Source organism: Suillus bovinus (genome assembly GCF_016758785.1).
Source record: "Suillus bovinus strain UH-Sbo-P2 chromosome Unknown EDB93scaffold_59, whole genome shotgun sequence".
Classification (NCBI taxonomy): domain Eukaryota; kingdom Fungi; phylum Basidiomycota; class Agaricomycetes; order Boletales; family Suillaceae; genus Suillus; species Suillus bovinus.
The window spans coordinates 61607-187365 of record NW_024542115.1 but is presented as its reverse complement, the minus strand read 5'-3'; the positions used below and the strand labels follow the sequence as shown (position 1 = coordinate 187365).

Below are 125759 nucleotides of genomic sequence, written 5' to 3'. Positions count from 1 at the left end.
ATGCTAACCTACCTGAAGTCCTTATGTGATGGTCCATATGCAATTGCGATTACTACTCTGAGCAGACTGGTAAACAAGGTTAGGCCAGCTGGCACCGCGACTCTTGGAAAAAAGTGTTTAGCTGATACACTGACATCGGATTGCAGCATCAATGCTCAGTTTTCAAGTATATATCAAGCAGGCAAATTCACACCCGCTTGTGCCTTAGCTCTTTCCTCCAGATGAAGCCAGCAGACAATATCGACACTTCCCAAGTGAAGGGGAATGCTTCTCCGGAGGTAAAGCTTGCATTGCTAAACTCTCTGGCGCAGCCGGGGAACGTCTCGCATTCGACTGGCAAGCCCTTCAGAGGTTTCAAAGCCGAGTTCGTGTCCCGGATGCAACTAGCAGAAGCATCTGTATTATCAAAGGCAGAGGAGCCGAACAAACTTGAAGGACGTACCGTTTTTGACGTGATTGTGGACGAAGGTGCTCTAGATTTCTGATATATGTTTTGCTCGTTGACATATCAGGGGGCGTCCTTAGACATGTTTAATGAAGTTGGAACCATGCACGGTGGTTGTTTAGCCATGATCATTGAAATGCATGTTTTTTCTACTCATGTCTGTCAGGCTGGAGCTAATATGGCTACACAGTTGCTCGCCAATGCCCATCTACGTTCTTGGGGCTTCGACAGGCGCTTATAGCACATTCGGTGTACAACAGGCTTTGAATATTGTGTTCCACTCACCAGCAGTGCCGTACGTTCCAATGGCACATTGATTAGTTTCTGCTAAACCGCTATGTCAGGGGCGACAAGCTACGCATCGTGTGCACGACGTTTACCCTTGGTAGCCGGGCACGCTCGGGTCGTTGTGAAGTAAGATTCTGACGAGCCTTTTCGTTGTGTTATGAGCTTATGTTTGGCTTCAACAGGTATGGAACGTGACACGACACCGATTGGTCGCATCAGCTGTATACACCAACATGGTTCCAACTGAATCATCCAAACTCTGACCTTTGGTGCATGTCAGTTCCTTACACATACCACAATCCTCCGGTCGTCATACCCGACTGCTTGGAAAGCTGGTTTATTTCATGTACAATAATGTAGTAAGCTGAGTCTGCGTGATGTGATATTCGAGGGGTATCCAGAGAAAATAATCCAAACGTATACGAGGGTCATCATGATATATGTAGCGCAAAGGAGTGTCTGAAGATCAAGTCCGCGATCTCTAATTTTAAGCAGCCGAAATGAATTCATCTTTTCCAAGTGTTCATATCGGGGGCTGCGAAAGGACCAGCCTGAATTGTCCCCGTGCCAATAGATCTCAATATGTCCATCCTCCTCTCCTCCCATGCCTTGAGTGCTTTGAGCAGCTGTAATATTTTATCGCGTTTCCCTTGTCGGACGTCATTGATGCTTACGCTGCCCATTTTTACGTCGTTGTCGAGGAGGAAGTCGAACAGGCGGAATAGCCCGTCCAGCTTGTCATCGCCGGGGCCAGATGGGAATGCCGAGTCTAGCACGGGAGGTGAGGGCGATTTCCCTAAAACTGATTCTGAGAGACGAAGAAGAGCAAGACCGCTGAAAAGATTGCTAGTGGGATCGTGGTTTTGTAGCGCAGCTGGTAAGTGTGAATTAGCCCATTCAACTAGACCCGCATCAGAAGAATTCAGCTGTACAAGGTTGATAAGATCAGTATCACACTGCACGGGAAAGGCAGTAGACAAACCGCAGTAGTTGTCGAAGGGCGTGCCTCTCTAGTCGGGCGGGGAGGAGCTTGGTTCGTCGCATATGACTTGTCTTCAGGCTGGCTTGGAATGGCCTGCTCATTCAAGAAGGAATCAAGACGCGTCCGTTCGCTATCTTGCGCGTCACTGGCATCTGACGATGGTAAACCCATCAGGACACGAGCATCACGAGAAGATAGCTGGTTTGGATTCTCGCGGCGCAAAGCTTTTTGTGTCGCATCGCGAGCGGTAGGAGATGGCGGTCGGGGGGCAGGGTTCATCGCCTGGGCAACTGTTAGAGGGATAGTGGGTATATTGACGGAGGAAACAACAGGCTCTATTTAACAAAATGTTAGGTAAGTAACTGAAGATGATGGTTCAAACTTACTCGAATAGTCTCTGCCGATGGTGGCCTTCATGATCGCTTTCATCCACTCGCGTACCACAATTTGCTCGTCAGAGCTGAAGTAATGCGTCTTGTCGGTGTCATGCACTATCCTGAAGCCATAACGTCCTGGATCGACGTTCTCGTCCGCAATAACCTTGTATCCGACAATATTGATGTAGCCCTTGATTTTCACCTCCTGAACAACTTGCATCAGTGTATGACTTCATGATCAAGTAGGCTTGACTCCCACCGTCTTGCTGTCGCTCCGTAGGATGTAGAGATGTGGGCCCTTGATAACGAAGTACCGTACCTTCCAGGCATTGTAATGGTCGCCTTTCTTGCGCATCCATCCTTGGTGGTCAGGGATGCCGATCTGGTCAATGATACTCTTTCCTGGCTTGAAACTAGGACCTCGAGACTGGCTATCGGAACCATCAACGTGTTTTTTCAGTACCGTAGGGGACTCTTTCTCTTTCAGCGTTTGACTATCCGCATCCTTGCCTCTCAGTTTCTCGAGGGTTTTCTCCTTCTCCTTCAACTTCCTCTTCTCATCAAGAGAATCGCTGCGTGAGGGATTACGAAGAGTGCTGGAAACCGATCCGTCTGATGTCGATGGGCGATTCGAGGACTTCTTGCTGTTGTACAGCCGTGAAAGATTGAGACTCGAAGATTTCTCCATTGGGTTTTCGTTGTCAATTAATGACCTGCCTGGAAGTGAGTGATTGAGCAAATTATATAACAGCTCAGTGCGTACGGACTGATCCTTGGCGGAGGCTTCCTGGCCTTTCCGAGGGAAGCGGTGAAAGTGCTTCCAAACAAACTATGCCGTTCCGTGCCTTTCGTCGTACCATCCCGTTTATTCCGGCTATGCTTGCTGCCAATACTGGAGTCGTCCAGCAGCTCCCGTTTCCGTGATGATCTGGGTGTTGTCACCGTCACCGCCAAGGGCACTGAAGTCGAGAGTGCAGTGGTAGAATTATTGGTGGAATTGGAGGAAGCATCGCCCTTCTTCGTGGTAGACGTGGACTCTGTGGAACGGCTAAAGAGGTGCAGGCGTTGCTTGGCGACAGATGGTACATTTTCTCCCTGTCGAAAAGGTTTAACTGATGCTACCTACAGCAGAAAGAAGATACGAAATCACCTCACTCACGGCGCCACGATCATCATCTTGCAACTCTTCAGGCTCGCGCGCGTCCTCTTGAGATCGTTTGTTCAAGGCACTATCACTAGGCGATGATCCAAGTTGACCCGACGCCGTACGCTAATAATGCGTAAGCGATAGAAACAACAGTAGAAGATGAAACACCAACTTTGTGTTCGTTGCCGTTTGGCGGGACCCCGAGTCCAAGCCCCACCGTACTAGGCGAGACGTAATTGTCCAGCGAGCCTCCAATGACACTAACACCAGCGCTCGATAAACTAGATACTCTTTCTACAAATTGGCTCATGTCTGCAGCTGGACTCTCGGTGCTGCACATCGAACCAAACGTCGCTGAGTTCGGCGCAGTAATAGCTGAGCTCACTGTGTTCGCGAACATAGGGCTGTTCAATGACTGGTGAGTCGATCCAGAACGCGAATGCGTGTAGGAGTATGAATGGGAGTGCGACAAGGACTGAGGATGTTGTAGCGACTGGACGTCTGGGAAGATGATTGATGGGGTTCGGCGTAGTTCGGCGATAGCGTTGGCAATGCGCATACGCTTTCCAAATGCGACGATACCAATTTCAGCCTTGAGAAGGTTTATGTCAAGCTCTAGTAGAACATCGCCTGTGATCTCTTGTTCTATAGAGCATAAAATTAGTTCGAGTTGTACAAGAAAAAGAAGAATTTTACCTATGAACTTATCGCAGACGTCCTGGCCAAAACTCTTGGACTTCAACCAGTCAACAACCTCTTCGACGCTCCACTCCGATGGAGGAACAGGCTTCATCAGACTACCTTCCAGTGTGGGTTCAGACGACATCTGCGGCGTGGAAGTAGTAGAGAGTTGACCACTGGATGCAACACTGTTGTGCTTGGACCTCGATGGTAGGCTCACTACACGTGGAGTGGGGGAGGAAACAGCATTGGAAACTTGGCGAATCACAGACGTGGGAGTAGCGTGGGTTGTGGGTTCTGGAGAAGCAGGCAACTGTATGGAAGATGGCTCGACGGCCAAAACAGGAACAGGTGCAAATATGTTAACCATAGGAGATACGGGAGCGGACCGAGATTGAGAACCAGTGCGTTCATGGTTGGTAGGCGCTGGGGAGATGGCGCGAGAGGTTGAAGTTGAGGTAACAGAAAATGTCGTCTTATGGACTTTGGCTGTTTGTTCACCATCATTGGGTGAAAGGGATGGTAAATCTTGCAGAGGGGGTGTCACAGGTGAAGTCATACTAAAGCTCCTTCTCCCATGACTCAGAGTTACTGCGCCGTTGTTGTCATTATCTTCCTCATCTTCCTCAGGAATATGGGGATGATCACGTGCCACCCGATGTATATTCTGAAATGAGTCGTCAACCTCTTCCGCCTCACTCTCATCACTCATTTCAATGTCTATCGGAGGAGCAACCGACCGGATCTGCACTCCCGCAGCGGTCTTCGCTTCCACGACTTTACGTGCCTGTTCTGCAAGCTTGTCCCGGGCACTGCGGTGCCAGTCCTCTCCGTCCTCCCGTAAGCTGGTATTTCCGTCTGTTTCTGTATCCGTGTCTCCATGCCGAGTGCTAGCGAAGCTGAAGCTGCGAGTTCCATCCCGATCATCTTGGCCAAGTTGCTCGATGGCCTTCTGGACGTCCGTCATAGTAGCATGCATGACTTCCTCCTGATGTCCTGAAGGCGGTCCGCCAAGGGCGACACCAATATTGTACTCGGCGTCGCTACCAATGAATGAAGCTGCTTCTTCATCAACCGTCTGTAATACATCAGGGGGCTCGTTCATGAAAGGGCCAGCGGTGGATTCTGGTGAAGATGCGCGTGGAGGTGCAGGAGCAGCCGGTGTAGTATAGCTTTTGGGGAACAGGCCAATTTTACCTGCAAGATTGCGTCCCTGGTAATAAAGTACGTGCATGAGTTAATACCATGAAACGACACAATCAATACAATTGAATTCAGCAGAGTGCAAGACATTGTGGAGTTTAAGTGGGCTGAAATTGCACTGCGGAGTTGTGTATGCATACCGTGCAGACTGTGCGCAAGGTGAATGGATCAGGAAGTACCCACCTGCCACCAGCCATCGCTGTATTGATCATCCTTCTCTATAACCTCAATGGGCTCACCCGCATGGAAGTCGACTTCGTCCTCGTTTTCGGGTTGAAAGTCATGAAGTGCATACACATAGTCGGGCATTGTAGCGATGTATCTCGCCACAGACGAATGCTTTGCTGCCAAAAATGATGGTCAAAAGGCTTCTGGAGTAATGCGTGTCTATAAGTCAGCGGGACACGTAGCAGGGACGGCGGAAAGATGACACCTGTTAATTGGAAAGGTCAGTATAGGTGGTAGTATGAATGTGAGAAGTGGTTAGTTGTGTCGAGTGACCTGATGCCACGGCCCTTTCGTTAAAATTCCACGAGCCCGTCGACGTTAACCTTGATGAGAAATAAGTACTAGTGCTCGCAAACACACGAACCGGCTCGCCTGGCTAAGATGACTCAGCATTATTAGTGATATCATTTTGGTTTACTCGAACTCAGCAAGCATGAATATTACATAAATAATTATTCAGTGTTGCAAGAGCATAAGGTGGTCGAGTCAGTTTCGCCATAATGGCCTCCTTCTTCTTCTGCTGTCACGGTCACGTACGATGGCCCTCAAGCGCTTGAGTAGGTCTTGATTGTTTCAGCTATGTTTGATGTATCCCTGATGATATTCCATCTGATCAGCATTCGTAACTGGAAATCTTAATAAATTGAAAGAGACCAAGTATATTTTATCTCAAGGAACGCCAATAGAATTGGACTTGCAAGACCTAGATAGCAAGTTCTTCTGATCAAAGGCTTATTTTCCTGCTGATCAGCTTACTCTCCAGTACCCGAACTGCAGGGCACCACCCAAGAAGTCGCCATAGCTAAATGCCGTCGTGCAGCTGAGCTGGTCAGTCACCCCTTGACTTATGCATACGCCTTTACAATACAATGCTTATACCTTCTGGCAGCTGGGCAAGCCGTGCATAACCGAGGATACCGCATTGTGCTTCGTAGCGTATAACGGGCTACCTGGTCCATACATCAAGCACTTTATGAAGACACTCGGCCATGAAGGTCGGTGGCTGCACAGACATTATGTGAAATGAGATTTTCTGAATGCATCTGGGTAGGCTTGAATAACATGCTCGTAGGATTCCCGACGAAAGACGCTTATGCGCTCTGTACTTTTGCATACAGTGCGGGTCCGGGCACTGAGCCGATCCTCTTTGAGGGCCGCACGGATGGTACGATCGTCCCTGCCAGGGGACCTGGCGATTTCGGGTGGGACCCCATCTTCCAACCAAAAGGCTTTGATCAAACGTGAGGCTCTCCCTTTCTTTTTGCTCGGTCGTTTGAAATACTGAAACTGGGACAAAGTTACGCCGAAATGACCAAGGAACAGAAGAATATCATTTCTCACCGATACCATGCGCTGGTTAAACTCAGGGCATATTTGGCGACCCTCAACACTGAAAACAACCTCTAGAAAGCTACTTCTTGGCAAAGTAGCCAGAATCCAATATACAATTGGCTGTGCAATAAGATACATCTGGAGTTCTTAGGTCCGATTCACTGGCTTGCAGTAAAATGATGTGCATTCTACTTAAAGTATCACTTCATGATCGCAGTTTTTAATAGTCATTCATGTCATTACAGGGTCAGCGCGTTATCGCATAGCTTCCCATGTCCGGGGCCCAAGGCCCAAAACTGCGTCAGTCAGCAACACGGTGTTAGTAGACACATGCTCCGCGATTGCATTCAACTCCGGTTCAGTTTCTCATCTCCAACTCATCCTGGAATAACCTCAGACGAGTCAGAGCTAATGTCATTCTTGTGAGATCAACGGTTTCGAAGAGAAATTCATCATGTTATACAGCCAATGGATCCGTAGAACATAAATTTTGTCAAAAGGATGTACTGTGCACCTGCTACGATACGACTTGCGAAGTGCTGTGATATTTCACGGTCGTGTATACTAGAGTTTCTGTGGCTGGGTGACCGTGTAACAGTGATAATAAGGTTTCTGATCCGGTGAAATTCCCGACTCCCGATCTCCGATACTAGTACTTTTTCGAGGAAGTCAAGCAACAACTTACCCAGCGCACACGCTTCACATCACCAGCCCACGAGTGCACACCCACGTTCTGACACTACGAGGAAGAACTCCCAATCATTTTACCGGACATAAGTTTTTGTCCAATAGCAACGCGAGAAATCCTGGCAGTTATTCCAAATCCATGTCCATCCATACTCCAAGAAAGAAGGCCAGAATCCGTCTAGAGGACGACGTATCCACCGCGAAAACGCGCACAGTGAACCCCTTACAAAAACAGCGCGAACAACTTCCAATAGCTCGAGGTGATTAGCACATCTATCATACGAATATCTGCTCAGCATCTTTGGCAGGGCGGGAGGCTCTCATCCGCGAAATACAGCAAAATGATACAACAATTTTACTGGGAGAGACAGGGTCAGGAAAAACCACTCGTGCGTCTGCTAGTCATCATACCACTGCTGTTACGCCTCATGACTCTATCTTAAGTACAGAAGTCCCTCAATACATCCTCGAATCGGGCACTGCAGGAAAGGGCATGATTGCTGTCACCCAACCGCGTCGAGTAGCAGCAACGTCCCTCGCTGCTCGCGTAGCCGCAGAGAAAAATGTCACTGTCGGTGGACTTGTTGGATATTCCGTGAGATTCGACGAGGCCTCTAGCTCCGACACCCGGATAAAATATGTCAGTGACGGTATGCTCGTGCGGGAGCTGCTGTCAGATCGGTTGCTGTCGAGATACAGTGTCATAGTCGTAGACGAGGCGCACGAACGAACCCTTCGGACGGATTTCCTAATAGCAAACCTGAAAACGATACAGACCGCTAGAAATAGCGGTGGTGATGTCATTGGGAAGGGAAAGGGTCCTGCGTCAGCCCTCAACCCGTTAAAGCTCATTATCATGAGTGCGACACTCGATGCCGAGAAGTTCAGCAAGTTCTATAACAAGTTGGTGCATGAATCCGCATGCGATGTATGTGCTTATGGCGAATCTAGTGCTCGAATACTATATGTCAAGGGTCGACAACACCCTGTTCAGATATTCCACACATCTGTCAGCCAGACGGACTATGTTGATGCTGCTCTACGGACGTTCTTTCAGATCCATACTGATAGACCTCCAGGAGATGTCCTTATATTTCTTCCAGGTAAGTGTGTTGATTTTTCGGCATAATGCTGACTTCTGATATCGTGTAGGCCAAGAGGATATCGAAAGTCTAGACAAATCAATAAAAATGTATGCCCGCAGACTCCCTGAGGAGCGTATGACTGTACGACATTATTACGTTTTTGATGACTCTCGTTCTCACTTTGATCCTCATCTAGGTCCTAACATGCCCGATGTATGCTGCCTTGCCGCCTGCGCAGCAGGCTAGAATATTTTCGTCTGCCCCTACAAATACCCGCAAATGTATCCTTGCTACTAACATCGCCGAGACGTCCATCACGATACCTGGAATAAAATACGTAATCGATACCGGCAAGTGTAAAGAAAAAAGATATCTGTCGAAGGACACAGGTGGAGGTAATGGGGGTGACTGTCTATTTGAGTTCGCAACTGACCGTTTCGGTAGGGTTTGATACCCTGTTAACTCGAGATATCACAAAGTCATCTGCTATGCAGCGGGCTGGTCGCGCCGGTCGCGAAGTATGCCCTGAACCTTGTCTCTCTCTTAGTATCTCTAACGTGAAGTAGGGTCCAGGTTTTTGTTTTCGGCTGTACACGGAAGACGCATTCAATGGAATGGCACTTTCCGCAGAGCCGGAAATTCGCCGATGCAGCTTAACTCAGAGTGTCTTGCAGTTGAAATGCCTCGGTCAAGACTTTGAAGCAGTTGATTTCATGGATCCTCCCGAGATTGGGTCAGGTGCGCCCCCCTGACAAAACTCCACAACCAACCCTGACTTTTTTCAGTCATTTCCGCACTCAAGACTCTCTGGCTTCTTGGTGCGCTTGACAACTCCAAGACTCTAACCACATTAGGACGTCAAATGGCATCCTTCCCTGTGGAGCCATACTTCGCGCGTATCATTCTCGCATCCAAAACCCACGGCTGCACCTCCGAGGTAATAGATATTGTGTCCCTTCTCTCATCCTCTTCCGCGCTCTTCCTTGATATCTCCGACCAGCGTGGTGTCATTGCAGAAGTCCGGGGCAAGTTTCGTCATGCGAGCGGGGACCATATGACTATGCTCAACGCCCTCCGATCATACCAAGAAGTTGCCGCATCCGATAGCAAGAGTGCGAGAAAAGAATGGTGTCGTCAGCACTTTGTGAACGAAAGAACGTTCGTGGAGGCGACGAAGATTAGAGATCAGCTGAGGCAGACGTGCCAACGAGTTGGCATTGACTGGCATACTTCTACGGCAGATAGCGAGGAACCGGTGCTGCGATGCTTTGTCACTGGCCTCGTTCAACAGTCAGCGTTTTTACAGCCGGATGGAACGTACAAGCAAACGATGGGTCATTCTGTGAGTTTTACCCCTCGTTCTGTGAACTCAGAAGACTGAACGTACCCAAGGTCATTAAAATTCATCCGGGTTCCACGCTCTGCGACAAAAAAGTACCCGCTATCATCTACGATGAGCTTGTGAGTGGACATTTTTCCCTATTGCTCACGGTTAACTTTATGGCGCAGGTCTACACAAGCCAGATTTATGCGAGGGGTGTATCCTCTGTCCCAAAGAGCTTCTTCAGTAACGTCACACCAGTAGTGAGGGAAGCATAGTGGCACGTGTTTTCTCGTACACTCATGATCTAGCAGCATACCGTACGCTTGGATTAGCCATTTTTGTACGTTTCAGAGAAGCACACGCGTTTCCCATCCCAAATTCGTCCCAGACTCACGCATGTGTTTACTAACGAGACTCCGAGGGATGCAACCTTTCCAAGCCTTATTTCCAATAGACTTCATCAACTGGTTCCGGTGGGCTAGCGAGCCGCGTTGTGGGTATACCAGTCATAAGTTAAAGCTACTTTCATATCGATATGTCATTTTTTTTTTTTGACTCACCACTTCTATCTACTTATGGAGCTGGACAAACAACAGGGTCCCACCTTGCACGATACTATTCGGGTGGATTGAGGGCAGAATACGCTCCCTCAGCTTGCGATCATCGCATATCAAGCATACGATTTTGTATTAGTAGTCACGACAACTATCCACTTGTGCACAAGCCAAGTACTACGACAAGCGCAGACGCAATCTGCTTTTTGACAGCCACGGGAGCCTGAGTGTGTATACGGCAATGTCCACTGGCAGGCCTGAGAGCGCCCCCCGATGCTATTCAAGGGTAATTCGCCCGACCAAGGTATCGTAATAAGCGGGACCCTTTTGTTTGTCCAGCTGCGCAAGCAAATAGATTACAGAAGCGACAAAAAATGAAATCTGATATGAAAGTAGCTGTAATAGCACGAGGGTGTACGTATACTGGCAGGGCTGGCTTGGTGGGGGACCAACTGGCTCAAAGATAATCCATTAACGATCTGAAGATGACCCAAACGCCTCGAGGCCCGGACCAGGTAAGTACTGCCCTGACATGATGGATTTAAACCCGCTAAGGTCGTTCTCATCAAAACTCTCTGATGGGGAAACTGGCGACTCAACGCTCCTTGAATCATAACTACTTGCTAAAGCAAATAAAGATGACGGTCCTCGAGCTTGGAACGAGTGATCAACAGGATATATTCCTCGAGAGAAACGATTGTAACTCTGGAAGTTTCGAAAAAGACACCCTCCTATGAAAGATCATGATGACACAGCATAGCCGCTCAACGTTTCAACGGGCAACACCGAACTTGGTAATTTGTGAGTAATCGATTTCAAATACTTCATCTCTTCATCTCTCTCGTCAGTGTACGCCAGTTCAACTGAAATATCATGGATGCTCTTGAAAGTTCCCTGCTGAGCGGGCAATGGGACTCCAAGCTCCACACAGAGCTGGAATCGCGTCCTGCAATTGCAACGCTCGCAAAAGATGTCCTTGATGGTAAATTTCGGGAAGTGCTAACTTCAACTTGGGCCCGAGAATTTTTTAGGGCATCTGGGCTGCAGGATAACAGCTATGAACAATCTTTTTCGTGGCAGTTACCATCCGTGACAGATGAAGCAGAAAAAGAGCTCATCCAGGTCATTCTAGCCGTCGCATCTTTACATGCTTTCATCCAGGCAAACTGGACTGGCCCGGATCTCAACATCAACCCATCAGAAGTAATCGTTGACGTGATGAATCCAACCCTGATTTCTAATGCGGTCCTCGATATGAAGGCGGTGACCGAGCTTGCTTACGGAGGCGAGCCTGCTTACCACCTCGCACAACACGCCACCTTTTTGCGTCTCGCTCAACTCATTTTCGCCTTGCCATATCATCACTGTATATCCGTTTGCTGGTGGCGGTTACGTACAACAATCATCCACGAGCAGTTACTGGATGAGGCAGTGCCGTTTCCAATGGACGCTCATGATTCATTGGGGTCTCTGTTGCAGACCCTTACGGGAGATACGGGAGATTGCGATCTTGCTGGCCGTCTGCAGTTAGAGCAGGGTCGACTTGAACATATTTTTTGCCACGACAAAGCGGCTTCCGATCTATTTGTTCAAGCGGCACGTGCTACGGGATTACAGTATGAACTCACGGGAGCGCTCGGGAGACGAACAAAGTTTCAACAAAATGATCTTAGCCAATTGGTGTTACTTGCAGAAAGTCGGAAAAGGGACAACTCTCCCGCCGACGCCGTACCAGATGATCTTGCCGATCAGTCACGTACGCCTGTTACCTTGGGATTGAATGACGACACCCTTCTTGAGCAGACTATATTCACATCATCTGCCCCCTCATCCACAACCAGTCGGCTGAGTCATCTAGATCCCGTTTCACAACCCCCTTTACACCCACTCGATCAATGTATACTTCTGTCGCTTTGCCTCAATGTACGCAATACCTCCCCTTCGCACGGCCTCACAAGCGAACAGATGTCCCCCTATGTCGCCCGTGTCATATCACATCCAAAGAACTGGTCAGTTCACACTATGGCTCTGCTTCTGCGGTCTCGTCTCGAGTCTACACGCACACGCACTGTTGAGCGTTCAGTGCTCCAGCTCCAAGCCCTCGTAGACCAGATGCCAACTGCCGACTCCCCTTTGCCAGAACGGTTGCTTTATTTTCATTCAATACCGCTTCCAAGCAAGTGGGAGATGGAACGCGAGCTGGCATTACGTTTTCTCACTCTAGGGGTGGTAAAGTCAGCCTTGGAAATCTTCGAGCGTCTCGAGATGTGGGAGGAGGTAGTTAAATGCTGGCAGTCTATGGAGAGGACGGACAAAGCAATCGTCATTGTCCGTGATTTACTTGAGGGACGCAAAGAAGAAGCAGAGAGTGTGATTTTGCGGGGTAAAGACTTGCCTTCGCCGCGGCGAGGCAAATTAGATTCAGCACGACAGGCAAAGTTGTGGTGTCTTCTAGGAGATCTGGAACCAGATAATGCAGTGGAGCATTATGGACGCGCATGGGCGTTGTCAAAGGAGACTTCCGGTCGTGCAATGCGGTCTCTTGGAGGCTACTACTTCGCACGCGGAGAATTCGAAAAGACCATTCCCTGCCTGCAGCGTGCAGTGAAGATTAATCCGTTATTATCTCGTTCTTGGTTTATCCTAGGGTGTACCTATATTCGTCTTGAAAACTGGGAGGGGCCCGAGATTCATTTAGTCGATGTGTCTCTATCGACGATGAAGACGGAGAGAGCTGGAATAATTTGGCTAGTATGTACCTCCGTTTGGACTCTTCCCAGAATAACTTCGAATCGGATATGAATGGGGTAAGTGGGGATGAATCTTCTTCACCCTATACAAACTCAAGTTTATGTTTAGGAAAACCAGCCTAGCAAAGCCAAATCTTTCTCAAACAGGATGTTGGCTTTCCGTGCGTTAAAACAGGGCTTGAAATATAGCTACGACAATTGGCGCATGTGGACAAATTACATGATCGTCGCCATGGATGTTGGGGAGTTATCAGAGGCATGCCGTGCACTGACACGTATTGTTGAAGAACGGAGTGCAAAAACCGGTGCAGAATGTGTCGATGAAGAAGTTCTTGAGCGCCTGGTAAATGCCGTTACCAGGGTGCCGGCTGTCCTCGATCAGTCAGCTGGGGATGATGATAGCAGACGGGATGCTGTAAGTAATTCCAACGAGGGCCACGGGCTGCTCAGGAGATTACTGGAGCTTTTTGACCGGACCATTCTTCCCCGTGTATCTTCACCCCGCATCTTCCGCGCCTACGCACGTCTTCTGACTTTTCAATCACGGTGGGAAGATGCATTGAAAGCCTACCTGGATTGGTATCGCTGTAGCGTGGCTGGAACGTTTGAGAAGGGAGAAACTGACGTCGAGAAGTGGCGAGAAGCTGTAAATGAAGTCGAGGAAATTATGGATGTTTAAGAAATTTTGGGCCGCGGGTACAAGGTATCAATTGGGAGACACCAGGGGCGCAGCATCGTTCGGACGTTTATGGGACGCTCCAAAGACTTCGAAGATCAGGCAGAATGGTCACGCCTTGTAGAGTTGCAAAGCGAGCTGCGTGCTGAAGAGTAGGAATAGTAGAATGATATTAAATTGATAACATGAGAAAGCAGATGCTAATGAATATAAGATGGCCAACTGTGTTCGATACACGTATTGTGGAGTATGTGATGTGAGAGCAACTAAAACACAGTAGCATGTGGATGCGAGTCCAAGGCAAAATGAGGATTGAACGTGGTATGTTACATCGAATATGAATCATGAAGGGAAAAATTGTTACAGCTTCCAGTCTAAAACCAGAGCTATGCGATTCAGAAACAAAGTGGTTAAAATTTCAGTGACCATAGTAAGGCCTGAATGTTTGGATTGTCAGGCGAGCGCTGAAGACATCTTCTGGCTGACTGAGCTCCCATGTAGCGACTGTAGAGCGTCCATCAAAGCACTGAAAATTCGATGAGAAGGACGAAAGGCACGAAAACTAGCAACATCTCACCTCCATCTTTTGAGGAAAAACTTTCCACTTCAGCTCCTTACCATTCTGCGCGCCGTAAAATAGCGTGATCTATGATTGTTTTGCATCATGTTTTGAAGACGTGATGTCTGCAACACTTACGTGCTAGCATCTCTCTTGTGTCGTAGGTGATTGACCATGGCGACCTCCGGCCCATTACCGTACACAAGGTATCCTGGTGTTTTTGATGGGCCGAAATACAAGAAAGAATTGCTGGGACCCATGATTTCTGGATGCTGCTGGCTCCAGGCCGCTTCGCGAGCGATGTGAACAATTAAATTTACTCTTTTGTCAACCTTTGGAATGACATGTTAGAGGACGCTGAAGGCTGAGCCTCAGACATTGTTACCGTTGTCCTAATTTTCGGCCGTTACGGATTAAAATTAGGCCGAGAGCGCCAAAAGAGTTACGTACACTGTGAATGCTGGTCTGCTCTCGAGATCCTCAAATCCATGGTTGAAGATATCTGATCCGAATTGGAGGAGGACGTATGAGCCAGACATGACGGAAAATGTGGAGGAAAGACGTGGGTTCTGGGTCGTTACATTCCAGCCGGATGCTGACTTACCTTTTCAACGCACAAGAGCATGCTAGATTGGGAATAAGAGATTTTAGGCACGGCCACAAAGAAGCCCGCGTAAAGAAGCCCACGTGGCTCCTCGTGGCTCCTGCTTCCGAACCGGTGATATTATTGATCCCCTTGCCTCAGGGCCTCTGCGATGGGCAAATGGCTCTTATTCTAGGTTATCGAGTGAAATATTAAATTATGCCAAGGACATCTGTGGATATTAATCGTGCGCGACCTTCGTGTGTCTGCAAATGTATGCAAACTACAATAGCGCTCCTGAGAAGACATCCAGGTCGCCGATGACTAGCGAGCTCCACTTCTACGTACTGGCATCGATAAGCTCATTCCCGAAATGATATGGAACAACACACGTGGATAAAGGTCTGAACCAGACGGAAAAGCGAATTGTCCGTTCAGTCATACACTGTTAATTAGATGAGAATTATTACCACCGATCCGTCTGTCCGAGGATTCGTACCATGTATGATTCCTAGTGAGTCAGGTTTGCGTAAACACGCGTACAGCGGCGAAAAAGGCCTTAAGTGCGCACCGTAAAACAATGTCCATACAAGAAAAGGTAAAGATGTTGTCTTGACCAGGATTCACCAGCTCCCCAAGTCCACCAGGCAGGTACTTCGTAGGTTTCCCTCTGCAGTTTATAGCATATGATAAATGAGGTGGAAACAATGGAAGCTATAAAGAGCGCGAATCCCAGCCAGTTCTCTAGTCCGAGGATTCCTGCGACTGCACCAGCAAAGCAAGAGGATAGAAATTTGACAGATGTTAATGCTTGGTTGTGCAAAACATTTGGCGCAAATATAAGTTGAGCTGCATTATCTGTAGTTGTTGCCATCGACGACGACGTTCAACGAGTGTGAGCGTCACGGTCGTGTCTGTTGAGGTACACGACTCGGACACCGGAAAGATCTCCCACGATCTTGGTGCATTTCCGATACCAAGCGAGATGGACTGTATTGCGCCCTTACAAGGTCGAATCAACAGCAGAAAGTTGTCCAACAACTGATATTTCCATCTCTCAGGAGAACTAAAGGTGAAGTTGTCATGTGCAAGACTCCAGATGGAAAACAGATCAAAGTCGGGATTCTCGGTGCGACAGGTACTGTGGGGCAGCGTTTCGTTACCCTGCTCGTAAAACACCCATGGTTTAACATCCATGTACTTGGAGCATCTTCCAGATCGGCCGGGAAGCCATATGCGCAGGCCGTTGCGTGGAAGCAGACGGTGCCAATACCATCTGTCGTCCGCGATATGATAGTGCACGAGTGCAATCCAAGGCACTTTGCGGAGTGTGCTATTATCTTCTCTGGTCTGGACGCCGATGCAGCTGGAGAAATAGGTATGTACATAGTCTTATAAACCATCTCTATCATGGCTTATCTTTACAAATCAGAATCTGCATTCAGAAGCGCCGATCTGGCTATTTTCTCCAATGCCAAAAATTACCGCAGAGACCCCTCTGTACCTCTGATTGTCCCACTCGTAAACGATTCACATCTGTCCATCATCCCTCAGCAGCAAGCGCTGCAGAATCCCCCTCAAGAAAGGTTTCATCGTTACAAATGCCAATTGTTCTACGACGGGCTACGTTATACCCCTTCGCGCCCTGGAGAAGGCCTTTGGACCCATCGAGTCATGCCTGGTCACTACTATGCAAGCCATCTCTGGTGCTGGATACCCGGGTGTTCCAAGTCTTGATATCATCGATAACATCGTGCCCTACATTGGTGGCGAAGAGGAGAAAATGGAGTGGGAGACGCTGAAAATTTTGGGAGGAATCGCCGATGGCGATGATGGCATGAAGACATTTGACATGCACGCACGCCATCCGTTACGCGTATCCGCGTCGTGCAACCGAGTTCCCGTCATCGACGGGCACACCATGTGTGTTTCTGTACGTTTTCAGCAGAGACCTCCTCCCAGCCCGCAGCAAGTCCGCGAGGCGCTGGTGGCTTATACTCCGGAGGCACAATCAATTGGGTGTCCTTCTGTTCCTGTCCATGCCATTTTTGTGCATGAAGAACCGGATCGCCCTCAGCCTCGGATGGACGATATTATCAACGGTGCAGGCGTGTCAGTGGGAAGAGTACGCCAATGTCCCGTTCTTGACATAAAGTTCGTTGTTCTCGCGAACAACGTTTCTATTGGAGCAGCTACTAGCAGTATCATCAACGCGGAGCTCGCGGTGTTGAAAGGTGTTGTAAAGTTGGAGTGATAGGGATACGCCCATGGCGTTCAGCCTGAACAACGTGCCAGATCTTATAGAAGTTCGGCAGTGATGTCTTGCACGATAGCGGAAAGATCAAATAATAGCTTTATGTTACTGCGAGTATATTATGAGTGAAAGCACTGGTAACTGATACAATTGTATACTGCAGGTTAGTGCGATGATGACGTTGATACAGTATTATAACAAAAATGTGAGCAAAACATCTTGGTCAACCAGCTCGGGAGGAACGGTCGCGGTTCAATTGTACAAAGTTCTCGATCATGCGATTCATATTACCCAGTCCTGGCGTCTCGGGGAGCCACTCTCCATTGTTGACACACAGAACTTTCATGCGCTCGTGATAATCGAGATCAGGAAGTAGCTTAGGGGTGATCAAGAAGTATTGGGCGCTGTCAGGCTTGCATGTGACCTCAACCAAGGAATTGTGCACCGCACGCTCGGCGCGTTGATCCATGCCCTTCGGAAAACGTTGTTAGCACTTGACGTATACAAACAGGCGAAAAAGGGGTACTTGATTATCTCGTCAACAAGAGAGAACGGCGTTCGGGCCTCTTCCGTCAAACTCATGAGGTATAAGATAGTGGTGAGTGACCGTTCCTGGACTCAATGTAAATATCATGCGTTGCGTAAATATGACCCCTACTTACGCCGCCTGACTGCCTCTGTCCCGTCAGAAGTTGCAGCTTCTCGTTATCACGGAATTTGACAAGAATGTCGATCGCCCACTTGTCATAATCGTCATGGGGGCTGATCCGGATTCGCCTGCACAACCAATACCTGAAAAGTTGATAAACGTAAATTCACGACGCTCAGCAGGGTTTAGCGACTGACGATCAAATGCAGCAGAGAATTTCTTTCCAATGCTAGCGACAAGCTGTTCGAGAGCAGGTTGCCACCGGTCCTGACAGAAAACTTAGAGATGAAAGTGGCAAGCAAGAATACCACCTACTCTAGCATTCTTGATTTCTCGTTCCACTCTGCGGGTAGACTTCTCCCTATCTTCCAGAGTTTTTGTGAGAGCATCGATCTGATTGTCGTCGTCGTAAATGAAGACCCTCATATCAAATGTGAAGCCAGCAAACCTCATTCTTTCGCCGCTCATACTGCTCAACAACGCCTGGATTCGTCAGCGAAATCATGTCAAGATTGGCGCGCTGAACATCGAGTTCCTTCCTCAGGTCATTCACGGTCCGGTCGTGAACCGAACCATCCTGTATGAATGATCTCTACCTTCTGTTAACCATCACGTCGGGTCACTCACCATTTCCATCTTGGCAAATTGTTGTTGAAATTCTTCGTCCATGCTCCTAACAAGGTCCAGACTAATATCCCGTTTATTCTTCGCGTCGGCCTTGTCGCAATGAATATTTGATCAGCTAGTGTTGACGGTTACTTCATATCCGCGGATATTGCAGGAAAGTTTGATGACGAACCTTCTTCGAACTCGGCAAGAGCCCGTTGGTACTTTTCATCTTTCTCTTGGCATAGAGTTTCAAGCGCATTCTTGTTTGCGCCGACCTGGAGGAATTCAAGCCCACTACGAGTCGCTTCTACTTGGTCAGTAATCGCGGCGCGAATCAGTTGCTGCGGAGAAGATGTCAATTTTCATTCACTCATTCAGGATAGAGAAAACTAACCGTATATTCCTTTACAATCCTAACACGCTTCTTAGATATTTCAAACAATTTCTTCTTGAGCTTCGCTCGTTCATCCTCCATGGAAGGTGCATTCTCAAGATCCCTCAGTTTGTCCTTGTTGGTTTCTGTAGTGCGGTTAGATATGAAAACGGCCGACCGGTATCAATATGTACCGATTTTAGCCGCGAGCGTAGCCAGACGCCTCTTTTGATTATTAACTTCCTTCTTTCGTGCATCGAGTGCGTCCTGTAGATATGATAAGTGGCATTAACTTTTCGGCCAGCACAGAATGACATACAAATGTCTTCTTGAACAGTGCTTCCTCGGCCCTAATCTCACGCTCCTCTGCCGCGAGGTTGTTCGCATCTTCATTGATGACTTCAAGAGCCTGCCTTGCCTCCTGAATAGTCTGATCGAGTTTCTTCTTGATCTCAGGGTCGACTGTACCCCTGTAAATAAACTCCGCAAGAAGGTGCAATGACAAACCACTCACTCGTGCTGTTGACAAGATTCCGAGCTGGACGGAGGTCCTTCGTCATGTTGGCGGCTGCTCGTTTTCCATACCGAGATCGTGAAACCGTGTTCATCACCCTTCCCGCGATGAACTTTGCCCCACTACCATCTCGAGAAACAGCTTCCATAGCAGCATTTACATCGACCTTAGAAGCGTCCAGGCCAATGGCCTGACACCACAAGACTAATTAGCATATAGATTCTAAAATAAGAATAAGACTAGTTTACTGACGGTGCGGTGCAAGTTGACCTCTCGCGTGAGGAACCACAGAAGGCCGTCAGGGCACTCAATCTTGTTGATCGCATAATCATCGAAACCAAGCATCTTCAACTGCAGCAGCAAGTTAGATCATTCAACAGAGGCAACATAAACATACCTCTGCCTCATTCATGGGAGGAGGGCTCAGGCCCACCTTGGGTCTGAACCAGATGTTGATACGCGCGCCCTTTCGGAGCCCGGCTTGTTCACTGTCATTCAAGTAATTATTGAGAGCAGTGTAGTCTTCTTCGCATTGCGTGACAAGAATCTGCAAGTCGATCGGTCACTTAATCTAAAACCAATGGGGAGGATGTGGTACAGACCTTGAGCTGATCCTGATTAAAGCATGCCTCTATGGCATCGGTATAGCGTCGATCTGGAACGGTGCAACATATCATGGGGGGCTCGAACACCTCCATCTTGAACTTGTCCTGGTGGTTACGAAGCCACACGACTGCATCGGCCATATCTCTATCCCAGGCCCGCAATTTCTCGAGTTTACGATGACGCTCGTCTTCCAGGTTTTTCAGCCTATGACCAACGTGTCATGCGCCTGCCGTGTTAAATAAAATAGTGTTTCTCACTGGTCTAATGCGCCACTGATGTTTGCTTGTTGGGCGGCGGATGAATCGACATTCTTCTTTTGTCGCTCCTGCAAGTCCTCCATACGCGTAGTTGTCTGACTGTGCTCCCTGTTGATTTTCCTCTAGAAAATGATGGTTAGCACGGATTGCACTGCCTTCTCATGCAATTCACGAACTATCTCAGCATTGATGGCTTCTACATCTTCTAGTTTGGGTGGGTTGTCAAGTTCTTTCTGCCATTTTTCATTGTGCCCCTGAATTTCTTTGATCTTCTTCACGCGCTCCTTCTCGGCTCGTTTGAGACCGTCAAGTCTACTTGTAACGTCCTCGGCATCACGTTCCTGAGCGGCAAATGATCAGAAAACAAACAGAGATGAACTCTCAAACGAACAAGCTTGTCGTTCTCGCCCCATTTGTTCTTCATCTGCTGAAACTTCTGACGAGATGCAGCCTTCTTTTTCTCACGTGCTTTCTCGTATTCCTTGTGCTGAACTGCCAGCTGTCTTGAAGTCTGTGAGTAGATCGGTGATAAAACGTAAGGAAGGGCATACTCTAGCTTGGCATGTGCGGGCGCGTTCCTGTCCTTCAGTTTTCGCACCCGAGCGTGCAACTCCCGTTGGCGGTCTTTTGCTTTCTGGTAGCGCTCCTTAGCTTCATGGTATTCGTTGACAGGAATCAACACTTTTAAGACAGCGATCTATAACAATAATTAACAGCACATACTAACATTATGAGGGCACATTACTCACATCCTTCTCTATACGCTTGCGCTCTTGATAACGCTGAACATCTCGCTCAAGTTGGGAATTACGCTCCTGCATCGTCTTCAGCCGCTCTTGTTCATCACTGGATTTCTGCAAGGTACCCATAAATTAATCGCGGTGTTAAAGCAAAGAATTCACAAACATCTTGGAGATCCTTAAGCTCCTTGCCGGCGGTAATCAGTGTGTCATGCCAATTTGACAAATTAACATCCCCCGCGGCACGTTGCGTCTCTCTAAGTAACTGTTGTGGAGTCATCTGGGCAAACTCGGAGACTTTGTCCTGAGGCAAGAACGAACTGAAAAGTGCGCGCACGTGCAGTCAGAACCAAACGCTTAGCCCAGAAAGGGCAAGGTACCATAAGTTTCCAACTTGAACATTGAGTTTCGCCATACGGTTAGTAATTTCTTTCCCAGTACAAGATTGTCCGTTGAGAGTCAGGGTCGAGCCTTTGGACTTGGCGCTCAGGTTACGTCGAATCACAAGGTTCTTTTGACCCTTTGCGCCCTTAAGTTCAATTTCGATGTAGCCACTCTCTTTGCCATGCTTGACAAAGCTAGAAATCTCATTTGCCCGACCAAGAATCTGACGGAAGAACATGTGGGGCATAAATACAGAAATAACAAAAAACTCACGCTCGGAGGCCAATTAAGTCCGAGACAAATTGCGCAAGCAATACTGCTTTTACCAGTGCCGTTCGGACCGAGTATCATATTAAGGTATGGACCAGGTCGAAATTCCACCCAGTCGTACGTAAGGAAGTTGTGCAACTGAATACGCACGATTGAACCAGGGATGAAGCTAAGAGACGACAGTGAGAAACGTAAATAACTGCGATAAATATTCTGGTATCTCACCCGTCGGTATCGCGAGGAAGTGTCGCTACTTGCTCTCTTTTCGGAGTGGAGGGAGTAAAATTGCCCTCTGCATTCACGCGAGTGCGTTTGCGGCTTCTTGGAGAGCCGTCCACGTTCTCGGGATCACCATCAGCATCCACATCACCTTCAGTATCCTCATCACCATCAGCATCCACATCGATATTCCCATCGGCCTGAGTATAATCGGACTCTTCATCTGCGGGTTCAGGTTCGACACGTTTTCCCTTGCCTTTCCCTTTCTCGTCCCTTACTTTCTCCTTTTTGACAGGATCCTTGACGACCGCCATTAGGAAGAGCAGAGTTCTCCTTTAGAGAGTCGGAATCGCCTTCTACCAGTTCTGCTGCTCTTGTTCGACGAGGCATGTTTGTCGCACTGGAGGAACGCGCGAGGTTTGAAAGAAGCTGGAGTAATTGACGCGTTTCGAATGTTTGAACTTGTTTGTCATAGTAGGCGCGACGCGTTTAGGGCCGGGTTCATAAAACTATTAGAGCCAACTAAGACTATTGTACACTATCCTTGAATATCATTAAACATTTCTTAGGTCGCATTGGCCCTCGAGCGGCAACCTGCATTGGCTACAGCTTTGACACAGAAATCTGCTCAGGGAGTTGTCTTAACGTTCGCCTTACGTAGTCCGTCAGATCCCGATCCGAGCCTCGACTCTTGGCATGAGTATCAGACGGAAAAGCACCACACATGATCTGGCAACTCTACGGCCTCCACCCGGACGGATCGCGTGTCCAACAATCTTCTCTCAATAGAAGAACACGCACAGCTCCATCAAACAGTCCAGATACAAGAGGAAATTGGATCGCTCGTGATGCAGGGGGTAAAGCTGGCCGTGAGGACGACTAGAAACGCTAGTGCCAAGGTAGATAAGGAGGATGGAGAGTTAATTAATATTCGTTTTCTGATGAGTCGGGTGAAGATGAATTCACGGTAGGGTCAAGGTAAGGAAGGTAAAGAAAGGGCAATTGAGGGCAATGAAGAAGATGACCGTACTGGCAGGAATTGGAGGGCAAGGAAACGACGCAGTTTCACCGAAGATTCGTCGTTCTTGGCACCCTCACCCCCGCTTCATGTCTTCCGCTAACAGAATCAACCCTCTGAAGACAACTCGTCATCATCATTGTCTTCCTCATCTGATTCTGATTCTGCATCAGGAGAGATCAAAATTCAGTTTCCGGACCCTTCACCCGTAAGAGTCAAATTTCATTCAATGATGCTGGCTTATAATTGGCAGGAGCTGCTAAAATGCATTCACCACTTCGCCAGCCGATACTATCAGGAGAAAGGCGTCTTGTCCGATTTAAGCAGGGGCTACCGAGACGAGAGGAAAACACAGCGCTCTAAAAGTAGTGCGTCTAATATTCATGATCAGACAACACGCAAGCCGGCATTGTGGACGAGGGATTCTTCCCTCGATGCTGACGATGACGATCAATGGGAAGATGAGAAAGATGAGTTGGAGGATGAGGGAGATGAATGGGAAGATGAGGAAGATGATGGCGAAAACGCTTCCCATAACGAAGAACATAAAGACATGTACAAGGCTCTCGACGGCTCAGCTTTGGTCGCGATAGGTATTTAAGACCACTACTCCTCACTTTCCCCGCTGACCAGTATCCAGGGATAATTCTCCAAGAGCAAATTGCACATGCGATGATTACCGGCTTTTCCGGTACTCGTGCTGGTGCACGAGTGCGACCGCGGGACTATTCCGTAGAACAAAGCCCTTCCCCACCTTCACTCGACTCCGAGTCCGACTGATATCGATATCAACTGGTCGCGTAAACGCAGTAGTATTATAATCCAGCGTAATAAAAGATAAGCAAAAGGATGAGAAACACTACTTCGCTTTCGCTTTTATCCTATTCTTTGGATCCAGCTTCAAAATATAGTCCTCCGTCAACGTCCCATCCTCCCATCGCTTCAAAATATTCCCTCTATATATCCCCATATTCGACCCTCCAAATACTTTGAGTCGTTCCAATCGACGTTCGCGAAGTTTGTTTTTAGGTAACATCCCGGACACTGCGTGTCGTATAATCTATATTCGCGCAGGGCGGGTAAGCATACAGTCTTATGCAACGAACCACAGAACAAACCTCATAAGGCTTGTTTTCCATCATATCCTTATACTCGGTCTCTTTCAAACCACCAGGGAACATCGTGTGCTTGCGGTACACCAGTTGTTCGTCTTTACGACCAGTCACCTTGATGTGCTTTGCGTTTGTGACTACGACATAATCCCCACAGTCCACTAGAATGTGAATGAGTGAAAAAAATGGTGTTTAAAAATGCAGAGAATGTACAGCTCTTGTCGTATATCGGTTTATGCTTGCCCATGAGCACGAGTGCTATTCGTTCCGCCAGTTTTCCGAGAACGCGATCAGAGGCATTGACATGATGCCATACTCGTGCATAAGCAAGAGCGGTCTACAATGGCCTCGAGTCAGATGTCTGCCTTTACACCGAAACAAATTTGCGTACGTTGCCTACTGCTTGAGACATGAAAGCACTGGTTAAGGCCGCTGCATTTTCATTTGCAACACGAAGGAGTCGCACGTGACGGGGCTGTTTTTAGGCTCGGTCATCAAGAGGCGTGCGATCCATGACACTGACTAATGTAGTTCAGTGACCCACCACCGTGACGTGAGGGTAACATTCCCATTAAGGAAATATGTAACACATGAAAATTTCACTAGACGCGTGTAGACGCGTCGTGTGCGATGTAACGTGTAAAAAAGTAATCGAGAATACAGCAGCTATCATAGTGCAATGTATCATACCAATATAACTGAATGTGATCCATGAGTTGTGCAGAGCAAGCATAGTGAAGAAAAGCATAAAAAGACAGAAACTACACAGTTGTTCGGGCCTTCTTAGCATTCCCGTTGGCGGCGTTGTTGGACTTCCGCTTGCGGGAGCTGGGTCCAGCGTGGTTTTCCTTATCACCGTCAAATAGAGGGACGAGCCAGTGTACTTCGGGAATACCAGCTTCGCGTTGTTCCAGGGACGTTAGAGTAAACGAGTTTAGAATGTCTGGTGGGAGAGGATGGCCGTGGGTGTTCTTGGGATGCGCATACTGTGGGTGGGTCTCATTGAGATGATAAATCATATTGTAACGCCATATCGCATCCACATATGGCGCACCAGCGCGGGATTTCATGCCTGTAAGTCTGTAACGGGCGCAAGAGTAGGGTGACACAACTCGCACTTGATAGGCACGTTGCGACATGGTCGATTCTTTGATCCAGCGTCGGCGCTCGCCCACCTGAAGTAAGTGTGGTATGGGCAGCGTGTTGCGACAGAAATGACATTGCATTCAAGGACATATGTCCATGACGTCGTCTCATTCATTGATCACGTGCAATCGCGACTCACGTGTGGTGAAAAAAAAAAAAAGCATTCATTTTGCAGAAGAAATCAGCTACAACGCAAGGAATTTATTAATCTACGTACTTAGAACTACTCTAAGGTACCTATAACCACCACCTCCCCCAAGTCGTGGAAAGATTTTGTTGAGATCCGAAGGCGCTGGAGAGAAGTTCGGACGACAACGCGAGATAACGCCAAAGTGGCTGAAATTAAAGTTTTTGCTTATGGTAAGCAAGTAGTCAGTGTTTCGGATTTCGCCGTCGCACGCCTCTTGTCGGTCATACCGTCTTGTCACGTACCTTCTCGGTACGCACTTTGTCGAAGGGCGGTGACATTCAGGCAGTGCTTCACAATAGGCTATGCGAATTCTTCCGAGTGTGGAATGCCCCCAGCCTCGCAGTCTTCTCGTTTCGGCTACTTTAACCAATACCACACCCTGCTGTGCAAAACTAACGCCCACTGCAATGAGGCAGCGCTGCACGGTGCAGTGGATGCCACATGCATGCTGTGATTCTGTCACATATAATACAGCAGGACATTACAGGCACCGCAGTGTTTCATGACCTTCAGCACACTTTCTACTCTGAAGTGTTAGTTTGCATCCATCCCTTAGCTATATGGCCCGTCATCGGAGTGCTACCTTGGAGTCTTCCAGCTCATCAGAGTCAGACTCTGACTCGGAATCCGGCCTTTCTTTAGCGCCATCGCATAAAACATCTCTGACTTCTTCAGTAGAGAAATCTGCTCCCAGTAGCAAGCCCTTGAGAGGGAGAAAACATCAGAGTAAGTCGTCAGGCAACGATCATAGTGACAATAAAACGAAGAGTTCAGAATGTCCACAATCGTAAGTCGTCGTGTTGTATAGCACATGTATGGACTTAATATCTCGGTTTCAGGTACAAAAAGGACAAGTAAGTATAAGAAGTACTGATCATCTCAATGGCTGACAATGTGCGTATTGTTTAGTGGGGAGCTTAGCTACCAAGAATACACCCGGGACCCGGGAGAGATACACCTCTGTGGAGTACAGCAAGTCGTCATTACTAGTATGTAATATCTACTATTCCACTCAGCTCGTATTCACGGTTTCCTCAAGCCATTCGCGCAACTGATCTCACTCTTGGTCTCCGACGGATCCCCGCTGGCTTCCATGTGGTGGTCAAGGTTGACGGTGCTGAATATCGGACGAGTAATAAATCTATACATGTAGACCAGTCTGTGGTCGAATGGCATGAGCACATTCTTTTGTAAGTCCTTAATCCCGTTTGTCTTGCAGGTATTGAGAAAAACTCTAGGCCATGCGAGTCATCTTCTAAAGTTTGGGTCAGCGTGTATGCCTCATTTGAATTGAATCCCATACTCTGTCACGGAGAATGCCTCCGCACATTCGAGATTTCCGTCGGAGAATTACTGGATCGCAGCGAAAAATTGCATCGTTAGTACCATCTATTGCAAATAAACCCTGGCAGATGTTAACGAGCATCACAGCCATAATCTTCCAGCCAAAGCAGGAGGAAATCGTATCTGCTTGTACTTCGGTGTTCATGACAGCGGAGCAGCGACTTTCCGATCAAAATGTCGCCCCAGTTCTTTGCTCCCTTACTATCGTAAGTGATTAATGCAGCCTACCATTCCGATACTGAGAGCTTGTAACGTCTAGCTTACATCTCGCGATATGAATGCGTTAGCACTAAGGACGGATGCTGGATATCGTCTTCTCGCACGACACCGCAGGACGCAGAACAGAAGGGATCTCGACCAATCCATAAAGCACTTTGAACGTGCCTCGGATCTCTGCCCTGTGGACCATCCCTACCGCCCTGCAGCACTGTTTAATCTAGCCACCGCCAAGTTTGCTAGTTTCCAAGCTAACGGAACATGCCTCGACCTCGACATACCTAACTCTCTTTTTCAAGACGCACTTGATTTGCGTCCCATTGGTCATCCAGACCGACCCATCACCCAACTTCGTCGTGCAATTTTTCTGTTGTTTCTCTTTGCAAAACGGGGATTTCAATCGGATGCCGATGCGGCTAAAGAGTTACTGAGCGAAATCCTCAATGTCTGCCATGGCAATAGCCACATTTACAAAGCAGCCCTGATTGTAATCGAAAAATTCGCTCTACATCCTACTGGAAGCATTGATGAAAATGATCTTGGGCAGGAGTGGCCCGCATCATCCATGCTTCCGTTATCGCTGAATCATCTTTTTGATCGAGCAGAGCGATGTTTGCATAGGGATGAACCTCGTGCCTTAGATGAAGTTATATGGCTTCATTATGATGCACTGAGATACTACAACACTAGGCATCCTTGCCGGGGGAAATTGCTAGGTAATCTGGCTGTAATACTACAAACTCGCTTCGAGCGTCGATGTAATGAGAAGGACTTGGATCAGGCTATAGCACTCCAGACGGAAGCGCTGGCTCTGTGGCCGGTCGATCACATAGATCGATGCGGGTCATTGAATAACCTTGCGAATCAACTATCCACCCGCTTTCGCCACCGAGGCGACGACGAAGACTTAGATCAGGCCATCGCGCTTCAGACGGAAGCGCTGTATTTGCGCCCAGCCGGTCATGCAGATCGATCCTTGTCATTAAATAACCTTTCCACTCAACTCTCCACCCGCTTTGACCACCGAGGCGACGACGAAGACTTGGATCAGGCTATCGCACTTCAGACGGAAGCGCTGTATTTGCGGCCGGTCAGTCACGCAGATCGTTCCTTGTCATTAAATAACCTTGCGACTCAACTCTCAACTCGCTTCGATCACCGAGGCGACGATGAAGACTTAGATCAGGCCATCGCGCTTCACAGGGAAGCGCTGGCTCTGTGCCCAGTCGGTCACACAGATCGGTCCAGGTCATTGAATAACCTTGCGACTCAACTCTCTAGCCGCTTTCGTCACCGAGGCGACGGTAAAGACTTGGATCAGGCTATCGCACTTCAGACGGAGGCGCTGTATTTGCGCCCGGTCGGTCATGCAGATCGGTCCTTGTCATTGAATAACCTTGCGAATCAACTATCCACCCGCTTTGACCACCGAAGCAACGATGGAGACTTGGATCGTGCTATTGCACTTCATGAGGAAGCACTGGCTCTGTGCCCAGTCGGTCACACGGATCGATCTAGGTCATTAGATAACCTTGCGATTCAACTTTCCACCCGCTTTCGTTACCGAGGCAACAACGAAGACCTGGATCAGGCTATCGCACTCCACAGAGAAGCACTGACCTTGCGCCCGGACGGTCACACAGATCGGTTCAGGTCATTAAATAACCTTGCGACTCAACTTTCCACCCGCTTTGACCACCGAGGCAATGACGAAGACTTAGATGAGGCCATCGCGCTTCACGAGGATGCGCTAGCTCTGTGCCCGGTCGGTCACACAGATCGGTCCTTGTCATTGAATAACCTTGCAATTCGAGTTTCCACTCGCTTTCGCCATCGAGGCGACGACGGAGACTTAGATCAGGCTATCGCACTTCACCGAGAAGCACTGGCTTTGCGCCCGGTCGGTCACACAGATCGGTCCAGGACATTAAACAACCTTGCGACTCAACTCTCCACCCGCTTTGACCACCGAGGCAATAACGAAGACTTAGATCATGCCATCAGTCTTTACAGAGAAACGTTGGCTCTGTGCCCGGTCGGTCACACAGATCGGTCCAAGTCATTAAATAACCTTGCGACTCAACTCTCCACCCGCTTTCGCCGCCGAAGAAACGACGATGACTTAGATGAGGCTACCGCGCTTCATGAGGATGCGCTAGCTCTGTGCCCGGTCGGTCACACAGATCGGTCCAAGTCATTAAATAACCTTGCGAATCAACTCTCTACCCGTTTTCGCCACCGAGGCAACGACGAAGATTTGGATCAGGCTATCGCACTTGATAGAGAAGCACTGGCTTTGCGTCCGGTCGGTCACACAGATCGGTGCGGGTCATTAAATAACCTTGCGCATAAACTCTCCACCCGCTTCAGGCACCAACACAACAGAGAGGACCTCAACGAGTCGCGAGAGAACCTACGTTATGCATTGACTCTGTTGAATCAGCATGATCCTCGTCAGACAGTTGTTCATGCTTTGCTGGCTAGGGTTTATCTGTTGTTCCATCATTCAGGGCTTGACGCTGCTGGCGCGGGCGAGGATACGGATAGTTTGAATGTTGCCATGCATCATATCAAAGCAGCAGCAAATGTTGTCTCTGGAGGTTTACTTTCCCGCCTGCGAGCAAGTCTATTCTGGGTCCGCCATTCTGATAAGCACGGACATGGTACTCAGCTGGAGGCCTATGCGACTGCCATGCAACTTCTGGACGCTTATATGTCCACAACAGCTTCAGTATCGTCTCGTCATATGGCCATGAAGAACTTCCCACGTACACTTGCTGTGGATGCTGCATCATGTGCTATTTGTAGTGGTGACGTGTGTCGTGCTGTTGAGTTGTTGGAGCAAGGCAGGACTGTCATATGGACCCAGATGACGCGACTCCGCACCTCTCTTGACATCCTCCAGACTCGTGGTGATCATGCAGTGGCCCTAATGAAGAAATTCAGAGACCTCAGCTCTCTCCTCGATAAACCTCCTGCGGATCATGCAGAAGCAACCCCAAGAGTCGATATAGAAGCAGAGGAAACCCGGTACAGGCGTCTAGTGCAGGACTGGAATGGAACTGTAGAAGAGATCCGGAAGATCGAGGGCTTCTCTCGCTTCCTCCTTCCACCCATATTCTCCGATCTTCAAGATGCAGCTCGTGATGGACCTATTGTCGTGCTCATCGCAAGCAAGTCGTCCTGTAACGCCATTATCATCACGCACAAGCAACCTCCAACTAGCATGCAACTTTCTACCGATTTGCAAAAACTCACCAAATTGGTACTCGCTTTCCGAGTGGCAGTTGAAAAAGAGGTCGGTCCCAAAGGGAACCAAACAGCGCTGATAAAAGCTTTGAGAGAGTTGTGGGACCTCGTCGTCGGCCCAGTCGTCGAGAATCTAGGCGGATTTGCACGACCAGGTTCCCGAATATGGTGGTGCCCGACGTCTGTCTTCAATTTCTTGCCGTTGCATGCTGCTGGCGAGTACAAGCAAAAGGGAAAATCCCTTTCGCAGCAGTATATCTCTTCATACACGCCATCGCTCACCGCGCTGATAAAGGCCCGCGGAAGTCATGAGAAGTCCTTGTCGGTGCCCTTCGTTGCCATTGGTCAGGATCGCCCAAATGGTGTCTCGTTCACTTTGGATGCTGTGGAGTCTGAGCTGGAGTTAGTGCGGAGACTTTTGCCCCCTCTCCCTACTGCTTCCTTCTCCAAGATCACCAGTATTGATGCCACGAAATCGAGAGTACTACGTGCGTTGCGGGACAATACTTGGTTCCATCTCGCATGTCACGGGACACAGAGATTTGACGAACCCTTCGAGTCAGCCTTTCTTATGCGCGACCAACGGCTTTCGCTTCTCGATATTACACAAATGGATCTGTCTCGGCATCAATTTGCATTTCTTTCTGCCTGTGAAACTGCACCTAGCGGCTGGTTTGCAATTCGCCGGGGTTAACAGCGTCATTGGGACATTATGGAAGGTCAACGATAATACTGTGGAGCGCTTAGTTAAGGCATTCTACAGAAATTTTTGTGGGGATGGCCCAATGAACTCCAAACGAGCTGCCTGGGCGCTGCACCGCGCAGTCCAGTCATTGGCTCATGACACGGACATGCCCTTGGACCAACGCATCGTGTTTATACATATTGGCATATGATAAATTCCGTGCGTCCTCCCACTTTGTCGATTAGAACATTCTTGAGACAATCTGACAACTTTTATGTATAGCAACCAATCATGGCCACGTGCAATCAGGGACTTTGATATTCGGGACTTTGAGACTGTGTGCCTCCACGATATGTACATCTTCGGTTTGTATTTTTTACTTTGTTGCCTCGGAGCTAGAGGTGATCGCTCCTAAGGTGTGCACTGGTGATTTGTGGGTAAGAATGAAGTTGCACGACATTTATCTGGCGTAATATCTCATGCGGCTTGAAACAATTTGCGATGGACGTGATAGTCGAGTGTCTGAATCGCGTGAAGAGCTTGGCCCTGGCAGGATAGAGTCGGAGTCTGGGGTAATGTACAGCCTGGCTTGGAGGAGGCTTTCCCAAAACCCGGTCGAGCGGCGACCAAGCAAGGCCTCGACTCGGCACCTATTGTCGGTGCCATTGCTACCTCCAATAGAAATAAGCGTAGAATCTGTTTTTTGGGAGTATACATATCCATGAGAATACATGAAAACAACAAGTCTCGAACTCCCGGCCTCGCCTAACTCTTGCATTCAATATCGTCAGCCTTCTTCGGCAGGCAACGTGTGCCAGCTGCCAGGGTATCCCTCCAACTAGCACACACCCGTTGTGCCTTCGGCACAGGAAGCAAAAAGAGCGCTTCGCGCTCTTTGTTGGCTTCCTGGCCTTCGGCTTCATCCTACTTTGGGTGTCTTAATAATCATTGCAGGTTTTGAAATAATTTATATTTTATTCACTCAGTTGTGATGAAAATTTCAAAATAAGTTACATACTTTGAGCAGGATTCAAATTGACAAAAGTAAAAGTACAATTGAATATATGTATTTTCTCATCTACTGTTGTATCTGGTGTTCTGTGCCCCCGTCCTCCCGTCCTGTTGTCCTCCTCCCGTCCTGTTGTCCTCCTCCCGTCCTGTTGTCCTCCTCCCGTCCTGTTGTCCTCCTCCCGTCCTGTTGTCCTCCTCCCGTCCTGTTGTCCTCCTCCCGTCCTGTTGTCCTCCTCCCGTCCTGTTGTCCTCCTCCCGTCCTGTTGTCCTCCTCCCGTCCTGTTGTCCTCCTCCTGTCCTCCCACTTCTCCTGTTTTCCCATTCTTCTATTTTTTCCCATTCATCTGTTTTCCCTTTTTCACTGTTTTCCTGTTCTCCATTCTCCTGTTCTCCAATTTTCCCCATTCTCATTTCTCAATTGTCTTTTCTTCTTAAATTTTTTTCTTAATGTAGTTAAATTTATTATGATTTGAATTTCGTAAATAATAAATCTATAAAGTAAGGGAGAACGGTGGCGGGAAGGGACGGACACTCGCGTGGTTTTCGCTTGGGTCGCTTAGACACGCTAAATGCCATGTGGTTTTCGCTTACCTCGCTTAATGCTTACTTTGGAAATCTCGCGTGGTTTTCTCGCTTGACTTTGCTAATGGTGAGAACAAAAAAGTCTTGATTCAGAATTTCAAAAGGTAAAATTCCACGGTGTCCAAAAATGCTGCCAAACGCGATATAGTGGACAGTGTTCTGCACGCCTACTGCGCCGCGCCCATAATACGGACAAACAACTCACTTTTCCTACTATAAGGGAGCGAGCATCGAGAATAGCAAAAGCATAACGGATTTTGGTTACACAATTTGTTACATAACTTGGTGACACACATCATTACACAATTTGGTGACACAAATCATTACACAATTGGCTGCTGCTTTTGTATAGAATTCTCGAATTAAATTGCCCTCCCCCGCAGCCAAGTGTAACAAAGTGTGATACACTTTTTGTGGGTTTTGATTCTTATCAACAAAGATAGAAATGACTTATTGATGGGCTCAGGCGACTCAAATTTTGCACTTGCTAAACAACCATTTAAATATCAAACATGGACAGAAATATGCCCATTCTGTGAGTTGCTGACTATATATTGCTACGTGCAAGGTGAATGATGCTAATGTCTGCACATGCTATTTAGAAATCAAGAACATATTACCCCAGAGCGCGAGCGTCACTCCCAACGCGAACGCGATAGAGTCAATCGACTCCAGATGACGTCCCCTACCAGGCACAATCGCCGACATGCTGCTCATGATAGGCCTCCACCTCATGTACCACAGCCGAATTTCATGCCAGCTAATGAACCACAAGCAGGGCCTGTTCCGCGACCTTTTGCATGGCAGCCTCCTCCTCACTTTCCATATGAACCGCTACCAGTTGGTCAATATCCTGGCTTGCCACGTAATGCCATTGCGCATGTACAACGTGCTCATCAGCACCCTCCTGTTGATTATAATGCACGCCTGAATGAGCAGATGAATGCAGCTCATAATGATAGACGCTGCCAGCGCAACCGTCGTAGGCAACAGGACAGAGAGGAGATAAGAGAGCAGGCGCAAGCAGAGCTAATGGCAGCTGGCATACAGCCCATGCAGGTACCTCAGGTGCATAATGAACCTGCTCAACCTGCTCCTGCTCCTCCTGTATATGGTGCCATTCATTATGAGGGAGCAGTTGGTCCTCACAACTTTGACAATCCTCTTCATTACTTTGCGCCTAATCCTGCTCTGCCTTTGCATGGACCACCTGAACCTGATCATCATCAATTTAACATTCAGTTTCAACACCATTTACAGGCAGAGCAAATGGAAAATGAGCGCATTAGAAATGACTTGCTTCAAAGGCAAGCACAGGAGGAATTCCGACGACGTCAAATTCAGCTACAATTGCAACAACAATTGCAACAACAAGAAGCTGAGAGGATCAATAGAGAGGCTCAATGGCGGCATGAGGCAGCTCTTCACCTGCAGCAGCAAGGAGCTGAGAGGATCCAAAGAGAGGCTCAATTGCAGCAGCAGGAAGAGGAGCAGCAGGTTAGGCTGGCTCAGGATCGTCTGCGAGCAGGTCAGCATGAAGAGGAGCAGCAGAATAGGCTGGCTCGGGATCATCTGCAAGCACATCAAGATGAAGAAGAGATCCAACGCCAGAGACAACAAAGGATTCGTGAGCAGGCAGAGCGCTTAGAAGAGGCGCTGCATGAATATAATGATCCTGCTTCTCAAGAAAATCATGCTGCTGATGAAGAAAGGAGAAGAGCTCAAGAGCTTCAACAGCGTGAGGAGCGTGAGGCAGAGGATCAAGAAGTTATCAACTGCATTGTTCCTATCCCTGATGGAGCTCGACCATACAGGGAGCCTATAAACATCCACAATCTTGGTACTCTTAATGTAGAGTGCACCAAGTGCCATGCATTGCACTTTGCATCCGAAAGACTCTCAAAATCGTCCCTACGGAATCCAAAATTCGGTACATGCTGCTTGGAGGGTAAAGTCGTCCTCCTGCCCTTTCCACCATGGCCGCCAGAACTGCAGCGCGCTTATACTGACAGGACATTTGTCTCCAAGATTTGGCAGTACAACAGCGCTCTTGCATTCACGTCGGTCGGTGTCGATATCGAGGATAGAGCCCTCCAAGGCTCTGGCCCCAATGCTTTTCGTATTCATGGATCTCTGCATCACCTCATGGGTAGTCTCATACCTCCAGAAGGCATTCAGCCTTCATATGCGCAACTTTATATCTACGATCCCGAGGAAGCCACCAACATTCGCGCCACCCGACCTGGAAATGAAGGTCTTGATCGCGGCATTCTCAGGGAGCTCCATGACATGCTTTATCGAATCAATCCCTATGCCGCTCTTTACAAGCAGGCTTATCAGGTCATGCGAGAGAAGCCTCCAGAGCAGCACATGGATGTTTGTGCACGCATTCACTTCCAGCAAGGCACAGATGGTCGAAGATATAATGTTCCCACTGCCGATGAAATTGCTGTGATCATTCCTGGAGATGGATCTGAGCAGGTATCCGAAAAACGGGACATCGTCTTGCGGCTTCAAGGAGGTCGACTCCAGCGTATAAGTCAGCTCAGCCATGCGTACTCCCCACTTCACTATGTCCTTCTCTTTCCATCTGGAGAGGAGGGCTGGCACCTTGGAATACCTCTGATTCTCCCCCCAAATACCCGCACGGTCGCAAAGAATGTCACTCAGCTGTTGTACTATGCCCATCGACTTCATCCACGCCCTGTTCCCATCTATCACAACAATATCTTTTGCGGTGGAAGATTGTTCCAGCAGTATATTGTCGATGCTTGGGCCTCCATCGAACAGAGCAATTTGAACTGGATCAGGAGCAACCAAGAGCGGCTGAGGGCAGACTGCTATCAAGGCTTAGCAGATAATGTTCGCAACGAGGGCGTAGATGATCTGGCTCAGACAGGTCGCTCCATTATTCTTCCCTCCTCTCACACAGGGAGCCCTCGATATATGCACCAGCTGCTTCAAGATTCTTTAGCCATTTGCCGTGCCTGCAAAAAGCCGGATCTCTTCCTGACGATGACTGCCAATGGAAGTTGGCCTGAAATCACAGAGAATCTCCTTCCTGGTAATGATTCTTATTTGATGCGTTGTGTATGACTTTGTGCTGACAATTTCTTATATAGGTCAGAGCGCTGTGGATCGCCCAGACTTGGTGGCTTGGGTTTTCTACCAGAAGCAGCAAGCGCTGCTGAAGAAGGTTCGCAAGGGCTACTATGGGAAGGTTGCTGGATTGGTGTACACCATCGAATATCAAAAGCGGGGCCTGCCTCACATGCACCTTCTCATCTTCCTGGAGCCAGATTATAAGATCCGTACCACTGAGCAAATCGACTCCTTCATCTCCGCTCAGATTCCTGACAGGAACATCCATCCTCAGCTCTATCAGGTTGTGGAAAAATACATGCTGCATGGCCCTTGCAGTCCGCAGCGTTGCATAGAGAATTTGCGGTGCAAAAAGCACTTTCCAAAAACATTCTGTCCCCAGACCCTGATGAAGGATGATGGCTATCCCGAGTATGCGAGACCTGACAATGGTCGCACCATCCAAAAGAATGACATCATCTTCACCAACAAGGATGTTGTTCCACATCCCCCCGAACTGCTGGTGGAATTCAACTGCCACATCAATCTCGAGGTCTGCGCCTCTATCAAATCTGTCAAATACATCCACAAATACATTTATAAGGGAAACGACCGCGCTACGTTGGAGATGAGAGGAGCGGTGGATGAGGTCAAATCATATCTGGACTCGAGATATATCAGCTCTACCGAGGCTGCATGGCGCATCTTCAAATTTTCGATGCATCTCGAATGGCCCTCTGTCTACCATTTGCCGGTGTCCTGCATGATGTGGGAATCATGCATGGACATGAATACTAGGTGACCCTCAAAAGATAAAGTCTGCTAGCTTAGTCCTCAGACTAGTCAACCCATACCTTGGTTTCAAACCATGGTCCATATTTCTAGTTTTCCCCAAGTTTCATGATCTGAATACGTTTTGACAGAAAAAGTCTAATGTGAGATGGGAATCACATTTAGACCTAGTTGATGTGAGAAGGGAAATGAAGGTTAAGGTATAGCCTTGCCTTTGGCTTATTCACTTTGGCTAGAGAAAACCATAGAGAAAAGTACAAAGCCAATAAAAAACCTATCCAAAAAGACCGTGTTTCAATTCCTGCCAACTGCATTATTTTTTTTGACTGTGTTTCAATTCCTGCCAACTGTCTTATTTTTGCTACCTACTTTTCTCTAGTGTTTCTTTACTTTACTTTTTCATTAGGATGCTTTGACTCACCTGACACTTCATAAAATTGTACCCATAGGGTATGATGTCATTATGATGTCATAAGACTCCACAGATACTCCTGCAGGTATTCTGTTGAAAGATATTATGTCATCAAGCTCTAGATTATTCTACTCTACAATGACATCATTCATGATGTCATTTCCTTCTAGAATATTCTGCTCCACAATGACTCACTCTGACTCACTCATGGAAGGTTCTGGAATCTTTTGCTCCACAATGATGTCACTCTTGATGTCATTATGATGTCATTACTCCACATTCCAGAATGTTCTGCTCCACAATGATGTCATAGCTCCATCTTTCACTTGTATTTTATTCTTTTATTGGGTTTGACCCAATATTTTGATTGGTCCTCCTTATTTTTTATTGTTTGTGAACCTAGGTTACTTTCCCACACAAAATGTATATAAGGAGAGCTCATTCTCCCCCAAAAAAATATATGATCTCCCATTTGTAGCAATCTGCCTCTCAGATATTTCACTTGCAAAGTTAGTCCCTTTGAAGTGAGACAAGTGCAGGGAAAAGAATTCCCTTGAGATTATAAGTTTCTTACCTTAGAAACTTATTTAGTGCTATAGACCAAGCGTTCTTGGTCACATATATTGTCTTTGAGACCCCTTTGTCTCATTGCTCTGTGCCCTTTGACTAAGCGATCTTAGTCATCTATCATATTGTTGAGACCACGTCTCACTAGTTGTCCCATAGACCAAGCGATCTTGGTCAAGTTATAGTCCCCTTTGTTCAAGCGATCTTGAACATATATCGTATATTTGAGACCATTGTCTCACAGTCAGGTGTCCATAGACCAAGCGATCTTGGTCATATTTCGTATATTTGAGACCACGTCTCACTAGTTCCAGTATCCAAGTCCAGAGCCTAGAAGGAGATTTCCTAGGCAAATACATTCCAGAAACCGAATTACGTGTCTAGAAGCTTATTCCTAGACAAGAGATTTGAGTTTCAATAAAGAAAAGTAAAGCTCCGGCTAGGTTGATCTTGACAAAGATTAGTTTAGCGAGCCTCCCAAGAACTCACACGTTATCTACCACGAAATAGGAAAAGTCGTAGACCGTGTTAATCGAGGACTGGCAAGCAGTCTTATCCAAAGTGTAATTGTGGTGTCATTACATTTACACGACTTTATATAAGACCCTCGGTTATTAAGACACCAGTCCATCTCAAAAATGAACAGATGGTGTTCTATGACCCCGAGGATGATGCTGAGGAAGTCCTTGAGCGTGCAGAAGTGAAAGATACTTGCCTCACTGGATGGTTCAAAGCCAATGCCAATGAGAACTTGGTGGCAGCTGGAGCCCACGACAGCCTCTATCAGGATTTCCCCTCAAAATTTGTTTGGAGCAAAGGTGCATGGAAGATATGGGAGCGAGGAATGGCGATTGGAAGAATGTACGCTGCTGCGCCCAGCTCCGGAGAGCGCTTCTATCTGAGATTGCTTTTGACTGTAGTGAAAGGTATGATGTCTAAGACAATTTTTATCAATCAAGCTCACCATAATCTCAAGGGGCTACCTCCTTCGAACACCTTCGGACACATGATGGGACTCTCTATGAGACTTTCAAGGAAGCGTGTCGGCACAGGGGTCTGCTTGATGACGATTACGAATGGATCCAGTGCTTGCGGGATGCCTCTCATATGTACACAGGAAATTGCATGCGCAATCTCTTTGCCATCATCCTGCTGCACTGCAACCCTACCAGCCCTGATGATCTTTGGAACCGCTTCAAGGAAAATCTCTGCGATGATCTGCGTCACCGCCTCACTCACGCACCGTTCAACATGCCTGACCCCACGGAGGAACAGGTACATGACTATGGTCTTCATCTCATTGATGGGGTGCTCCGCAAAAATGGCAAGTCTTTGGAAGCAATTCCTCAAATGCCAGTAGCTCGAATGGCAGAAAGATGGGGGGCCATGGAGGGCAACCAGCTCATCGCTGAGCAGTGTCAGTATGACCCGCAGGAGCTTCAGCAGATAGTGGATGAAGGAGTCCCTTTGCTTAATGTCGAGCAGAGGGTGGTCTATAATGCTGTGGTCGAGGATGCAATGAATCGTAATCAGCAAAGACCCGGACGCGCATACTTTGTCCATAGTGCAGGGGGATGCGGCAAGACGTATCTCTGCAAACTCATCGCTTCAAAACTCCATGCTGAAGGAAAGATTGTCCTCTGTGTGGCCTCCTCTGGAATTGCTTCCCTCCTCCTACCAGGCGGACGTACGGCTCATTCACGATTCAAAATCCCCATTCCCATTAACGAGGACAGCTCATGCAACATTAAAAAAGGAGATGTCGTCCATGAGCTTCTCAAGGAGACCTCCCTCATCATCTGCGATGAAATTCCGATGCTCCATCGTCATATTCTGGAGTGCCTTGACCGCACGTTGCGTGATCTTCTAAACAAAGAGGCTGATTTTGGGGGAATAACTGTGCTCTTCGGCAGAGACTTTAGACAGACCCTGCTGGTGGTGACCCATGGATCCAGGGAGCAGATAGTGGGCGCTACCCTTTGCAGATCTCAACTCTGGCGAAAGCTTCGTATCTTCCACCTCAAGAGAAATATGCGGCTTGGTCAAGACCCTGCCTCTGATGAATTTGCAAGGTGGCTCCTTGAGATTGGAGCTGGCGAGGGCACAAATGAAGACGGAACTGTGACCCTCCCTATTCATATGCACTGCCCCAACAATGATGTCCAGTCTCTCATCAACGCCCTATACTCTCCAGTTCTGCTCCCTGGGCAGCCTGCAGTGGATGATTCCTTCTTCCTGGAACGCACCATCCTCTCCGCAAAGAACACCGATGTGGATGAGATCAACACCACCATTCTTGAATCATTCCCTGGAGATAAAGCGGTCTTCACCAGCGCAGACTCGGTCAGCGAGAGGGAATACAATTATATCCCCACAGAGTTCCTTCATACCCTCACCCCATCAGGCTTCCCTTTGCACAAATTGGAGGTCAAAAAAGGTGTTCCCCTGATGCTGTTGCGCAACTTGAACCCCTCCGAGGGCCTCTATAATGGAACTCGCATGATCCTGCTGTCTTGGACCGTTCGCGTCCTCAAGTGTCGCATTCTTAGAGATGGAGTCAATGAAGCTCGCCAAGATGATCGGGACACGGTCCTAATCCCTCGCATGACCCTGGATGCCACATCTGAAGATAACCCCATTCCTCTCAAGCGTCGCCAATTCCCCGTTCGTGTCGCATTTGCTATGACCATCAACAAGGCGCAAGGTCAAAGCGTCAAGTGGGTTGGGCTTAATTTGCAGGACTCCCGTGTTCAGCCATGGACAGCTCTATGTTGCATTATCTCGCTGCACTCACCCAGATAGAGTGTTTGCTATCTTTCCTGAGAGTGAAGAGGGCTCAAAGACGACGAATGTAGTGTATACAGAAGTGCTTAGAAGAATTACGATTCCTGTTGGATGATTGATGTACATATGATGTACTTTTATATAGAGAACCGACTTGGATGTGATGTATCATGTAGTTTTAGTTGTGTCGAAATGCTGCTCAAAAATGTAATTGTTTTCAAAATGCACTATGATCATTAGTAAGGCAAAGTGCCGCAGGCACCTCGCAAAGGAGCTGCGAAGCGCTCCTTTGCCTTGCTGTGCCAAAGGCACAGCAAGTATTCAAGGTCAAGACTTAAGACACCCAAAGTAGGATGAAGCCGAAGGCCAGGAAGCCAAAAAAGAGCGCGAAGCGCTCTTTTTTTGCTTCCTGTGCCGAAGGCACAACGGGTGTGTGCTAGTGTTTTTCAATGAGTGCTGCCCTAACGGGCAGCGGACGCACGTGATGCCACGCGAGTTTCCAAATCGAGCTTTAAGCGAGGTAAGCGAAACCACATGGCGTTTAGCGAATCTTAGCGAATCTTAGCGAATCTAAGCGTATCTAAGCGAATCTAAGCGTATCTACGCGGTGCAAGCGGAAACCACGCGAGCGTCCGTCCCTTCCCGCCACCGTTCTCCCTTACTTTATAGATTTATAGATTGTTATCAACATCAGGCCACAGGATACGAGGAAGCCTCACCAAAGATCCTTCTAATACTTTCAAATAACACATTGTCCACCTCGCTGGCGGAGAAACAGGACATGCTTCCCGGATCGCAAGTTTCGCAACAGCCCACTGCGGCAGCAAAGAAATCAACTCTGATACCTGTGTTTACCTTCGAGGGTCACAAAGGTTCTAATCCATCCATATCCTACTTTCCAGACGGGAAGCGAATAATCAGTGGGTCGAGTGATAAGACCACTCGTCAATGGGACCCAGAAGCAGGGAAGGAAATCGAGAAATTGCGAGATGTTTGTAAGCATGCGGTACATGCTGTGGGGGTATCAAGGAATGGTCGATGGGTTGTCTCTGCAAGTGGAAATGTCAACAACGGGGAGCTCAAAGTCTGCGAGGTTGAGACAGGCGCCGTAAGAATATTTGAAGGTCACTTGAAGATCAACTGCATCGATATCTCCGGTGACAGCACATTGGTAGTGGGGGCAGAAGGTTACACAATGCGGATATGGAGTTTGGAAACAGGCGAACTAGTAGCTGGTCCGTTCAAAAGTGCCAGCTGGGTGGGCACTGTTCGATTCTCGCAAGACTCGAAGAAACTCGCAGTCTTATCGGGAAAATACCTCGAAGTGCGGGATATCCAATCGCAAAAATTGGATGCTCACACGGGAACCAAAGGGGGCTTTCCTGCAAATGTGCCAGTGTTTTGGACCGCCAAAGACACCATCGTAGCCGCATTCAGCTTTTCCTCTACACTCCAGATGATCTATGAATTTGACGCGTTTACGCTGAAGACTATCGGAGCCCCCTTTGAAGGACACACCAAAACTATCACTGGTCTAGCACTTTCACTTGACTGTGCTGTCCTTGCCAGTGCTTCCTACGACAACACCATCAAGTTTTGGGCATTCGAGTCTCACCAGCTCATCGCCTCATTCGACATCCAATATCCCTTCCACCTCGTCTTTTCACCCGACTCGCGCCAACTAGTTTACACCACTCAGCGCAACAAGAACATCTATTTATGCAACACTCCAATTGAGATTCACGATAGCATTCAGCCTCTACCACAAGTCAGAGTGCGCAATCAAGAACACTGCTATCGTTCATGCGCTAACATTTACTTGCAGATCAGTGCTCCTATTAACCTGCCCCCCCCTCACTGATGTACTGTTCCCTTTCTTTTGTTCGTTTACCCCACTCCATTAATACAATTTTCGCAGTCTGCCGCACTCACTCCCACTGCGAATCAATCCACCAGCGAGGCTCCACCAACCACGAATCAATCTATCAGCGCGGCCCCACCAAATGCACAATGGAGCCACTCTCCACAACTTCCTGGCGTCCGTCACGGATGGTTCGAATATGGGAATGGTGCACACGTCGGAACCTCTAATGACTCGGACATGCTGCAATGGCCTGCTGACATGCAGTTATCACCTGATAAAGCGTTAGGGCAACAGTACGAACAAGGATTCCAGCCACAACTCCAGGACACACCGCGTTACAACAAGGGACCCACAGCAGATCACTCAAGTACACATGTCCTGGCTCTTTCCCTTTCATCGCTGATACTATCTTCTACAGTAGGTTCACAGCTACCCCAGTTATCCCTCGACCCCCGCGACCTCATTCCCTCCTCTTCCCATGTGCATGCAGTCATCTACGATGACGAGCCTGACGATCTCCCCACTGGAGTAATGCTCCAAGACCTCTCAAAATATATCACCAAGGACGGAATCTATCCTGCTGCTCGTGGAGGGTTTGGGGAGATCTGGAAATGCACCATTTCGTGCACTGATCGTAGCTCGGTCAAAGTTTGTTTGCTGTCTTTCGGTTGTCCATTGGTCTCAAATAAATAATTTTGCAGGTCGCAGTGAAAGCATTTCAGCTGTACGTTGAAGAAGAACTTCCAGCGAAGACGAAAAAGATCAGGGCAAGTGTCTTACCGAAAGAATGAGTCTATTACTTAAATCACAGGGCGCCTCTTCGTAGAGGATAAAGCGTGAGCTCGGGATATCTGCAAACCTCAAGCACACAAATATCTTACCGATCTATGGTTATGCGCATGGCTTCAGCCCGCTTATAGCGATAGTCAGTCCTTGGGCGGTGAATGGTGACCTGTCGGACTATTTGAAGCGCAAGGGTGCGACTCTGACTCTCGTTCTACGATTACAGCTGGTCAGTCCCCTCTTCATATATGTTGGGTAGACCATAATGTTGATGGAAAACTTAGCTAAGAGATATTATAGCTGGTTTGCAGTATCGTACGTGATAGTCACTGTCACTGTCAGACTGAGCCGCAACTACTTTTCCTAGTCCACGCAAACAGTGTCATCCATGGTGACTTCACTAGTGTAGGTTTGATCTTCTCGATGATCCCGATCTTATTGAGGCGTGAGCTCCAGGTTAACGTGCTCATCCACGGTGATGGCACTGCGTGTATTGCTGACTTCGGTCTTTCCTTGATGTATTCCGAGGTCATAAATGTCTCTCAGGCTTCTTGGACTTCCGCCCTCCATGGCAATATACGATGGATGGCACCTGAGCTACTAGTACCAGGGGGAGAGGACGGACCTCTAATTCGTCCGAGCAAGCAGAGTGACATCTATTCGTTCGGTTGTATTATGTTGGAGGTACGCTTGGAGTACTCTCGATTCGTCAATGACATCATCAGCTCTGCCTTTAGGTCCTTACCAACAAAATCCCTTATCATTACCTTGTGAATAACAACACCGTCCTCATGAGCATAATTAGCTCGCAAAAGCCCTCCCGAGTTTATTATCCTGGGCTCCCTGGAAAGTACTGGTCGTTTATCGAGAAATGTTGGTCTACTAAACCTCGGGACCGTCCATCGACGGAGGAAGCTGATGTAGCGATCAGGGACATATATCTCGCTGTCCAGAGCTAATTGATTCTTGTACTAATCTTGCATTCAAACATGTACAACCAGATAGATAAACCTAGGTACACCTGTATAGTAAACGTAGACTCAATGCAGGATTTCTCTTCTAATATTGGAGCACAACAAGCTCTATGGTTCTAGTACAGTCCTTTGCGTGATCGTTTATGCAAGCAAGTGGGTCGAATGTGCCAGATATTCTGGGATTGGGATCGAGATGAGTCATCCAATGTTCTTTCAACCGCCTGCCGCCTTATCCTTTCACTCGATTCCCCAGCTCAACAACAGCATCTACTTATGCAACACTACCCCTGAGATCCTAGCTAGGATTCAGCCTGTACCACTGCACAGCCAACGCCTAATACTATTATCGTTCTTGTGCTAACATTTTCCTGCAGACCAGTGTTCCTACAGACCTACTTCTCACCGATGTACTCTTCTCTTTTATTCATTTATACCTTTCCATTAATCTTATTTTTCGGCCTGGCGCTCTTTCACACATCGCGAATTAACCCATCAGTGAGGCTCCGCTAAATGCCCAGCAGAGCCTCCCTTCTCACTCTCTACAACCTTCATCTGTCAGTTTTGCCCGTCATCACGCAGCCCAGTCTGGTGGTCGCAAAAGAAAGGGCCCTCATATTACCATCAGTCCCCTTGGCACTAATAACCAAATAATAGAACACGCACTGGCTCAAATACCAGGGCAACCCCCTACTGGACTACAAGCCCAACCCGGAGAGAGGTGGCGGACGGTCTGAATCATGGACCGACGGACACAACGGCACCTCTCGCATACAGCCTACCGACATGGGACCGCCGAATGACATGTGGCAGCGGCCTGCTGGCATCCAGTCCGAGTCATCGCCTGATAAGCAACAGGGGGCAACATTATGAACTAGGATTCGAGCCACCGCATCCGGAACCCACGGTAGATCTCACAAGTGCAATAACGCCTGTCGTAGTTTGGCGATGACAACGGACATGGCCGTGGCAGGGAACTGAAAAGCGAGCAGATTTAATGGACATGAGGCAGTGGGTGAAAACTGAACGCTGTGCAATACACAGGTGCCATGCTGAAGGGGCGTGTTAGGAAGTACAGGAAGTGATTGCGAGACGTACACATATTTAATATCCTCCCTCTTCCTCCAATTTGCTGGCATCTAGGTAACATCAAAGCAGCGGATTGTCAGTGTTGTCGAACTGACGGCTTTGGCAAGCAAAGTGTGCCAGCTGGCAATAGTTGGGCATCCCTCAAAATTACTATCAGCATCAGGCCACCGTGACAGGATACAAGATAGGCTCACCGACGGTCCTTCGAATAAGACATAGTCCTGATCTACTAAACCTCACCGGCGGAGGAACAGGACATGATTTCAGGATCGCGACGGCCCACTGCCTCAGTAAAGAAATCGACTTTGACACCCGTGTCGACTTTGGAGGGTCACAAAGTTTTTACACGATCCATATCCTACTTTCCAGATGGGAAGCGAATGATCAGCGGGTCAAGCGATAAGACCACTCGTCAATGGGACCTAGAAGCAGGCAAGGAAATTGAGGAGGCGCGAGATGTTCTTGAAGAGGAAGTACATGCTGTGGGGGTATCAATGGATGGTCAATGGGTTGTCTCTGCAGGTGGAAATGACAACACCGGGGAGTTCAAAGCCTGTGAGGTTGAGACGGGGACTGTGAGAAGATTTGAAGGCAACCCACACTGGATCGACTGCATTGATATCTCAGGGGACAGCACGTTACTGGCGGGGGCAGAAGGTTACACAGTACGAATATGGAGCTTGGAAACTGGCAAAACTGTAGCTGGTCCATTCAAAAGTGCTGGCTGGGTGAGCGCAGTCAGATTCTCACAAGTCTCGAAGAAACTCGCGGTCATATCATCGTGGGGAAAATGCCTTGAAGTGCGAGATGTCCAATCACAGAAATTGGATGTTCGCATCGGGAAACAAGGGAGCTCGATTTGTGTTGCGTATTTGCCAGTGTTTTGGACTGCAAGAGACACAACCATCGTAACCGCATTCAGCTTTGGGGTCAGGGCCCAAATCAAAAAGATCTATGAATTTGACGCGTCTACGCTGCAGACTGTTGGAGTCCCCTTTGAAGGACACACCGAAACCATTACTGGTCTAGCACTGTCGCTTGATTGTGCTTTCCTCGCCAGTGCTTCCTACGACAACACCATCAAGCTCTGGGCATTCGAGTCTCGCCTACTTCTGGCCTCGTTTGACATTCAATATCCCACTAGCCTCATCCTCTCACCCAACTCGCGCCAACTAGTTTACACCACCCTGTGCAACAACAGTATACACTTATGCAACACTCCCCCTGAGATCCTCGGTAGGATTCAACTCGCACAAGAAGTCAGAGTGCGCAGCCAACCCCGAATACTACTATGGTCCATGTGCTAACATTTTCTTACAGACAAGGGCTCCTGGAAACCTACCCCTCACTGATGTACTCTTCCCTTTCTTTTCTTCATTTACACCACTCCATTAATGCCACTTTTGCAGTTCGGCGCGCTCTCTCTCATCGGGAGTCAACCTATTTGTGAGGCACTACCAAATGCGCAACAAAGCCTCCCTTCCCACTCTCCCCTACCTCCCCTTGTCGATTTTGCCTGTCGTCTCGCAGAGTCCGAATCTTGGACCGACAGGCACACCGGAACCTCTCGCATGCAGTCTACCGAGATGCTACCGCTTCCTGACATGCGGCAGCAGTTGCCTACTCTTTCCCCTTCACTGCAGATACCCTCTTCTATAGTACGTTCACGGCTACCTCAATTACCTCCGGACCCCCGCGAGCTCCTTCCCTCTTCTTCCCATACGCATGCAGTCGTCTCCGCTCGTAATGACGAGCCTCACGATCTCCCCCCTGAATCAATGCTACAAGATCTCTCAAAATATATTACCAAGGATGGAGACTATCCTATTGCTCGTGGCGGGTTTGGGGAGATTTGGAAATGCACTTTGAACATCGATCGTAACTCGGTTAAAGTTCGTTTGCCGTCTTTTGTCGGTCCATGTATTTAAAATCAATAATTTTGCAGGTCGCAGTGAAAGCATTGCAGGTGTACATCGATGATCAACGTGGGGAAGCGAAGGCGAAAAAGATCAAGGCGAGTGTCTTACCGAAGAACTGAGTCTATTACTTATACCACAGTGCTCTTCATAGCGGATAAAGCGCGAACTTAGGATATGTGCCAACCTCAAGCACGCAAATATCTTACCAATTTATGGTTATACGCATGGCTTCGGTCCATTTATAGCATTAGTCAGTCCTTGGGCAGAGAATGGTAACCTGTCGGACTATTTGAAGCGTGAGGGTGAGGTTCTGACTCTCGTTCGACGATTCCAACTGGCGAGTCCTCTCTTCATGATTTGGGTAGGCAAGAGAACTGATGGAAAACTCAGCTAAGAGATATCATGGCTGGTCTGCAATATCGTATGTAAATCCTTACTATCAGTGCCAGACAGAGCTGTAACTACTCCTCATAGTTCACGCCAACAGTGTCATCCATGGTGACTTCAATGGGGTAAGTCCGTTCTTCTCGATAGTTTCAATTTAATTGAGACGCGAGCTCCAGCCTAACGTGCTCATCCGTGGTGATGGCACCGCATGTGTTGCCGACTTCGGTCTTTCCTTGATGTATTCCGATGTTATAAGCCCCTCTAAGGCTTCCTGGACATCCACGCTCAAAGGAAACACGCGATGGATGGCTCCTGAACTGCTTGTATTGGAACGGGAAGACGGAACTCCCACTCGTCCAAGCGAGCAGAGCGACATCTATTCGTTCGGCGGTATCATGTTGCAGGTACGTCTGGAGTACTTTCAACTTGTCAATAACACCATTTGCTTTGCCTTTAGGTCCTCACCAACAAAACTCCATATTATTACCTTCCGAATGATGCAGCCATCGTCCTATGTATAGCTAGATCAGAAACGCCTTTCCGATCACGTTATCCCGAGCTTCCTGAAAAATACTGGACGTTTATCGAGCAATGTTGGTCTACTAATCCTCGGGACCGCCCATCGACGGAGGGAGCTGATGTGACAATCAGGAATGAATTTTACTCGCTGTCCAGAGCTCGTTGATTCTTGCACTTGTCTTGTATCCAAACACATGCTTACAATACAGCCAGATAGATGAACACAGTTACAGTAAACGTAGGCTCACTCCAATATTTCTGTCGTAATATCGGAACACAACAATGCACTAGCTAGGTAGTTCCTAGTACCAGACACTACTAGTACTGCTGGCCTCCCCACAGCAAACCTCAAGCGAAAGATTTTCCTCTACAAGTCTGTTCACCGCTTCACTGATTATCGTGATGATTGATTAGTTCCTAGTACAATACACCCAGATCGCGCGAGTTTCTTCCCAGAAAGTAATATATCTTACCGTCCGAGATGCGGACCACAATAAGCTCGAGAAATACCAAGTATGTTGGAAAACCAGATAGCCGTGCTCTCTTAGTCCACCTGGAAACTGATGCACAACAGTCAATGGTACAACCTGCGGTATGGGAAGTACATTGTGACAATACACGAGCTCTCCAATAATGCATGGGTATATATATCCCTCCCAAATATTCAACTATTTCTTTCCCTTCCTTTTAGCGGACCCCTTCTGCGACGTAGTTGTCGTACTCGATGAGACTGCGTGCTCTGGGACTGCAGGTGCAGAAGCAGGCTTGGGTGCAGGCTTAGCAGCTCTCTGAGGAGGCGAAGGCTTATGCAAAAAGTTGATGAAAAAAGTCGCAATACCTCCACTCATCATGTACATGAGCCATTTCGGCACACGAACAAGAGCGCCGTAGACTATGGACAGAATTTGTGCCAAGTAGTCTAAAATATATTCACTGCAAATGAGCGGTAAGCGCCAGTGGGATACTCGAATCAGACAAATCCTACCGTTCACCACCGGGACCATAGATGGATTTCCATGGCTCCTTGATGTTCCACCCCTCCTCCTTGAGAAATTGGTGTAGGATTTCGTCGGTCAGCCTTATCTGACCGGCTTTGTAAAAACGCAAAGTCTGCCCTCGGTCTTTCAATACAACAAGGTAAGGGGCGCTGATAAATGGTCAAAGGCACGAACATATACAAAAATGTTCAATACTCACGACCAGACAGCCCATTTAGTGGTGATGCTCGTAACATTTAGATAGTCAATTCGTCCAAAGCGCACATGAGGGAGCCCTCCTTTATCCAGGGTATAATTATACGTGGCATCGAAAACATGGTCTACGAACTTCGAGACGCCTTCTGGCTGTCCCGCGGTGACAGTTCTGGTGAGGATACGTTAATTGATGGACTATCAAATACGATATACACACATTATGAGAAACCAAACTCGTTCTTTCTCCTCCTCGGGAGTCAGTGTCTCGTTTACGATCATTTCTGCATAGTTCTCATCTGTGATGAGAGGTATCCGCTCATCCCAAGTCGCAGATGGAGTTCCAGTAATGTTGAGACCAGTGAGCGAGGATATAGCGCCTAAAGGCCCTAAAGTCACGATGCTGTCCAGAAATGACATCTTCCCTGGCCCATGTTGCGTTGCAGGGGTGGATGGGGAATGTGGGGCGTTTGTTGATGAGGGAGTTTGACTTGGGACGGGTTGTCCTGGGGTCCATCCAGCCGAAAAGTATTGAGCATTGACTAGGCCTGTGAGTGATAGAAAACTAGCAACGTATGCCAAAGACCTCATCTCTCAAAATAAGTAAGTTCGGGTAGTAATGGAACAAAAAGAAGTACTACTAATACTCCAGTAGTTACATAAGGTCGAGAGTGTTTATAGTATATTATTATTCTCATGCCCACCTCACCATGACAAGGTCATTTCACATGAACTGTCACTATCCATTCCTTGCTATCATGCTTATTTATCGCAGGCAAAAACCGCAGTGGCCTGGAACGCACGCACACGTGTAACATTGTGCCAAGCGTGGATGGGTCTCCGACTGCGTCCGCCCCGGTTCTTAAAAACAGTCACCTCTGTCAGCTACTAGTAGCTGGTGCGTATTCGTGTACAAAACTGACTACAAAAGCGTATATGGCTTGCACGCCATGCGGCGCAATATGCCCGCAGGCTCTTCCGAGCCCGTTCGGCGCCCTTGTCCCATCCTATCCACGCCTGATGCTGAATTACTCAAACGAGATGAGTCACTGGAAGCTTACTTACGATTTCGAAGAAGAAGTTGAAGTCATGACTCGTCTTGCGGATTAGTCTTCCTAGACGAATGAGGATAGTCCAGCTGGGTTATCGAGTCTCAAAGTACACTCGTGTCTTGCTGCCGCTAGGAAATTGGACATCTCATCTCATAGAGAATTTCATTCAGATTCATATCCAAGTGTCAAGTGACCTAGTGACAATAGGTATAGACCTGACCACTTGTTGGTCTTCAGTGATGAGGAACTGGTGAGGTCTAAGACCCTTTTCGGTATATATACTGACGAAGAGGTTATTCGGTACCTGGATTCTGTGGTGATCTCGCCCAGTTTCTAAGGCAAGCCCTAATACACTTGCGCCATGACGGGGAAACGTCAGTTGCACATCACTGGAGGCGAAGGAAAAATTATCTTGTTCGCGAATTCTGCGACGACCTAATTCACTATGTAGGCGAATTGAGTCTCCCGTAATCAGATAGAAGGAAGGCAGTCGTGTCTTTATGGGGCAAGTACTTTTGCCTTCTGATCATCATGACGAATCTGATACAAATGATGAATTTCTCTTACACGACGGTGTAAGTGCGGACTTTGCGTAAGAGTTAAAATTTGAGGAATTGCACCCGAAAGTTTGAACCCGCAAGGCTGTCGTGCACTTTCTTGTCGTAGTTCCAGACGCTGGTTATGCCGTCCTGTAAATGCGGAAGGTTCATATGTATTATGTACGGATTTGTGAGACTTACGGGAGTAACAACATGATGAGTGCGCAGGCACCATATATGAATATATGACTGCGCGCCCAGGCCTCTGACAGTACTCAGTACTCCGAGTCGGCTTCAAAAACACCTCGAATCCTCGAGTTCCAAATTTAAGCAACGTTACCAAAACGTTACTCACATACTACCATACAGCAACGAGCGACCAGCAAGTCTTGCGACATAAATGTCAATCCGGAGGTGTTTGCGAGGCACGCTATTTTGTGCCATGTCATTTCTGGCTCTCGTGAGCCAACTAGTGAAGGCTGCTCCAACTGAAGGTATAGCACAGACCAACCACTCTTTGACAATTCTCATGTAGAAGACATACAGTTCCCTCAGCAGCCTCTTTCTATGTTCCTTACCTCCCAGGCCTGCACCAAGATACAACACACCCATTACACATATACGCTGGACACATTCTTTCAGATCCCGATGCAAATTCAGCAGCCAGCACGGACGTTCTCGCCCATCTATTCTTCGTGATGGTAAAGGCTCGTAAGTCAGCCGATAAGGAACGGCTGATGTTCTGGTTTAATGTGCGTGTCATATGCCGCAGTGGTATGCAGCAAACTGAATGCAATAGGGTGGACCGGGATGTTCCTCATTTGACGGGCTGATGATGGAAGTTGGACCTTGGAGAGTTGATGGAGAGGGCGGCTTTAAAACTGTAGATGGGGGCTGGGAGGAGTACACTACTATGGTATATGGTGAGTCTATTGGTTTCTTGTATCGACTAAGTGCAACCAAGTGATTTTTTCTCCTTTCTCAGTGGATCAACCTGCTGGAACGGGTCTTTCGTATACTAGCACGAATCACTATGTGCACAGTCTACAACAGGTACGTGTTGAGACATATGAGCCTAATGCTAGCCAACTTAGTGGTTATGCCATCTCAGTCGACTGATCAACTCATGGAATTTCTGCGCTCATTCTATAAAGTATTTCCTGAATACGAAACTGTAGATGTGCGTGACTTTGTTCATCCCGGAGCTCACCTGACGGCGGCTTGCAGACATATCTGGGCGGCGAGAGCTATGCTGGACAATATATTCCGTACTTCGGTATAGCAGCCCTGAATTACTTCCTGTTGAGTGACGCTGACCCTTTTGAACAGCGGATGCTATTCTCTCATCAGAACTTAAAATGCCCTTGCGCGGAGTTGCAATCGGCAATGGCTGGATAGATGCTCGCAATCAATACCCTGCATACCTAGACTACGCCGTGACGCATGGACTTGTCGACGAGAACTCGCAGGTGAGTAATCTAATCATCTCAAGAGCTCTGCTCGCACCGAGACTGACATGATCCACAGCACTACAAAGACAGTAAAGAGGCGACGAACAGATGCATGGCAAAGTTCAGGGACGCCACTATAGAACCCATTCATCTCGTTCAATGCGAGGAGTTACTGACGTTTATCCTCAAAAGCAAGTCGCGAATGTGAGTAACGCTCCTAAAAACTTGTCGAATCTTGGTTTTACTATTACAACAGTGTCGATGGACAACCAAAATGCGTGAACATCTATGATGTCCGGTTGGAAGATGATGACCCTTTCTGCGGTATGCAGTGGCCTCCGGACTTGAAAAATATTACAACTTACCTTTCTGTCTGTCCTCTCTCGACGAGTCATCCTTACTGTCTGATGAATTTTTAATTATTTTCAGCGCAGAGATGTCATTAGGGCGTTCCATGCCGAGGCGAAATCTGAGAACTGGGTCGAATGTATTGGACGGGTCAGCATTGAGATGCATGACTACCTGTCTGCATCATCTGTCACGCTCCTTCCTTCAGTCCTAGAAAAAATTCCCGTTTTATTGTTCGCTGGTGATCAAGATTTTATCTGCAATTACATGGGTATCGAGAACATGATCAAGTCTATGACGTGGAATGGAGAAAAGGGGCTAGGGGTGGGTGCTTCCTCATTTCCAGGGCTTTGGAACCGACCACCACTTCAGACAGTACAAACCAAATCATGGACGGTCGACGGTATGCCAGCAGGGACCTGGGTTTCGTCACGAAACCTCACGTATGCCAAGGTATGTTGTGTACTACGCCCAAGGCACTTTACTCATGACGCCACAGCTCTTTAACGCATCCCACATGGCGCCATACGACGTTCCTGACATTGCGCATGACATGATCTTGCGATTCATGGGGATGAATTTCTCTGCCATCGTTGACGGGTCCGCACGTATACCAAGCGCAGTTGGGGACGACATCAAACCGATATTTATGGATAGCGATAATGTGCCGTTGTCATCGCCATTGCCCGGCAAGACGCCCGAGCAAACTAAGGCGCAGTGGGATGGTGATAATATATTTTTCTTGCGTACGGAAACGAGTGCTAACTCAGTACTATTTTCAGCCTATTATAATGCAGGCTCAGTGGTCCTTATCTTCCTTCTTCTGGCTATTGCCATTGGCCTTTGCATATGGTGTCGTTTGCGTCGTCGACCAGTGCGCTTATCGAAGATTCCTCAATCGGAAGAAAACATCCCGTTGAACGGATATGATGATGAACAGGCGCACCGACAACGCAAAGGAAAGCAACGGGCTCTTGAGGACGAGGATGGGACGGCTATCTTTGATGTTGGAGAGGACGAAGAGGGGTATATCAGTGATGATGTGCGGAAAGAGAGAATGGACTAGGTAATCTATTCTAGCATTCGCTCAGAGCACATTTGTCGTTTGACATGTCAGACCTCGGGTCAGGACAATTATCTTGCGAACACAGCGAACATTGGCTCATGAAGTGTGGCATCTTGCTGGTACTTATTTTTTTGCCATTTACGTAAGGTATCACGGCGCTTTTGGACTACGCTCGGCCACTCACTTCCGGTTCGAAGCATTTGGCGTTGAAGTACGATTAGACATTGAATACATTGTGACTGATCATGTTACAATACTCTCTGAACCAACACTGTTTCTGTTGTTTATAACCGCATTGTGAATTTGTTGGAAACACGTCGCGTGGCATCATGATTGAGCTGAACATACATATTCTTGCTCTCTGCCAGCTCGAAGTTGCGTCATGAGTGTAGTTCTTCGTTATATATTTCGAAAGATCGTCGTCGTGCAGTAGGAAGCTCGTAGTCTCCTAGGTGCTTGCCACAGTAAAAGGTGGTCGTCAATAATGGCAGCGAGCATTCATATTATCGCCGAGGCGGATGATGTGAACAGAGTACTTGAAAAGTGGCATTCCTTGGAGTGAACTCGTTCATGTCTTGCGTTGAAAATGCATGAATAACTTGTGCCCAAGCAAGTAGATTTGATGGTGAGGGTAAAAAATAGACGCCTATGCACAGGCACCATGCCGAAGGCCGCGTGAGCAAGTACAGGAAGGGGTTGCGAGACACGAACATTCAATCATCTGGTTTTCTCGCTCTTCTCCCAAATTGCCAGCCTCTAGGTAACATCAAATCAATGTGAACTTTCAGCGTTAACAAACTAACGATGATCTCAGCTTCAGCAAGCAAAGTGTGGAAGCACTCTAGCATCAGTTAGGAACCACTATCTACGTCGGGACACAGGATACGAGAAAGCCTCACCGACGGTCCTTCGACCCCCGTACTGCTTTTCTGGGCTCTCTGGTAGGCCAGCGATGGCTTCGAGATCATCAGAGCTTGTTGGGCCAGCAAATGAGTTGACTCTGACACCCGTGTGGACCTTGGAGGGTCACGAAGATGCTATCGCATCCATATCCTATTTTCCAGATGGGAAACGAATGGTCAGCGGGTCAGACGATAAAACCATTCGTCAATGGGACCTAGAAGCGGGAAGAGAAATTGAGGAGACGCATGTTTGTGCGCAGGAAGTACGTGCTGTGGCGGTGTCAAAGGATGGTCGATGGGTGGTCTCCGCAGGTGGGGATTTCCGATGCGGGGAGCTCAAAGTTTGTGGGGTTGGAACGGGGACTGTGAGAACATTTGAAGGTTATTCATGGAGCATCAACTCCATCGATATCTCTGAGGACAGCACGTTACTGGCAGCGGCAGAAGGTTACACAGTGCGGATATGGAACTTGGAAACAGGCAAACTGGTGGCCGATCCATTCATAGTGAGTGCCGGCTGGGTGGGCGCAGTTCGATTCTCGCAAAACTCAAAGAAGCTCGCGGTCATATCATGGTGGGGAAAATACCTTGAAGTATGGGATGTTCAATCACGGAAATTGGATGTTCACGCGGGGACTCGAACACCAGGTCCCTATGGGTCGAATTATTATACTGCATATGTGCCAGTGTTTTGGACTGCAAGAGACACAACCATCGTAGCCGCATTCAACTTCGAAGTCAGGGCCCCAATCAAGACGATCTATGAATTTGATGCCTCTACCCTGGAGACTATTGGAATCCCTTTCGAAGGACACACTAAAACCATCACCGGTCTAGCGTTGTCACTTGATCGTGCTCTCCTCGCCAGTGCTTCTGATGACAATACCATCAAGCTCTGGGCGTTCGAGTCCCGCCAGCTACTCGCCTCATTCAATATTCTTTCTACCGCCAGCCACCTTATCCTCTCACCCGACTCGCGCCAACTAGTTTACACAACCCTGGACAATAACAACATCTACTTATGCAACACTCCGATTGAGATCCCCGCTAGGATTCAACCTATACCACAAGTGAGAGTGCGCAGTCAACCCTGAACATTATATACTGACATCTTCTTGCAGACTAGTGCTCCTAGAAGCCTACCCCTTCATGATGTACTCGTGCCTTTCTTTTGTTCATTTATACCCTTTACTAATACCATTTTTTAAAGTCTGGCGCTCTCTCTCTCGCCGCAAATCAATCCACTAGTGAGTGCCCGCTGAACGTACAACAGAGCCTTTCTTCCCACTCTCTACAACCCGGTTTCGCCCATCGTCAGTCCGAATTCTGGACTGACAGATACACCGGATCCTCTCGTATACAGCCTACTGAGGTGCGACTGCTTACTGACATGTGGCAGTGACCTGCTAACGTGCAGCTGTCGCCTGATAAGACGTTGGGGCAACATTATGAACTAGGATTCCAGCCACTGCGCCAGGACATACTACATTCCAATGGACGTCCCACAGCAAATCTCCCAAGTAGACCTTCCATGGCTTTTCCCCCTGTGTCGCATATACTCTCTTCTACAGTAGGTTCATGGCTACCCCAGTTATGCCATGACCCCCGTGAACTCCTTCCCTCCTCGTCAGTTCTCTCCCTCCATAGTGACGAGCCTGATGATGTTCCCACTGAAGTCGTGCTCCAAGACCTCTCAAAATATATTACCAAAGATGGAGAATATGCTGTTGCTCGTGGCGGGTTCGGAGAGATCTGGAAATGCACTTTGAACATAAATCGTAGCTCGGTCAAAGTTTGTTTACCGTCTTTTGATTGTCCATCTCTATCCAAAATTAATAATTTTGCAGGTTGCAGTGAAAGCATTGCATGTATATGCTGACGATCAACTTGGGCCAGCAAAGGCGAAAAAGATCAAGGCGAGTGTTTTACTGAAGAACTGAGTCTATTGCTTACACACAGACACCACTTCGTAGAGGATAAAGCGTGAACTCAGAATATGCGCCAACCTCAAGCACGCGAATATCCTACCAATTTATGGTTACACGCATGGCTTTGGTCCATTTATAGCGTTAGTCAGTCCTTGGGCAGAAAATGGTAACTTGTCGGACTATTTGAAGCGCGAGGGTGCGGTTCTGACTCTCGTTCGACGATTCCAGCTAGCAAGTCCTCTCTTCATGATTTGGGTAGGCAATAGAACTGATGGAAAACTTAGCTAAGAGATATCATAGCTGGTCTGCAATATCGTATGTAAATCCTTACTGTCAGTGCCAGACAGAGCTGTAACTACTCCTCATAGTTCACGCCAACAGTGTCATCCATGGAGACTTCAATGGGGTAAGTCTGTTCTTCTCGACAGTTTCCATTTCGTTGAGACGCGAGCTCCAGCCTAATGTGCTCATCCATGGTGATGGCACTGCATGTTTAGCTGACTTCGGTCTTTCCTTGATGTATTCCGAGGTCATAAGCGCTTCTCAGGCATCCTGGACGTCCACGCCCAAAGGAAACATGCGATGGATGGCTCCTGAGCTACTTGTACAAGAAAAGGAGGATGGACCTCCAATTCGTCCGAGCGAGCAGAGCGACATTTTTTCGTTTGGTGGTATCATGTTGCAGGTACGTCTGGAGTACTCTCGACTTGTCCATAATATCATTAGCTCTGCCTTCAGGTCCTTACCAACAAAATTCCTTATTATTACCTCCCAAATGTCGGTGCAGTCGTCCTATGCATAGCTAAGTCAGAAACGCCCTCCCGATCTCGTTATCCTGAACTTCCTGAACAATACTGGACATTTATCGAGCAATGTTGGTCTACTGATCCTCAGGCCCGCCCATCGACGGAGGGAGTTGATGTTACGATCAGGAATGAATTTTACTCGCTGTCCAGAGCCACACCAGCAAGCGTGTCGAAAGGTGAAAATCTGTCGCAATCATGATGCTCACGAGTCACAACGCCGCATGTGCCACCACTGCCTACCAGCGGTTGCGATCGTCATGATGGGCGTGGATAAAAAGACTTGAAAAAGGGACACGAACATGAAATACAGCATGTTGTAGAAGAACACAAACTTCATGAGTCGAGGAGTCCCCCAACGACAAAGGGACCCCTAGGTAGAGGGTGAGAGCGAAGATGTTGGTTGGGCGGTGTTTGGGTCGGAGTTAGCAGAGCAAAGCAGCAGGAGGCAGCAACAAATAGCGAAGCCTCTGGTATAGACCACTCCAGTACTCACTCAAATCAATCTATAGCATGTAGGAAGGACAAGCATTTGGTGTTGAAGTACAATCAGACATCGAATAGATTGTGATTAATCATGTTGTAATACCCTTTGAATTCAAGTGTATTCTGAAGCTAGAAGTAACGAGTCAGGTAACATGATGACTGTTGTGATATAGGCTTAGCGTGGGCGAGAAAGGAGAACTTCATGGATCTGGAGGACTTCCAGCATCTGTCGAACTTGATTTGAGATAATTGGAATCAGCATGAAAAAGGCTAGTAATCGACGTTGTATCAATCAAAAGAATCACGTCATTACTTGTGTTCGATGAGAAATGTTTGTGGAGGACAAAATTCAAGGTATCCTGGGAAACAAGGAAGAGCACTAGAATAGCCATCTCATTTATCCCGCCATCGGTACTCTGCAGTACTTGTGGCGCGCACTAGATTGCGGGAACCTTGTGCCATGTTCTTCTTGCTGCAGCCTGCAACCACGATGATAGTGGACGACTTGAAATTCAAGCTCGATAGCAGTTATAGGACTGGCATGGAACAAAATTGTACACTCGACATCACTACAACGGGATCATTGGCAAGTAGCACTAGAAATATTGATTTAGCAACTACTAGGGACCATCAAGGCTGAAAACTCACACATCTCGGCGATTCGACCAGTGTTCTCCATGAGCCATGCGACTCAAATCAATATCTAGCCCAATGGGTATCATTAATACAAGCCCAAGAGAATAAAATGGTTCTGCTCGGGAAGCGGGCGGTACCCAGCAAAGCAGCCGACGACAGGCTCCTGCTATCCATCCACCATCTTCTAGCACGACAAGGGTTGGATTAAGATGAGAGGTGCCTTCGAGTATCTTAGCAGGGTTTTGCGGTGCATATTCAAAGCGTGGTGGGAAGCAAATAGTGCGATTGTTCCGAGTGTCGGTCAACATGATAGTTGCCAGTTTGCAAGGTGTGGTGGGACGTCTGTCTAAAGAGAATGCAAAGGAGTAAATCTCAGTGTGCTCCTGAAATTGCGGTTCTATCGTTGGACTCCACAGCTGGACAGTGGAATCCCAAGAACTAGACACAAGGCGAGTGCCATCGGGGGAGAACGAGACTGACGAAATTGGATAAATGTGCTCTCGGAAGGGCTCACCCGATGGCAGCCCTGTTCCTGCATCCCACAGCCGGCAGGGTAATCTGAAGAACCAGACACAATGGGAGCGCCATCGGGCGAGAACAAGACTGACCACACTAGATGGGTGTGCCCACTGATCACAGTCAGAATATTAGCCGTCCAGTTCACAAGACGTCCATGCATCAGACGAAGAGTATTCGGAAACCTTGCAGTAAAATTTGCAGCTATCGTAGACCTGATGGGGGGAAATGGCCGTGCTGATACAGATGCGGCGGGCTGTGAAAAATCATGCCACCAAAAACCTGGACGAATCTTTGGACACCCATTGCAGTGGACAAAACGTTTTCATATCCGGATTGGCCCTGTGTTTGTGCATAAGCAATTCTTCAGGCTGAACTTTTAAAGTTGTAATATAGAAAGCGGGAGTGACAACGTCTTACAGCTTCAGAAGAACGAGTACACACTTCCGAATCCCGACTCACTAGTCTAGCATTCCGACGCACGGTTAACGACTAGCAACCTCGACCTTACCTTCTGAAACTTTGGATATATATGCCTGTAGAACCAGCTTTGAAACATCCAGTGACTCGGAGTCACCAGTCCAAGTATGACGAGGTTCCCCCAGAACTGCACCGAGCTATGCTGCGGCTCAACTTCCCGTCCTCGTACGTGGTTGTCGGTGCGTACCGACTCTTCACCGATAGGTCACTCTATGGCCCTGCGTGGGATAAATGCCGCAACGGCGCCCGACGAGGGCTAATATGTGGTTTTGCCTGGGTGAGTCGAAAATTCAATTACCCTACGCACACATGCTCATCACCTTCCTGCCAGATTTGCGCGTCATACAGCATCCAGCGCCGCATCATCAAAACAGTCATCACGAACCCCTCCTCCATCTTCTCCGTGCGCTACATAACACGATTCGAAGAAACCGCAGGCGACCTATCTCATGAGACGTTTCTAGGGTTCAACTTGCCCTTTAGCATATCCACATGTGCACCTGCTCATCCGCTTTTCACGTTTGGACACTAATCGTGTACTTATCCTACCAGACGTCACGATACTCTTGGTAGGATCGCAAGTTACCAGCATCATCAGCTTTTTTGTTGCTCGCAATATCCGCGTTGTCCGCCGACGTGTCTGGGACCAAACAGTAGCCTCGCGCGGCAAGGGGCCCGATTTCTGGCAGCCATATGTTGAAGAATGGGATTCCCCACCTGTTGTCAACGAACGTCGGGGTCGTCTTGACAGGATGTTCAAGATGTGGTTCTGGAAGATGATCATACAGAAAGGTGACCATGTGTTCTAAGGTGTTCACAGAGCTATCCTCTGAGGCGTTACATTTTTAGTCATCTTACTTCCGCTTTCACTGTATCCATTTGTCGGCACATTTATCGCTGCGGCTTTCAAAGGCTTGAGCACCGCTCAGGATTTGCACAAGCCAGTAAGCCCTCATTGTCATCTTCTCCTGGTCAATACTAACAGCTGCGGTAAGTACTTCTCCGCAAAGAAGATGACGGCCCATCAAGAAGCTGTATTTATTGAGGAGCGTAAATGGGATTACCGAAGTATGCACGACATCTCATTAATTGCGTGTTTACTCACGTCGCGATCAGTGTTCGGTTTCGTCGCTGCGCTACTTGAGGGTCTCCCAATCGTCGGTCTTGTTTTCAAAGTATCAAATCGCATCGGAGCTGCTATGTGGGCTCATGGTATGTTTTTCACCACTTTTCACCCTCATACATTCTAGTATTTTCTTCAGATTTGGAAAAGCGTCAGCATTACGTTGCAGCGCAACGTCTTACGTCCGTTAGGTCGTAGCACAGGGTTTGAAGTTGTCCAGATGTAGATTTTGCTAGCTGTTGTCATGCCATTTTGTAACATATACTAGACTTGCGCCGATCTGTTGGCATCCGAAGCGCCAGAGTCGAAGAAGACCGAGAGACCCGATAGGACAGGCACGAGATGACGAGTAGGAAATGACAAGGAGCAGGTACGAGCGCAAGTCATTGGTCGAGGGAGGTCGAGAACGGAAGGAACAGGGAGTACCTGTTGACGTCGGGACCGAAATGGTCCAAAGTAAATTTCACCTTCAAAATAATCGAGAGCGCTTACCGTATTAATACCAGCGCCCAAACGTTACGAGCGTCTCAGTTCTTTCCAGAAACTGAGACGTGAGTCTATACCTTTATCGTTATTGTTACACCTAACTGACTCAGCGTAGTTATTCTTACCTGTTAGATCGTTTTCTATCCCGCTCTTCCTCTAATCTCTAGACGATCTTCTTGAGATCCAATGTATTTTATTGTATTCAAAACGACGGTATTTTGATGACTATAAAATTGGTAGTCCCGAACGAGAGCGTCGGGACGTGACATCACGCCCCGTTACTCACTTTGTTGAGCTTGAAATCTGGAGAGAGCCGCATGACCATCATTTGTTGAAACTGTCGACATGTCTGGCGAACAAGCGATCTGCTGCCGATATGCATCGTAGTATTGCCAATGCAGCAGGTGCGCCAAATGATGCTACTGTCTCCCCTTCAAGCTACGGGCTGCACTCAACCATATTTCGATGTATTAATACAAAATTACTACAGGGCTTGCGCTTGCCAAGTTTGATTTCATTGTGAACGTTACTAGTAAGCCATGACTATGTTGATGTAAAATCTCATGTCTGCAACTCTCCGATAATGACAGCATCTGCATAGCTCCCCGCTTCCAACTTATCTGGGCCACCTTCCCTTTTTGTTGGTAGTTGCACAAGGCCGTTCGCTCCGCTCAGGCTTGCAACTCGACTCGACCTCTGGCCACCTGTACTCGTTGCTCGCAAACCTTCCTCCCCAGCTTTCACAATCACACGATGGAATTCAACACGAGTGTCCAGTCGCATAGCATCCCCCAGCTACCATATCGTTTAATTCTCAAGAGAAAACTTCTTGAAGGCGTCGAGTTATACGTACCTTCACACGTACACGGGGAAGGTGGCATCTTTCACCAGGCCATCCGCCAAGCTTCCGCAACGCTGGTATGACAAAGACATAGAACGTGACCAGGGCAGATGCAGGATTACCAGGGAGAGCAAACATAAATTTCCTTTCGTGTTCTCCCTGCGCTGTCGGGATACTTGCAAACGTAGTTGGCTTTCCAGGTTTCATCGACACCCGTCCAAAGTGGATCGTACCCCCGAACTGACGTTCGATTACAGGCTTGAGGAGGTCGCTTGCCCCCATGGATGTCCCGCCTGTCGTGAGTAAAAGGTCGGCACTTTCGAGACCTTTCTTTATTGCTTTTACATGTGAGTTGATGCTAGAGCCGAATCAGATGACAGTGTTGAAAAAAAAAATAAAGCCTCATACTCGTCGGCAACAATTCCAAGATCAACAACACTATATCCCATTCCTTCGAGGGCTGCCTGTAGTGAGGGCCGGTTTGTATCCCAAATGCCTCCCCAGCCATCAGAAGGAAGTGGTTTAGGAGATTGGAGGTCTAGAAGCTCGTTTCCTGTACTCAGAATAGCGACGACAGGCTTGCGATGCACCTTGACCTGATACCAGTTCATCTCTGCACTGACACATGCCTATTCCTCGACATACCTCTTTTCGCCCGACAAACGTTAGGGTCCCAACTTCGCCTCCGAGACTTGTTAGGACCTCGCCTCTCTGAAGCACAAGGTCACCCCTGAGCACATCAGAGCCTGGTTCTCGGATATTGTCACCTGGTGGGACCTGGACAAGTGTTTTCACCTCTTTTTCTTCTTCATCCTGTCCATTAGCATCTTTAGCGGTGGATGATAGCTCAGTGTCTTCAACCATGATCACTGTATCAGTTCCTGCTGGGAGGGGCCCTCCTGTGTTAATACGAAAAATTGATCCCTCAGGAAGAACATCGGCCAATGCGTGAGTTCTTGACGTTAAAACCTTGTACATTCCAGGAGGATCAGACGCTAACGGGTACATCAGTATAGCCCGTCATATGCGACAGATATGAAAACCAACAGCGAAGCGCATATCCATCTACGCTGGTGGTCTTGGATGAAGGAACATTTTGCGGAGCATAGACGTCTTCGCCGAGAATGTTACCAGCCAGTGCAGGTGTCACCTGTTGATATTGAGCATGTACTCGATGTGTCCTAGCCTTCACTGACGGGAAGAGATACCACGCCCAGTGGTTGTATTTCATTCACGATTATATTCAGAGCGTCCTCGAGGGATATCTGCGGATATGGTGAAACGCGATGGCGAGCATGAACTGTTGATTTGATGATCGCATAAATATGCGGACGAAGTATTGAATAAAGACATACCAGGTAAAGAAGGATCATGGGATAAAATTGACCGAGGCTGAGGCACGTGGTGATCATGATGATGATGATGATGGTGCGGAACTCCACCATGTCCCGAGCCCATAGCAGCATGCACCTGCTTGCCAGTTCCCCCTCTGATGAGATCGATGGCATGTTCAATGAACCCATTTGCAAAAAGAGCCTCCAGGTTTTCTTTGACTGCCTTCACACTACCAGGCAGTGTGACGACAAGAGTATTTTTTATTGTACCTGCGACAGGTCGAGATAGTGCTGCTAGCGGAGTGCGCTTCAACGACTCGGCTAGCAGTAAATGAACGATTCCTGCTGCCTCACGCTCCAATAAAGGGGCGATAGCCTGAAATGGAGGAAGTCAGTGCCTGCGAAAGCGATATGAATGGTATCTCTACTTCAGGTGTCCGATCGCGCACGCCGAATCCTGTGCCCCCCGTGGAGATGATCCAGTCAACAGTATTTTCGTCGTCATAACACCAGTTTTTCACTGTCTCCCTTATTTGACGTTCATCATCTGGAAGAATCGTCGAGCGTACGCAGCCATGCCCCCGTTGCCGAACGATGTCTTGGATCGTTGGACCTGATCTGTCTGCAGCTGCGTCCAGTGACGCTGTGTCGCTGACTGACAGGTTTTGACAGTTAGTTTTACCTCTCGGGGATATGAAGTTAACAGCACCCTGACCTGTGATAACGCCAACCTTGATTGCGCTCATGGATGTTCGAGGGTGATGAGCGCGGCGCTAACTCACGGTATCCAATTTTATCTTATCAGAGGGTTTCCGAGTGTTCTGATTAAGGATTTGCCCCTTGAAGCTCCTCCATGCGCTCTAACAAGATTTGCAGGAACGAGATCGTGACAGTATAAGGCTAGTACTGGCTAGTACGTACTGACCAGGGCCTTGAACTATGCAAAAGTACCTCATTGGGGCTTCGAGCGCTCCGCGATTATGTTCTATCGTGATGTTCGATGCCACAGATTTCAAAAATTACATAAAGTCAGTAGTTACATCCGCAACCATGATGAGATTCAATGCAAGCCAAAACATCCGTACCATGTACAACAGATAGTATTGGTACAAGTAGGCTATCAAGGTGCAAAGTAGATGAAGCACGGATATTATTGAAAGAATAATGTAAATCACTAACTTGAACCAGATCTTACGCCAGACTTCTCCACATCCCAGCCGCTGGAAGTTTACTTCGGGCTTCAAGTATCTTGAGAGCCCGTTGTCTTCCCCGTGCTTCATCAGGAAGGTCCATTTGAGAAGGTTCCTCATCACTCTCGTCATCCTCGTCACCCTCATCTTCTTGCGAGACAAAATCAAGCGTTCCAGGGTCCATAGAACGGTCACGATCACGAGCGGCATACGAAGCTTTCCGCAAAGCGGAAGCAGAATACCTACCAACCACATTAGGGAAAGGGGGCACCATCGCACTAGCACGATCAGGAAGGGATGTCTTTGGTTGATATGATGCCAATGATAGAGGTTCTCGTTTGCGTGATAGTGGCCCAATTCTGATGGGTAACGACCCCGGGACTCCTGGAGGATGATAACGTGCACCTAAGTAATCTTGAACATGGCAACTCGATTGAAGGGAAGGAAAAAACTGACCTGAAGTTATATCGTCACTGTCGTCTGTGTCACTCACAGTAACGCCGACTTCACCCTCCTCTGGTATAAATGCTCCAGCCGACCCGTTCTTTCCACCTTGTCTGCTGACAAACAACTGCCACGCTCTGCTATTGGGCTTCCAAGCGCCTCTGTGACTCGGGGTATCAGCGGCAACCAACTTCAAAATTTCTTGTTCCTGGGGACTAGTAGGCCCGAGAGCCTCGACTTCAATGGTGTGTCGGTTACATTCGGTGGGTAACTGCTCAGAGGTTGGGGCTTGTAGTCTAAACGTCCAGTCACGTTTAGTTGTCTGGGCTTGCAGAGAAGCATAGGCGGGTAAGGAGGTCGGTCTCAATGATAATAGAGATGTTGGCAGGCCAACATGACTCGTGCTGTTGCGGATGCGTGTACGCCGTCGGGGAATGTGAGGAATCTCTTTGAATGGAAGGACAGGTGCGTCTGAGGAATCTCGATCACTGCTTTCACCATCCAGATCAAATATCATCATGTCTGAAATAGAAGCATTGTAAGAAAATCGCAAACAAATCGTCATAGTTCCGTACCTTGCACATCACGTCCTTGACCACTTCCATTTTTCTCCGGATTCGGCCCGTCGGCTATCAGCGCGTCTGGTTTAATGTCAAATGTTACCTTGCGCTTCCCCCTCGACTCATTGCCATTCCTGCCGTGATCTGGCTTCTGCATTCGGGCCTCCTTCGCTCCCCTCGACTTGTTCTCTTCGTCATCGGGTGCGCTGGCAGAATTGGAAGCGTTACTCGGTTGCGCACCTTCGGTCGGCTTCCACGTCTCTGCAGTATTCGTTCCGGTTGCTTGGAGTCGCTGACGTCCGCGCATAATTTCCATCTCAGCTTCCATATCTATAAAATATCGGAAGCTCGCAGCCGTGTCCCGAGCCTCATCCATGCTGCGTTTAAACGGCTGAATAAGACTTTCACCTGTCGTTGGCAGCGGTAGTAGTTCTCTAGATGAAGTAGAGGTCGACGGTGACCGACTGTCAGCTGATCCGACAGATGACGGATGGGATGAATAAGGCGGTGGCGACCGAGAAGTATCGCTTGCCTGCCCAGAATTATTTCGTTCCTGAAGAGCACGAGGATGGTGAAATGCTGAAGTTGCAAGAGAAGCAGAGAGCGAAGATACTCTTGGTATCGATGACGCGGGGGAAACCATTCTACCGGGGCTAACAACAGGCACGAAGTCCCGTATGGAAACCACCGGTGAACCAATAGCCGGGCCCCCTGCATTGTTGTTATTGGGCTTTCTTGTAGGGTCCCTCCGCTTAGCGACATCGGAAGCGCTCCAATCCTTCTCCGTCTGACCTAAGCTCTCGATGAATCTTCTCCATAGACCTTCCACAGCTCTTTTCAAATCTTCTTCGGCCTTCTCAATTTCAGCGACTTTATCCCGTATGAGAGCGGTGAATTGCTCCTCAGCGGACGATCTTAGACCTTGCGACTGGGATGTGGCTATGGACGACAGGTGAGCAAAAACGGGATGTGAAGGTACAAAGGGCGCGGGTGGAAACAAGGGACGTAAATTTGACAATATGGGTTCGGAAAGTACTCGGGAGCGCGACACGTCAGTAGTGGCGATGTAGGAGGGCTGCGCAGACGGCGTGGAGGTACTTGGCGGCACAGCAACATTGAAAATCGGGGAATATGTCGTTGACGACAAGAGTTTGAAGACGGCATCAGAATCCTAAAGAAAGTTTCCTGTCAGCAAACCCTGGATGGATGCATAGAGATGACATCACGTCATAGACGTCATGGTATATCCCCGGAAACTGTACAAGGATTGAGGGAATTGTGCTAGAGACCTAGCCTTCCTCACTAGCAACAGGAGCAAAATTACTCACCAGGCACTCGGCGTGTACCTCAATCCAGCCGCAACTACTCATCAGTATGTCTTGCTCGACCCAATCATAAGTCGGAAGTAATGGTCCCTCTTGACCCTCCACATCCAGTGGGACTAACTGTTGTACACGATATGCGAGGGTCTGACATAATAAACAAGTCAACGTCGTATACCGGATGCATCGATTTGTATCGCCCAGAGAGGGACCCATCTTGCGAGTTCTCATCGTCACTTGAGGATGAGCCTATGATATAAATCAGAATTCACGGTGAAAAAAATTGTATCAAATGAAAGATGCGACTAACCACGGTGAGACCATCTTGACCAACATATATCAGCGTATAGTCCGAATCTGTTACACTGTCCTTGAGAAATTCTGGAGGCGTGCTCTGCAGTGGCGGTTGCCTAGATTGTATTCGAATATTGAGACATTTACAGGCCCTGGTTGTACCATCCTGGTGGACATTCGCCATGGTTGACGATGACCTAGCAAGATGAAAAGCAAGGAGATTACAACACTAGTGTTGGCGGGGGAGTCAGAGATGCGGATATGAATCCAGTGCCATCATAGTTATCCCAATCAAGAAAGTTTTTCCACGGTCCGATGAGTGCGGTAAAATTCGCGTGTTTCTGCCTAATTTTATCCAATATAGCCGCAAAAGTAGAAATCGTTCCAGCGATGGCGAAAACCAAAGGTTCATTCCGTGCATGATGCATCAGAACAATTGGGATATTACAGGATATATTTCTCCTCTAGATAATACAGCAACCTGATTTAGCAAACAACGTCAAAGTCAAAGTACTGCACAACGTGGGGTGGTACGCGGACCCAACAGGAGTTAACACGCAGGAGAACATGAAACTGCGCATTCCAAGACGCTGTATTGACTAGGCGAGGTCCTTGCAGGTCTACTTGTCCTTCTTTGTCTCACCGCTGTCACTGGCTTTGACGACATCCTCCGCCATCACTTGACCATACTCATTCACTCGTTTAGGATCGATGCGATAGATCCAGCGCTAGGCAAACACGAGGCTTGAGTCCAGATCATCATAAGGATAGCTCATGCTCACCTGATACAAGAAAATTAAAAACACAACATCATCCCGGAAGCACGCCAGCCGGTGCAGCACCGGCATCTTGATGCAGAACCTGCATGTCCCGTGAAAGGTCTTGTGAGCCTGGATTTTGCACTGATTTATCGTAAATTCTTACGCAAAAAGGTCGTCAACAACTGTCGACAACGTCTTATATATCATTGCCTTCATGGGCATATGCGCCACGCTCTGAAATAATACCGCAAGTCTGGACAAGATGTACACCCCGTATGGGCAAGCGACAAACCTTGAGTTTATAGTTGATGATGAGTTGAGGTATTAATTGTGCCTGTCATAGTTCATCGATGTCAGGAAGCAACCGAGTAGCAGCATGCAATGTGGACTTACAAAACCGAACATATACACGAATGAAGTCAGCGTCGAGATCACGAAGCTGTACCATCCTTTATGGGTATCATAGATCAATGAGTAGATCGTATAAGCGGCGAGTAATGGAATAGTAAAGTATGACACAATGCGGAATGCAAGCTTGTCATATCTGACCAAATACTTATGTCAATATTCCTTGTCCTAGATCAGGAGCAAATGCATTGACTCACTCTTGTGTTTTCTTCTCATCGTCACTGAGGACATGCTTATCTAATGGGACATATGTTAACTCACGATAGCACGTGCAAGAAACTGTACCTTTGATACTAAGCATATAGGGAAGTTTGGAGCCAGGCGGAGCAGGGATTATGCTAATATCCACAGCCTTTGTGATCTGCAAATAGAATCAGCCCAGCTCGATCTTGTGGTAGTGTTCCTCGTGCACCTTCCAGGCCTCGATAACGACACCCATCCCAGACCCCATAAGGATCATCCAGCTCGTGTTTTCGTTGTTGTCAATGAGGTACAAAAGCACCACGGTCTGAACGAACACGTTCGTTATTATCTAAAAAGCGATCCAATACGCCGATCAATTTGAGACTGAGGTGTCTCCAGAAAAGGGAACATACCGTTCTGTTGAAGGAGTGTGAGGAGTTATTATGACATCCAGCGACACCTGTACTACGTAATATCTCACCTGACAGAGACACCCACCAGCTCTTTCCGCTGACGCCAGTGCGAAACATCTGACTTGAAGGCAAGCATCTCAAATCTTCATACGCCACAGGATCAGTAACGTATCCGGCAATCGCTACGATGCACCCACATGACGTGCAATATGCTAACCAATCCAGTCAGCCCCAGGAACCACGGATTAGTCTCAGTGAGCATTCGTTTGACCTCGTCAAGTTCCGCTCCTGCGCCACCGCCCTGTTGCTTAAGGGCTTCGTCAAAGCCATGGCTCATCGACGCAAATATCTGGAATTTGAAATATGACATAGGTTGGAAAATGACTTCTAGCGGCAGCGTCGGGGTGGTTGTGTTAATTTCGATCAGATGCGAGCGAAGTAACCAGAAGTCGTTGGGGAAGATTATAGGCTTGTAGAATCCTTTGGTGCCAGTGTCATCCCGCGCGCCTGGAACCAGATGCACATCTAAATCATAGTGAATTATTTGTCCTAAACTCTCTGAGAAAGACATACGCTCAACCAGGACGGGGGGCACCTTGCCGAGTGCTATAACTGTCTCGTCGGAAACGAGGGCCAACGTGAGGTTCTGTTTATGGGTTTATTTAGGGGAGAAGATAGCAAATTAAGATCTACCTTGTGCCAATACGATACTACAATATCGTCTTGCGGCTCCTAGAAGAACCTACTTGTCAAAAGTGGTAGCAAGAAAACGGATACGGCGACAAACCTCTTCCACCTCTTCATCGTCATCCGGATTAGAAAGTAAGTTTTTCTCTTTGCGTGCTTTCACTTTGGGCATGTACCGCGTCAAAACTGAATAAACTCAAGTTAAACTCGTATTAGAAGCCAGCCAGATCTAAACTCACGTTTCCGAACATGATGCACCGAATGAGGATCAAAAGAGGGACTTGATGGGTCCGGACTTGCGCCATCTTTGACAAGGAAAACATCCGCCCATAAGGATCCATTCTTTTGCACAGTCTGTACAGGTTTCCATATGGACGTCAAAGTGATAGCATTAAGCAGCTCACCAGTGGCAGATTGATATCATACGTGGCAACCCTTGTCTCCTTCCAATCTCCGAAGGTGATGTTCTCCCAAACAAAATTGGGAAGACCAGCGTCCTGGTCTTCTCGCCATGCTGACGTCCATTGACGGGAAAACACATCGCCATTTGGAGAGGTCGAGAAATATACGTGCATGGATAAAGGTTGTCCAAGTTTCCACGCCGCATATGCCTGTACGGGGGGCAAAAGGAATGGGTTGACCTCACCTTGCTGAGCGGCATCATTACCAGGTGTCGCTACAGAAGGGGCAGTTGGAGGCTTTGCTGGTGCTATAAGTTTCATAGCTGAACATTCTCCAATGAGTCCTTGAGTTGCTAAGCAAATAATTGGTGACGCACCAAGCTGAGAGAATGCCCATATTAAAAACACTTGCTGCAGGTTGGGTTAGCTCCGGTATTGTGCAGAATTCAGGTAAATGTGCACTGACTTGAGCTATTGAAAAAAACTTCCGGAGTGGACTTTCATCCTGCTCAGCGGGAGGGCCAGCTTGAGCATGAGCTGGCGTAGACATAGTAATAGCTCAGTACTAGTTGTGACAAACCAAGGAACACGCACAACCTAAGTCAGCTTCGTCATCACGTGATAAGGTACATTTCATCCACGGGTGGGACTAGACTGGTGACGGGTGGGACTGGGCCTTGCCATGCTCAACTTTTCCAACACGAAGTTCTGCAGAAGTACCAGGGAAAATATTGTAGACCATTCATAGGAGCGACAGGAGTGTAGGTTTAAATTACAGGACGGGATCGATTAGTGCCAAAAAATAAGCTATAGAGTTGGGCACTCTTCAAAAGATTTGAGAGGGAAAAAGATAAGTAATCTATGCGCTATTTGTTGCATAGCTAACTTAACTCTTCACCATCGCTCCAGTGGATGTGTACGTGCTGACCTTTGAGGTAGAATAACTGCTTCGCAACAAGAACAAGTTGTGTTCACGAAGAAGACATCAATGAGACAGACCTGGCACAAGTGTCGAGGTGACCAATGCGATTCTCAAAGTCATCCTGTCCGTTTCCCACCTTGATGGGTTGCTTGGCAAGCGCTAGCATAATACCAAAGAAAACAAGATCAGCACAAACACCGCCGGTAGGACCACTTGGTAGTGTCAGCCCTGTAGGGCGGTATCCTTCGCGTTTATGACAAATCGGCAGATGATAATGTTTGAGGAAACCTATGGCATCTGCTTCTTGATACACCATTGTTGGCAGCCGTTCTGATCTTCTCAATAGCCACGACAACTTGATCAGCGCTCATAGCGTTAGGCGCGGAACAAGCCCTCTTCGCTGAACATCTGGCTCAAGCTCTTTCGCGTACTGGGCTAATTCGACTCGGGACTGACGGATATCCTCGTCGTCATCGAAGCTCATCCAAGTCTGCGACCATGTGTGTCGGGGCAAGAAAGAAAGGTTTTGATGAGAGCTTTCGCAGAGAGGGAGAAGTGCGTGATTTCTTTGAAGATGACGCTTCCCCGGCGTCTGATGGGCGTTTGTGTTGGCATGTCGTGGGAGGCGTTCACAGTTAAGAAGTTATGAACTGTATGTAAAAGCGGACGCGACGCGTTTTTACCCGGCGTAACACAGCGCGTTGTCACGTCACACACGACTTCAATCACGGCACCATTCTGCACGCCCTTCTTCTTTCCACGGGACATTTTCCAGACGCATTAATTTGCCGGAGCTCCTTCGGTTTATTTGGATTCATCCCTCGCCTTCGACTTCTACACTGACAGATGCGGACCGATCTTGCGGGTCGGGCTTACGCTCAAATTATATCACTTGAGAATTGCGGCTCACATAAGTAATTTTGCCAGCAATTCATCAAATTTCTCCCCTTTGGTATCGAACTAACCAACACCTAGATACGGAATTGCATGGGCACATATCATGGTACATGTTGGTGTCTGCTTTGCAGCATTCGTGCGCAGTGAAAATAACGTGGCATGGTTCAGTTGCAACTTGTAACATGCCAGGACCGGGCACTGAAGTGGTAATGGCTTAACCCAAAACGATGACCAAATCTCCTCCGCTTTTGCGCCGAATGTATCAGCGGGTCGAGTACAGGCTATTCCTTCGAGCATGTTCGATTGCTCACATGTCTTAATCAATGAGTCAGTGTTCACGGAAGCGCTCTCGTACATTAGGCCTGAGCTACACAGGATCTTCATGGATGCGAGACCATGCCTCTTCTGCTGAGTACAAAAATATCTGTTTTTTATGAGGCTATGCAGCATCTTCACAACGTCACGGAACACATTTTTATGCCTCCCCATCTTGAAGTGATGGTTCGGAATGTCGCTTCATTCGAGGAATCGATATTGACGAATCACTGTACTGTCTTTAACACCTTTGATTTTACCAATCACTCGAGGTCAGTGAGGGTGTTGCCCCAATCTAGACGCTCAAGTCTCACCTGATGATTTGTAGTTGATTGAGTTTGAGCGCGGGGACCTTTTGTATACCCTTCTGATGCGGTGGAACATTTCGTGGTGGCCGAACGGTGAGTTGTGTTGGGCTCCGCACCATTTTTTCAGAGACATTCATTTTGCTTTGTAGCTGGTAGCGACCTATCATGCGTCATACGAAAGATGACCTACTCAACTTCGATGAATTTGCACAGCAATCTACCTCATACGCATATCAGATGTGGCTTCGGTTGAGCGCGATGACACGAGGAAGCGCATTAGGCTGGCCTTTATCCAGTCTTCATGGCATAGGCCTTTCGGTGTCATCTGATACACTGGTGATTCAACAAAGGGGAGCCTATCTACAGGAAATGGAGAAGCTCCGGGATCCGAAAAGCTTCTAAAATTTGCAATATTTACGAGAAGGCCAGTGATTATGGCGTGGAATTTAACCTATCGCATCGACAAATGGATCAATACTGAGCCGGGTCGCTCCATGTTTCGGTGTTATCACAACTCAGCCCTTTGCATCATCTGCCAGTGAATCTGACTCACTAGCACAGTGATTCTGGTTGAAAGAGAGCTTGAGTCTGCAACTCAAACGATAGCAAATCCGTCAAGGACATAATGGATGGTTAATGGACGACAAGGGCTGTGCATCACAAGACCCCTTTGCACCTGCCAAGATCAAGTTCCTCGACAAACACTGGATACCCCTGATAAATGATGAAATGACGAAGAACCCTGCATCATATTTGACATACTGGTGAGAGCCGCCGACATTCCAATTCACCGGTACCAACACAAGTTTTATCCAGGTCCGTGCGATGCGCATGACGTGGGCAACCTGACGCAAAACAACAAGGTTGAAGATGTAGCATATTCCTTGCTCGGTATTTTTGGCGTTGGCCTGGAGGTCGTGTGCGGACCGCGTACGGACCGCTCATTCTGCAGGCTAGGCTATCATGCAGTGGGTGACCCTTCTGGTCTCAACTCCAACACATCACAGTTCGCACGCTATTCCTAGATCGTCAGAGGGTTTTATGCGCCGTCAAGATGTATGGTTGGGTGAAAGCTACTATAGATAACTAACTGACCTCGCTATCCGATGGTCACTTTTGTATGTATGCAATGAATGTCACATCCGATTGTCCGCTGTGTCTAAACATCCAAATTGATGTTAATACGATATTTTCCTTCGTAGGTGTTGAGCGGGCACGCTCTTGGGATTATCAGTCATTCGCTGGAGTCTGGAGATAACTCAAGTGCTACGGATCGGGGTCAAGTCGGCCGATTTTACTCTCTTCCGCAGACGTTCGTGCTCGTCAGACGCCTAAGTGTAACTTTGGTTAGACCGCCGCCCACGTATAACCGTTACACCAAAAGGTGCAAGACTGAAGCTTAGCTTTTAGTATCAGCGACGGTATATGTACTGATTATGGGAACTCAGGTAAACCGGCGTGCTCACACCCGGTTCACAAATCAGTCGATTTGATCGAGCTTGAGACTGCCTCCCTCCTCGATATGAATTTCACTGGTAGCAGAAACTTGGGATGAGCGTAGGTTGATATTCCCATTCTGAGCGGGTCAGCACAGCATCACGGGGTGACTGGCAGTACATAATCAACGCTGAATTATGTATGCGGAAGAAATTTTATAATTATTCTGCCAACGACTCATTCAATTCAGCTTTCCAAAAAAAATCGCCTAGGGCAGAGGGTAGAGGGAAGTGCTACTAGAGTATCGCAGCCCGAAGCATAGTCACACCCTATGCAATCGACTGTAATGATCTGGTTAGGGGGAATTAATGTGACTTAGGGCAGAGATGCAAGTATGATATTATTGTGGAAACATGGCAGATGCGCGATCGTGGTGGCTATGAAAGAGGAACCATCGTTCCATATGGTCTGCCCAATGAAGACTAGGTAGCCTATAGGCTATGTCTGTTATCGATGTGCTTTTCCTTCATGCCTGCGGATCCTCAACGCTCTGCCTTCGGAGCACAATGATCGATAACCGCTCGACAGAGCTTTCAAGACCGCGTTTGGTCAACAAATACAGCAAGGTATATAGGAAAGTATCTCGCCATCCGGTGACTAGAAAAACTACTGGATGATAGGTCACCGATAAAGAGATAAGTAAAATTTAATTTACGCGGGGTCTAAGGGTGACGTACTGCGAAACTTGACGGAGAGCATGTTCGGGCAGTAGCCTGAGATTGGTATTAGACTTCGTCGTGTATAGCCGCGGCCACATGGTTCCTTTAAGCGCGGGCCGCTAAGAACCGCTGCATTCGCTCCGATCCGTGGAGGGCGGAGAAATGCGTCGGTGCAGTTGTGGGATAGATTACGCGCGGGTAAATTGAACGATGTCTCCAGTGTATTAGAACGTAGATACCTGTAACGGTGATAGGATCGTTCGTGTGAAAAAACAGAACGTTGTATACATAGACCAATGGGAGCCGAAACCTGTATAGCCTGTCAGTGTCATCACCGCCGTGTCGCAGTAACGTTCATGATGGAGCTTCATGACGGCACGTCTGAAGAGCAGTGAATGCTATAATTGGTGGGTCGTGGCTGTGTTGAGCGCTTAGTTGATAAGAGTACAAGGACAGGCGAACTTTCCATAGTACTTTCTGTGGAGTACGAGGCCGACAATAGAAACGTACAATGAGCACAACATCAAAAGGTGGCCGAACAACGAGGCAGACAACGAACAAGAGATATGGCACAAACCGGGTTCTAGAATTTACAATAGCAACAATCAAAGACACAGATCTAGGTGATCGTGGCGTGAGAATTTGAATCCTTTCCACATTTGGTTATACCCTAAACCCTGCCCTATACCCGAACCCTCTGCCCAGCTCTCAATTTAATTTTGCACTTTATTTCCACAGCACTCCTCTTTTCTAAACAACCACCATCCTCAACTCCTCGTACGTCCTCGTCGTCTTCCTCAACGACAAACTTGTCTTGCTCATCGTCTTACTCTTTCTCTAGCTAGCTCTATACTCATCCTCAACTCATACAATAGTGAGTATTTGACGCGTTTGGGACGCGTCGATCACGTTGCTGACTGCTCCTTAGATGCCTGAAACGCGTGAGGACTCTGTCTACCTCGCTAAGCTCGCTGAGCAGGCTGAGCGTTATGAAGGTGCTTAACCAACATGTCTGCCTTCTAAAATTGCTCACAACCATCAATTTAGAAATGGTTGAGAACATGAAACGAGTGGCGTCGTCTGACCAGGAGTTGACTGTTGAAGAGCGCAACCTTCTGTCCGTAGCATACAAGAACGTTATTGGTGCACGCCGTGCATCATGGCGCATTGTCTCTTCGATCGAACAAAAGGAGGAGTCCAAGGGTAACGAGGCTCAAGTAGCCATGATCAAGGGCTACAGGGAGAAGATCGAAGGCGAGCTCGCCAAAATCTGCGAGGACATCCTCGACGTCCTCGACAAGCACCTAATTCCCTCCGCTGCTTCTGGCGAATCGAAGGTGTTCTACCACAAGATGTACGTTATACAAATGTCACGCACAATCACCCATTAACGTCATCATCTAACAGGATGGGTGATTACCACCGATACCTCGCAGAGTTTGCCACTGGCGACAAGCGCAAGGACAGCGCAGACAAGTCCCTGGGTGCCTACAAGGATGCATCAGAAGTTGCCGTCACGGAGCTACCGCCCACGCATCCCATTCGCCTTGGTCTTGCCCTCAACTTCTCTGTCTTCTACTACGAGATTTTGAACAGCCCCGACCGTGCCTGCCACCTTGCTAAGCAGGCCTTTGATGATGCGATTGCTGAACTTGACACTCTTTCGGAAGAGAGCTACAAGGACTCGACCCTCATCATGCAACTATTACGGGACAACCTCACCCTCTGGACTTCAGACATGCAGGATTCAGGTACGTCATCTTCCACCAATATAATGTACGCTTCTTAGCTGGCTTACAGAGAAACCAGATACGAAAGACGAGGCTGAGGCTGCAGGCGACGACTAGAGGTTTGCTTTTGCCTTTTTCTTTTGATCTTTATATCTGGTTACCCGCTGCTATCCTCGCCTCGATGCGACGTCTGATAGTTTGGGTCCTTGACACTTCATTTGCATTTCCTCACCTCCCGCATCGTCTCATTCTCGTATGTTCCCTTATTATCCGTAGTCATACTTGTGGCCTTGCCATGTCACGTAGCCTGTAGGGGCAAACAAAGATATTATGAAACTCCCTCTCAATATCGCGTGATAATAATATTACTCGGATTCATGTCTCATGGGACACAATGATACTCTGAGTCCTACTGTCAGTCAGGTTCAATCTCGGATTCTTGTAAGTAAGGACTGCGTCCTAGTGCCAACCACTGTCATCGGGATGTTCGAATAACCTGTGCTGCCTCGTGTCCTGAGCTTGTCTGCATTTGTCTGGTACTAACATCATGATGTTACGCAGGCATGAAGTCGACAAGTTCACAAACCGATTGAGAGTATTTCTGGAAGCATTGACTCGATATGTTGCGATTCCGTTACGACTCGTACATCGTTTGTTTCATACCCTTCTGCAACTATATTCCCGTAGGCGTCGGTCTCTGCCCGTTCGAAGAGAAGGACATGTAGAGCAAGTTGCTGGCTCATTCCAGCCCTCCCTCCTTCCTCTGAGCAACACTGTGCAGCTACAGGTGCCACCGCCGCTATCATCAGGGTCCGCGGCCAACTCATTCGTCTCCCTATTGCCAGTCCACACTCCTTCGACATCAATTAATCAGGGCCAGCAGCCGCTTCCTGCAGTGCCAGTCGTCCCCCAGAGCCAGTCTGACTTCTGGCCATTCACGCCCTCCCAGGTGATGCGATACAGTAAAAGACCTCAAATGTGAGCTTCTCGTACTCTGAATAAATTCATGGACTGAATAGGGTCGCAGCAAGCAGGAATCAAAAATTCTGGTTATACCTCCCGGAAAGAGAGAGTATTCGGAGTAAGTTCGGTCATTTCATTGGATTAAACAATGCTTCATTATGGGGCCCAGCCCACGAGAAGACAGTGGCGAATGGTGTGCCTGTGTACACCCTGAAGGAGCCCTATACTTCCATGACCCCTTGCGCGTGTGTCCTTTATTACAACGCGTCTTCTGTCGCTTATTGCAGGCAACAGGGTATTTATACCGACTCGTCCATGCGGAATGAAACACGTCGGATTGGCATGAATAATTTCATAAATGAGCTACTCGCTCGTACGACTGATGGATTGCAGCTGCCCAGCGATGATGTCGAGCTTGTGGTCGAGTTGACAAGGAAACCCAACAATGATAGGGTATACAGATACTATTTCGTCGATCATCCCAAACGTTTGCTTTTCTGGCTTGATGAGATATCCACGGAAAGGATATTTGATGGAGTTCTGGGCGTCGAGAAGTGGAGTCATATCAGTGCGTCTTTTTGCATGGGTGAATATCAATTTTTTTGATGCTTGACATTTTCAGAGTATGCTATCCATCATCAGTACTGGCAAGTCTGTCGTTGTGTGTGTTCATTGTCTGGTCGTTGAAGTCTTCTGACCAAGCGATGGAATAGAATATGCAAGATTAGCATGAAAAAGATTGATATGATTCCAGGCAACACTGCGAGCTGTATCCAAGTGACAAACTGCCAGGACTTCAGTTGCTCAAGGAGCTCAAGGAAGTCGTTGTGTATGCTAGCGCTGGTGAGATTTCCTTCTCAGTGCACCATCATGTTTCGCTGAACGGAGTTTATAGAGATTATTACGACGGACTTGTCGCTGTCGCCCTTCGACGGCGATGAGTTATCAAAAATTCTGGATTTGACTGATCGATTTGAAGGCAAGTGAAAGTTTCATTTATGGCGGCTGAGCCATCGCTGATTTCGACACTAGACAACGTCCAGGGCGTTCATTATGCATGTGTCATAGGCAAGCATCATATTTTAATCCTGTTTCCCTTCAGGGGATGATTGTTTTGCAGCCAGGTTCATGCGCTATTTCTGTAAGTTTTGCGGTGCACGGTAGATGATCTCTAACCTTCCGACCAGCGCGAGCTCAATTTTTCAATTTTTGCGGACTCCCTGAAGCCCGTTTAAACGCGGATCAGTCTCTTTTTGCCAAGGAGAAGAGGTCAAAGTTCATAGTGGCTTTTTCATGGGCCATCAACGTTGCACTGTTCGATGCTCCGCGGTCACATATGGAAGCACTCCGACGAGTGTGGGTCGACCGCTCCATCAACTCTCCGCGCTGGAAGAACTTCAATAGCAAGTTGAGCAGTGAGTGGTCGGGCATCACGATGTTTGTGCGTACTGTGATTCTATTAGTTGACATATATTTTTTACTGAATCATATCAGTCAACTGTAATGCTGGCAGTGGACGTCAGTTTCCTAGCTGTGCCTTCCGTCAATCTCCAGGATGAGCATTCGGTCACGGTTATCAGCACATACATTTCCTTGTTTTGCATCGTCGGATCGCTGGTTGTGTCCTTGTTTCTCACTAGACAGAATCAGTTGCATGGTCAGGAATTTGCCGACACAGCTGTGAGTAGTCAACGGTACACCGGTGATCAGTTATCGCTGAAACAAATCATCACAGGTTACGTTCCTCATGCGGGTAACAGGATCTGTGTTTGGCACTAAATCTCTTGCGATTGTCCACGGACTTCCGTATGCCATGTTGCTGTGGGGGTCAGTATTTTTGTTGTTGTTGGACTTCCATTACTCACGGAACTCCTGTTCCTTTACAGCATGGTGTATTTCGTAATTGCATTCTCTTACCAGGTCTTCACGTCCACGCCCATCATCACTCTTGCCACCACTGGGAGCGCATGCGGCGTTGTGGCGGTTTTTACGCTGTGGCTCGTAAGCGCGGCCAGGGATTTCCACATCTTGCCATGGTTCCAGACGTGGCTTGCTTGTTTCAAAGACAAATGTCGGATACTTCATCCGACGCGGCCTTAAAAAGTGACTCAGTTGAGTTAGAAGCTGATCATTAATGATTGGATATGTGGCAGCCTGTACATCAGACATCTCAACAGCGCACTACGGCTTCTTATGTTTCCAAACTTTATAGTTGCACCTATATTTGCACGATGACAGCCGTATCAATCAATGATCCTGCTTGTATCAGTTAGACACCGTTGCTCGTGTCTACGATCATGATTCATATTCCACGCTGGAATGGCAGGGGAACTCGGGCAAGTGCATGCGCATTGGCACAAACAATATTCAATAATATAGAGAGTTGCATTGTGCATGTAATGATATTCCGACGAATGCCTACAGTATGTCAGCCAAACTTGGAACAGAGGTAGAAACAACCATCAAACAATTCAAAGTGTCGTTCAGGAAGCACAACTATAATGGACGTCGAATGCGCCACGACCCACTCAAGTCAGCACACCCATGAGAAGAGTTTGGCAGAGCTGGCCAGATCGACCAAGATGATGCTTTCTTTGTATGAGAAATAGTCTGGCATATCGCTGACAATGAGCAAACATATTGTCTGTAGAAGTTCAACGGATTTGGGGGTGGGGGTTATGGATAGCTCAGACATAAGAGACAAGGTTGAGGATATTCTACGGTCCCGGGGATCAGAGACCAACATTGCTCGATAAACTGCCAGTATCGGTCAGGGAGTTCAGGGTAACGAGATCGGGCAGGCGTTTGCGACTTGGCTATGCAGAGTATGATGGTAGCATCATTTGTGAAGTGATGATAGGGTGCTTTGTTGGTCAGGACCTACCTACGACTCAGTGGAGCTCGTGATATAAATGAGAGACCGAAATTTACCCAGCGTACCTGCAGCATGATGCCGCTGAAGGAAAAGATGTCGCTCTGCACTCGGACGGGTGGGACATCCATCCTCCTCCTTCTCTGGTACAAGCAGCTCAGGAGCCATCCATCGCACTTTTTTTTGACGGTGGACGTCCAGGAAGCCTGAGAGGCGCTTATCACCTCCGAATAGGAAAGACCAAAGTCGGCCAGACATGCAGTGCCATCACCATGGATCAGCACGTTGGGCTAATCAAATTGAAATTAACGAGGATCAAAGTTACCCCAGTGAAGTCACCATGGATGACACTGTTGGCATGAACTGAAGAGTTTTTTCAGGTCCTGCACTAAGAATAACTAGCACGTGCGATATTGCAGACCAGCTATGATATCCCTGAGCTGAGATTGCGATCAGTTCATGGTCTGCATAAGATACAACGGAGAACTCACGATCCGAAATCTTCTAATGAGAGTAAGAGCCGCGCCTTTGAGCTCCAAATAGTTCGTCAGGTTGCCATTCACCACCCAAGGACTAATTATCGCTATAAATGGGCCAAAGCCATACGTATAACCATAAACGAATAGAATATTTGGATGCTTGAGGTAAGCATATCCTAAATTCGCGCTTCATCCTCCACGAAGTGGCACTCCGTAAGAAGAAGATGCAGTCTCTTGTTAAGAAATTCACTTCGATCTTTTTTGTCTTTGTTGTTCCAACATGATCGGCGGCGTACACTTGCAATGCTTTCACTGCGATCTAACTGAATTATCAATGGCAGACATAAGACGGTAAACAAACTTTGATTGGACTACGATCGATGTAGAAGGTGCATTTCCAGATCTCCCAGAACCCGCCACGAGCAACATGATATTCTTCGTCCTTGGTGATGTATTTTGAGAGGTCTTGGAGTATTACCTCAGTGGGGACGTCATCAGGTTCGTCATTACGAGCAGATAAGATTGTATGCGTATAGGAAGAGAAAGGAACAAGCCCACGGGGGTAACTGGGGTAGCCGTGAAACTAGTTCGAAGTGTTGCCCCAACGTCTTATCAGGCGACGACTGCATGCCAACAAGCCCCTGCCACATGTCAGTTTGCGGTCGCATGTTGGTAGGCTGCATGCGAGAGGTTCCGGCGTGTCTGTCAGTCCAGGATTCGTGTCCTGTGTGACGACGGGCAAAACTGATAGGGGGATGTGGCAGAGAGTAGGAAGGGAGGCTTTGTTGCGCATTTGGTGGGTCTCACCGGTAGATTGATTCGCGGCAGGAGTGGCAGACTACAAAAATGGCATCGACGGGGTGCTGCAAATGAACATCCAATATCTGTGATTGGACATCCCAAACTTCGGGGAGCCTCCCCGCCGTTGACTTGACCGCGAGCTTCGTGGGGTCCTGCGAGAATCGAACTGCGCTCACTCTGTCGATACTTCTGAGTGTCGCACCAGCCACAGCTTGAAGTTTGCCTGTTTCCAAGCTCCATATGACCCACTCGCCAGTAATGTGCTGTCCCCGAAGATATTGATGCAGTCGACCCTAGTGTTGTTGGCAAATTACTGCCGTTCTGCCATTCGCTATGGCAGAACTTGAAGTTGGCACGACCAGAGTGACCTTCAAATGTTCTCACGGTGATCTTCGTCTCGACCTCACTGACTTTGAGCTCCCCAGTGTTGATAGTTCCACCTGCAGAAAGAACCCATCGACCATCCCTTGATACCCCCACAGTAAGTACTTCCTGCTTTCAAACATTCTGTGCCTCCACAACTTCCTCACCCGTTTCTAGGTCTCATTCACGAAACATAAGATCCACTGATGATTCGCTTCCCGTCCGGAAAGTAGGATGTGGGTGAACTAGATCGTTTGTGGCCCTGAAAGCTCAACACAGGCGTTAGAATCAATTCCTTTGCTGCCGCAGTGGGCCGTCGCGATCTGGAAGTCACGTCCCGTTTCTCGACCAGCGAGGTTTAGCAGATGCGGACAATGTATTATTTGAAAGTATTCGAAAACCCGTCGGTAAGGCTTTCTCGTATTCTGTGGCCTGATGTTAATGATAATTCGAAAGTACCCAACTACTGGCAGCTGGTACACTTTGCCTGCAAATCGTCAGTTCGACAGTGCCGACACTTTGATGTTACCTAGAGGCTCGCAACTTTGGAGATGGCCGAGCGATCCACTGATTGATTCGAATGTGCGCGGCGCGCCTGGTCAACCCTTGTGTGGTGGCAATAACGTCACCGCTGCAAACCCGCTGCCATGTCCATTTCCGTTGCCGGAGTCCATTATGATCATCTGATCCAACCCAGTCTGACTTGTGGAGTGGCCAACGAGAAACAGTTAAAGTAGCAGTCGTGTGCGTCTTCTCGTGATGCCAACTCAGAGCCCTAGCTCAGCGCTCGACTACTATATGATTGGACTATTTCTGACAAATGTCAGAGCCCATGCATCAGCCATACACCATGTGTCCGATAATTTGGTTATAGAAACAACTTCAACTCGAGTCAACTCCCAGAGCCGGAGCTTCACTGAGTTCTAGCCATACACACCCACCTGAGGTGATGCAATGCGATAAATCCACTTCAACGTGGGTCTTGTCTTCTGAGTCAGCCTGAAATATAATAACGCGGTGGCTCATCCAACTCCAATCAGAAGTGCGAGACGTACAATGAGCAGCGGCATGTTCTTCAATCGTTCAAGGAGCGCAAGGAAGTTTTTATGTATGTTGACTCGGTTGACGGATTTGAAGAAGCTTCCCTTGTTGACGGCAGAAGCAAACATAGACGGTGCCCCCTCCATTTTTCATCTGTGAGTAGCCTCATTCTGTCTCTTTTCCCTGTAGGGGTTAATCGTTTTCCAGCCAGGTTTATGTAGTATTTCTGAAAGTTGCTCGCAATGCATTGTCTCCGAGCTCACGACCAGCGCGATAAGGTCGATCAGAGATTCTCAAGTATAATTTACGTCAAGGAGCACAGGCATAAGCTAATATCGGCTCTTGCACGGACCCAATGCCGCATTGTTTTGGGCCCTGCATTAACACAAAAGCGAGCTCCGACAAGGATGGGTCGACCCTCGGCGCTGGAAACAGGTTCGATGGTTGACATCGTGATTGGTATGTGCGTGTCAAAATTCTTGCTGCTCGGCTCAATCCTGTGTCAGACAAATGTAATGCTATATAGCCTTTTCTAGGTGTACCTTCGTCAATATGTTGGCTAGGAGTCGCATCCAGTCCGATGATATATTTCCGTAATTTGCATCATCGGATCTTTGATGGCCCCCTTGTTCTATTTGACCAGATACTGGCAGACAGGATTGAGCAGGGATCTGCCGACACAACGGTGAACAACGAACGAACAGTGCATCGGATCATGGCCTATTAGTGATCCCAAACTAAATTTTTGGAAGTAACTCCGCAGGACACGCGGCACCCAGAATATAACTGGAAGTCTGCGCAGACTTGTACCTAGACCGGTTATTCCATGTGAGAACTATACATCGAGGGTCCTTCTATTGAAACCCAGATTCTCCTGCAGCACAGTGTATTCCATACTTTCATTCTTTTGCCAGGTCTTCACATACACGTCTACTATCACACTTACGACCCCTGGGAACGCGCAAGCGGATATCATGGTTCGGACTTGCAGAGAAAAAAAGTCGGATACGGTCAACTCGGCTCAGTCAATGTCTGAATGACGCGCGCGGTACTATGTAGTAAGAACCATGTATAGTGACAGCCTATACTTCAGTTGATCCGGGAATGGTGATATGTGTATCAGTCGACTGCCCTCTAATCGAGTCATTGTTTTGAATGACCATTTCAAGAAGCTAACCGAAAACTTGAAGTTTAAATAGAGTTTCTCGGTCAACGGTAAACAAGGCTGGTAACCGACGAAGCTGCTCGTGCTTTGTCAGTTTGTATGCCTCGTGCCCTGAACTTGTTTAGCAGCTAACAACACCATGTCGCTCAACTATGGCAGCGACTCCGTTCGAAGGCTCATACAACGCTTGCGAGTGTTTCTGAAGGTGTTGTTTAGATCATATCTTACTTTCCCGCTGCGACTTGTACATCATCTATGTCGCACCGCTCTGCGCTTATACTACGATTTACGTAGCATCGCATGCAGGCGTCGGTTCCAGTGCATCCACACAGACGAACACCTGGAGCGAGTTGCTAGCTCAAACCAGCCTGCGATGCTTCTTCCTCCGAGCAACCATCAGCCACAGATCCAACCATTGCCAGGGCCCACTTCATGTTCATCCTGTTCACTGTTGCCAGTCCACGCCCTGCCATCATCTTCTAATAGTGTCCTACAGTCACCTCCTGCAGCTCCAGTCGAATCCCAGAACCGGAGCCCCGCTAATTTCGATCCGTTCACACCTTCCGATGTGATTCGGTACAATAAAGCCCCGTCAATGCGAGTTCTTGTGGTTCGACTGCAATCCAATACTGATGTGATCACAGAAACCCCGATACCAAAGAATGCGAGTCTATAGATCCTCTAACGATAAACTTTTTAGAGTGAGTACTCACTTCTTTTTGGATGAAATAAGTACAAATGGAATGCAGTGCACATGAGCGAGACAGCGGAAATTGGCGTGCTTGTATACACCCAGAGGGAGCGCTCTATTTTCATGATTCCAGGCGCGTATGTCATTTATTACCGAAGTATAAAAGAAACTCGGACTCTTACTGCTAGTGACAGCATGTTTATACGGACTCAAACCTGCGTTTCGAAGATCTCCGGTGCAGAATGGACTCGTGTGTGGATGAAATACTTGCTCTCATGCCCCCTGAGTTGCAGTCAGATTGCGACAAGATTGAGCTTGTAGTGCAGTCGACGCGGAAGGCTGGAGTTAAAATTTGCAGATACTATTTTATTGACCATGACAAGCATGTGCTTTTCTGGCTCCATAAGCTACCTACAAAAGATCTTTGGTGTGGAGTCAAGGGCGTCGAAAAGCTGAGTCATATCAGTACGCCCTCAACAATGGATAATCGTCGTGTTTTGATGATTTGCATTTCCAGAGTATGCTGTTGAATATCAGTACTGGCAAGTCTTTAATTGTATGTCTTCTGTTCTTGTTTGTGAAATCCTCTCATGAAGTGATGGAATAGAAAATGCAAGATAAATGCAAGATCAATCAGGTCTTTCCCAGGCGACACTGCGAGATGTATCCCAATGCAAATCTTCCATGCACTCAGTTGCTCAAGGAGCTCAAAGAAGTTGTTGTGCATGCTAGCGCTGGTGAGAATTCCTCTTTAACTGCACGCACGAGTCGCTGAAAGGACTGCAGAGACCATTACGACAGACGTGTCGCTCTCGCCCTTCGACGGTGATGAGTTATCCAAAATTCTGGACTTGATCGACAAGCTTGGAGGCAAGCGAAAGGTTTCTCCGGTGGCATTGCTGATTTCCCAATCTAGAGAATGTCTGTGGCACCTATTCTATCTGTGTCATTGGTAAGTAACATCATTTCCATATCACTCCAGGGGGTGACTGTCTAGCAGCCAGGTTGATGCGGTATTTCGGTAAGTTGCGCGTTCTGCAACACATCCTTTCTAAGCTTCATACTAGTCCGAGCTAAATTCTTCAACTTCTGCGGGCTCCCTGCTGCCCGTCTGGATGCGGACCAGACGGTTTACATAAAGAGGAAGAGGAACAAGCTAATCTTAGTTCTCTCGTGGGCCTTCAACGTTGCATTGTTCAGGGCTCCGCAGTCACACATGGAAGAACTCCGACGAGTATGGGTCGACCGAACTATCAATTCTCCGCGCTGGAAGAACTTTAACAGCAAGCTGAGCGCTGAATGGGCAAGCATTACAATATATGTGCGTGCCACAATTCTCGTTGTTCGCCTCCTTTTTTGCTTAACTTTGCCAGTCAACTGTGATGATAGCCGTGGACGTCAGCTTTCTGGCCGTGCCATCTGTCAGCATCCAGAATCCAGGTTCGGTCACAATTATTAGCACATATCTTTCTATTTTTTGCATTGTTGGATCATTGGTTGTGTCTCTGTTTCTCACCCGACAGAGTCGGTTATATGGGCAGGAATCTGCTGCCACAGCGGTGAGCAAAGAATGGTGCATCGATTGTGGCATATCGCTATAACAGAATGTTGCAGGTCGACATCCTCATTAAGATGACAGGGTCCGCATTTGGCACCAAAGCTGTAGCGACTGTGCATGGTCTTCCGTATGCTATGCTGTTATGGGGGTGAGTATCCTACTGTAGTGCATTCTTAGCTCACGAAAGTCGTATTCTTCTGCAGCATGCTGTATTTTATGCTTGCGTTCTCTTATCAGGTCTTTACGTCTACGCCCACCTTGACGCTCGCGATCACTGGGAGCGCATGCGGCATTGTGGCGCTGTTCACGCTGTGGCTCATATACGCAGCGAGAGATTTCCATGTTTCGACACGAATTCTTGCGTGGCTCCGGGCTTCCATTTGCAAGGCAGGAGACTCGGGTACAGCCTGATACAGCCTATCAGACATAGCTCAGTTATGTAATTTCCAATCAGAGATTTGGTGTACTATTTATATGCTGTGGAGCATATAGATCCCGGCGTACAGGCTGCTACGTGTCCACCTAGGGTGATGTTATGATGATGATTATTATTGAATTTGTGAGAAAATCATGTACTAATCAGACAGACTTACAGTCACCAATGCCAGTCAGCTCTGGCCTACAATCAATAGCCGCTCAACATCACCTACCTCCTATTCGATATCAAAGTTTGACGGTTACCTTATTGTTCATTTGAACATGTACCATTTCAGTCGACGTGAGACTTGCAAACTTCAGTATCGTAAGGCAGGCACACTCATAGCCTTATGTAGCCAAGGCTGCTAACTAATATTTAATTTCGCACAATCTCCAGGTCCCAACTAATCCATATAGTCTCACGTGTCTACCCGATGCCATTACCTCGACATCGCTGTATTTCTATCGAAGAACAATGAGCTTCATAAATCAGCCGTTCCGTTTACTGGCGACTTTAAAATTTTAGGGGGAAATATTTTATGTACATAACAAGCGTGCGGAAATACGGAGGGCGCAGTTGACATGCAGAACCTGGCGTGTGTTCGGAGGTGTTAAGAAGACCCAGACAGACGGCCACGCAGTAGAATGTGACCTTGCCAGCGAGATTGGAGTACTTTTAAATATACTGCCGTCGGTGGCCCACAATATTACGTTCATCAAACGCGCCCGGGGAGCACCTTGACCATTCACTAGCTTCACTGTCGAGGGAGCCTGCCTTAGATAAATGCACTGCTAGCCTAGGACGCAGCGCGAGAAATATCGTGCCATTCGAGAGCCTTCTTGCGACTAGGGGAGGTTCGCACTAGTGGTTGGCTATTTATATCATGTCTATCTTGAGAAGATGATGAGTATCGGGGTTGTTGAGACACATAAATCGGGTGTCAGAGATACGGTCATACTAGACAGTACTGCAGCATTCCGAAAAAATGCAAAATAATTGTGACCATGTTGAGAATGACAAAAGATAAGTGTTTCTCCCTAGGGAGAATACACGACCCTGGAAGGACATGCGGGATGAACCATTTGAAGCACGATCAGGAAACCATAAATAAACTCGGGAAACTAGATAGAAAATGTATTGGTAACTCCATCGTCTTGATCAGAAGAAAGGACGTACGGACCGTAGAAATTTGAAGACTCTTCAGCAGGAGCGATACTTCAAAAAAAGAGATTTTGAATTCAAAAATTCATGTAAACCATCCACATTTGGGATAGTAGCGACCACATAGTTTCGATTGTCCAGGAAAAATCATGACTGTTCAATGTTTCATCGTCTTTCTTCTGGTGCTAAAAATAATACAAAGGGCACCGATTGGTCTACAGCTGCTGCCTCGGCTCAACTGCCACACAGGCCGCGGTGGAGGCGTGGAAGTGCATTTTTATTTTATCTCTGTGCCAGAAGCCGAACAACAGTGAAGGGCACCACAGAAAAGGTGTTATGGCTGCCGGCTAGAGCATGGAAGTTCGAACGTGGTACAGGCAAGACTTGACAATACAGATGAACCTCGATATTAATCGTGACAGAATGGCACATGGGCGGCGCGTGTGCTGGAGTAATATGCCTAGCCTGGAGCTTCATGGAGAAGCTATGTACATAACAGCGTGTAACGGATGCCTCGCACAAGTAATATTGTTGGAGGCAGATCCGATCTCCTCGAGATTGGTGTGTAATATATCGTTCTACTGCCTGAAGTCTGGCTCGCTGAATTTTGAATACGGTCACATCGCAGGGGGCAAATGAAACATCAATGCATGGATTTAATCATGGCAAAACGCACCGCTCTCGATCTTTCGCCCCCTCAGCTCCATCTAGGTGGCCATTTTGCTGTATTTGGTAGTCTTCGGAAGACCTTCCGTATCGGTGGCAAAGTTCATCTGGATCAACATTTCCACAGTGAATGATCTAAGCTTATCTTTGGCGCCTGTATGCAAAAGAGACATGCCTCACGTATAATATGTCGCACGTAGGATGAGTAGTTCACTACGGAGCGTAGTGTACCAAGAATGTGGAGTTAAAACAAGAGGAACAGCTAAAAGTATTTCCGCAAAGGAGGCTTTTCACCAAACTCCGCGAATATGTAGTCATATTCCCACGCAGAAGCAACAAGGCAACACGATAACTCAGTGCACAATTTCAATGCCCGCTCCCACACATTAGAATTCAGGACCTTCGGAAGTCTGCAGCTTTCACTCACAATAACTCTTCCTCCTCCTCGACGATAACAATTATTGCTGGTCATTTGCTGCTATATGCAGACTATTTCTCCTCCGAGTTCTTCTCGGGGATCGCCTTCGCGTCGCGGTCGCTCTCCGCGAACGCCTGCGCAAAGCAGCGCCCCACGCTCCTCGGACGCCTTGCCGACCGAATTTTCGAATAAACAGCCTGCTACGTTCACGTCTTGTCTGTCAATTCCTGTAGAAGGTGCAGTCCCTATAGACACACAGCAGGAAATTCTTTCTCCTTCCCAGCCCGGAGCACAGCGGAGCGTATCCAGTAGCACAAAACGCGCCCCACGTAAATCCAAGACACATGCTCTCGCCGCCTTGCAGAACCATGTGACATCACTCGATAATGATGATGTGACACAGCAGGAATCAACCGACAATTTTTCTGGAGATGGCATTCCCATCTCTGTCTCACCTACGTTAGACTTATCCACAGTCAAAACGTCAAGCCCTCGAACGCAGCCCGTGCGCTCTAAATCCCGTCCGTTTGGATTAGAAGACTGCCCTGTTTTTTACCCGACGTCAGATGAGTTCAAAGACCCTATGACTTACATCCGCTCCATCTCAGAAAAGGCGAAAAATTATGGCATCTGCAAGATCATTCCTCCCGTTGGTTGGAAAATGCCCTGTGTTACTGATAGCGAGGTTTGTATATTTTTTCTTTGTGACATAGTGATGTTTTTTACGATGATGGCTCTAATAAATCATGTATCAGACATTTCGTTTCAAGACTCGGCTGCAACGCCTTAACTCTATTGAGGCTTCATCTCGTGCGAAGGTCAATTTTTTGGAGCAGCTCTACCGTTTCCATAAACAACAAGGCAACCCTCGTGTATCTGTGCCCACCATCAACCACAAGCCCCTAGACCTGTGGTTACTCCGCAAGGAGGTCCAGAAACTCGGTGGCTACGAGGCAGTGCGTGATCCTCCATCATAGTGTAGCTAGTGCCTGAATAGTTTCATAGGTGACTAAAAACAAGAAATGGGGGGACCTCGGGGCTCTCCTCGGTTACCGTGGCATCCCTGGATTATCCACGCAGATCAAGAACTCTTATTCACGAGTGATCTTGCCTTATGAACATTTCTGCGATTGTGTTCGGAATTCACCAACCCTGTCCACAACTCCGACTGCAGCGCGCGATCCGCAGCTGAAGACTCATATGAACATCCAGACTGCCGCACATCCTTTGACATCTCCTCGCGAGCGTGGTTCCCCACCATCCAGCCCGCTTACTTCTACATCTAGCCCATTATCAGAACCCCCTGATGATGGTGATTATAAAGAACGTAGCGGACCTCGACCCGAGAGCGCCGCTGTGAGACGCGGAGCAAGAGTAGAAATGACTCGTAAGCCAGTCAAAGCACCCGGTTAGCAAATATCTAACCGTGAACACCGCCCAGCCACGAGGAAGTCTCTGGATGTCCACAGTCGGTTATCTCCGGCGTCGGCTTCACCTCAGCCCGACGACGAGGATAAGCGCACCTTAGAAGTATGTATCATCGCACTTCTCCTTTTGATGGACTCACTCTTGTTCAGCTTTCCTGCGAAATTTGCCAGAAGAAAAACCAGGACGAAAAAATGTTGCTCTGTGATGGGTGTGATTGTGGTATGTTTATTTTATAGCATGAAAACGTGTGCGCGTTTGACCTTGTTACCACAGGATTTCATATCTTTTGTCTCGACCCCCCTTTGGCCACCATTCCAAAAGGGCAGTGGTTTTGCCACATCTGTCTTTTTGGTACTGGTGGCGATTTCGGCTTTGATGAGGGCGAGGAACACAGTCTCTCGAGTTTCCAGGCGCGCGACCTTGAGTTCCGTAGAAGGTGGTGGACCTCTCATCCTCCACCGTCTCCATCGGCCGCGGATCTAGAGGACCCTACGGTGAATTACGTCGGAGGCACGCTGATTTCTGAGTATGACGTGGAGAATGAATTTTGGCGCCTGGTACAATCGCCGAATGAAACTGTGGAGATTGAATATGGTGCTGATGTACATTCGACTACGCATGGCAGGTAGGAGGATTTTTGGATTTTTTTCACCGTTGAAATGAATGTTGATAAATTTTTTTACATCATTCAGTGCCATGCCCACCCTGGAGACCCATCCACTAGAGCCGGCCTCGAAGGACCCGTGGAATCTGAACAACATGCCTATTCTTTCAGATTCCCTTCTCAGATACATCAAGTCTGATATATCTGGTATGACCGTCCCTTGGACATACGTTGGAATGGTCTTTTCTACATTTTGTTGGCACAATGAGGTGTGTCCATTTTGATACGTTTCAGTCATAAGCACTGATCGCTGATCCAACTACGCTACGACAGGATCATTATACTTATAGCATCAACTTCAGTACGCAGTGTTTTCTTGCAACAGGTTACTTTTTCTAATCGCTCTCCCTAGTGCATTGGGGTGAAACAAAGACCTGGTATGGTATCCCAGGAGAAGACGCAGAAAAGTTCGAGGCTGCCATCAAGAGTGAGGCACCTGACCTTTTTGAGGCGCAGTCTGATCTCCTATTCCAACTCGTAACATTGATGAACCCGAAACGTCTCGCTGATGCCGGAGTCCGCGTGTATGCGTGCAACCAACGGGCAGGCGAGTTTGTCATCACGTTCCCGAAAGCATACCATGCAGGCTTCAACCACGGGGTGCGTTTGCCACGTTTTCGATCGATCACATCTTGATACTGAGTTTCATGGCAGTTCAATTTCAATGAGGCCGTCAATTTCGCGCTCCCTGACTGGTTGCCTTTTGGTCGTGATTGTGTTCAGCGTTACCGTGAACACAAGAAGCTGCCAGTCTTTTCCCATGATGAGCTTCTCGTAACGATTACGCAACAATCTCAATCTATTAAAACTGCATTATGGTAAGCATTGAAATTGAAATATTAAGTTATTTTGCGAAATTCACCATATTTATTGAAGGCTGGAGTCGAGCCTCAAGGAAATGACTGAGCGGGAGCTCGCAGCTCGTCAACTGGCTCGTGATCGCGGCGTTTGTGAACGTCTTGAAGAAGAGGACCGCCCCGAAGATCAATACCAATGCACAATCTGCAAAGCCTTCTGCTACCTCTCGCAGATCATTTGTCATTGCAAGAGTGAGATTGTCTGTGTTGATCACATGGATCAACTATGCGACCATTCACCAGAGGAATTGACGCTCAGGAAGCGGTTTTCTGACGCCGACCTCCGTGAGACTCTTGGAAAAGTCCTTGAGCGCGCAGCCGTCCCTGGCAAATGGCGGGCGAAATTCAACAAGGTGCTCGTGGACAGTGACCTTCCGTCGTTACGCTCTCTTCGCTCGCTCCTTGCTGAAGGCGAGCGAATCAATCATTACCTTCCTGAACTCACCGCCCTCCGTAAATGCGTCAACCGTGGCAACGAGTGGTTGGAGGCTGCCAATGCGTTCATTAGCCGCAAGCAAGGTCGTAAACTCACCCGCCGTTCACGTGGTCGCCCATCTTTGCACGAAGCGAACAACGCTGCCTTTGATGACCGTGATGCTGGAGACAGGCCTGACCGTGGGCTCGACGATCTCTATGCTCTTCTAATGGAGGTGCAAAATCTCGGGTTTGAAGCCTCGGAGATAGGAAGCCTCCGTACATTGGCTGAACAAGCAGAAGATATTCAATGCAAAGCCTCAGCGTTGCTCAATTCCGCCAATTCAGTGGCCAGTCGGGACGCCTTCATAAGTGATTGCGAGCGGCTGCTTCTTGGCGCATCATCTATCAACGTCCATCTTGATGAAATCATTGAAGTTGAGAAGCTTGTGACTCGGGAGCAACTCATTAGAGAGCTGGAGGAGAAGGCAGAGGATGCGTCAGCTACACTAGAAGACATTCGTGGGCTTTTAACCCGCGCTCGCGCTTGCAGTGTTCCTCTCGAAACCCAGTTTATCCGAACCCTAGAATCCCGTCAACGAGCCGGGGATGACTGGGAAGAGCGGGCGAGGCTGTTATTGGACCAGCCACACAAGACGATTGAAGAGCTGGATGAGTTCTTCGAGATGGACTCTACCATTCCCGTCGATGCCACAATCTACGACCGGCTAATGTCGGCCCGCAGCAAAGCGAAGGATTTTGAAAAACAGGCGAAGGCTTGGATATCCCCGGATGGTCAAGGACTCAAACCCAGGATTTCGGAAGTTATGCGTTTCGTTGCTCGCGCTGAAAAAGACTTCAGCATTCCTGCCATTAAAGATCTGAAGCAAACTGCCGAGTTCGCTTTGGATCTTGAGAATCGATGTGAATCGATCCTTCAGCATCGTTACCAGCACCGAGAAGATACAGACGTCTTTGTAATGATGCGGAAGTGGAGATCCTACGCCCGAGAACATCTTACCATGTTCTCACTTCCCGTTTTCGAGAAGCTGGACGATCAGCTCACTCGTCATCAAGAATGGTTGGAAGATCTGCCATGGTACTGTCCGCAGCATGAATGCGCTCATGGTCGGGACATTCTGAATGATGTTGAAGAGTCAACGAGACCGGAGGATGACAAACCTCCCGCTGATGAGTACTTCACCTGCATCTGCACCACCCCCGTTCGCCCTCCTCCACCTGGGACTCACTCCGACGCAGTTCAGTGTGACCATTGCTTCGCAAGGTTCCATGGCGTTTGCGCAGCTAACGGTGGTTCGTGCCCTTTCTGTGATCATCATCACTGGAATGGTGCCATTCACAAGGAACGGAGTTGGCATTTCTGTTTCCTGCCGACCATCCTCCTTAAAGCACCTCCAATAACCAAACATTATTCGGAAGCCTGGAAGCAGCTGGAGATCATTGTTCGTCGAATAGATCGTTTGTGCGAAGTCATCGGTCAATTCTTGACGTATGCCTCACAACCCGGCAATAAACGGGCCGAGTATATTCCTCAAGTGCGCCACTACATGCGCAAATTGTACAAGATCCAGTTTGCTGTGTCTCCAAGTCGCGAAGTCTCATACGGTCTCGACCTCGCTGGTCTTCATCGCATCCTCGCTGGTCAACCTCCAGCTGTTCGGGTCAAAAAGAGGCGAAGACCAAAATTTACTTTTGGTCAGGATGTCGACAAGGATTGGTTGGATGGTACACGCTGTATATGCCGCGGTCGCACACCATACCTCCTCGAATATCCAACCGTTGAATGCGAAGCTTGTAGGAGACGTTACCACTCTGGCTGCGTCTTCTTCCCAACAGAGCCCAACGCCATCGCCACCAATCGATTTATGTGCCCACTGTGCTGTTTGCGTAGGAGCCGGCCTTACATATATTCAGAAGTCCGTGTCAAGCATGTTGGTCAGTAAAATTTGTTGAAGTGTATTGCTCACACTAACGGATGAGCAGATCACCAAGATCCAGACACGTATGTCAATACGAGTGCAATGCTAGACACCTTCAGCAAAGATGTTATTTATACGAAAATGTTACCCCCTTACACGCAAACATTATTCGTGGAACTCATACGATTTATGCCCGGTCAGCCTGATCTCAATAACGGCAATGCACCAGCTTCCCGGAGCGTTACAACGCATACAATGCCTCATAGTGCTGAACCTGGCCCTTCTACGCACCATCGACATTCGCATATTCACAGCACTCCCATGCCACTTCCCACACCACCAACGCCTGTTTATGAACTTGCAAGGCAGCCGTCAGCGAACGGACATCACGTCCCTCCTCCCCCACCTTGGCAATCCCGCCCACAGTCACCGCACTTGAACAAGAAGCGTAAGTATTCGGACGACACTCAGCAAGACAATGCAGAGCCAAGATCACCCAAGCAGCGGCGCCTTCCTCAAACTCCTGTTCTTCCGCCTGCGAGCGCAGCAGCTCGTACCATGCAGCAGACGCTTTCGCCTTCGCTCGCTATGATTGTATCACCTGTTGACACCGAGCCTTCCCCTCGACGACCGCCTTCGATCCCTCCCCCTTATGCTAGACCACATTCTTCCCCGTCTCTTAACACAATGAATGGAGAATGCTCCTCCGTGAAGTCAGTAAAGTTGTTGGTTGGAAATCACAAGTAGACCCCTATATTGTATTACTTCATGCGCCATTTGCGAATTTTGGTTTGGTTTTCATAGGTCTATGATTGTACTTTTTATTTGTTGACCGTAGTTGCAATTGTCCTCGCTACCTGACATGCTTTCTATGGAGTATTGATGTACGTGAATATTACATATATGAATGGGAAAAGAAGCGACATTGCTAATGGGAAAAAATGAGGACGATCCTCGAGTTCTCCCGCGAACTCGATGAAAGTCTAGGCGCAAATCACGATGACGAGATCGGGAATAACAAATGACAACAGCGGACCAGACAAGCGACGTCTAAACACTGAAACAGAAATAAAATAAAATGATCAACCCCAATACGTTTATCGTTTAACCATGAGTTTGTATGTGGTGTACCCGCCAATGATGCCAAAGGCTGCAAGTGCGGCAAGGATCCCAGCGAACCAGTGGTAACTGACCTGAAAAACAGAGTAAATAGTGGCGGTGCGCAAATGGTAGCCCACGTACCTGATCATCCTGGCCTGGAACGTGTACATTCATACCCCACATACCTAGATGAGCCATGAGGACATAAATCATCCGCGGTGAAGAGAATGGACTCACCCGTTACCAAGTTCATAGGAATGAGAACCGTACCCAATGCCGTTAACTTCGAGAGGACATCGTTGATCTGGTTGTTAGCATCTGTCATCTCGATGGAAATCTGTGCCAAGTAATTGGAGTGCGACCGGGACAAGATTTTTTCGTAGTGATTTAGATTTTGCGTCATGGTTATCAAGTGATCCTAACAACTCATCGGAATCAATAAATTGTAAATTCAGTGTCGGCAGCAACTGACCTGAATGTCGGAAAGATATAGACCCTTTCGTAAAGAATAAGTCCTGGCACGGATGAATGTTACCGAATAACTCACGATGTCTGACGTTGGTGCCACCCTCCAGTTTTCGTTGCATCTCTTCGCGAGCCCCTTGACTACATCCGCCTTATTACCCATCAAACGCAGTAGTCCCATGACCTTCTTGCGACATGTTCCGATTCTTCTCAACATGTCACTTTGCTCCGCCTCCTTCAAAATAAGGACGAGCTCGTCGATAGAGTCGACCTCATATTCAATGGACTGGATTAGAGGTCCGAAGGCATCGGTAATGTCATCGATCAACGCATACGAGATCCAGTCTGATGTGACATTAATGTAATCTTTGAGCTGTTTTATTCTTCGGCGGACATTTTGTGGATGCGGAGTGGGACGGAAATGGAACTATACAGATTATAAATAACACAGCATAGGAAATTAAATGGTGCACTTACAGATAAAGTTCCCTCTCTAAATACAATAATGTACATATTCAGAGGCTCCAGGTGCATGGGGCTGTAAGGATCCTGATCGAAACTCCGGAAACAGACAAGGTAGTAGTTCCGGAACAATTCGATCTTTTCACGAGCTTCCTCCATTTGGATGTCTTCAACAGTCAACGGGTGGATAGAGAAGACCTAAGACAATGCTTGAGTTCAGAGAACTGACTGTTTGCAGAGGCGGCACCTTGCTCAGAACCTTCATCTCTTCATCTGTCGGGCTTAGGACATCTAGCCACCATGTATTCCCCTCGACTTCGCCATCATTCCTAAGGCTATTTGGTGGGCCTGAATTACTCGCACCGCCTTTCTCCGGACGACCATGATTGCTCCCATTTTGATAGCTACTGTTATTGAGAGTTGTAAAATCTGGCGGATGTTTGTTCGTGTCCTGAACAGAGGCTGCCCCTCGGTGTGGTTGAGGTACGGGAACAGGAGCAGACCCACCCTTCACGTCCTGCGAGCGGTCGGGAGGAGCCAAGCCAGTAAATAGATCTTCAAAGGACTGCCCGTCCGCAGGAAGTTCGCTGAGGCTTCGTGCGTGAATAGTTGCAGACAACGCATTGGAGTAAAAGGAGAATCGGTATGGTCTGTCATGACCGGGCGTCATAATCCCACCCATCCCTGCAGCACTGTACTGACTTGTTGCTACATTGTCTGAGGATGGGATGGCACTTAAATGACCATTACCCATGAGCCGGCTTGGAAGAGTGAAGTTCGGGTCTCCGCCATGGTTCTCAAATAAGGCCATCTTGCCCCGGGTGCTTTTCCGGCTGTGCCTTGGGACAGGACTGCTCTGGCTGAGCTTGCGTTGTCGAATGTTACCGCGATAAGATGAGTCAAATGGAGCGTCGAATGGAGGGATTCCTCCAGGTAGAGATACGGCTGGTTCTGGACCACTGCTCTGTGCAAAGCTTGCGAGGCGCAGCCGAAATGCTTGGCCATTGGTATCCGTAGGTGATGATATGCCTAGCTCAGCCTTTTCTTGAGCCGCAAAGGCCTCTAGGTGAGCAAAGGTGAAAGCGGAGCGAGATGCATTTGCTTGATACACGGGAAGGCCCGGCATAGATGCAAGAGCCTCAGCGCGAATTGGTGGATATTCGCTTCCCATAGTCGTAAGAAGCGCTGGGTCGTGGGTTTGGTCAAGGTGCTGCATCCGCAAGTCGATAGGAGTTAGAGACCGCGGCGAGTGCAAGCCGTCAGAACCGCAGTTCACACCGTTATGATCGACGTGGTTAATTCTGTCCCCGCGAGCGATATGAATGTCGTGTTCTTCGATGGCTGAGAAGTGGGAGAATGAGGGCACTACTTCAGGGTGAGGAGCCGATTCGTATTCAAGTAATGATGCTGGAGGTGTTGTTGTGGTCTCTCTCCGTGCCCTGGACAAATGCAAGGCCATGTCTACATCCAACGTTCTCTGTCTTTCCCTCACTTCTGGATCATTCAGATCATAAGAGGAGATAAGCGTCGGCGAGATGTGCGGTCGGGACCCAGATTCTACCACGTCAGTTTGACATGATAGGCATTCTCTATTGTCCCTTCGTCGGATAGGAGAAGAGCCTCTGAGTGAAATGGGCGAGCTCGAGAGCACGGGGGCATCATGGGGAGTCGAAGAAGTCATGGGTCAATCTACGAGTCTGGTCAGTGAACCACACAAATTTGTAGAGCTCTATAAACGCTGAGAACCGCACCGGATTTAAAGAGATGTCTAGACAAACTGCTTACCGAACTGATGACCTGTCTTGAGTTAAGCTACTTAACGCATCAACGCTCCAGCCTTGAAAAACAAGCTAATTTCCACTCAGCACTGCTCCTTACGGAGGTGAGTGACGCTATTTGGCAAGAGCCTCAAATCCAAATATGACCAAATAAACTCCCGCGGCGGCCATGGACTTAACAGAGGACGAGGTTGGTCCATGATCCGATAGCGAAAACGTTGTACCCGGACAAGGGTCATGGCCAATGCTCATGGCAATCTTTTAGCCTCAGGGCAAATGCAACAGTCTATCATGCAGAACACCCATCCACATGAAAATAAACGTGCACACTCTCACCTGAACCGACACTCATTCTGTCCACCACGTAGCCCTGTTTGATCTCGCTTTACTTACAGTCACATCAGTGGCAAAAAATACCAAGTCCCTTCCGAGCACAGATCCATATCATCAGATGAATCTGTAACGTGGGCGAGAACGTGACTGTCCCATGCAGACTTTCGAATACGATTCGACGACTCATCTTCTGTTTGTAAATCACTTGTCATGTGGGCATCCTTCGAGCTCGGTCGAATGCTAGGCAATGGGGAAGTCATCTGGAAACTAAAAGAAATTACAATATGAACTACTCAATCACGGAGATGAACCTTCAGTGAGTAACCTATTTCCCATTCATGTGATTGCTTGTGACAATCAAGACGGTGTATTGTTTGATGTGAGTCACACCCTTGGTATTTCTTATTGGCTTTCGCTGACCAAACGCCACCTGAAGTGCATCGTTGATCGCGAGATTGCTCAAGACACAGATGCAGGTCATGCACGACTCTGTGACACACAAATCGACAAGGGTTTCTTACCCGGACCTGTGTCCAGTTGGCCATCCTGACCAGGCAGCAGCTCTCACCACTCTCGCATGGGCCCGCCTCAAAGGCTGGATTTAAAACAATTTTCAAGACGTCAGCTTTATCTGAGCTACTTGTATGTTCTGCGAAGCACCTGCATTACGTCTGCAGGGCCACCCCGATCATCCATTATCTATTCTATTACCTGACCGAAGCGCTGACATGGCGCTACAGCAAGGTATACACCGCCGTATATATCTACGAATCTGCGCCACGGTCCTGCAAACTATTTCCCTCCGCCCAGAGGGCACCGACCTCCGTAGCATTGCGGCAGGGGCAAATGGCGTCGATTATGCGATCTACGAATGCAAACAACCGGAGTCAGCGCAGACCAAACTACGGGCAGGGACACAGTATAGGAGATTTACGGAGCATTAGGAAGCTGTGGTAGCTGAAACCGCCCATATTCGTTTATCGTGGTTCCTGCTCCTGCCGTCATACACAGAATTGAAGCGGCGGCACACCGTGACTCAGTCATCATTCTCTTTTCCAGTAAGATATTATGCAGCGCCATCGTTGTCCCGATGTTGGGAGTGCCGCAAAGGGAGATACGACAGGCACCTTTTATGTGCCCAAGAGGAGACCAACTCCACCACTCTCCGGCGATGACGCCACGCGAGCAGGTGCACTCGACGTTTCGCAACGCAACATTTGGGTGTACCTCGCTTGACATGAAAAGCAGGACTCCGAGCAGCTTTATGACCATAAGAGACGAACCTCTGACCCTGCTTGGTATCACGGAGAACGACGTTCCACACGCTGAGTTCGCGTCCTTATCGGCATGACATACCGCTTTTAATGATAAAGAATACGAATGTGAGTTTGACTCATTGCAGACCTGCCTTAAATTGGATCAGAAGCATGGATAAGTAAATAGGGATCCCTCGCAACGCCCCAGAGACAACGTGGTATTTTGCCAAGGTTCGAACTCTGTCAGGGACCTTATTACTGTACATATAATCAGACCTTCGAAATTTAGAGATATATTAGCCGTGGAGTCGCCGACATCGTATCAAGGGTCTCGGGGCACCCAGACTGAAGCTTGAAGGTGACAATAATTAGGTATCATGAATTCACCGTCATTAATTTTATTGGGCTGTGTTGCTCCATGAAACAATTTCTGAGAGTGAACACTACCACGGAAAAATAAAAAGGGTTGCTGATAGAATTTTGCTTACAGTCCTGACGTCATTTCGTCTTACCGCTGCTAGGGAGCTGCAAAACAGGGTCCGATATTGTTCGGGCGGAACTTGAACAACCCCCAGGCCTGCAATGGCTGAAGACGCTGCTTCCACCAAACTGCTATCGCACATTTTGATACGTTATACAGGATCATAATCACAACCACCATCTGTGCACAAATTAGCGGGCAAACCTATTGCTGTTTGACAGCCATTGGCAGGCCAGTACCATTCAAGGGTACCTCGCCCAACGAAGGACGATCCCTTTGTTTGCGGAGCTCCACAACTAAATGGAAGCAGTAAGACTAAAAAAATGAAATGTGGTCCATCGATAAGTAGTTTGTTCTTATGTTGATCCGAGATGAAAATCAAATTATTATAGCTATAGACAAAAATCAACCCCTGGCGGGACTCGAACCCGCAACCTCCAGATTCGCTTCAACGGTAGAAGTCTGACGTCATAACCATTAGACAACAAGGGCTTGTGTGGCAAGCGCCAAAGGACATCCATAATCCTCAGATTACAATCAGTTGCCGCGGGCGTAAAAGTTAGAACCGTTAGGGTTTTTGACAAGTTTGTGTGAGGTTAATTGTTACTGGTGGTTCTGAAGATCTCCACGGAGAACGATTCAGAATCCATAATTCGGCCTTGGTTATTCCAAAACACGGAGGAGCGTGACCGAAAAAGCATGTCGTGTTGTTAAACACCGTGTGACCATACTTGGAAAAATTTGTATACTCAGCATTTGGACTAGTGAGTCATGACAGCACTACGGTAGCATAGCAGCAGCACGTCATCGAGAAGCTAATTTGCATTACTCGCACCTTTGAGGATCACTCGGCCCATCTTGCGAAACCGTTGTTTCCACCATTCTTTAGCCACGTTAGTCAACGTGGACTCATGATGCCAGAGACGACTGTTTAGACTCCCACATAAACAGCACAACGCTATGTAGCAAGTGCCACGTAACAAAATGCTACGTAGTGCACAATGCGCGGGGTTATTCCAATTACCTCGTCATCAAAGGAAAGTTCCCCGGATTCCTGTACGAGAGTGAAAAAAATCCGATCACAACCCAATGTCGGACCAAAACCCGGCACCCAGTTTGCCTCGTGCTGCAGTAATGATGAGTATAAATTGAATCAGCCATTTTCTTATTTCCTACAACTTACATTCCTCAAACGTTCAGCAACGTTAGCGCGCTCCACACCTTTGTTTTTGTCCCCCCTCGACGCATAACTTCATCATGGAAAGTCGGTCTGTCTATAACGTATGATCACCTTCGTTATTTATTTCGACTGCGAAGATTGAACTAGAGATCACCAGGTGTCCCGTCGTAAGGTGTACACTCCATCATATGTATATGATGGCGCCTCGCAATTATCATCTGTCTCATCCGATACTTTCGGGTCTTCAGACGAACAAGCTGGCTGCTGGTCGTGGTGGGGTGGTCTCTGGCGTTGCTTGAGGTGCTGGTAGCACACTGGTCAGTAGCCTGTCACGATATTGATCGCACTGAGCTGATCATACCATACACTTCTAGCTGGAGATATGTTCTCTCACATTTAAAATCATGTGGTTTTCTCCCGGCAAGAATCTTGGTGGCGCAGGCAGCCAACACATCATAGAACATTAAAATCATGTGGTTTTCTCCCGGCAAGTATCTTGGTGGCGCAGGCAGCCAACACATCATAGAACATTAAAAAATCATTCCCGTGACCATACATCGAAAGAAGGAAGACGGCGTTCCTTCATTTTCAAGAGTCCTCCCGCACCAATAGCATAGTGAAGACCTATATATAATCAGCTAGTAGTAAATCACGTACCACTATTTTGTACGCTCATACCAATTAGGGACAAGGCTCCTTCCGCTCGCTCGATATAGTTGTAAACATTACCATAGATTGGCCGTCTACAACTGCTTCCGTTGCACCAGTCGAATAAAAATCCCGCTAGTCAGCAAAACCATCGTTTGGTAGTCAATCTTCTATGACGACAAGTCATCGATCACGAATGCATGCTGCAAAAGGGTGTTGAACATGCGCAGTCTGGACGTGCCACGAATTCTGCCGAACAGGTTCGGATATGAAAACGGAATTTATGAGCTACAAATACAACGCAGATGGTTCTACCACTTATCACTGGTGTATTAGGGTCCCTCTCTGGCCAGTAACGCCACCTCAACTTTTGTCCTCAAACCCCTCCAACGTGTCCTCGCCCCTATCTGCTGAGATTCCGTAACAGGTAATTCCGTCAGTACCTTTGCAATGAAGTTCGCGTCCGTCAGAGGCGTCAAATCATTGCGACTGGGAAGCCGCTGTAGTTGGCGGTCGTCAAGGGACGAGTCAACACGAGAGAAAACATCAGACATACCCTTTTAACGCCATCATATGGTGCTTCCCAACCGCTTAATTGACGTATAACTAACGAAGGGCTTGCGGTGAAAGAATGATATATCCTCGTGTCATGTGTGCGAAAGAGGACATTATCCACGCGAAGCGTGAATCGCGACAAAATGAATATGCATGTGGGCATGACACGCTTCAATCCGGCCTAGTCAGACAACAGAAAATCATAGGGCAGCAGCACGAACTATTCGCACGAGGAGGTTGGACGATCCATTATCGTGTAGTTCATCTTCAAAAAGAGGGATTTCCGCGTAGAATAATATTGGATCTGGTCGCGTGAGCTCAGAGAGCGGAATAGAATGAGATGGATTGTCCTGATCGGCATCTATCCATCGTATTGAAGAGCTTGATGAGTCGATGCCTGATTCAGAATCAAGATGATGTCCAGGATAGGTCATGGTGTAAGTCCAGTCATAATGCTTGGCTGCGACTGTAATAGGTAACGGAAGATTCGTTCCGGGATCTGTGCTGGTGGGTACGCTCAGAATCACATTAATACATATGCACCATAAATTCCTCACCGGCTCTTAAGCCAGGCATCTGCATAGCCAACCTTGACTCCACCATCGCCCTCCCCGAGTTCACCTTTTTTCACACATTTGAGGGCATTATGAGTGTCAAACATCATTTTCCACCCAGATGGCCGATGCTCGAGAGATAGATAGTTACTTCCAAACGTCATTTCTGGCAATGGGAATCCTAGCGAAGCCTGCAACGCGTCGCACTCTGACGCGCTAGATATTGGGTTGGTGGACGCGATGATCACCCAATCATTGATTTCGATTGTACGTGAGTTGGGAGATTCTGATAGCTTGTGTTGCGGTACTGCAACTGCTGAAGACATGGCTTCAGCAAGAAAGTAACTGTTCAGTATGATTTCCAAGGGAGTAACTGTTATCGCCGTCGTTGTCGAAGATGATCAACTTGATCGGAGTTTCAAAAGTACATGTAGTACTAGTAATAGTAGTTTGATTCTCAAGTACTCGCCTTGGAAGTAAGCTCACCAGAGATCATGGAGGGGTCTCGTCCATCGACACCAGAAGCACCTCCAGAAAACCTGTGGTCGTCAATATTGGACTCAGTTTCTTCTTCACGGTCAATCCCTTCAAAACAAGTCCTGCTTCTAGGTCCTTCGTCATCTGGCAAGTCCGTACTTGCCTCGGCCTTGCTACAGAAAGCAGTTTCCGAGGAGAGCAAAGAAGAAACACGGTCAGATTTCGCTCTTGGATATGATTGGGCCGATATAAGAGATGACGGAGACGAGGGTGTGCTTCTCAAGTTTTTGTACATGAAGCGTGCTAATGCCCGTGACCTAGACACCTTGGCGCGTCTATCGGTGTACACAGTACCTTCAGATGCGATAGCTTACACTTCTTTGATACCACACTTTCTACCTCCTCGGGTATCGCTGCCTCATACCCTTGTAATGATTGTTTTGGATTGGACGCGCCCTTGCACATTTATAGACAATCTTCAGACATGGCTCAAGTGGGTAGAGATATGGGCGAAGGGTGATGGATCTCGGGATCTTGAAATCGTTCGAGAAGAAAATCATGAAAGATGTATGTTCATTTGATCGAGACAATTCGATAGCTGACATTGTCCTGCAGTACAACATCATTTACAGCATTACACTGAACCCTCTGTCGACGCAGTTCCTGCCACCTCTAATATTTCCTCAAATACAGTCCTACCGCTCGGCCCTGGCACTCTAACCCACAATTCTGCTGGTGTGCCGATTATTGTTGTCTGTACCAAATCAGACCTGATAGACGAGGGAAATGATCTTGTGGGTCCCAGCAGTTCCGGCATGGGCGGTATGGTAAAAGGTAAAGGTGGTGAATGGGAGGAACGTACGGATGGTGTGATGCAGGTTCTCCGGACGATTTGTTTAAAATGTAAGTTTTTCTTCGTAACCGTAGTGAGCATCTCATCACAATGCTCTAGATGGAGCATCATTATTTTATACTACGCAGCAACCTAACACACTACAGGTGCTGAGGCAATATGCCCTGCACCTCTTATTTATCCCACCGGCACCATCCCCCATGGCATCGGGATCCGAGGCTCCGGCTCCTCTGCGAAATCCATTTGTCTTTCATCATAAGCCAAATACCCTAGACCGCGATCGCATCGTCGTTCCTGCTGGTTGGGATAGTTGGGGTAAGATTGGTGTCCTTCGAGAAGGGTTCGATGCAAAGGCTTGGGGCGAAGCTTGGGAAGCAGACCTTGATGCCGACGTAGAGTCCGAGGAGCATTCAGGTGCAACAAAAATGTATAACATGCTAGTACCAGATCGAGGCGCGAAGGTGAAATATGTTATTCTAGTAATCTGGTACATGAACCTCATCTTTTTTGTGCAGCCACCCCCTTTACCTCCGTTTAATGCCCCCATGCCGGAACAGTCGTTCCTTGCGAAGCATTATGACGAAAACGCCAAGAAGCCAGACCGGGACCCTCGTGGCGCTTTCCGAAATCCCACGGATACGGCCGCAGCCGGTATTGTTGGGCCACTGGGGAGCAGTAGTTTCAATCTTCCAAACGTTGAGCGTGCCCTCAGCGAGATGGAGGCCGGGATGGGAATGACGAGCTCACTCAACGCCAGCACGACCGCAGATGGGGCACGCAGGTTACAACAAAGAGCTGCAACGGGTGCAAACGCGCCCACCCACGTTGGACGACCACCGAGCTCACCGACTATTGGAACTTCACCTAGTCCTACTGGAGGACAAACACAGCATGAAGTCTTACAAAACTTCTTCCAAAGTTTGCTCAGCTCACGGGATCGCGGTGGCGCCAGTGCAACAGCTAAGAGCACGGGCCCCAAAACGAATGGAAATACTAGTGGTACAGAGGATACAAGTTGATTGCATTCATCTGGTGTACTTTGGACTAGTGGATTTTGTATCATACAGTTTTTTTTGCGTAGCGTAGCAGTGGACACATTATTGTTGCGTGTTTTCGGAGATAAACAAATGACCAAACAAAGGCGACCGTTCACCTTAAGACCCGACCTCCATCAACGGGCAGCCGAAATTTACAGCAAAATTCGGTCTTAACTAGTTTCGTCTCGCTAAATTGTTAGCCTCGTTGCAACCGCGCTTCCCCTAACACCACAATATGGGCAGATGGTACGTCAATCTAATCAGTTCGAGTATATCTAATCACGTATGTCCCGGCGTGTAGGACAGCCGAATATTATGACGAAGTTTTCAGCGTGAAAATGAGGAGCTTGGTGTATGGGTGTCTTCTTACTACATAACTTCTCGCTAAGGAGACCTCTGCTCTGCTGCAGCTCCGGAGCAATCAAGCGCCATAGGCTTGAGAAAACCGAACCCACGATTAGCTATGAGCATTTTGTAGAGGATTTAGACGGTGGTGACTCGTTTACCACTTCGTTGATTGAGATTCTGGTCAAGGTGCGTTTCCTTCCACATCCCCTTTGTCGACTTCTCACCTCAGCTACAGGAAGTGGCAGACCGACACCGTCGCCAGAATGCCACTGACCGTGGACTTATTGGAGACCGCACCGCTAGAGCGCTAAGGAGGTTATCTAACCCAACCACTACCTACAGGGGTCATACTTGGCGCGAGACAGGTGGTCGAAGAGCAGTGGACCTTTCAGAGTACTTGTCGCGACCTCCGGATGAACTCCAAATGGACGAAGAGGCTGATGAGCTCGATTCACTAGAGCAGTATGGCCTCGTGCCACTCGAGGGGGCACGTACGAACAATGAGTTGTATGAGGCATACCGGCATCCTCCACGGCCGAATCCTTCAACAACAGCCTACCATGCGTTCTCTCCTGCTTTATACAACGTATCTGCACCGCCTCAAGCTCCTGCGCCTGAATCCCCAATCGACAGGGTGCTTCCTCCTCTACTTGATTCACCCCCTGCTCCACGGCTCGGTGGCTTGACACTTCCATCCGCGAGTGGCTTGCTCCATACCTCGCTGAGTCGACAACCTTCCATTCGCCGTCCTATCAGAAGCAGAACAGCGGATTTCAGTGACTTCAGCGCACGGCGTCGAAATTCTTCGCGGCATCTAGCTGATGAAGAGGGCCCACCGAGACTCGATTCATCCAGCACATTCCCTGGCCCACACGTCAGTGCTCCCAGGGAGGATTCCGACCCCTCTTTATCTGGCCAGCCGGGCCAGGCTAGACGGTTTTTCCCTTTCCGCTCACGACGCTTCGAAGTCATTCCCACACCTCGACCTGCACCCAGCACGGGAGAAGACTGGCTCTTCCCACCAGCTCCATGGTCATCTTCCCCATCAGACCGCACTGCATCCTTGGCACTCGATAGCCAAGTTGGTGAAGAGCGCTCTCAGGCGCCTCGGCTCCGACGAGGCGGCCTTAGAGCACCGGAATCTATGCTCTCACGGCATGCTTCGCCCGCCATCAACGCAGAGCTGGCACTGAGGGTATCGGAGGAGATGGCTGCTATCGAGAGCGTGGAAGTTGAACGTCAAGAGCAGACGCGATCTGTATCAGAAGAGATATTACACTCTATTAGTGGACCATAGACTTGTAGAGATATTGATTTATTCCTGTAGGCAGGATATTTGTATCATTTTTACTTTTACACCTCCACCTTGCATATGTTCGTAGCACATGCTAGCAAAACAGAACATCCTTTAGACGGGATCATACTGAATTCACGTTTAAACTTGCCACATCTAAAGTATGCCCGATTCTTATTGGATCTGCATGCATCGCCAGTCATGTGAATCTAGGTTGCAATAGCCAAACAAGATCTATTCCGAACATCCATGATCAAGAGACGCAACAGACCACAACCCCGGGTACGAGAATCGTCGCCAGCTATAGAGCAACCTTCAGAGCTAGAGGAAGACGAGGACGAAGACAAATCACTCCCGTACGTTATGACCCAAGAGCCAGTCCGATTCAGATAATAAAACGCAGACAGTATTTCGGAGCTCATTGAGCTCAGGAAGCTCAAAAAGTCCAGACAAGGAATTGATGTTTCAAAACTATCGAAAGGCGATGCCAAGAAGAGGAAGCGCAAAACTGCAGAGGATGGACAAGAGGCCGAGGGCGGTCTGAGACCTGGTGCGCGAGTGGATGAGTATGTGAACATGCTACTCTGGTGTTCGTAGTTCCGCTCACTTCTGAACACAGAGAAGAAACCAGTACGGATGCGAAAGCAAGGCGAGCTGTTCGAACGAGTAACTTTACGCAGCAAACGAATGTTTTGGATGTCGACAAACATATGTGAGGTGTGGTGTTAGTCTTGACTTCTATTCTAACGTGGGTGTAGGATGGCATACATCGAAGAGAATCTGAAGATTCGCAGCCGCCCTCCAGATCCATCTGAGTCTAAGCCTGGGGCAAACGCTGAAGAAGGATTTTCTCTTTCCGAACGGTGGAAAGGAGAGAAGAAGGCTGCAGATGAAGGCAATGTCACTAACAGCATGGCCATGCTAACAGCCATTCCTGAAGTTGATCTCGGCATGGAGTAGGATTTCCTTCTTTCCAATCTATGTGCTTTGGCTGACTTGTGAGATAGTGCACGATTGAAGAATATTGAAGAAACCGAGAAAGCAAAACGACAAGTTGCTGAAGTCCGCAAAGAACGTAAACGACCTAATGATGAGGAGCATCTCGTCGCAACTCGATGTTCGTTGTCTCTAGCTTGCTGTTGTGAACTCACTAATGACGGAACTTAGTCTATCGACCGCATCTCAAACAGAAGTCCGACGCAGAAATCATGCGAGATGCCAAACTCGAAGCAATGGGTTTACCACCTCAAGAAGACAGAAGACCTCGCGGCGAACGTCCGCAAATGGCGACCGACGAAGTGGTATGAAGAACTTTGGTTTATTTCTCATAATGATTTACTCATGTCTCTCAGGTCATGGAGCGCTTCAAGAAAAGAATGCGCAGGTGAACTACTATCTCCTTCCTGCGAATTATCTCCTGCTTTGTTTCCAGCGTCACCCCGTGGTCTCGAATCGCTCAGTCTCTGGAGCACCTCTTGCTCGTCGTTAGGGAGTGCGGACAAATATACACTTTAAATGCTGTCTATTCCTCTACATGGCCAAGGACCAAATCCTTCAACTTTTCGAAGTTGGGTGTACCGTATCCAGTGACTGCAATGATTATCAGATAAATATGTAACTTTGTTCGCCGCATCCATGAACTCACCAGGATCCCATCCAACCGTGGCCTGCGTACAGTCATCACATCAGCTGCTGAGGATCGTGGAAAGTGGATATCACATACATTGAAGCCCTCAGTTTGACATCCTGGGTTGCGACCCTCTGTGATATCATTCAATGCTGTGTAGCCAGTGGAATACAAGAATGGGTTTAAGAAACCAAGAGCAGTCTTTCCGGCAGAAAAACGTGCATCGTTTAGCATGGAAACGAACGCAGTAAATGCAGGGGCAGCGCAGGATGTACCATCCAGTAGTGTCACCTGGCCTTGGTAAACTACCGAGAAGCTTGCTGCTTGTGATGACACGTCGGGGTATGCCTAGGGAAATATTTGTCATAAGACCTGCATAATTGAAGGGTCAACTTACACGTCCAGTGCTGAAAATGGGGAGAGTTAATTGAATATATGCATCTGCAAGCTCGTGATAACTTACGAGTTATAGAGACCACTGTACGTGCCTGGAGCGAGCGTTGCCAAATATGCCGAGACAGCATCATCCTGGTATGAAGGACGATGAAACTAGTGTGGACGTATTCTATCGGTCAGGAGGTGTCACGGAAGGCACAGATCACGCACATAGTTACTAAATCCACCACCAGAAAAGTCCGCTGCAATCTCGGGGATGTTAACAGTTCCACCGACAGCAGTCACACTGCAAGTAGCAAGTAATGACTTTGGTTCAGTGCTCGTTCAGATGGATCACTTACTATGGGACATGAAGCAGGGAACACAGGCAAGAACATCGGGGTCTTAAGACCATCATTGGAATAACACTGGTGCTCGAGAGGCTCGTCAGGATTGGCAACGCCGTCACCTACACCCCCGTCGCCAGACGAGAATATTACTGAGACACCACGAGCACCGAGTGCTGCCATGCCATTGCAAATACGAATCGCGTAAGACTGCGGGACGCTTTGCTCGTCGTCACCATAACTCGTGGAGATCGTTTGAGGAATTTTAACCTGCGAAAGGACATATTCAAGCCACTGAATGTCTTAGTTGTCAACACTGTATCCCAACCGCAATCGCTCAAACGCACGTATGAGTAGGGTTCGTTCGTATTACTCTCTGTCAACAAATCAGACTTGAAAGGAGGCTTCCCGCCAGTGGAGTAGAACGTTCCGGGCGTGGGCCAGGTAAGTCCAAAGCCGAATTGAGTATCAAGGTTGGCCTCGAGGCCGGCTGCTTCATAGCTCTGGTTATTATTGCCACCTGCGAAGTACATCTATGAGGCATTGCCGACACTAACCCAATCTCGACATACCATGAATAGATAAGGTGGTATAGTTTGAGCCATGAGCAGATGGGTTCTGAAGCTGGTAGAATTGCTGAAGATCCACGTTATTGCTAAATTCATTGAGATAACCTGCGATACCAAAAGCATTGCCGTTCGTGGCAGACGTTTTATAATCCACCGCGTTATATAGCTGTCTCAAGCACGAAACAGTGATCGTGTTGTTGCAACTCGCATCAACCTGGTTGCCTGCAGGCCCCGTGATCGTTGAACCAGGTGGACTCTCTGCAGGCCGCACGTGATTACTCCAGTGCAGCGTACTCCTGAACGCCTTGAATTGAGCGAACATGGTAGTGGGCTGAATAAGATCGATGTGGTCGTGCAAGATCTCAGGGAGGCTGTAGCTCAGTGTCCGGATGATGCTCTCTCCGGTCTGAGCGTGTTTGTAAACATGATAATCCTAGGCATCTAGCAATCAATGGAGATCTTCGCAAATGACATTCACTTGCTTACAGTAGTCAGCATCACTTCTGCGAGACCTACAGGGACACGGATAGTAACCCAATCGTTTGCAGATGATTGAGTGATATCTTCTTCCCCTAAACCGTGCAAGGCAAGCCATTTTCTGACGACGGGCAGAGTCTCAGGGTGGGGAGCCATGAGTGCATCGGTCTCCTCCTTTGACAAGTGCGCCCCATAACGTGCATGATTTGGGTCGCTTACTTCCCGGAGGTGTTGCTCGAGTTCCGGAAACTTGGGCTGAGGCAAAGCGATCTTGAGCTCGAGCATGTGATGCTTGGGTGCGGGAGCATGCTTGTACCACCCACTAGGTGGACCATGGATACTCTCTTTCACCTTTTGCTGGTAACCCTTGAAAGGGACTGCCATAGCCAGGACAGCCGCGAAGGGGAGACTGAGCAGAGCGAGTCTCATCGTCAGCATGCAACAGTCGGGGAGGGTTTCAACGCCCACGAGCCAGTCAAAGTTCGCATCGTTAATTTATATTCGAGAATCACAAAACTTCGAATGACGTTAAGCAATCTGTTTACTAAATTGGCTCTGCACTTAAAACGTTACTAGAACTTGTTGACGCAAAAGGTGTTCTAGTACTTACCAAAGTACATTACTTCACGACAATTGTCCAAAGTCAAATACGTCAGGCATCAAGATCATTGCGGTGATGTGGAGCATGGAGAGTTTGAAAACGCACATTGATAGATCCACCATCTGCCCTTGCGTATGTGATGTGTATGTGGAATATGCAGACAAGATGCACGTTGTTATTAAAGTCCACGTATCAGGAATTCTGTATGTGCCATACACACCGTAATCATTGAGAGTCACATCGCAAATTCGAATACCGGCAATTCCAGGTGTATTCCTTCTTTCCTTCTGATAGGAAAATTTGATGGCTTGTGACAAGCTGATTGTGTGGTAGCTGCATCCTTGACCAAAGCCACCTCATGACACATCCTTGCGATTCGCAACATGGCCACTGCAGTAAACCCCAGAGTCACCTGAGTATTGTTCAAGTCTGGCAATCGAAACTTGTCAGACTCACGATCCGTCTCTTCCAGCACGCTTACTACAATCCTTACTACTGGATATAAATCTGCTGCAATGCAAAAAGAATGGAATGCGAAGAGCTGGAGTAACGCAATGCACTGTGTTGCGAACTTCTATATTTCTGAATCGACCTGCTCTTAAAATGACATTAATCACCACAAAGTAAGCAAGCGAGGAAATGAGCAAACCGTAAGTACTGTCAGAAAGTGAGAACGTTTACATATCTGTACTCAAAGCTCGTAGTGTACAGGTCCGAGTTGAAGGCATTTTCGTGGTGGCTAGAAGAGTCAACAAGCCTCATTTAGAGTGACTACCGACGATCAACAGAGTAATACTATAGCTAGTAGCTCTGATATGATTGAAGAAGAATCAAATGAGACATATAGTTGAAAGTGCCGAAGTAGGACGACATAGCCACACCCGAACTCTCATCAAGCTGGTTGTCGTCGCCCTTGTCATCACCTGTAACTGATCCTGTCGTGTTATCCCATACGCCTAGCTTGTTTTCTTTTCTCTAGCCTAAAGCTGGGTAGTTTGCCCGCAGGCCTCGAACCGCACGCATATATCCACAGATTTGGACTCAGACGACTCTTACTCAGTACCGCTTAAACCTAACATGTCCTCATCATCCAAGACCGCCCGGGTAGAACAGGCGTCCGCTAGTAAACCCCCCTTCTTAACAATGGGCGAGGTGACGCCGGAGGCCCTTCGATCCTGGGAGATGGGGTGCGCTCAATTTTTTATGCATAAGAATGTCCCGGAGGAAGACATGGTGAAGAAGGTTGCGTGGGGTATGCAAGACCCGCGCATACAAGACTGGTACCTTATGAACCAGGAGGAGATCGACGCGATGTCGTTTAAGAAGTACATGGCCGAAGTACGCAACATCTGGCTTCCATTAGGCTGGGCAGACACCGTAAGGCGCAAAATGTTAGCTTCCACTCAAGGACAACGACCCTTCAGCGAGTGGGCTATCGATGTGCAAAGTCAAACTATTCTCTTGCGAGGGACAGCATCACACCTTCCCGATATCAACATTCTCTATCATCTCGAGTCGCACATGAATGCTGAGTTAGCTGTGGACTACCATGCGGAGAATGTTGAAGAAGGAGACCTGCGCAAGTGGATTGAAAAGATCCGCATTCTCGATGAAAAACGTCTGCGTTATCTTGCCAGGCAGAAGGAAGCCGTGGAAGTTGCACTACGTGCTGAACGCGCTCGTTCTAATGCCGATAAGAAGTCCAATGGAAATACACGTTTCAGCTCAACGAGCGGCCGCAACACCTCCAAAGGGACTTCGAACATATCGAAATCTTTCACTCGACTCCCAACTCTTACCGACACTGAACGCTAACTCTTACGTGATAACGATGGTTGCTTCAAATGTCGCGAGCCATTCGCTGGGCATACGTTGACAAACTGCACTAAGGGATTTCCCAACGCCAGCACCTACAAGACTCTCACACCCGCTTTGGTCACCGCAAAGAAGACTAAGATGGGTAAAGATGTTGTAGTAATGCCGTCCGCTGCTCTAGGAGATGGCACTGATTCGGGTGAAGAGGGCGTGGCTCCGCTACAAACCCCTCACCTTCGTTGGGACTGTCTTGTAGACGGGCCCGGTGTCTCTTCTCCTATTAATGTGTCTGCGCTTATTGACCATGGCTCTTCTCTAGTTCTGATTGGTGAAGAACTCGCTGACAAACTCGGATTACGTCGTCGGCAACTCGCCAAACCGTTACCGATTTCACTTGCATTGTCCAAAGACAAAATTTCTTTCCTTCTTTCGCAATTTATTAAACTCTTTTGTACATCTCTCGATCAAGCTATACGTCACGAACTGTACGCGCACTTGTCCCCCCAAACCTTTGTACTCCTCTATTATTGGACGGACCATTCTTGCAATACAATCGAATTGTCGTTGATCACGAGTTGCGTACATGCATTGCTAAAGACGCTAACTACGATCTTCTACAGCATACAGCTACACTCAAGTCGAAGGCCGCTCCACACTCATCTTTCTGGGGGCCGAAGCCCTTGTGGAGAGATGTTGCGAATGAGCTTAACACCGTCCTACCGGAATGGAAGGCCATAATCGACAACGAGTGCGAACCAGTCAAGGGATTTGATGTCGTCGCTGCCATACAGGCGCGCATCGATGATTTGACATACTAGGATAAGCTGAACACCTTTGATGCGAAATATAAGCTAATCTTTAAGGATCGTTTCCCTGTGGATATCCCGCATAACGATGCTATGCCAAGTGATGTTTTGTTTCGTGTCAATTTGAAGGATGCTAACAGAATAGTTCAACTACGGTCCTATGATTGCCCAAAGAAATATCGGCTGGGCTGCAGCTATGACGGATTCAAACTGCACAGAGAAGTGCCGACTGTGATGGCAGCGATATTCTATGCTAATCCAGTTCTCCATGGCCAGGCGCCATATTACCCTACATTGCGGAATCATATTGTATCATCATCGAACTTACATATTAGACAACCTCAGGCTCCGGGCTCCCCCCGAAAATCTTGCACTTCTTCCAAACAGACCAGATCACGAACTTGCAGTAACACAGATTCGCTAATGCCGGTTATACTCCCCCACCAAGCCTCATGAGTCAGATCCCAAGGAGAAATATGACCCTGATGTTTGGGAGCTAGCGGACACCGAAAAAATCTTGAAGTTCAGCCTACCGTCTTGCAGTCGTTGATTCACTAGCCGATTAGGCCAATCGGGCGCACGATAAGTTTACAACTACTGTGAAGTCCCATTAATATGGAGTGTCGCTGTCCCGGTGAAGGCCCACCGGGCTATACACCTCTACATTTATCTGCCGCGTTGATCCAATTAACCGTTGCCACAAGCGAAAATGCATATAAAATGGACAGGGAACGAAAAACCTTCGGCGCGGAGCAACCTAGCAGTGACCATGATTGGGACAGTGTCATAGAACCGGATAGCGACTACCTCTGGCGTGTTTGTGGTACTCGCCCAGTCTCATTATTGCTATACGTTACTAATGGGTATATATCGGTGACCCGCATACCTACAAGTACTTCCCACGTGGTAGATCCATACCCGTACCACCTGACCCGCGACGGGTACGGTCATCACCATATTTCTCAACTTACCCCCTGTGGGGTATGACCTGGGTTGAATCATGTCAGGCCATAAGTACTTCCGCCGACCTTGCAGTCTTCTGTTTTCCAACACTCATCCTGACTTTTCGCGCCTGTTGTCACATGCTGCTGTTCTCCTGCACCTGCCGTACTCTCACTTGGATTAAGTATTTTTCCCCCTTGTAACTAATAGAATCTTCGAGCACCTCCTCTCGCGGGTCTTGCGTGCTCTTCATGTTGCACCATCCATCTTACATACGTGAGCCCTGTGCGTAATCTGCGCTGTTGCAAACCCGTCTTATGCCCCGACATCTTTCGCCCACTCATGTGAGCTCTCCATTGCTCCTGCGCCTGTTTCTATAATACCATCAATCATGATTTGAATTTGTAATCTTTAGATCTTCGCGTATGGCCTAAGAAGACAAAACTTGAAAATTATTGATATGATAAGACCTTGCTACATGACGAATGCGGGCTGTTTTCGGATCACTACAGCGTTTAAACACCACCCGAAGCCAGCTACCAAAGCCCCAAACCAGAGTGGATGTTTCCTGGACGTTCTCAATCATTTAGTGACTCATCGTTGCCACTAACATTAAGACGGGTCTCGACGTTGAAGCCTCCACGAGTTTGGGAATAGTGGGTCAGTTCAGTCTGACACGCGCAAGCATTGCCGTCGATCAGTCAACCTTGCACTGGTACTCGGAAGTCCGAAATATCGATCTGAGACAAAGCAGTGACATAGTCTACGGGTGGAATAAGGGCTGTTGAAAATACCAACCCGAGTACATAGATCGTAGTGCTGGATCGCGCGGACATGTCGGAATTTGGGATTAGACGCTCGACGGGCCTCGTCAGTTCTACCATATAATTGCACCCTCGAGCTTCTTCGAAAGTGATTATTTTGTGCGGGTTCACGGAATACTTGGGAACACCTAGCTCAAGAAGAACGCGGAGATGAAAGACCAAAACAACATCTGCGAATGACCTTGTTTTCTTGTCCAGTGTCGGTCCGAGTCACTGCCTTGAATCGCTAAGGAGATGTTTTTGCTCACTTGTATATAAAATTGTTCTTTTAAAACTATAAAGGCCTGAAGGAGTGAATATATGCGATGCACGTGCATCCATCATAGATCCCGTCTAACAAAACGGACTTCGTGTGTATATATTTTAAGGCATGGCCAAGACCAAGTCTTTCAATTTCTCGAAGTTGGGCGTGCCGTATCCAGTGACTACAGGTATGATCAGCATGTGGACATGTCATAACTTCGTTCGCTTTCATGAACTCACCAGGATCCCATCCAAGAGTGGCCTGCATACATGTATCACATTAGAATATGACTCGAAGGCGTGCACACATGACATACATTGAATCCCAGAGTTCCACATCCTGGGTTGCTCCCCTTGGTGATGTCGTTTAATGCAACGTAGCCAGTGGAATATAAGAATGGATTCAAAAAGCCAAGAGAAGTCTTTCCAGCATTGATGCGTGCGTCGTTCAGCATGGATACAAATGCGGCAAAGGTGGGCGAAGAACAGGATGTACCACTGATCAGATTCTTCTTGCCTTTATAAATGACAGAGAAGTGTAATCCTTGTGCGGCCACGTCAGGGTATGCCTAAGAATATGGTTGTCGTAAGATTTCTGCAAGTTGAAGGGTTAACATACACGTCCGGTCCTGGAGATAGCGAGTTAATTGTGTCTAGTGCATTCGCCAATCTGTGGTGACTTACGGATCATAGAGACCACCGAAGGTCCCGTGGGCGAGCGTCTCCAAGTATGTAGACACAGCAGCATCCTGGTACGCAGGACGAGGAAACTTGTACAATTGTGATGTATGGGTCAGAAGGTTTCTATGTGCGAAAGAGAGTACTTACATAGTTGCTGAATCCACCACCAGAAAAGTTCACGGCAGTCTCTGGGATGTTGACAGTACCACCAACAGCAGTCACGCTTAGGTCTAAATTGGCCGCTGTTGCTCCTTGATTGGAGATATCACTTACTATGGGCAGGAAGCGGGGAATATGGGCAGGAATGTTGTGACGTTGCGCCCGTCGTTGGATTTACATTGTTGACTGGCAGGGTCGGGATTACCATCACCAACACCATCATCACCAGAGGAGAACAACAAAGAGACCCCGCGAGCACCGAGAGATGCCATACCGGCGCAAACACGGATCGCATAGTTGTACGGAACGGTTTGTTCATCATCACCGTAACTGGTGGAGATCGTCTGAGGAATATCATCCTGTGAAAGCAGGTAGTCAAGCCACTGAAGACCGTAGCCATCAATACATTGAATTGTAATCGTGATGATTTGAACGCACATATGTGTATGGCTCATTTTGATCATCCGGGTACACCAGGTCGGGGATGTAAGGAGGCTCACCACCGGTCGTGTAGAACGTTCCGGGTGTGGGCCATACGAGTCCGAAACCAAACTGAGAGTCGAGGTTGGCTTCCGGACCTGGATGGCTCTGGTTGTTCACTCCGCCTGTGGAGAAAATGAACATAACCATCAACGATGTCCGGATGCAACTCACCATGAATGGAAACCAGAGTGTAATTTGAACAGTAAGCAGAGGGATTTTGGGCCTGGTAGAATTGCTGGAGGTCCTCATTATTGACGGACTCATTAAGATAACCGGTGAGACCAAGCTTGTTGCCGTTTGCAGCAGTTGTTTGATAGTTCTCTGCATTATATATCTGCCTCAAGCAAGAAAGGGTGATCGTGGAGTTGCAGCTCGCGTCGACGGGATTGCCCGCAGGCCCCGTGATCATTGTCCCCGGAGGACATGGGGCCGCAGGCTGCGCCTGATCAGTCCAGTGCAACGTACTCCTGAACGCCTTGAAACGAGCGAACATGGTCGTAGGCTGGATAAGATCAACGTGATCATGCAAGATCTCAGGGAGACTGTAGCTCGTGGTCCGGATGATGCTCTCTCCAGTCTCGGCGTGTTTGTATACATGGTAAGTCTAGAACAGACCGTCAATCAATTGCAACTTCCGACGGTGGCTATGCCTCGCTCACAGTATCCAGCATCTCTTCTGCGAGTCCGACTGGAACACGAATAGTAACCCAATCAAGTGCAGATGAACGGACAAGTTCTTCCTCCGCCAGACCGTGTAAGGCAAGCCATTCGCTGACGACGTCTAGAGTCTCAGGGTGAGGAGCCATGAGTGCTTGAGTCTCCTGCTTCGATAAGTACGCCCCATAGCGCGCGTGGCTGGGATCGCTTATCTCCCAGAGGTGCTGCTCGAGTTCCGGGAACTTGGGCTGAGAAAGAGCAATCTTGAGCTCGAGCAAGTGATGTTTTGGTGCGGGAGCATGCTTGTACCACCCGCGAGGTGGCCCATGAACACTCTCTTTCACTTTTTGCTGGCAGCCCTTGAAAGGGACAGTGCTGGCTAGAGCAGCAGCAAAGGGAAGAACGAGCAGAGCGACAAACTTCATCGTTAGTGCACAACACAAGTCAGGTTGGTACTCACGAGAATTTCTCGAGTACTCACATATATCGGGATCGCCATCGGGATAAACGTAGGCAATGCTTAGATTGACGTGGCCGACCTCGCACCGACGTTCAACGCTGTCACTGAGCTGGATAATGCTTCGTCATACGTGTCGATAGAACTTTCAAATTTGGTCAATTATTTTTCCGACAGCATCAAGATGTGGTCGCCGCCGTAATAGCGTGGGCACTTTGAGCTAATCTCGGAGAAATACATCACTGCAACTTGCCTGTCAAATGTATGAAGTAGATCATACGGTTGGGGCGGACCAACCTGTATGGCTGGAAGTTGTGATCCTCCGCCAGCATACAAGAGACAGGATCTATATATTCATGGCCACAACGAAAATCTCGATATGTTCTTGAGCCGTGCTCTTCGCGTGTGAAACAGTCACAGATTACCTGTATCACTTGGCGTGATTGATATTAGGTACTGCGTTTGTTGATCGTGACTGGGACTCAGGGAGTGAAATGAACGTGAAGTTCTGCGGTCCGTCATTCTGGTGAGATTAACGATTTTCATGTATTTGCTCAATTCTTATGTAAACACTAGATGATTTTTAGGAAACGTTATTGAAATATGAGCATCGTCTCGCACCTTGTCTAAACCGCAGATCAGTTGTATCTCCATTCCAATGTACAGTGTTGAGGTGTCAAAGGGCATGTAAGCAATGTTGCATCATAGTCACGGAGTTTGCTAGGTGTTAAAAATGGAGTGAACATGGACAGCAGATTCCAGAAGTTCTCGTTCGAGCTTGCTTTATGAGATCACTGCGTGTGTCCCGTCGAAGGTCACCAACTTACGGGTGGAATGGCGATGAGCTGATCCCTAGAGTCATTTGCGAGTGCAACTGTGAGAGTTTCGTCGTGGATTCTTTTTTTTGCTGCTTCGAGCCCTGACGTTGTCGATGCGGGTATTCCTTCACGACAAGAACAGAACGTATCCTGCGGGCTAGACTGGCGCTGAGCCAAGGCGGCACAAACCTCACGTCCGACGTTGAACGCCGACAGTCATGATGAATTTTAGTGAACTGAGGGTCAATTTTACAAATTGAATAAGCGGCCACCGGACTTTCTATTCCGCGGTAGTAACCAGGAATAATAGTCGCCCAGTAACTATGACAGCTTGAGAATGGCTTATGTAATTCAAGGTACTGTGGCGCCATTCTCCACAGCCTCAGTGTGGCTAAGCTACCAAGTCACAGGCCCGACAGACGACAAACCTGCAAACCTCAGGGCTGCTCTCACTGAAACTCGACTGCCACAGCTATTTAATCATGGTAAATGGCCTCATGAGTCCTCCAATCAAATCAGTACACACGGAGAGGCTGCTGCATGTGGATCAATCCAATTTTCTCAGCAGTGCATGCGGTCTGAGGCCTGAGGATCCGAGTTGGAGGACTCGATCATTTGGGGAATCGGCTAACGTCACACGAGATCGCCAAAATTATCGTATATAACGTTCTTGTAAGTCCAAACGTTTTCCCTACTGACAAATGAGACTCATCTCCCTGCTCGGGCTCCCCTTTGTGGCTGCTCTTGCTACTGCAGCTGTACCCTTCAAGGGCTGCCAGCACAAGGTAAAGGAGAGCATTCATGGTCCGCCCCACGGATGGTCCAGACATACCCCTGCTCCCAAGCACCATATGCTCCAGCTTAAGATTGCTTTACCTCAGCCCAAGTTCCCGGAGCTCGAGCAACACCTCTGGGAGGTGAGCGACCCCGATCACCCACGCTATGGGGCACACCTGTCGAAGGGAGAGACCGATGCTCTCATGGCTCCCCATCCTGAAACTCTGGACATCGTCAATGAATGGCTTGCTTCATACGGCCTGACAGAAGAAAGTCTCATTCGTTCATCTGCAAACGATTGGGTCACTATTCGTGTACCAGTCAGCCTTGCCGAAGAAATGCTGGATACCGTGAGCAAACTAGTCTTGTCTCCAAAGATTACGGTCCATTGACTGCTGGATGTCTAGAGTTATCATGTATACAAACACGCTGAGACTGGAGAGAGCATCGTCCGGACCACGAGCTACAGTCTCCCTGAGATCTTGCATGATCACGTTGATCTTATCCAGCCTACGACCATGTTCGCTCGTTTCAAGACGTTCAAGAGCACGCTGCATTGGTCTAACGAAGCTCAATCTCAAGTCTCGAGCACGTCCGGTGGAACTATCACAGGGCCTGCAGGCAATCAGGTCGATGCAAGTTGCAACAGCTCGATTACAATTTCATGCTTGAAGCAGCTATATAATTCGGTAGATTACACCACATCTGCTACGAATGGCAACAAGCTTGGCCTCACTGGTTACCTGGGTCAGTATGCCAATAACATGGACCTACAACAATTCTACCAGCTTGAAAACCCATCTGCTTACGGTTCAAACTACACTTTCGTTTCCATTAACGGTATGCTGCATTCAAAGCTCGGTGATTATGCTACTGATTTGTCTCACAGGTGGATTGAACAATCAGTCCTATGAGGCAGCAGGCATTGAAGCTAACCTTGACACTCAATTTGGATTTGGACTCACATGGCCCACTCCTGGAACATTCTACTCCACTGCTGGCGAGCCCCCTTTCGACCCTGACATGTTAACGCCGACTGATACAAATGAGCCATACTCATACGTGAGCTTGGGTAACTGTAATTCAACTTCTAATGCGCTGATGTATGATCCCAGTGGCTCGATTACGTTCTTTCTCGACCTATGCTTCCTCAAACGATCTCTACCAGTTATGGTGACGATGAGCAAACTGTCCCGTTCACCTATGCAAGCCGGGTCTGTGCAGGCATGGCAGTTCTCGGTGCTCGTGGAGTGTCTATTTTGTTCTCCTCCGGTGATTCTGGAGTTGGTGATGGCGATCCAGACCCTGCTACACAGATTTGCTACTCCAACGACGGGCTCAATGTCACGAAATTCCTGCCTGCTTTTCCCGCTGCATGTCCATAGTGAGTGATCTCGGCAATAGAGGGGAGTATAAAAACTAAAGATCAAATCAAGTGTGACGACTGTGGGCGCCACTGTCAATATCCCGGAGACTGCTGTATCCTTCTCTGGTGGTGGTTTTAGTAACTATGTGAGGAATCTGACAGTCATGATTGATACCTGTTGAAATGCTAACGCGTTCCCTCAGTTCGTTCGTCCAGCATACCAAGAAGTTGCCGTCTCAGAGTACCTAGAAAAACTCGCTCCTGGTACCTACGAGGGTCTTTTCACTCCGTAAGTGCAATAAGCTACTCCTATCGGTGTACATTAATCGAGTCACTTATCTCTAGCTACGGGCGCGTAAGTGACCTCTTCAGCATGCAAGGATCTGAAAGCTAACATTTATTCAGGCCTATCCCGATGTGTCGGCCCAGGGGGTGAACTTCGCTGTTATCTACCAGGGCAAGGAGGTACCTGTTGACGGCACATCCTGTTCCTCACCCACATTCGCTTCGTTCATTTCAATGCTTAATGACGCACGCCTTAACGCCAGCAAATCCCCTCTTGGCTTCCTTAACCCTTTCTTGTACTCCACTGGGTATACTGCACTAAATGATATTACCATGGGACACAATCCGGGATGTGGAACTCAGGGCTTCAATGTATGTCATATCTACATGCCCTCAAGTCGTGTGACTGATCTGATCGCCATGCGCAGGCTACAACTGGATGGGATCCTGGTGAGTGCATGCATTTGGCAAGTGATTTTCTATTTCATCGTTGACGATACCTGCAGTTTCAGGTCTTGGGACACCCAATTTCGAGAAATTGTTGGGACTAGTCTTGAGCATGTCCTAAACATGGTAGATGAATGGACAATCTATGATTGCTGTGTACATCATGAATGGCGTATAAGGGTGCAACGGTACTAATACGAGAGGCCCTCGGCAAGGATGAGACGCCGAAGTCAATGACTGAAGGTAATTGAATCCACTTGCACTGGTGACGGACACTCGAAGAGTGAGATTAGGGGCAAGCAGGGCCCTCCAGCTTAATGCTCGGAGGGCTCGCGATCAATTGTCGCACCGAGGTGCGATAGCTTGTGCATGAAAACTGAGTCGCATGATTATCGTACACAGACACTCATGACCAGAGGGAATGCTAATTTACCACAAAAAGTGACTGATGACGAGAAGAGTCGAGTTTATGGGGCTATTTTTTTTTGATTAGTTTTAGCATCGAGTAACGGAGCCGCATATTATGACTGCAAGACGACAATGGAGAACAAACCATGACGTGGCAATTGAACACAGAAGTGAACAAATAGAGCTCTCGATCCTGGATCCTGAAACCGCGTATGAGGAGATGGAGCAGAAACGGGTGCCTGCGGCAATCTCTGCCCATCCAGCTTCGTGAAATTCCGGGTAGCAGCAGTGATATATGAGGTCTTCGTCGCGCTTCCTTAGGATCTTGTGACCAATTCCCAGTTGGGACACTTTTCCACCAGCTCAAGTTTGGGTACAGACGATCATCCAGGGTTGGTTTGAGTCGAAGTCCCTGGTCGTCCGGGTCCGATAAGAGACGTTTGCGTACTGATTCTGAGTTTGATATGGAAGCTTCAAGTTTGATAAAGAATTCAATAAATAGCTTAGATTATAGCGCAGGACGTGCGCGTGCTCGAACGCTGGATGACGGCGAAGACGACGACAAACGTGTCAAGTCTGCCGGAACAAGAGGCTCAGCTAAGAGTATACGTCAGCGTAACAATTGCGCACAGACCAGTAATTTCGGCCTGAGCCGAGTGCGAATGTTGATTCAACTTGTTTAAAACTCGATACAGGAAAGAGCGCGCAATGTCTTGCCCTGCAATGGATCAACTGAACATTGCTTCACATGATGTGGACGTCAGTAAGAAATTCCATCTAGTCGATCTAGGTCTTCATCATGATGGACATGGGGCACTGGGTTTAGTAGATGCCGGGTATGAGCCGGTACCTGACCGTATTTGCCCACCTCTGCCATTCGTCTCCAAACATAGACTTCACGACTTCTTCCTCTTGATTGATCCTGCGCACGAGGCTTGTCACAGTAATCGTTCTCTCCAATATCCATGCCAGCAGAACTGGTTTCACTCCAGGGAGACTTAAGACTCCTGATTGTCTAAGCCACGAAGTCGCAGATCCGTGCAAGACCACTATGCCGATGTACTGCAGAATAGCTGCCGAGTAGGAGGGATGGCGTACGACCGAATATGGTCCATTCGTGACAAGCTGGTGACCCTTGCGGGCAGTGAGCTCGAATGTGAAGAATTTACCAAGGGTCCGGAAACATGACCAGCGGAGGTATCCCGCCGTGGCAACGAGTGCGGTACCGAGGATGAAAGGACGAGTGATTGGCACGTCCTGGATTCTCGGAAGAAATGGACCGATCGTGTTTTGTATCACGCTGGGAAGTGTTTTGGGATCTGCCATACGAGAGACGGCGAGAGCTATTTCTGCCAAAGAAACACCCCAGTAAACTATCTGGACGTAGTTCCATCAAATAGAATTGCGGAAGATCCGTGAATGGGTACCTTTGAGATCGGGAGCCCGTATTTAACGTGCTGGATGATGACCCACTCATTAAAGTTATCATGAACAACCTCGTTCTTTGGTGGGGCGTGCGGGGGAGTGAGCGCTACGTGCACAGCGACAGCAGACGAGAGAATGAGTGGGATTTTGAGGAGGGACATTTTCATAAAGAATCCTTGACCTTTTTGGTTACTTTTATAGAATCCATCGGGAAGTGCGGCACCGTGATCCACGAAACTGCTTGTATACGTTGTCACTATCCGGTATGTCAATCTGATTGCGGCGGATATATAATTGCACCAGGTGATTCTTCCACGCAAGTCTAATTGGTCGATATTCTTGAGTTTTCTCGCGCGGGCCGTGTGAGTAGTGAAATGATATGAGCCGATGAACTATAAGCACATAGAAACAAAAATGACGTAGAGGGATATATCCGCGTATTTCAGAGGGGAAGAGGCATCGATGAGACATGAGGACCGCTTCGCGCCTTGTTCGGAAGTACTGTGTCAGCGTGTAGAAATATACGATCCTTACATGAGTCTGACATGGGAGTCTCGGCAGGACGGTTATGGGCAGGAGGACCTTGGTATCACATTGGAAATTCTTGCATGACGCAGTGTTTGACTGAATTAATTAAACCTGAAGTGTTCATATGAGAGCAATATGAAAATGCAGAATGATGCAAACAGCCTTACTCACTCCCGGAAGGTGTGGTCAACAAATGTAGCTGTTAGCATCTGATCCTTCTGGGATGTATATGGTTCAGATGAGTCTGAATTCATAGCTTACCCGACATCCTTCCTGAATCAGATGAGAAATCTTGCGCACGTCCGGACAGGCGACAACGCCTGACGATTTGTAGAGAAAAGAAGTCGGTACCCTAGTCGTAATACTAGTATGCTAGGATGTGCCGATAAAGATGCATCGCAAACCATTGTCGTTATTCTAAAGTGCAGGTAACGACCGTCGATATCTCCAATATCCTGATACACCTCCCTCTGAGGGTTTAGGAGGCATTCGCTAAGAGGCTGCATTGATGCGGGCAGCCCTCAAAGGGATATGTCGCTGGCTTTCGACGTTTGCTGACGAGGAGCGAATAGATTCCTGTACACCGATCATCTGAGGAGCATGGGTGCGCATGTGAAAGCCAAGGTCTCGAACGACGTGTGCTCGCAACTTGCGAAAAGTTTGTGGGGATGTGTAACCATTCAAGCCCAGAATCGAACGTCAGGGTCGGATGCACGGGATGTCGGACAGGTGGTATTAGAACACAGAAAACCACTCACGTCTGCAGGTATTCCTATACGAGTATTGAGAACATGGATCATCTGCACTTCTGCGCTGTCCGGGTGTGAAGAACCTTGAAAGTCTCCCATTATCAAGGATCTCGAAGTTGTCAGGATTTATGGATTTGACAAGTGAGAACTCACCAAAACTCAACCGCTTCGAAGTCACTGCTGCGTATTTAGATATTGACCGACTTGTATGACAGGGCAAGTGTAAGAGGCTGGACGCCGCGGACCATCTCAGCTTACGATCACGTGCAATGTTCCCTCACGCGTCTGACATCATGTTAATCTTCTACCACTATGTGCTTGCCATGTGCTCAAAAGAATCATAACTTCGTCCTGTCAAACTTGTTCAACTCGTTTTAATCCATCCTCTCAACCAAACTGCATCAACATTACCGCGACCAAGACCAAGGGCATTGACGTGTATCGTGGTAATGTCGACAACGTACATGCGGTTCTCTATGATTGTCGCGCAAGAGATCTAGCTGGATATCAGTCGCCCGGTGACGCAACGATGACAGACCGTCTGAGTCAGGGAGAAGGAACCGGCCCCGGTTACTGTGCCCCGGATCAAAGTTCTAGTCCAGTTTCTCCGACAATGTACCGAAACTTTTTGAGGCTCTCTTGCACATTCGAGGAGTTTGTGTCTTGCCCAGGTCAGCTCCAAGCCCGCGCAGTCTCCTCTACGAATCAACCTCAACTCGCAGCTCCTGCTTTCTCGTCACAACCGTGACTCACAGCTATTCACTTATCAGTCATCCTTACGCATCCCTGAATCTCGAGTATTTAAATATCGAGCCCTCGACGATTTTACTTGGAACTGTAGTCGATTCTGGAAGCTGCGTCAAGTTCAGCCTAAGAGCTGAGCCGAAACATGACGACGCGCAAATCTTTATAAATTTACACGTGTCAATTATGATTCAAGCCCACGTATTGTCGGTGAACTGGAAGGTCCGTCGCTCTATGTTTCTTCCTCGCGATCTTGTATATATATCCCTTCCAGAATCCAGGTACTAGTCTAGGCTGTTAGATTCTTGTATTACTAGATCTTAGTAAGTACTAACTTTTAATTGGTGTTCAAATTTAGTATCCGACCGTCATCACTGACGAACACTTCTTTTCGTCATTACACAGCTTCAAAAACTTTGACTCGGTCAGGATTCACGAGGAGAAATCACACACAATACGATTGGCGGATTCCGAGCCCACACAAGCAACTGCTGCGTCTCAGATACACGATCATCGGAATAGCTTCGAAAACCAATCGCAAACCATTAAAATGTCAAGTCTACCATAGGAATCACAATGAATAACATATTTCCGTAAAAGTTCTAGTCACTGCTGACTTGGCATCACACGCGGATACTACCCTGCCCCAAAAACAATTATTCCGCGTCACGTCCCTGATTCGATGAGATCACTCGGCCAATGAATGTACGTTCTTGGATGCTTTCAAGAGGGTTGTTGTTCGTCGGCTCGCCTTTTTTC

The 125759-nt window shown here is 48.1% G+C and overlaps 42 protein-coding genes and 1 non-coding gene across 43 annotated transcripts; 23 read left to right on the top strand and 20 right to left on the bottom strand.

Moving 5' to 3' along the window:
- Positions 1-129: 129 nt before the first annotated feature.
- EDB93DRAFT_729978 (uncharacterized protein) lies at positions 130-1118 on the top strand. Its single transcript, XM_041457251.1, has 5 exons — positions 130-468; positions 526-583; positions 636-740; positions 790-859; positions 916-1118. Exons 1-5 carry the CDS (start codon positions 222-224, stop codon positions 994-996), a joined length of 561 nt encoding a protein of 186 aa, XP_041304604.1. The 5' UTR covers positions 130-221; the 3' UTR covers positions 997-1118.
- Positions 916-5724, bottom strand: EDB93DRAFT_729944 (uncharacterized protein). Its single transcript, XM_041457250.1, has 9 exons — positions 5307-5724; positions 3936-5133; positions 3412-3884; positions 3243-3362; positions 2860-3187; positions 2352-2809; positions 2102-2297; positions 1716-2050; positions 916-1659 (listed from the first exon to the last, which is right to left on the bottom strand). The coding sequence occupies exons 1-9, from the start codon at positions 5430-5432 to the stop codon at positions 1240-1242; spliced, it is 3654 nt and encodes a 1217-aa protein (XP_041304603.1). The 5' UTR covers positions 5433-5724; the 3' UTR covers positions 916-1239.
- An 81-nt stretch (positions 5725-5805) lies between these two features.
- On the top strand, positions 5806-6876 carry EDB93DRAFT_729457 (inosine triphosphate pyrophosphatase-like protein). The gene is made up of 6 exons (XM_041457246.1): positions 5806-5908; positions 5969-6061; positions 6103-6179; positions 6241-6346; positions 6403-6592; positions 6650-6876. Exons 1-6 carry the CDS (start codon positions 5890-5892, stop codon positions 6756-6758), a joined length of 594 nt encoding a protein of 197 aa, XP_041304602.1. The 5' UTR covers positions 5806-5889; the 3' UTR covers positions 6759-6876.
- Positions 6877-7350: 474 nt separating this feature from the next.
- EDB93DRAFT_1166035 (P-loop containing nucleoside triphosphate hydrolase protein) lies at positions 7351-10515 on the top strand. The gene is made up of 11 exons (XM_041450194.1): positions 7351-7630; positions 7679-7759; positions 7820-8273; positions 8322-8473; positions 8523-8596; positions 8652-8850; positions 8900-8973; positions 9022-9193; positions 9241-9797; positions 9848-9916; positions 9965-10515. The coding sequence occupies exons 1-11, from the start codon at positions 7510-7512 to the stop codon at positions 10052-10054; spliced, it is 2043 nt and encodes a 680-aa protein (XP_041304601.1). The 5' UTR covers positions 7351-7509; the 3' UTR covers positions 10055-10515.
- Positions 10516-11206: 691 nt separating this feature from the next.
- EDB93DRAFT_1242163 (uncharacterized protein) lies at positions 11207-13915 on the top strand (the record flags this gene model as incomplete). The annotated part of the gene is made up of 5 exons (XM_041451980.1): positions 11207-11315; positions 11430-12983; positions 13013-13140; positions 13193-13756; positions 13787-13915. The coding sequence occupies 5 exons, from the start codon at positions 11207-11209 to the stop codon at positions 13913-13915; spliced, it is 2484 nt and encodes an 827-aa protein (XP_041304600.1).
- A 204-nt stretch (positions 13916-14119) lies between these two features.
- EDB93DRAFT_1242162 (uncharacterized protein) lies at positions 14120-14857 on the bottom strand (the record flags this gene model as incomplete). Its single annotated transcript, XM_041451979.1, has 5 exons — positions 14120-14196; positions 14246-14285; positions 14337-14405; positions 14501-14639; positions 14769-14857. The coding sequence occupies 5 exons, from the start codon at positions 14855-14857 to the stop codon at positions 14120-14122; spliced, it is 414 nt and encodes a 137-aa protein (XP_041304599.1).
- A 197-nt stretch (positions 14858-15054) lies between these two features.
- On the bottom strand, positions 15055-15879 carry EDB93DRAFT_728783 (uncharacterized protein). The gene is made up of 4 exons (XM_041457245.1): positions 15473-15879; positions 15372-15412; positions 15294-15305; positions 15055-15241 (listed from the first exon to the last, which is right to left on the bottom strand). Coding segments are annotated over exons 1-3 (345 nt in total). The 5' UTR covers positions 15776-15879; the 3' UTR covers positions 15055-15241; positions 15294-15304.
- Positions 15880-15984: 105 nt separating this feature from the next.
- Positions 15985-17274, top strand: EDB93DRAFT_1300323 (aspartate-semialdehyde dehydrogenase; the record flags this gene model as incomplete). Its single annotated transcript, XM_041454672.1, has 3 exons — positions 15985-16279; positions 16334-16439; positions 16471-17274. 3 exons carry the CDS (start codon positions 15985-15987, stop codon positions 17153-17155), a joined length of 1086 nt encoding a protein of 361 aa, XP_041304597.1. The 3' UTR covers positions 17156-17274.
- A 104-nt stretch (positions 17275-17378) lies between these two features.
- Positions 17379-22090, bottom strand: EDB93DRAFT_1106448 (uncharacterized protein; the record flags this gene model as incomplete). The annotated part of the gene is made up of 23 exons (XM_041447618.1): positions 17379-17627; positions 17818-17932; positions 17965-18071; positions 18120-18197; positions 18253-18381; positions 18432-18521; positions 18604-18648; positions 18689-18754; positions 18808-18932; positions 18981-19053; positions 19106-19256; positions 19294-19490; positions 19553-19651; positions 19698-19847; positions 19903-20110; positions 20164-20285; positions 20340-20504; positions 20555-20860; positions 20913-21017; positions 21070-21223; positions 21284-21510; positions 21561-21726; positions 21783-22090. 23 exons carry the CDS (start codon positions 22088-22090, stop codon positions 17379-17381), a joined length of 3435 nt encoding a protein of 1144 aa, XP_041304596.1.
- A 239-nt stretch (positions 22091-22329) lies between these two features.
- Positions 22330-24067, top strand: EDB93DRAFT_1166012 (uncharacterized protein). Its single transcript, XM_041450193.1, has 6 exons — positions 22330-22645; positions 22680-22726; positions 22748-22838; positions 22917-23002; positions 23048-23387; positions 23435-24067. The coding sequence occupies exons 1-6, from the start codon at positions 22501-22503 to the stop codon at positions 23572-23574; spliced, it is 849 nt and encodes a 282-aa protein (XP_041304595.1). The 5' UTR covers positions 22330-22500; the 3' UTR covers positions 23575-24067.
- Positions 23654-24318, bottom strand: EDB93DRAFT_1253464 (ribosomal protein L13-domain-containing protein; the record flags this gene model as incomplete). Its single annotated transcript, XM_041453456.1, has 4 exons — positions 23654-23854; positions 23913-24067; positions 24120-24243; positions 24298-24318. 4 exons carry the CDS (start codon positions 24316-24318, stop codon positions 23654-23656), a joined length of 501 nt encoding a protein of 166 aa, XP_041304594.1.
- Positions 24319-24459: 141 nt separating this feature from the next.
- On the bottom strand, positions 24460-25137 carry EDB93DRAFT_728729 (uncharacterized protein). Its single transcript, XM_041457244.1, has one exon. The coding sequence runs from the start codon at positions 25130-25132 to the stop codon at positions 24668-24670; it is 465 nt and encodes a 154-aa protein (XP_041304593.1). The 5' UTR covers positions 25133-25137; the 3' UTR covers positions 24460-24667.
- Positions 25138-25962: 825 nt separating this feature from the next.
- On the top strand, positions 25963-30964 carry EDB93DRAFT_728713 (CHAT domain-containing protein). Its single transcript, XM_041457243.1, has 6 exons — positions 25963-26029; positions 26082-26231; positions 26282-26432; positions 26481-26620; positions 26674-26792; positions 26846-30964. The coding sequence occupies exons 2-6, from the start codon at positions 26135-26137 to the stop codon at positions 30743-30745; spliced, it is 4407 nt and encodes a 1468-aa protein (XP_041304592.1). The 5' UTR covers positions 25963-26029; positions 26082-26134; the 3' UTR covers positions 30746-30964.
- Positions 30965-31810: 846 nt separating this feature from the next.
- On the bottom strand, positions 31811-32158 carry EDB93DRAFT_1106444 (uncharacterized protein; the record flags this gene model as incomplete). The annotated part of the gene is made up of 1 exon (XM_041447617.1): positions 31811-32158. One exon carries the CDS (start codon positions 32156-32158, stop codon positions 31811-31813), a length of 348 nt encoding a protein of 115 aa, XP_041304591.1.
- Positions 32159-41871: 9713 nt separating this feature from the next.
- On the top strand, positions 41872-43746 carry EDB93DRAFT_728671 (kinase-like domain-containing protein). The gene is made up of 7 exons (XM_041457242.1): positions 41872-42477; positions 42531-42596; positions 42656-42841; positions 42897-42927; positions 42980-43017; positions 43069-43296; positions 43350-43746. Exons 1-7 carry the CDS (start codon positions 42067-42069, stop codon positions 43569-43571), a joined length of 1182 nt encoding a protein of 393 aa, XP_041304590.1. The 5' UTR covers positions 41872-42066; the 3' UTR covers positions 43572-43746.
- A 2031-nt stretch (positions 43747-45777) lies between these two features.
- EDB93DRAFT_1210559 (kinase-like domain-containing protein) lies at positions 45778-48034 on the top strand. The gene is made up of 7 exons (XM_041451035.1): positions 45778-46564; positions 46618-46686; positions 46743-46928; positions 46982-47012; positions 47066-47103; positions 47155-47382; positions 47436-48034. The coding sequence occupies exons 1-7, from the start codon at positions 46067-46069 to the stop codon at positions 47661-47663; spliced, it is 1278 nt and encodes a 425-aa protein (XP_041304589.1). The 5' UTR covers positions 45778-46066; the 3' UTR covers positions 47664-48034.
- Positions 48035-48058: 24 nt separating this feature from the next.
- On the bottom strand, positions 48059-49322 carry EDB93DRAFT_1165963 (uncharacterized protein). Its single transcript, XM_041450192.1, has 4 exons — positions 48908-49322; positions 48695-48859; positions 48483-48644; positions 48059-48430 (listed from the first exon to the last, which is right to left on the bottom strand). Exons 1-4 carry the CDS (start codon positions 49276-49278, stop codon positions 48166-48168), a joined length of 963 nt encoding a protein of 320 aa, XP_041304588.1. The 5' UTR covers positions 49279-49322; the 3' UTR covers positions 48059-48165.
- Positions 49323-50533: 1211 nt separating this feature from the next.
- EDB93DRAFT_1165959 (alpha beta-hydrolase) lies at positions 50534-53377 on the top strand. The gene is made up of 13 exons (XM_041450191.1): positions 50534-50772; positions 50825-51030; positions 51078-51201; positions 51264-51331; positions 51390-51458; positions 51506-51554; positions 51608-51747; positions 51806-51933; positions 51986-52100; positions 52159-52401; positions 52450-52530; positions 52577-52802; positions 52860-53377. Exons 1-13 carry the CDS (start codon positions 50679-50681, stop codon positions 53141-53143), a joined length of 1827 nt encoding a protein of 608 aa, XP_041304587.1. The 5' UTR covers positions 50534-50678; the 3' UTR covers positions 53144-53377.
- A 2641-nt stretch (positions 53378-56018) lies between these two features.
- EDB93DRAFT_1090874 (kinase-like protein) lies at positions 56019-56978 on the top strand (the record flags this gene model as incomplete). Its single annotated transcript, XM_041446306.1, has 5 exons — positions 56019-56208; positions 56265-56288; positions 56342-56379; positions 56431-56658; positions 56712-56978. Coding segments are annotated over 5 exons (747 nt in total), but the record flags the coding sequence as incomplete, so codon positions are not given.
- A 764-nt stretch (positions 56979-57742) lies between these two features.
- EDB93DRAFT_728383 (uncharacterized protein) lies at positions 57743-58761 on the bottom strand. Its single transcript, XM_041457241.1, has 3 exons — positions 58379-58761; positions 57913-58244; positions 57743-57858 (listed from the first exon to the last, which is right to left on the bottom strand). Exons 1-3 carry the CDS (start codon positions 58575-58577, stop codon positions 57832-57834), a joined length of 558 nt encoding a protein of 185 aa, XP_041304585.1. The 5' UTR covers positions 58578-58761; the 3' UTR covers positions 57743-57831.
- Positions 58498-60446, top strand: EDB93DRAFT_1165941 (uncharacterized protein). The gene is made up of 7 exons (XM_041450190.1): positions 58498-59171; positions 59226-59388; positions 59447-59686; positions 59744-59838; positions 59890-59962; positions 60011-60106; positions 60157-60446. The coding sequence occupies exons 1-7, from the start codon at positions 58947-58949 to the stop codon at positions 60213-60215; spliced, it is 951 nt and encodes a 316-aa protein (XP_041304584.1). The 5' UTR covers positions 58498-58946; the 3' UTR covers positions 60216-60446.
- A 618-nt stretch (positions 60447-61064) lies between these two features.
- Positions 61065-63424, bottom strand: EDB93DRAFT_1242154 (uncharacterized protein; the record flags this gene model as incomplete). Its single annotated transcript, XM_041451978.1, has 9 exons — positions 61065-61298; positions 61357-61702; positions 61753-61940; positions 61990-62339; positions 62392-62494; positions 62541-62644; positions 62700-63054; positions 63107-63333; positions 63361-63424. The coding sequence occupies 9 exons, from the start codon at positions 63422-63424 to the stop codon at positions 61065-61067; spliced, it is 1971 nt and encodes a 656-aa protein (XP_041304583.1).
- A 237-nt stretch (positions 63425-63661) lies between these two features.
- EDB93DRAFT_727699 (uncharacterized protein) lies at positions 63662-66835 on the bottom strand. The gene is made up of 4 exons (XM_041457240.1): positions 66505-66835; positions 66201-66443; positions 64888-66043; positions 63662-64834 (listed from the first exon to the last, which is right to left on the bottom strand). The coding sequence occupies exons 1-4, from the start codon at positions 66670-66672 to the stop codon at positions 63870-63872; spliced, it is 2532 nt and encodes an 843-aa protein (XP_041304582.1). The 5' UTR covers positions 66673-66835; the 3' UTR covers positions 63662-63869.
- An 89-nt stretch (positions 66836-66924) lies between these two features.
- Positions 66925-69904, bottom strand: EDB93DRAFT_1165917 (cleft lip and palate associated transmembrane protein). The gene is made up of 17 exons (XM_041450189.1): positions 69808-69904; positions 69719-69752; positions 69345-69664; positions 69180-69294; positions 69041-69126; positions 68947-68985; positions 68827-68899; positions 68451-68778; positions 68322-68396; positions 68070-68190; positions 67943-68018; positions 67855-67894; positions 67643-67793; positions 67542-67583; positions 67413-67483; positions 67271-67349; positions 66925-67216 (listed from the first exon to the last, which is right to left on the bottom strand). The coding sequence occupies exons 1-17, from the start codon at positions 69889-69891 to the stop codon at positions 67109-67111; spliced, it is 1842 nt and encodes a 613-aa protein (XP_041304581.1). The 5' UTR covers positions 69892-69904; the 3' UTR covers positions 66925-67108.
- Positions 69905-72643: 2739 nt separating this feature from the next.
- Positions 72644-72808, top strand: EDB93DRAFT_1090886 (uncharacterized protein; the record flags this gene model as incomplete). The annotated part of the gene is made up of 1 exon (XM_041446307.1): positions 72644-72808. A coding segment is annotated over one exon (165 nt), but the record flags the coding sequence as incomplete, so codon positions are not given.
- Positions 72809-74599: 1791 nt separating this feature from the next.
- On the top strand, positions 74600-76016 carry EDB93DRAFT_1165896 (14-3-3 protein). Its single transcript, XM_041450188.1, has 6 exons — positions 74600-74716; positions 74781-74813; positions 74868-74934; positions 74987-75293; positions 75347-75690; positions 75740-76016. Exons 3-6 carry the CDS (start codon positions 74868-74870, stop codon positions 75784-75786), a joined length of 765 nt encoding a protein of 254 aa, XP_041304579.1. The 5' UTR covers positions 74600-74716; positions 74781-74813; the 3' UTR covers positions 75787-76016.
- Positions 76017-76219: 203 nt separating this feature from the next.
- On the top strand, positions 76220-78732 carry EDB93DRAFT_1253450 (uncharacterized protein; the record flags this gene model as incomplete). The annotated part of the gene is made up of 13 exons (XM_041453455.1): positions 76220-76618; positions 76689-76750; positions 76802-76877; positions 76927-77200; positions 77255-77273; positions 77387-77475; positions 77528-77615; positions 77665-77678; positions 77735-77773; positions 77820-78073; positions 78127-78312; positions 78368-78459; positions 78519-78732. 13 exons carry the CDS (start codon positions 76220-76222, stop codon positions 78730-78732), a joined length of 1806 nt encoding a protein of 601 aa, XP_041304578.1.
- Positions 78733-79364: 632 nt separating this feature from the next.
- EDB93DRAFT_1106434 (uncharacterized protein) lies at positions 79365-80156 on the bottom strand (the record flags this gene model as incomplete). The annotated part of the gene is made up of 6 exons (XM_041447616.1): positions 79365-79448; positions 79573-79794; positions 79830-79867; positions 79926-79944; positions 79996-80087; positions 80111-80156. The coding sequence occupies 6 exons, from the start codon at positions 80154-80156 to the stop codon at positions 79365-79367; spliced, it is 501 nt and encodes a 166-aa protein (XP_041304577.1).
- Positions 80157-83391: 3235 nt separating this feature from the next.
- Positions 83392-84803, top strand: EDB93DRAFT_726589 (uncharacterized protein). Its single transcript, XM_041457239.1, has 6 exons — positions 83392-83950; positions 83998-84054; positions 84103-84181; positions 84239-84509; positions 84562-84600; positions 84652-84803. Coding segments are annotated over exons 1-6 (906 nt in total). The 5' UTR covers positions 83392-83492; the 3' UTR covers positions 84654-84803.
- Positions 84706-86013, top strand: EDB93DRAFT_1253449 (uncharacterized protein; the record flags this gene model as incomplete). Its single annotated transcript, XM_041453454.1, has 7 exons — positions 84706-84781; positions 84831-84965; positions 85027-85065; positions 85112-85365; positions 85418-85603; positions 85659-85750; positions 85806-86013. 7 exons carry the CDS (start codon positions 84706-84708, stop codon positions 86011-86013), a joined length of 990 nt encoding a protein of 329 aa, XP_041304575.1.
- A 2264-nt stretch (positions 86014-88277) lies between these two features.
- EDB93DRAFT_726502 (PLU-1-like protein-domain-containing protein) lies at positions 88278-94490 on the top strand. The gene is made up of 12 exons (XM_041457238.1): positions 88278-88950; positions 89021-89221; positions 89271-89652; positions 89707-89795; positions 89843-89912; positions 89967-90318; positions 90386-90566; positions 90631-90658; positions 90710-90957; positions 91012-91175; positions 91234-93584; positions 93633-94490. The coding sequence occupies exons 1-12, from the start codon at positions 88330-88332 to the stop codon at positions 94313-94315; spliced, it is 5370 nt and encodes a 1789-aa protein (XP_041304574.1). The 5' UTR covers positions 88278-88329; the 3' UTR covers positions 94316-94490.
- Positions 94439-97277, bottom strand: EDB93DRAFT_1300124 (uncharacterized protein; the record flags this gene model as incomplete). The annotated part of the gene is made up of 7 exons (XM_041454671.1): positions 94439-94761; positions 94811-94854; positions 94907-95087; positions 95142-95165; positions 95217-95561; positions 95612-95794; positions 95844-97277. 7 exons carry the CDS (start codon positions 97275-97277, stop codon positions 94666-94668), a joined length of 2307 nt encoding a protein of 768 aa, XP_041304573.1. The 3' UTR covers positions 94439-94665.
- Positions 97278-97542: 265 nt separating this feature from the next.
- On the bottom strand, positions 97543-99351 carry EDB93DRAFT_1165821 (uncharacterized protein). Its single transcript, XM_041450187.1, has 2 exons — positions 98144-99351; positions 97543-98086 (listed from the first exon to the last, which is right to left on the bottom strand). Exon 1 carries the CDS (start codon positions 98977-98979, stop codon positions 98638-98640), a length of 342 nt encoding a protein of 113 aa, XP_041304572.1. The 5' UTR covers positions 98980-99351; the 3' UTR covers positions 97543-98086; positions 98144-98637.
- A 500-nt stretch (positions 99352-99851) lies between these two features.
- Positions 99852-99936, bottom strand: EDB93DRAFT_t89. The gene has a single exon. It is a non-coding gene; the product is annotated as a tRNA-Arg (tRNA).
- A 1668-nt stretch (positions 99937-101604) lies between these two features.
- Positions 101605-102707, bottom strand: EDB93DRAFT_1242148 (TIP41-like family-domain-containing protein; the record flags this gene model as incomplete). Its single annotated transcript, XM_041451977.1, has 4 exons — positions 101605-101772; positions 101829-101996; positions 102049-102331; positions 102385-102707. The coding sequence occupies 4 exons, from the start codon at positions 102705-102707 to the stop codon at positions 101605-101607; spliced, it is 942 nt and encodes a 313-aa protein (XP_041304571.1).
- Positions 102708-102835: 128 nt separating this feature from the next.
- Positions 102836-104851, top strand: EDB93DRAFT_1165811 (dynein light intermediate chain-domain-containing protein). The gene is made up of 5 exons (XM_041450186.1): positions 102836-103128; positions 103180-103425; positions 103474-103761; positions 103811-104172; positions 104227-104851. Exons 1-5 carry the CDS (start codon positions 102876-102878, stop codon positions 104728-104730), a joined length of 1653 nt encoding a protein of 550 aa, XP_041304570.1. The 5' UTR covers positions 102836-102875; the 3' UTR covers positions 104731-104851.
- A 12-nt stretch (positions 104852-104863) lies between these two features.
- EDB93DRAFT_726306 (uncharacterized protein) lies at positions 104864-106490 on the top strand. The gene is made up of 3 exons (XM_041457237.1): positions 104864-104994; positions 105050-105282; positions 105332-106490. Exons 2-3 carry the CDS (start codon positions 105103-105105, stop codon positions 106391-106393), a joined length of 1242 nt encoding a protein of 413 aa, XP_041304569.1. The 5' UTR covers positions 104864-104994; positions 105050-105102; the 3' UTR covers positions 106394-106490.
- A 26-nt stretch (positions 106491-106516) lies between these two features.
- Positions 106517-107845, top strand: EDB93DRAFT_726205 (hepatocellular carcinoma-associated antigen 59-domain-containing protein). Its single transcript, XM_041457235.1, has 7 exons — positions 106517-106746; positions 106798-106956; positions 107010-107102; positions 107149-107346; positions 107398-107507; positions 107558-107691; positions 107743-107845. The coding sequence occupies exons 1-7, from the start codon at positions 106640-106642 to the stop codon at positions 107776-107778; spliced, it is 837 nt and encodes a 278-aa protein (XP_041304568.1). The 5' UTR covers positions 106517-106639; the 3' UTR covers positions 107779-107845.
- Positions 107846-107912: 67 nt separating this feature from the next.
- Positions 107913-110214, bottom strand: EDB93DRAFT_1090839 (peptidase S8/S53 domain-containing protein; the record flags this gene model as incomplete). The annotated part of the gene is made up of 10 exons (XM_041446303.1): positions 107913-107980; positions 108036-108057; positions 108114-108365; positions 108415-108424; positions 108481-108566; positions 108624-108719; positions 108755-109033; positions 109087-109259; positions 109312-109741; positions 109795-110214. 10 exons carry the CDS (start codon positions 110212-110214, stop codon positions 107913-107915), a joined length of 1836 nt encoding a protein of 611 aa, XP_041304567.1.
- An 802-nt stretch (positions 110215-111016) lies between these two features.
- Positions 111017-112396, top strand: EDB93DRAFT_726219 (uncharacterized protein). Its single transcript, XM_041457236.1, has one exon. It carries the CDS (start codon positions 111464-111466, stop codon positions 112199-112201), a length of 738 nt encoding a protein of 245 aa, XP_041304566.1. The 5' UTR covers positions 111017-111463; the 3' UTR covers positions 112202-112396.
- Positions 112397-114984: 2588 nt separating this feature from the next.
- EDB93DRAFT_726093 (peptidase S8/S53 domain-containing protein) lies at positions 114985-117584 on the bottom strand. The gene is made up of 11 exons (XM_041457234.1): positions 117478-117584; positions 116999-117415; positions 116511-116943; positions 116295-116461; positions 115971-116239; positions 115845-115920; positions 115701-115786; positions 115636-115645; positions 115334-115585; positions 115257-115278; positions 114985-115198 (listed from the first exon to the last, which is right to left on the bottom strand). The coding sequence occupies exons 1-11, from the start codon at positions 117493-117495 to the stop codon at positions 115137-115139; spliced, it is 1812 nt and encodes a 603-aa protein (XP_041304565.1). The 5' UTR covers positions 117496-117584; the 3' UTR covers positions 114985-115136.
- A 1388-nt stretch (positions 117585-118972) lies between these two features.
- Positions 118973-121267, top strand: EDB93DRAFT_1090860 (peptidase S8/S53 domain-containing protein; the record flags this gene model as incomplete). Its single annotated transcript, XM_041446305.1, has 10 exons — positions 118973-119398; positions 119456-119888; positions 119938-120110; positions 120164-120432; positions 120485-120560; positions 120618-120703; positions 120760-120769; positions 120820-121071; positions 121128-121149; positions 121206-121267. 10 exons carry the CDS (start codon positions 118973-118975, stop codon positions 121265-121267), a joined length of 1809 nt encoding a protein of 602 aa, XP_041304564.1.
- Positions 121268-122376: 1109 nt separating this feature from the next.
- Positions 122377-123140, bottom strand: EDB93DRAFT_1090832 (uncharacterized protein; the record flags this gene model as incomplete). The annotated part of the gene is made up of 2 exons (XM_041446302.1): positions 122377-122931; positions 122982-123140. 2 exons carry the CDS (start codon positions 123138-123140, stop codon positions 122377-122379), a joined length of 714 nt encoding a protein of 237 aa, XP_041304563.1.
- Positions 123141-125759: the final 2619 nt, after the last annotated feature.

Coding starts and splice junctions, on each gene's coding strand:
- EDB93DRAFT_729978 (XM_041457251.1), top strand. CDS start 222: ATGAAGCCAGCAGACAATATCGACACTTCCCAAGTGAAGGGGAATGCT. Junction 469..525: donor TGACGTGATTGTGGACGAAG/GTGCTCTAGATT, acceptor GGGCGTCCTTAG/ACATGTTTAATGAAGTTGGA. Junction 741..789: donor TTCCACTCACCAGCAGTGCC/GTACGTTCCAAT, acceptor CCGCTATGTCAG/GGGCGACAAGCTACGCATCG.
- EDB93DRAFT_729944 (XM_041457250.1), bottom strand. CDS start 5,432: ATGCCCGACTATGTGTATGCACTTCATGACTTTCAACCCGAAAACGAG. Junction 5,134..5,306: donor ACAGCGATGGCTGGTGGCAG/GTGGGTACTTCC, acceptor CTTTATTACCAG/GGACGCAATCTTGCAGGTAA. Junction 2,810..2,859: donor GAAGCCTCCGCCAAGGATCA/GTCCGTACGCAC, acceptor ACTCACTTCCAG/GCAGGTCATTAATTGACAAC.
- EDB93DRAFT_729457 (XM_041457246.1), top strand. Junction 6,347..6,402: donor GAAGACACTCGGCCATGAAG/GTCGGTGGCTGC, acceptor GCATCTGGGTAG/GCTTGAATAACATGCTCGTA. Junction 6,593..6,649: donor CCAAAAGGCTTTGATCAAAC/GTGAGGCTCTCC, acceptor ACTGGGACAAAG/TTACGCCGAAATGACCAAGG.
- EDB93DRAFT_1166035 (XM_041450194.1), top strand. CDS start 7,510: ATGTCCATCCATACTCCAAGAAAGAAGGCCAGAATCCGTCTAGAGGAC. Junction 7,760..7,819: donor AGGGTCAGGAAAAACCACTC/GTGCGTCTGCTA, acceptor TCTTAAGTACAG/AAGTCCCTCAATACATCCTC. Junction 8,597..8,651: donor TCCCTGAGGAGCGTATGACT/GTACGACATTAT, acceptor ATCCTCATCTAG/GTCCTAACATGCCCGATGTA.
- EDB93DRAFT_728783 (XM_041457245.1), bottom strand. CDS start 15,775: ATGGCAACAACTACAGATAATGCAGCTCAACTTATATTTGCGCCAAAT. Junction 15,413..15,472: donor TGTATGGACATTGTTTTACG/GTGCGCACTTAA, acceptor CTGACTCACTAG/GAATCATACATGGTACGAAT.
- EDB93DRAFT_1166012 (XM_041450193.1), top strand. CDS start 22,501: ATGATCTGGCAACTCTACGGCCTCCACCCGGACGGATCGCGTGTCCAA. Junction 22,646..22,679: donor TGCAGGGGGTAAAGCTGGCC/GTGAGGACGACT, acceptor GTGCCAAGGTAG/ATAAGGAGGATGGAGAGTTA. Junction 23,003..23,047: donor AGTTTCCGGACCCTTCACCC/GTAAGAGTCAAA, acceptor TATAATTGGCAG/GAGCTGCTAAAATGCATTCA.
- EDB93DRAFT_728729 (XM_041457244.1), bottom strand. CDS start 25,132: ATGCAATGTCATTTCTGTCGCAACACGCTGCCCATACCACACTTACTT.
- EDB93DRAFT_728713 (XM_041457243.1), top strand. CDS start 26,135: ATGTGCGTATTGTTTAGTGGGGAGCTTAGCTACCAAGAATACACCCGG. Junction 26,232..26,281: donor ACAGCAAGTCGTCATTACTA/GTATGTAATATC, acceptor GGTTTCCTCAAG/CCATTCGCGCAACTGATCTC. Junction 26,433..26,480: donor TGGCATGAGCACATTCTTTT/GTAAGTCCTTAA, acceptor GAAAAACTCTAG/GCCATGCGAGTCATCTTCTA.
- EDB93DRAFT_728671 (XM_041457242.1), top strand. CDS start 42,067: ATGCTGCAATGGCCTGCTGACATGCAGTTATCACCTGATAAAGCGTTA. Junction 42,928..42,979: donor TATAGCTGGTTTGCAGTATC/GTACGTGATAGT, acceptor TACTTTTCCTAG/TCCACGCAAACAGTGTCATC. Junction 43,018..43,068: donor TCCATGGTGACTTCACTAGT/GTAGGTTTGATC, acceptor CGTGAGCTCCAG/GTTAACGTGCTCATCCACGG.
- EDB93DRAFT_1210559 (XM_041451035.1), top strand. CDS start 46,067: ATGCCACTTTTGCAGTTCGGCGCGCTCTCTCTCATCGGGAGTCAACCT. Junction 46,565..46,617: donor TCGATCGTAACTCGGTTAAA/GTTCGTTTGCCG, acceptor ATAATTTTGCAG/GTCGCAGTGAAAGCATTGCA. Junction 47,013..47,065: donor CATGGCTGGTCTGCAATATC/GTATGTAAATCC, acceptor TACTCCTCATAG/TTCACGCCAACAGTGTCATC.
- EDB93DRAFT_1165963 (XM_041450192.1), bottom strand. CDS start 49,278: ATGAGGTCTTTGGCATACGTTGCTAGTTTTCTATCACTCACAGGCCTA. Junction 48,645..48,694: donor ACTAAATGGGCTGTCTGGTC/GTGAGTATTGAA, acceptor ACCATTTATCAG/CGCCCCTTACCTTGTTGTAT. Junction 48,431..48,482: donor TATGGTCCCGGTGGTGAACG/GTAGGATTTGTC, acceptor GCTCATTTGCAG/TGAATATATTTTAGACTACT.
- EDB93DRAFT_1165959 (XM_041450191.1), top strand. CDS start 50,679: ATGTCAATCCGGAGGTGTTTGCGAGGCACGCTATTTTGTGCCATGTCA. Junction 51,934..51,985: donor CTCAAAAGCAAGTCGCGAAT/GTGAGTAACGCT, acceptor CTATTACAACAG/TGTCGATGGACAACCAAAAT. Junction 52,402..52,449: donor ATGGAGAAAAGGGGCTAGGG/GTGGGTGCTTCC, acceptor CCACCACTTCAG/ACAGTACAAACCAAATCATG.
- EDB93DRAFT_728383 (XM_041457241.1), bottom strand. CDS start 58,577: ATGCATGGACGTCTTGTGAACTGGACGGCTAATATTCTGACTGTGATC. Junction 58,245..58,378: donor GAGCACATTTATCCAATTTC/GTCAGTCTCGTT, acceptor CATTCTCTTTAG/ACAGACGTCCCACCACACCT. Junction 57,859..57,912: donor ACTGGTCGAATCGCCGAGAT/GTGTGAGTTTTC, acceptor CAATATTTCTAG/TGCTACTTGCCAATGATCCC.
- EDB93DRAFT_1165941 (XM_041450190.1), top strand. CDS start 58,947: ATGCCTGTAGAACCAGCTTTGAAACATCCAGTGACTCGGAGTCACCAG. Junction 59,687..59,743: donor GAAGATGATCATACAGAAAG/GTGACCATGTGT, acceptor TTACATTTTTAG/TCATCTTACTTCCGCTTTCA. Junction 59,963..60,010: donor GCGTAAATGGGATTACCGAA/GTATGCACGACA, acceptor CGTCGCGATCAG/TGTTCGGTTTCGTCGCTGCG.
- EDB93DRAFT_727699 (XM_041457240.1), bottom strand. CDS start 66,672: ATGGCGAATGTCCACCAGGATGGTACAACCAGGGCCTGTAAATGTCTC. Junction 66,444..66,504: donor GTCAAGATGGTCTCACCGTG/GTTAGTCGCATC, acceptor TTTATATCATAG/GCTCATCCTCAAGTGACGAT. Junction 66,044..66,200: donor AGGTACACGCCGAGTGCCTG/GTGAGTAATTTT, acceptor AACTTTCTTTAG/GATTCTGATGCCGTCTTCAA.
- EDB93DRAFT_1165917 (XM_041450189.1), bottom strand. CDS start 69,891: ATGTCTACGCCAGCTCATGCTCAAGCTGGCCCTCCCGCTGAGCAGGAT. Junction 69,295..69,344: donor ATGATATCAATCTGCCACTG/GTGAGCTGCTTA, acceptor AAACCTGTACAG/ACTGTGCAAAAGAATGGATC. Junction 67,217..67,270: donor TTTTAATTTTCTTGTATCAG/GTGAGCATGAGC, acceptor GTGTTTGCCTAG/CGCTGGATCTATCGCATCGA.
- EDB93DRAFT_1165896 (XM_041450188.1), top strand. CDS start 74,868: ATGCCTGAAACGCGTGAGGACTCTGTCTACCTCGCTAAGCTCGCTGAG. Junction 74,935..74,986: donor GCAGGCTGAGCGTTATGAAG/GTGCTTAACCAA, acceptor CCATCAATTTAG/AAATGGTTGAGAACATGAAA. Junction 75,294..75,346: donor AAGGTGTTCTACCACAAGAT/GTACGTTATACA, acceptor ATCATCTAACAG/GATGGGTGATTACCACCGAT.
- EDB93DRAFT_726589 (XM_041457239.1), top strand. CDS start 83,493: ATGTCGCTCAACTATGGCAGCGACTCCGTTCGAAGGCTCATACAACGC. Junction 83,951..83,997: donor TACAATAAAGCCCCGTCAAT/GCGAGTTCTTGT, acceptor ATGTGATCACAG/AAACCCCGATACCAAAGAAT. Junction 84,510..84,561: donor CGAAAAGCTGAGTCATATCA/GTACGCCCTCAA, acceptor TTGCATTTCCAG/AGTATGCTGTTGAATATCAG.
- EDB93DRAFT_726502 (XM_041457238.1), top strand. CDS start 88,330: ATGCAGACTATTTCTCCTCCGAGTTCTTCTCGGGGATCGCCTTCGCGT. Junction 89,913..89,966: donor CTGTGATGGGTGTGATTGTG/GTATGTTTATTT, acceptor TTGTTACCACAG/GATTTCATATCTTTTGTCTC. Junction 91,176..91,233: donor TCTATTAAAACTGCATTATG/GTAAGCATTGAA, acceptor TATTTATTGAAG/GCTGGAGTCGAGCCTCAAGG.
- EDB93DRAFT_1165821 (XM_041450187.1), bottom strand. CDS start 98,979: ATGGTCATAAAGCTGCTCGGAGTCCTGCTTTTCATGTCAAGCGAGGTA.
- EDB93DRAFT_1165811 (XM_041450186.1), top strand. CDS start 102,876: ATGGAGGGGTCTCGTCCATCGACACCAGAAGCACCTCCAGAAAACCTG. Junction 103,762..103,810: donor CCGGACGATTTGTTTAAAAT/GTAAGTTTTTCT, acceptor ACAATGCTCTAG/ATGGAGCATCATTATTTTAT. Junction 104,173..104,226: donor TACCAGATCGAGGCGCGAAG/GTGAAATATGTT, acceptor TTTTTTGTGCAG/CCACCCCCTTTACCTCCGTT.
- EDB93DRAFT_726306 (XM_041457237.1), top strand. CDS start 105,103: ATGGGTGTCTTCTTACTACATAACTTCTCGCTAAGGAGACCTCTGCTC. Junction 105,283..105,331: donor TGATTGAGATTCTGGTCAAG/GTGCGTTTCCTT, acceptor CCTCAGCTACAG/GAAGTGGCAGACCGACACCG.
- EDB93DRAFT_726205 (XM_041457235.1), top strand. CDS start 106,640: ATGATCAAGAGACGCAACAGACCACAACCCCGGGTACGAGAATCGTCG. Junction 106,747..106,797: donor GACGAAGACAAATCACTCCC/GTACGTTATGAC, acceptor AAACGCAGACAG/TATTTCGGAGCTCATTGAGC. Junction 107,508..107,557: donor GCATCTCGTCGCAACTCGAT/GTTCGTTGTCTC, acceptor GACGGAACTTAG/TCTATCGACCGCATCTCAAA.
- EDB93DRAFT_726219 (XM_041457236.1), top strand. CDS start 111,464: ATGTCCTCATCATCCAAGACCGCCCGGGTAGAACAGGCGTCCGCTAGT.
- EDB93DRAFT_726093 (XM_041457234.1), bottom strand. Junction 115,787..115,844: donor GTGGTGGATTCAGCAACTAT/GTAAGTACTCTC, acceptor CAATTGTACAAG/TTTCCTCGTCCTGCGTACCA. Junction 115,279..115,333: donor GTGGAACTCTGGGATTCAAT/GTATGTCATGTG, acceptor ACATGTATGCAG/GCCACTCTTGGATGGGATCC.